Consider the following 144,179-nt stretch of genomic DNA (forward strand, 5'->3'; position numbering starts at 1 on the left):
CCTTCACCTCTGTGGGAGAATTAGAAGAGTTCACCAGTCAAATACTTTACATAATGTATTTGACCCAGGTCTGACCCGCATAAAGTGTAATCTACAGTGAATATACGGTGAAACCCTTTATTCTATTCAATTAATCCCAGAGTCTCATCCTAAACCTCAACTCACCCTGTCCCTCTCCAAACCCAGTATTTCAGCTCCCGTTTCCTTGTAAATGGCTGTCATCCAGGATGGAGAGATGGGGCAGGAGGATGGGTTGCAGCGTGTCACAGATAGAGATGGGAGGGAGAGTGGTATAGAAGGGGGGGAAATATGTTGACAGGTGTAGGGATGGACAGGGGGCAGGCAGTTGGGGAGGAGACGGAAGAGGAGGATGTGGTAGCAGAAGCATGGGATGAATGTCTGTCTCCCATCTCTCTGTGAGGCTCTCTAATTGGCCCTGGGCTCTGCAGGGTGGGAGAAACAGAGGAACAGGGTTAAGTTAGGCCACAGTGGTATGCAGATTCATCCAACAGACTGCATAGTTACAGTGCCTTCAGAAAGTAGTCATACACCTTGACATTTATTGTGTTACAGCCTAAATTTATAATGGATGAATAATTTACTTTTCTTCGCCCATCTACACACAATAGCCCATAATGACAAATTGGGCTAGGCCCCTTAGTTCCAGTGAAGGGAAATCATAACCAAGTGCACGCACTCACCGGAGTGCGTCACAAACATTTTCCAACCAACCAGATGCATCACGAAAGTCAGAAATAGCAATAAAATAAATGTCCATTTATTTGGCGCGTTTGATTCAGAAATACACCTGTTCCAACTCCCCCAACATGCCTACAAAGCAATGTAAAAAGTTACCTGTAAACTTGGTCCAAACATTTCAAACAATGTTTCTAATCCAACCTCAGGTACCTTAATATGTAAATAATCAAATTGAAATGACAGAAATTGTAATATTATTAAAATAAAAAATTCATGAAAATACAAGTGTCATACATCATTTAAAAGCTTGACTTCTTGTTAATCCAGCCGCGTTGTTACATTTCAAAAAGGATTTACAGCGAAAGCACACCATGCGATTATCTGTGGACAGGGCCCCGCATACAAAAGCATTTAAAAACATTTTCCAACCAAGCAGATGCATCGCGAAAGTCAGAAATAGCGATAAAATAAATCCCTTACCTTTAAAGATCTTCATCTGGTTGCAATCACAAGGGTCCCAGTTACATAACAAATGGTCCTTTTATTCTTTAAAGTCCTTCTTTATATCCCCAAAAAAGTATGTTCATTTTGCGCACTTCATTCAATAATCCACCTGTTTCCCCTCGTTCAAAATGCATACAAAATGAATCCCAAACGTTACCAATAAAATTGGTCCAAACATGTCAAACAACGTTCCTAATCAATCCTCAGGTATCCTAATATGTAAATAAACAATACAATTTAAGACAGAAAATAGTATATTCAATACCGGAAATAAATAACAGCATTTCTAGATGATTCTGTACTTCCAACTTTGTGACAACAGTTTGGGGGAAGGCCCTTTCCTTTTTCACCATGACAATGCCCTCATGCACAAAGCGAGGTCCATACAGAAATAGTTTGCCAAGATTGGCGTGGAAGAACTTGATTGGCATGCACAGAGCCCTGACCTCAACTTCATCGAACACCTTTGGGATGAATTGGAACGCCAACTGCGAGACAGGCCTATTCGCCCAATGTCAGTGCCCGACCTCACTAATGCTGTTGTGGCTGAATGGAAGCAAGTCCCTGCAGCAATGTTCCAACATATAGTGGAAATCCTTCCCAAAAGAGTGGAGGCTGTTGTAGCAGCAAAGGGGGGACCATCTCCATATTAATGCCCCTGATTTTGGAATGAGATGTTCGAGGAGCAGGTATCCACAAACTTTTGGTCATGTAGTGTATGTGTGGGGTACAGAGATGAGGTAGTGTTAAACAGTATTAGTCCATGCAACTTATTCTGTAATTTATTAAGCACATTTTTACTCCTGAGCTTATTCAGGCTTTGCCACGCCCTGACCGTAGAGATCTTTTTATTCTCTATGTTTGGTTGGTCAGGGTGTGACTCGGGTGGGAAACTCTATGTTCTGTGTTTCTATGTTTTGGCCAGGTATGGTTCTCAATCAGAGACAGCTGTCTATCGTTGTCTCTGATTGGGAATCATACTTAGGCAGCCTTTTTTGTTTTTGTATTTGTGGGTAGTTGTCTTTGTTAGTGGCCTGTATAGCCCTAGTAAGCTTCACGTTCGTTTTTGTTGTTTCTTGTTTTGTTGGCGACATTTATAATAAAGACAAATGTACGCTCACCACGCTGCACCTTGGTCCGGTCATTTCCACGACGATGGCGATCGTGACAGAACTACCCACCACAAACGGACCAAGCGGCATGGCCGGGAGGAGCAGACAGAGTGAGCAGACAGCCACGAGGGTCCCCAGTCCAGGGCCTGCAGAGAGGGTCCCCAGTCCGGGGTCGGCGACGAGGGTCCCCGCATCAGAGGCGCCACCAAAGTGGGGGGAGCTAGAGGTGGAGCGGGGTCTGCGTCCCGCAACGGAGCCGCTACCGAGGTAGATGCCCACCCGGACCCTCCCCTATAGTGTCAGGTTTGCGGCCGGAGTCCGCACCTTTGGGGGGGGGTACTGTCACGCCCTGACCGTAGAAATCTTTTTATTCTCTATGTTTGGTTGGTCACGCACCTCAGGGCGAGTGCGAGGAGCAGGAACAGGACGGACCTGACTGGGGACAGGCACTTGAGGGAGAGTGCGAGGAGCAGGAACAGGACGCACCTGACTGGGAAAGCGCACTTGAGGAAGAGTGCTAGGAGCAGGCACAGGACATACCGGGCTGTGGAGACGTACTGGAGACCTGGTGCGTATAGCCGGCATCAAAGGTACCGGAACTTTAACACACTTCACACGGCAAGTGCGAGGAACTGACACAAGACGTACTGGTTTGTGAGGGTGCACTGGAGCCCTGGTGCTTATAGCCGGCTTCAATTGTTCCGGAACTTTAACCCACTTCTCAGGATGAGTATGGGGAGCTGGTGGCACCAAACTGACAACACGTTCCTTTATTCCAAATTGTTGCATCCTCCACCAACTCAACAACTCTCCCATTTCTCTCTCCTCCAAATTCTCCTTCTTCTCCCAGACTGGCTCTGGTTCACTCCTCGGCTCCACTGACTGCGCCATGTCCCCCCCCCCCCCAAAAAAAAAGATTTGGGCTTCTGTGGCCTACCTCCCAGGCTTCGTCGCTGTCCCTCCTTCACTGCTTCCGCCTGCCTCCATGGCAGGCTCTTCTCTCCTGCTATTATGTCGTCCCAAGTCCAGGATGTTCTCTCCCTAATCTCCTCTGCAGACCAGGATGCCATTATCTCCCGGGCACGCTGCTTGGTTGGTTGTTGGTGGGATCTTCTGTCACGATCGTTATAATGATTGGACCAAGGCGCAGCGTGCGTAGGATTTCACATATTTTAATAAAAATAAAAATCATACCAGGCCAACATTAATCACCTAGATGACCCACCCTAACTACTATCACGCCCCAACCAACAGAGAATAAGCAGCTCTCTATGGTCAGGGTGTGACAGATTATTCAAAGAAATAATGAGTATTTTCACCTGAGAAAACAAACCTTTAAATCTAAATATAGTAGGCCAAGCATTAAATAGTAAAAATATTAGGCCAAGCATGAAATAGTAAAATAAAAAGTAATGTATCTGTCACGCCCTGATCTGTTTCACCTGTCTTTGTGATTGTCTCCACCCACCTCCAGGTGTCTCCTGTTTTCCCCTTTTGTCCCCGGTGTATTTATCCCTGTGTTTCCTGTCTCTCTGTGCCAGTATTTTGCCAAGTCAACCAGCGTTTCTCCTAGCTCCTATTTTTCCCAGTCTTTGTTTTTTTACTAGCCCTTCTGGTTTTGACTCTTGCTTGTCCTGACGCCGAATCCGCCTGCCTGACCTCTCTGCCTGTTCTGACCTCGAGCCTGCCTAACCCCTTGTACTGCTTGGACTCTGACCTGTTCACTGAACCCTTGTCTGTCCTGAACTCGAGCCTGCCTATCCCCTGGTACTGTTTGGACTCTGACCTGATTTCTGAACTCTCGCCTGTCCCCGACCTGCCTTTTGCCTACCCCTTATGGTATAATAAATATTGGCGCTCAGCCATCTGCCTCCTGTGTTTGCATTTGGGTCTCGCCTTGTGCCCTTATAGTATCAGCGTTAAAGACTAAATGTTTCACTGCTGATAAATGTAATCCAATCAACAAAAGCATGCATTCATGAAATTAAAGCCCTATCATAACACCGATGATTAAATCCATTTTCAGAGTGAAAACTTAGTAAACATTATTTTGGATTTCCAATAGGACATGTCTGATATCTGTTTTGATCTCCTGTATGTATCTGGTGTCTATTTGAGAAAGATTATCTCCACACTCAGAGTAGTGGTAAGACTTTTCTCTTGTGTGAACTGTCTAACGAACTACACTACCGGTCAAAAGTTTTAGAACATCTACTCATTCATGTTTTCTATTATTTTTACTATTTTCTACATTGAAAAAATAAAAAATGAAGACATCAAAACTATGAAATAACACATATGGAATCATGTAGTAACCAAACAAGTGTTAAACAAATCAAAATATATTTTCTATTTGAGATTCTTAAAATAGCCACCCTTTTCCTTGATGACAGCTTTGCACACCCTTGGCATTCTTTCAACCAGGTTGGCTATATGATCATACTGGTAATAGATCCATTGTTTTATTACGTGTGAGGCACAGCTGAGTGAGCATACGTTTAAACAATTTGCTTTTTATTTTACTGGGCTGCTGGTGTCTGCATCTGATGGTCAGTCTCAGCGGAGGGAGAGAGCAGCAGAGTGAGGGTCCGCCTCTCAATATCCCTCCGCTCTCCCTTTCCTCCACTGACACTGACCAAAAAGGGACACCGTCTTCCAGCTGATGGGGAAACTCGAGTCGCACTGCATTATTTAATGCAAAAATTCTCATTCACAAATTCATGTTGTTACTCCTATGAACAGAGAAAGTTAAATATTCCTCTACTAAAAAATACCCAAGCTGCTAATAATAACAACCCAGGCTTATAAATACACTTGCCCACTCATTCATTAATGCTGCACTGCTTGCTGTAGAGCTGAGTGGAAGTAGGAAGAACGCACATTTCATGGCTTATAAAAGTGTTGAATACAAAGTGTTGACAGTGCGGAGTAAGAACTTAAAGATCAACTCACTTGGCTCCTGAGTGGCACAGCGGTCTAAGGCACTGCATCTCAGAGCAAGAGGTGTCATTACAGTCACTACAGCGCAAGAGGTGTCATTACAGTCACTACAGTCCCTGGTTCAAATCCAGGCTGAATCACATCCCATAGGGCAAAGCACAATTGGCCCAGCGTCACCCGGGCTAGGCTGTCATTGCAAATAAGAATTTGCTAGTGGGAGAACTTCCGGTGAAACTGGAGGTCGTGCAATTCAAATAAATAATCATAAAAATTATGTATATTAAACATGTAGGTACATACAAGTGTCTTATATCGATTGAAAGCTTAAATTATTGTTAACCTAACTGCACTGTCCGATTTGCAGTAGCCATTACAGCGAAAGCAGGCCATGCGATTGTTTAAGGATTGCATCCCACATCAAAATATTTTTCCACAGGCACAGGTTTCATAAATTCAAAAAATAGCAATTTATTCAGTTACTTTTTGAAAATCTTCCACTGATTTGTCATCCAAAGGGTCCCAGCTATAACATGTAGGGTCGTTTTGTTAGATAAAATCCTTCTTTATATCCCAAAAAGTTAGTTTAGTTGGCGCCATCGATTTGAGTAATCCACTCGTTCAACATGCAGAGAAAGGAATCCAAAAATGTACCGCTAAACTTTGTTAAAACAAGTCAAAATACATTTCTATTGACTCCTCAGATACCCTAAAATGTAATTAAACTATAATATTTCATACAGAAAGAAGTATGTTCAATAGGAAACCGATATTAGCAGGTGCGTCTTGTCTTCCTCGCGCGCCCAAACACGAATTTCCAATAGTGTGTAACAGTACTAAAACTCATATTTCTTACTCGTTTTGGAAGAAACAAGCCTGAAACCTTGAGTATAGAGTGCTGACACCCTGTGAAAGCCATAGGAATTGCATACTGGGAACTAGATTTAATTAGATTTAATTATTTCACTATACTTTCCATTGTAAGATCATGGGCTCTCAATTTTTTTTTATTCAGGTTTGTTTTTCTTTGGATTGTCTTCTACCATATCTATTCTGTTATAGTCTCCTACATTATTTGAACATTTCTACAAACTTCAAAGTGTTTTCTTTCCAATGGTACCAATTGTATATATATCCTGGCTTCGGAGCCTGAGAAATAGGCAGTTTACTTTGGGCACGTCAGTCAGGCAGAAATTGAGAAAAAAGGCCCTAGCCCTGACTTGCCTGGTTAAATAAAATAATTAAAAGCAGTATTCCTTGACAGTTTCTCTCTAGTGATGGTTTTAAACGTTTTGAAATTTCAGAGTATACATTTTTCTGTTGCTTTCTTTTATGCCTTCTAAATTACTGTAGACATGGTAATCTGAACCACCAATTGACTTGATTTGCTCTCTGGGCCCGCCAGGAAGGCAGAGTTTGTACCTTCAGACACATGAAATGGTTCAAAATGGCAACAGTTTGCCTATCCGGCGCGTGAATCGGGTACACCTAATGCCAACAGCTTGAGACTAATAAAAAATATAGGAACACAAGGCATTATCATTTTTACAGAAATGTTTGGCGATCGACTAGGAATGCCTTGGAGATCGTGATTGACCGGTTGGTGACCACTGCTCTAGAAAATTGAGTGTTCAATCTCATGCTTCTCTCCCCTGGCTGCCTGACAGTCCCAGGGGAGCTATGCAGCATTCTTGGGACTACTGCGAGCATGCGCACGTGTGCAGTTTAGAGGGACAATTGCTCTTATGCTTTATATATCCTTGAGTGTCAGGGACTACCATTTTACTGCACATAATGAGATGGTATTATGTTTGATGAGAGTAAATAAAACAGATTAAATAACATCTGTCACGCCCTGGCCATAGAGAGGCTTTTTATTCTCTATTTTGGTTAGGCCAGGGTGTGACTAGGGTGGGCGTTCTATGTTCTTTTTTTCTATGTTTTTGTTCTAGGTTTTGTATTTCTGGTTTTGGCCTGGTATGGTTCCCAATCAGAGGCAGCTGTCAATCGTTGTCTCTGATTGAGAACCATACTTAGGCAGCCTGTTTACCCACTATGGGTTGTGGGTAGTTGTTATCTGTTTTGTGTTGCTGCACCTTACAGGACTGTTTCGTTTTTGTTTCACTCTCTTTGTTATTTTGTTTAGTGTTTCTGTTCCAATAAATAACATGAACACTTACCATACTGCGCATTGGTCTGATCCTTCATACTCCTCGTCAGAAGAGGAAGAAAACCGTTACAACATCCAGCTAAACTAAAGTCTCTAAAGCTCAAATTGGCAGTTTGAAGTGTCTCAAATCCTATTTATTTATTTTCATATCCAATTAGTATCTGTTCTTTTTGCTGCAGTCTGGATAGCCTAAAAACGCATGGAATCTGATATTTCAAGGACCCCACACACCCCAGTCATGAGCTGTTCTCTCCCTTACCATCGGTCAGACGTATCAGAACATGAGGTCTGATACCAACAGGCTCAGAGACCGTTTCTATCTACAAGCCATCAGACTGCTGAACACTTGAACTGGACTGACCACCTGCTCTGATTCTCCGCACCTTAGCACACATTACAGCTGTTGCTACCAGACTCTTATTACACTGCTCAATTTATACACTTTCCCCGGACCCCCCTTCCCCAATACACATGTAAATATTGTACTATAAATGGTGCCTTCCTGTATTATACTTAAGCTAAAAAAAATATTATATTCTGCTGCCATTTACTTTATGTTCCTATTCTTATTTGTATTATTTCTTATTGTTGTTGCATTGTCGAGACGGAACATGCAATTAGTTGGACAATATACCATGCGTATCCTGTACATACAGTGCCTTGCGAAAGTATTCGGCCCCCTTGAACTTTGCGACCTTTTGCCACATTTCAGGCTTCAAACATAAAGATATAAAACTGTATTTTTTGTGAAGAATCAACAACAAGTGGGACACAATCATGAAGTGGAACGACATTTATTGGATATTTTAAACTGTTTTAACAAATCAAAAACTGAAAAATTGGGCGTGCAAAATTATTCAGCCCCCTTAAGTTAATACTTTGTAGCGCCACCTTTTGCTGCGATTACAGCTGTAAGTAGCTTGGGGTATGTCTCTATCAGTTTTGCACATCGAGAGACTGAAATTTTTTCCCATTCCTCCTTGCAAAACAGCTTGAGCTCAGTGAGGTTGGATGGAGAGCATTTGTGAACAGCAGTTTTAAGTTCTTTCCACAAATTCTCGATTGGATTCAGGTCTGGACTTTGACTTGGCCATTCTAACACCTGGATATGTTTATTATTGAACCATTCCATTGTAGATTTTGCTTTATGTTTTGGATCATTGTCTTGTTGGAAGACAAATCTCCGTCCCAGTCTCAGGTCTTTTGCAGACTCCATCAGGTTTTCTTCCAGAATGGTCCTGTATTTGGCTCCATCCATCTTCCCATCAATTTTAACCATTTTCCCTGTCCCTGCTGAAGAAAAGCAGGCCCAAACCATGATGCTGCCACCACCATGTTTGACAGTGGGGATGGTGTGTTCACCTGTGTTGCTTTTACGCCAAACATAACGTTTTGCATTGTTGCCAAAAAGTTCAATTTTGGTTTCATCTGACCAGAGCACCTTCTTCCACATGTTTGGTGTGTCTCCCAGGTGGCTTGTGGCAAACTTTAAACAACACTTTTTATGGATATCTTTAAGAAATGGCTTTCTTCTTGCCACTCTTCCATAAAGGCCAGATTTGTGCAATATATACGACTGATTGTTGTCCTATGGACAGAGTCTCCCACCTCAGCTGTAGATCTCTGCAGTTCATCCAGAGTGATCATGGGCCTCTTGGCTGCATCTCTGATCAGTCTTCTCCTAGAATGAGCTGAAAGTTTAGAGGGACGGCCAGGTCTTGTTAGATTTGCAGTGGTCTGATACTCCTTCCATTTCAATATTATCGCTTGCACAGTGCTCCTTGGGATGTTTAAAGCTTGGGAAATCTTTTTGTATCCAAATCCGGCTTTAAACTTCTTCACAACAGTATCTCGGACCTGCCTGGTGTGTTCCTTGTTCTTCATGATGCTCTCTGCGCTTTTAACGGACCTCTGAGACTATCACAGTGCAGGTGCATTTATACGGAGACTTGATTACACACAGGTGGATTGTATTTATCATCATTAGTCATTTAGGTCAACATTGGATCATTCAGAGATCCTCACTGAACTTCTGGAGAGAGTTTGCTGCACTGAAAGTAAAGGGGCTGAATAATTTTGCATGCCCAATTTTTCAGTTTTTGATTTGTTAAAAAAGTTTGAAATATCCAATAAATGTCGTTCCACTTCATGATTGTGTCCCACTTATTGTTGATTCTTCACAAAAAAATACAGTTTTATATCTTTATGTTTGAAGCCTGAAATGTGGCAAAAGGTCGCAAAGTTCAAGGGGGGCGAATACTTTCGCAAGGCACTATATGACTTTAAACTTGAAAATATTTCAAGACACATTTCAAACCACCTTCGTAGTTAGTTTGAAGTCAGATACAAATCTGATTCCGGGCCATGCGGCTTGTGTCTGAACGGTCAAATCTGATTTCCCTCAAGTGTTTTTTAAACTGTTATTTGGCATGTCTTGTTGCTTACTAGTTACTTTGTTGAGCTGATTGACAAGAACATGTGGTAGCTAACGAGCTTGTTAATCGTTTAGAAACAAATTATTGAAGATGTTGGGAAGATAAACAGCTCTTGTACCTTGCTAGCTAGTTGACTGCTGTTGTTGTAAAGGGTCATGGGACCCCTACAGGACTCCAACTGCTTCCAATTACCCTAGGCCATGCCCCTTCCCTCCACACACCTGTTCCCACTCCCTAATCACTCCCTAATCACCTCTGCCTTTTTCACCCCTTTCAGTTCCGTGTTTAAGCAGCATGCTCCTTCCTACATGGGGTGGCGCTATCCTTCCATTTTGCGTGATATGATTAAGTGTCTTATATTGTAGGAGAAATGTAAGTTAACCATGTATATTACCTTGCTTGAACTTATGTTGTATCCTTTATAGCTATGCTAATTACTTTTTATGTTTAGTCCTGACAGCCTCCTTAGTTTGTAGATATACAGTGCCTTCAGAAAGTATTCACACCCCTTGACTTTTTCCACATTTTGCCTGGTTACAGCCCGAATTTAAAATTTATTCAATTGAGTGTGTCACTGGCCTACACACAATACCCCATACTGTCATAGTGGAATTATGTTAGAAATGTCAACAAATTAATTAAAAATGACATGTCTTGAGTCAAGTATTCCACCCCTTTGTTATGGGAAGCCAAAATAAGTTCAGGAGTAGAAATATGCTTAAATTGCATGGACTCACTCTGTGCAAAAATAGTGTTTAACTTCTTATGGCTGCAGGGGCACGATTAAGTAGCTTGGATGAATAAGGTGCCCAGAGTAAACAGCCTGCTCCTCAGTCCCAGTTGCTAATACATGCAAATTATTAGTACATTTGGATAGAAAACACTCTGAAGTTTCTAAAACTGTTTGAATGATGTCTGTGAGTATAACAGAACTCATATGGCAGGCAAAAACCTGAGAAAAAATCCAAACAGGAAGTGGGAAATCTGAGGTTTGTAATTTTTGAACTCAGCCCTATCGAATACACAGTGGGATATTGGTTATGTTGCACTTCCTAGGGCTTCCACTAGATGTCAACCGTCTTTAGAAACTTGAATGAGGCTTCTACTGTGATGTGGGGCCAGATGAGAGCTCTTGGAGTCAGTGGTCTGGCAGAGAGCCAGGTCCTGGTCATGCGCATTTCACATGAGAGCGACCTGCGTTCCATGGCTTTTCTACAGACAATGGAATTCTCTGGTTGGAACGTTATTGAAGATTTATGATAAAACCATCCTAAAGATTGTTTCTATACTTAGTTTGAAATGTTTCTACGACCTGTAATATAACTTTTTAAACTTGACGTTCGGCTGGACCTGCACGAGTGTTTGGATTTGTGTACTAAACGCCCTAACAAAAGTAGCTACTTGGACATAAATAATGGACATTATCGAACAAATCAAACGTTTATTGTGGAACTAGGATTCCTGGGAGTGCATTCTGATGAAGATCATCAAAGGTAAGGGAATATTTCTAATGTTATTTCTGATTTCTGTTGACTCCCACATGGCGGATATTATTTTTTTCAGAGTGCCGTTCTCAGATTATTGCGTGGTGTGCTTTTTCCGTAAAGTTTTTTTGAAATCTGACAAAGCGGTTGCATTAAGGAGAGGTATATCTATAATTGCATGTGTAACACTTGTATTTTCATCAACATTTATTATGAGTATTTCTGTAAAATTGATGTGGCAATGCAAAATCACTGGATGTTTTGGAACTAGTGAATGTAACACGCCAATGTAAACTCAGATTTTTTTATATAAATAGGAACTTAATCAAACAAAAACATACATGTATTGTGTAACATGAAGTCCTATGAGTGTCATCTGATGAAGATCATCAAAGGTTAGTGATTAATTTTGTCTCTATTTGTGCTTTTTGTGACTCCTATCTTTGGCTGGAAAAATGACTGGGTTTTTCTGTGGCTTGGTGGTGACCTAACAATCGTTTGTAGTGCTTTCGCTGTAAAGCCTATTTGAAATCGGACACGGTGGCTGGATTAACAACAAGATTACCTTTAAAACGGTATGAGATACATGTATGTTTGAGGAAATTTATTTATGAGATTTCTGTTGTTTTGAATTTAGCTCCCAGTACTTTCATTGACTGTTGTTATATTGATCCCGTTAACGGGATTGCAGCCCTCATTGCTGTACCCCACACATGCAATTATCTGTAAGATCCCCTCATTTGAGTAGTGAATTTCAAACACAGATTCAACCACAAAAGACTGGGGAGGTTTTCCAATGCCTCGCAAAAGGGCACCTATTGGGAGATGGGTAAAAAATGTAAAAAGCAGACACTGAATATCCCTTTGAGCATGGTAAAGTTATGAATTACACTTTGGATGGTGTATCAATACACCCAGTCACTACAAAGATACAGGCATCCTTCCTAACTCAGTTGCCATAAAGGAAAGAAAGGGAGGGCATAGGCCCATCCACTTGGGAGCCAGGCCCACCCATTGGGAAGCTAGGGCCTTCCACAAAAGGGCTTTATTACAGACCCGCCACAAAAGGGCATTATTACAGGCACAAATACTCCTCAGTTTCATCAGCTGTCTGGGTGGCTGGTCTCAGACGATCCCGCATGTGAAGAAGCCGGATGTGGAGGTCCTAGGCTGTTACACATGGTCTGTGGTTGTGAGGCCGGTTGGACATACTGCCAAATTCTCTAAAACTACGTTGAGGCGGCCAATGGTAGAGAAATGAACATTACATTATTTGGTAACAGCTCTGGTGGACATTCCCATAGTCACCATGCCAATTGCAGGCTCCCTCAAAACTTGAGACATCTTTGGCATTGTGTTGTGTGACAAAACTGCACATTTTAATGTGGCCTTTTAGTTTCCCTAGCACATGGTGCACCTGTGTAATGATCATGCTGTTTAATCGGCTTCTTGATATGCCACACCTGTCAGGTGTATGGATTATCTTGGCAAAGGATAAATGGTCACTAACAGGGATGTAAACAAATTTGTGTACAACATTTGAGAAAAAATAAACTTTTTGTCCTGGGATCTTTTATTTCAGGTCATGAAACATGGGATCAACACTTTACATGTTGCATTTATATTTTTGTTGAGTATACTTTTTCACGGCACTATACAGTGCCTTGCGAAAGTATTCGGCCCCCTTGAACTTTGCGACCTTTTGCCACATTTCAGGCTTCAAACATAAAGATATATAACTGTATTTTTTTGTGAAGAATCAACAACAAGTGGGACACAATCATGTAGTGGAACAACATTTATTGGATATTTCAAACTTTTTTAACAAATCAAAAACTGAAAAATTGGGCGTGCAAAATTATTCAGCCCCTTTACTTTCAGTGCAGCAAACTCTCTCCAGAAGTTCAGTGAGGATCTCTGAATGATCCAATGTTGACCTAAATGACTAATGATGATAAATACAATCCACCTGTGTGTAATCAAGTCTCCGTATAAATGCACCTGCACTGTGATAGTCTCAGAGGTCCGTTAAAAGCGCAGAGAGCATCATGAAGAACAAGGAACACACCAGGCAGGTCCGAGATACTGTTGTGAAGAAGTTTAAAGCCGGATTTGGATACAAAAAGATTTCCCAAGCTTTAAACATCCCAAGGAGCACTGTGCAAGCGATAATATTGAAATGGAAGGAGTATCAGACCACTGCAAATCTACCAAGACCTGGCCGTCCCTCTAAACTTTCAGCTCATACAAGGAGAAGACTGATCAGAGATGCAGCCAAGAGGCCCATGATCACTCTGGATGAACTGCAGAGATCTACAGCTGAGGTGGGAGACTCTGTCCATAGGACAACAATCAGTCGTATATATTGCACAAATCTGGCCTTTATGGAAGAGTGGCAAGAAGAAAGCCATTTCTTAAAGATATCCATAAAAAGTGTTGTTTAAAGTTTGCCACAAGCCACCTGGGAGACACACCAAACATGTGGAAGAAGGTGCTCTGGTCAGATGAAACCAAAATTGAACTTTTTGGCAACAATGCAAAACGTTATGTTTGGCGTAAAAGCAACACAGCTGAACACACCATCCCCACTGTCAAACATGGTGGTGGCAGCATCATGGTTTGGGCCTGCTTTTCTTCAGCATGCTTTTCTTCAGATGGTTAAAATTGATGGGAAGATGGATGGAGCCAAATACAGGACCATTCTGGAAGAAAACCTGATGGAGTCTGCAAAAGACCTGAGACTGGGACGGAGATTTGTCTTCCAACAAGACAGTGATCCAAAACATAAAGCAAAATCTACAATGGAATGGTTCAATAATAAACATATCCAGGTGTTAGAATGGCCAAGTCAAAGTCCAGACCTGAATCCAATCGAGTATCTGTGGAAAGAACTGAAAACTGCTGTTCACAAATGCTCTCCATCCAACCTCGCTGAGCTCGAGCTGTTTTGCAAGGAGGAATGGGAAAAATGTTCAGTCTCTCGATGTGCAAAACTGATAGAGACATACCCCAAGCGACTTACAGCTGTAATCGCAGCAAAAGGTGGCGCTACAAAGTATTAACTTAAGGGGGCTGAATAATTTTGCACGCCCAATTTTTCAGTTTTTGGTTTGTTAAAAAAGTTTGAAATATCCAATAAATGTCGTTCCACTTCATGATTGTGTCCCACTTGTTGTTGATTCTTCACAAAAAAGTACAGTTTTATATCTTTATGTTTGAAGCCTGAAATGTGGCAAAAGGTCGCAAAGTTGAAGGGGGCCGAATACTTTCGCAAGGCACTGTATATGGGATGGAAGTAACTAGATATGATTATATTCCTAAATAGACCATCCGGGTCCTCCCATGAGCATGCCAAACCAAGGGTTGGAAACCCCAGAACCTGAAATGAACAAATGTATTTTAGGAACCGAAAACAAAAGTGATCTAACGTTATACTGTTCCAGAACAAAACCATTATTTTAGAAGCATGGAAACCCCCCCCACCCTGAATCATAGGTTACAGTAAACCGTCTGACATTACAAGCGTAATTCAGAAATTAGGGAGAGATATTTAATTAGAGAATAATAAAAACATTTCAATGCTAGTTAAGGATTCTATAGCCTAATTATCAAGTTTCACATTGGTATTATTAACTAAAAAAAGTTAAGACGTGTTTTCAATTCTAGTGCTGCGCTGCACACACACACGTGTTAGCTAGCTAGGTAACGTTTGCTCTGGTCCGACAATAAACCAACTCGGAAGTTCAGACATTCAAAATTCCTCCATAGAAGCTGCTGCTCCGTAGGTAGGACTCTGTGGGACTAATTCAGATAATGCATGTCATAAAATGCCCAGTGCTTCCTCAACCCTCACTAGCACTCTCACACTCAAAATTGCAGCTGCATCTCGAACCCTACACTGTGACTGGCAGCACAGTGTGTATGTCTTTCATTATGATTAAACCAGGCTGTTACGGCAAAATACAATTTGCTCTTCACAATTTTGCTATAGGCCTACAGATTAAATTGCTTACCCGCTCCACAGCAAGCTGCTCTATCCGCTCCACCTAATTTAACGTCGAACTTTATGTAAAAACATACAGTATATATTTAAGAGGTTTATAAAGGAACAGAAAGGATTTATTTAAACCAGTACTTTTTGGGGGTTCGAGCCGGTTCAGAACTTTATTTTCCTAGACAGAACAAAAAAGTATATAGCTTCGGTTAAGAAATAATAGATTGAACATCTATTTTGGTTCCAACCTCTATCCCACTGATTTGTATGTATGAAATGTATGAGTACTTTTCAAACAATGGTTTCTGGAAATGCTGTGGTGCTTACAAACATAATGGGAAAGGTTTAGTAGACGTAAACCCTTCCAGGAGACTTCACACCTCTTTCACTCTGAGCATTATTCCAATGACTGAAAACACCCATTAACACCTGAAACCAAATTAAATGGGCTATTGATTGTCCATTGGCTTTAGGCCAATTCTAGAAGTAGGCATTGTTAAGGTCTATCTTAGCTCAGAAGGGCTCTGAAATGAAAAGTAGGTACAAGGGCATTAATAGTTCGAAGGCGTCTGTTATGGATGAGTTTCTTATGCCTGAGAATTAAATCAAATCAGCTTATCAGAAAAAGTCAAATAACATGTACAACATTCAAGACAAACATTGTTCAATACGGACACATTTTTTCAATTGTATTGATCATAATGCTTTATGGTGTAGGGGTTCAACCTATAAGCTTCTAATTGTATTTGATCATTATATTGGCAGTTTATTGTGTTCATTAACATGTCCTGCGTGCAAAATACACTTCTAATGGAGAGCAATTTCATACTTTGATCAAATCACCTCAAAAGAGAGAGTGGGAAGGGGAGGATTGCACCAAGCTACAGTTTGTACGCCAGATATGTGATAACTATGTTTCAATTGGTGGGTGTTACAGGTTAGTTTATACAAAACGCCATGCTTACGCAAAATGATTACTTACAAGCCCCTTTAACCAAGAATGCAGTTTTAAGTAAAGAAAAAAATGTTAACTGAAGTAAAAAAAAATAAAAGGGGTGGCAGGTAGCCTAGTGGTTAGAGCATTGGGCCAGTAACCGAAAGGTTGCTGGATTGAATCTCCGAGCTGACAAGGTAAAAATCTATCGTTCTGCCCCTGAATAAGGCAGTTAACCCACTGTTCCCTGGTAGGCTGACATTGTAAATAAGAATTGCCTAGTAAAAAAAAGGTTACATTTAAAAAAAAAAAAACATTTAAACAATTTTAAAATAAGAAAAATAACAAATAATTAAGGACCAACAGCGAGGCTATCTATAGGGGGTACCGGTACAGAGTCAATGTGCGGGGGCACCGGTTAGTCAAGGTAATTGAGGTAATATGTACAGTTGAAGTCTTGAGGTTTACATACACCTTAGCCAAATACATTTAAACTCTGTTTTTCACAATTCCTGACATTTAATCCTAGTAAAAAGTCCCTGTCTTAGGTCAGTTAGGATCACCACTTTATTTTAAGAATGTGAAATGTCAGAATAATAGTAGAGAGAATGATTTATTTCAGCGTTTATTTCTTTCATCACATTCCCAGTGGGTCAGAAGGATACATACACTCAATTAGTATTTGGTAGCATTGCCTGTCACGACTTCCGCCGAAGTCGGCCCTTCTCCTTGTTCGGGTGGTGTTCGGCTGTCAACGTCACCGGCTTTCTAGTCACTACCATTTTTCTGTTTCGTTTTGTTTTGTCTGATTACACACACACACACCTGTTTTACATTCCCTCATTACATTCCCTATTTAACAATCTGACATACATTTCTGTTCTGTCTGTGATTGTTCATGTTGTTAGTGGTTGTGTTTGTGTTAGAGTTGTGTTGTATGTTCCCATTTGGAATTTTGCTTTATTCTTTGAGTAAACTCAGTTGGATTACTCTGTACCTGTGACCTGCGCCTGACTCCGCTTTCACTCTACACCCAATCGCTGACATTGCCTTTAAATTGTTTAACTTGAGTCAAATGTTTCGGGTAGCCTTTCACAAGTTTCCCAAAATAAGTTGGGTGAATTTTGGCCCATTCCTCCTGACAGAGCTGGTGTAACTGAGTCAAGTTTGTAGGCCTCCTTGCTTGCACACGCTTTTTCAGTTCTGCCAACAGATTTTCTATAGGATTGAGGTCAGGGCTTTGTGATTGCCACTCCAATACCTTGACTTTGTTGTCCTTAAGCCATTTGCCACAACTTTGGAAGTATGCTTGGGGTCATTGCCCAGTCGAAGACCCATTTGCGACCAAGCTTTAACTTTAACTGATGTCTTGAGATGTTGCTTCAATATATCCACATAATTTTCCTACTTCATGATGCAGCGAAGCACCCCCACAACATGATGCTGCCACCCCGGTGCTTCACGGTTGGGATGGTGTTCTTCGGCTTGCAAGCCTCCCCTTTTTCCTCCTAACATAACGATGGTCATTATGGCCAAACAGTTCTATTTTTGTTTCATCAGACAAAAGAACAATCTTTGTCCCCATGTGCAGTTGCAAACCGTAGTTTGGCTTTTTTATGGCGGTTTTGGAGCAGTAGCTTCCTCTTTGCTGAGCGGCCTTTCAGGTTATGTCGATATAGGACTTGTTTTTATTGTGGATATAGATACTTTGTACCTGTTTCCTCCAGCATCTTCACACGGTCTGTGCTGTTGTTCTGGGATTGATTTGCACTTTTTGCACCAAAGTACGTTCATCTTTCGGAGACAGAACGTGTCTCCTTCCTGAGCGGTGTGACGGCTGCGTGGTCCCATGGTGTTTATACTTGCGTACTATTGTTTGTACAGATGAAGGTGGTACCTTCAGGCGTTTGGAAATTGCTCCCAAGGATGAACCAGACTTGTGGAGGTCTACAAGTTATTTTCTGAGGTCTTGGCAGATTTCTTTTGATTTTCCCATGATGTCAAGCAAAGAGGCACTGAGTTTGAAGGTAGGCCTTGAAATACATCCACAGGTATACCTCCAATTGACTCAAATGATGTCAATTAGCCTATCAGAAGCTTCTAAAGCCATGACATCATTTTGGGGAATTTTCCAAGCTGTTTAAAGGCACAGTCAACTTAGTGTATGTAAACTTCTGACCCACTGGAATTGTGATATAGTAAATTATAAGTGAAATAATCTGTCTGTAAACAATCGTTGGAAAAATTACTTGTGTCATGCACGCAATATATGTCCTAACCGACATGCCAAAACTATAGTTTATTAATAAGAAATGTGTGGAGTGGTTGAGAAATGACTTTTAATGACTCCAACCTAAGTGTATGTAAACTTACGACTTCAACTGTATATGTAGGTAGAGGTAAAGTGACTATGCATGGATAATAAACAGAGAGTAGCATCAGCGTACAAATGGGGGTGGGGGGGGGGGGGACTGAAAATAGTCTGGGAAGCCATTTGATTAGCTGTTCAGGAGTCTTATGGCTTGGGGGTAGAAGCTGTTAAGAAACCTTTTGGACCTAGACCTCTTTTCAGTCTCCTGAGGGGGGAATAGGCGTTGTCATGCCGTCTTCACAACTGTCTTTGTGTGTTTGGACCATAATAGTTTGTTGGGGATGTGGACACCAAGGAACTTGAAGCTCTCAACCTGCTCCGCTACAGCCCTGTCAATGAGAATGGGGGCGTGCTCTGTTGTTATCCTGGCACCGCCCTGCCAGATCTGACCTCCTCCCTATAGGCTGTGTCGTCGGTGATCAGGCCTACCACTGTTGTGTCGTTGGTAAACTTAAAGATGGTGTTGGAGTCATGCTTGGTTATGCAGTCATAGATGAACAGGGAGTAGAGAAGGGGACTAAGCACGCACACCTGAGGGGCCCCCGTGTTGAGGATCAGCGTGGCAGATATGTTGTTGCCTACACTTACCTCTTGGGGGCGGCCTATCAGAAGTCCAGGATCCAGTTGCAGAGGGAGGTGTTTAGTCCCAGGGTCCTTAGTTTATTGATGAGCTTTGAGGGTGCTATGGTGTTGAACGCTGAGCTGTAGTCAATGAGTGGCATTCTCACATAGGTGTTCTTTTCTCCAGGTGGGAAAGGGCAGTGTGGAGTGCAATAGAGATTGCATCATCTGTGGATCTGTTGGGGTAGTATGCAAATTGGAGTGGGTCTAGGGTTTCTGGGATGATGGTGTTGCTGTGAGCCATGACCAGCCTTTCAAAGCACTTCATGGCTACAGACGTGAGTACTACGGGTCGGTCGTCATTTACGCAGGTTACCTTGGTGTTCTTGGGCACAGGGACTATGGTAGCCTGCTTGAAGCATGTTGGTATTACAGACTCGGTCAGGGAGATGTTGAAAATGTTAGCAAAGACACTTGCCAGTTGGTTAGCGCATGCTCAGAGTACACATCCTTGTGATCCATCTGGCCTTGCAGCCTTGTGAATATTGACCTGTTTAAAGGTTTTACTTACATCAGCTATGGAGTGTGATCACACAGTCGTCCGGAACAGCTGATGCGCTCATGCATGCTTCAGTGTTGCTTGCCTCGAAGCGAGCATAGAAGTTATTGAGCTCATCTGGTAGGTTCATGTCACTGGGCAGCTCGCGGCTGTGCTTCCCTTTGTAGTCCATTGTAGTTTGCAAGCCCTCCCACATCTGATGAGCGTCGGAGCCAGTGTAGTATGATTCAATCTTAGTCCTGTATTGACACTTTGCCTATTTGATGGTTTGTCGGAGGGCATAGCGGGATTTCTTATAAGTGTCTGGGTTAGGGTCAATTCATTTAAATCCATGTTCTGTACCGCACAAGAAGGTTCCTCACCATTTTAGCTGCCGCACATCTAGCATTTCCCAGCATCTTTGCAGGAACAAGTCGTTTCTTTGCGATGTGGCCACATGCAGAATTAGATGACACCACGTCACACAGTGACGACCAAAACAAAGATCTGCACACACGCAAGAGGCATTTCTCACACGGTACAAAATATGAATTCAATATCTTTGAGTTTTCTCTGCCAATAGGAACAATGTCCCAATCATTCTCATGGCCATCTCTCTCCCGCGTCACGTGTTGCCAAATTCTAATGTCCCACAGTGCCTTGCTCCTGCCTGTGTGATGTCTGGACCACCTGCCTGGGAAATCCAATCTCCAAAGCAGGATGTGTGGTGATAATAATGACAATAAATGAGGAAAGCTCCCACTGAGAAAAGCTTTTGTCGTCTTCCTCTAATAGAAACTTTAAACAGCAGGGCTACTTTGGCAATGGATTTACATGGTTCATGGATGATCAATGCAACAAAGTAGGCTACAGAAGTGACACTTACCATTAATGGAGATTAGAATGTATGGTAGCTGACAGAAGTCATGGTGCAGTAGAAATAAGAGGCATGATTCGGAAGAACTAAAGTCTATAATTTTTTATGTATTGTCTTTATACCATGTTTCAGGTCACTTATTTTAGTGAATTTACATGTCAACTCTTTGTTTTGATCAAAATAAGCCCACAAGGACCTCTTTATATGCATGGTTTGATTACCTGCGTATGGGACAAAGTTCAAGGGTCAGGATTAGTATTGTTCCAGTTGCAGGACCTAACATGAGCTCGAAGGCGTGTGCGAGGGCATGACTACCCTAAATCCTACTGTGGTCAATGTTAGGCTTAGGGATGGTCATTTAACAGTATTTATTAGAATAGTCTCTATCCACCGGAAGCAATTTAATCTCCTGGCATTGCTCTGGGGGCCAACAGCATGCTCATAACATGTTTGATAGTGAATTGATTTGAGCCATTCCTGCACAATGTCAAAGCGAGCCACCTTGCCTTCCTCGATTGGTTGTCACACTGCATCGGGCTGTCATATCGGTTGTCATATCATCACAGATATACTTGCATAAAGTTCATATTTCAGAACTATATTGCCTCGTCCCACTCACTGGAATGAAATCGTCAACGCTGACATATGGCTCGCGTCGCCTCAAGTCGCTCTCCATCCATTGAAAATGAATGACTTCCTGTATTTCGGGAAAACTTCCATCTTAGAGGGCAATGCCCTGAAAAGTGTGAGGCCACAGGTGTACTGAAGTCAACAACTGGGGCAGTTGGATGGATACAGCTCTGTTATCACAGAGAAACACGAGTGTATCTAGAGTTCAGATGTGACTGCCAACCCTGCTGATCTGTGACTGTAAACACAATTAATCCCTCGCCTGATCTCTCCAAGAAAGAAACAAAAGAGGTAAAAATAAATCCCTCAATCCTCTCCACGCTTTCATATAATACGATCTCTCGTTCTCTCATACATGTATTAAGTAGAACAAGAGAGAGGAGGAGAGAATTGGATTGGGGGGGGGGGGGGGGGGGGGGTAAGAAGCTGTAGACCAAGGAAGGGGAGATCAAACGTCACTGTCTCAGGCAATTTGGGTGTCAAAGGCCAAACTAGGGATTACAGGTGGATTTTATCAAGGTTCAATAAGAGATGATAGTGTTGAGATGATAAGCAACATTTTGACATATTACGTCAAAATTATGTAATTTTCTGGTGGAGGAGATGTTTTATAACCAGATTACAACCAGGTAAGGACGTCTTTTTTCAGGGCAACATCAAGACGTCATGGAGAATTCTGCACCCCCCCATCCAATAATTAATTAATATAATAAGATTAAGTCTCGGCCTTCATGGAGTAAGTCACACACTTCAGGAAATAAGAGTGGCTGCCTCCTGGTAATGAATAATTCACTGGGATAAGTAGGTGCATCATACAATGCCCACATTCTCCCTCACAGTAGTAATCCCTATGGACGTCTCTCAATAGATAATCCTTACCCAAAACGCTATCCGTATGGCATGATATTCCACACATAGGTAATGATGAAATAAACAGTCATCTATGACATATGCCTTCCAAGAGTGATATAGTACATTATGCCATGTACACCCATCCAAACCACTCTATACAATTCTATACACTTACAGGGAGGCTATTTTAGTAGAATCGCACACTCATTACCCAGCCTCTCCTGTTTAGCAACAGACTTGTCTGCAAACACGTTCAATCACACCCACTCAGCACAGGGCCCATAAAAGATGGCATCCTTAAACAAAAGTGAAAATGACTGGCTGGCACACCCAAAGTCTAATTTGGGTGACAAAACCTATCGCGGGGAGAGCTGGGAGGATGGCGGAGGAGGCCCCCCCCGCCCCACTGACGATGCCATTCTGGTAAGTTATGATTCAGCCATCAGACTCTGCGCAGGCGGCTGCGGCTTTAATGCCCCCCTCCAGGACGGTTCTTGGAAAACATCATGAAAGGTAATAACCGTCATAAAGCAGCCCGCTGACAGGCTAGAAACATAACATCTGTCTGTCTGTCTGTCTGTCTGTCTGTCTGTCTGTCTGTCTGTCTGTCTGTCTGTCTGTCTGTCTGTCTGTCTGTTTGTCTGTCTGTCTGTCTGTGAGGGCGAGAAGTCTCTTTCTGATGTAGTTAATGAAGATGAGACCGAGAGGTTGAACCCAGGTCCCCCCCCCCCGCATGCCACACAACAGGACTGAAATCAATTGCTTAGGCATTTACTCCAGGAGCAAACGCAACATTCAAGTCACAGTTGCGTACATGTCCCGTCGTTGGCCATAACGGTTAGGTTTAGGCCTGTGCTTAGCGGGCAAAGCTGATCAGTTCGGTGTCACTGCAACCAGTTTGCAACCGTTTTTTGTTTTTACCCACCAGGTGGTAGGGAGAGATGATCTGAAATAAGTAAAAGAGGGTAAAAAAAAAAAAACTATTCTTCATCTTTGAATCTCTACCTGACCGTTCTGTCACTCTCTCCAGAGATTTGAGCTAAACACACACAACCAGACAATAATTGAAATTGACAGGCACCAGGCCAAATTATTGCTCACCCAGCTTGGTGGATAAATTGATCAGTCACGGATGAGAAGCAGCGTGGACACCCATTGATCCACGTGACATGTTCCGTGACTGGGACATTTGCTCATGCATGAATTGGTGAACAACTGGGTTTGGGCAATAAAATAAAACGCATCACAGCGGGCAAAACTGGATACAATCCCGTCAGTCTGACGTCTTCTGTGACATCATGGGTCAGGTTGTTCACTGGACATTATAAGCCGGAAAATATGTCTTTACCCGTGATCTGGTTACGTCAGTTCAACTAAACAACTAGTTCACAACCAGAAAAATACATCATTTTTCCGTGTCAAATTTCCTCAGCCTGAAGTGTCCCCACTTGCACCATCAAATAGCTAGCATTTCGGTGGTGCCGACTGGTTAGACACTTTGGGAGAGTGTTCAAGTGTGCTAGCAAGGCAAAAGTCCTGGGTTAGAGCCATGGTGTGAGCCAAATGAGGAGGAAGCGGAACTTGCTAAGCAAGCAGTGTGACGTCTGTTACACATGCATTCGAACCATTGCTATCCAGAAGAGTGAGACGTATTCTCTGGCTCTGCTTACTTAGAGGTAGTTAGTTTGAGTTCAGTGGCAGCTCCTTGATTTTTGTTTACTCCCGAGCCAACCCTCAAAAAGCCCTGGCGTGAGTTGCGGTCTGCGAGTTGAAATAAATTGCCTTTTGAGAAACACGACCACGTCATAAAAAAAGAGCTGCTCTTAAACGCTCAAAAAGACCATGCCAGGAGGCAGAACGCAGGAGTGCTTTTTGAGCTTTAATAAACGAGTGGGCTTAAAATAAATTCTGTCTATGTGGACAGCAAGTTCAGTTCACTTCCAAACTTTACCTAGAGTGAGTCGATGACCCTTGGTTATTTTTAATGCAGGACTCAGTAAAAAGTGCTTCATAAAAGATGCAGGTGGACGCTCAGCCGCTGTGCGCGCTTTTTTACGTTGTTCCTGGACTGGTGTTAGTGTACCACTGGGCTCGCTTTTACGCAGTGTTACTGGACTGGGGTTACTGTAGCTCATACTGAAGAGAATGTGAAGATGGATGCCTATCAATGCATGTTTTTCATCATTCAAATACATATAGTAGGCCAGAATCACTCAATACGGCTATGAAACCACATTCAACCAGCAAAGCTGGCATTTTATTCCCAACTTTTAACCTAACAATATCTATTCCCCTGTTAATTGTTGTCTTGACTACACATCCAATGAATACAGAGGAGACAGGTTAGCATTCCGTTTACTCTCCCTCCCTTCTCCTTCCACAGGTCCATGTCCATTCTTATAGGATACCAGGGATTGCAGATCAAGGTTGGACATGTGTTTGAGGGGTGGTGGAGTGTGACTGGTCCCTTATTTCCATATCCCAGGTAGGTAGCGCCCCCTTTCCCATTTGCACGTCATGACATTGGCCCGGGGTGTAGGTTTATGACCGTCATAAATACCTCTTCCCCCCTTTTTCCTCTCTCTACCCTACTGATGTGACATTTGAAAACCCATTGGTTAACATAAAACATCATCAGGTGGGGGGAAATGAACTATATTCTGGTAATCCGACCAATTGAACATATGCGGTGGTACTTAATGAATATGATGTCAGTTCGGTTGTCATCTGAGACATTCTCATCAATGACAGGATGACATAAACTCTACAGTGGAAAGTCTGCACATTGTAGTTATCAGAGTCACATGGAATTGTTGTTCAATTTAAATGTTTGAATATAAAATTATTGGTGAAGAGATGAAATGTAATTTTAGCTACCAAATGAGAGATTTGGGTTTTCATAGGGTTAGGGCTCTGCTCAATCAGTGGCCCGCCCCTGTGAAGAGACATGGGTTATAAAACTTTTCAGACACACCCTTCTCGCTCCACTATATAAAGCCTTGACGAAAATGAAACCTCCTGTTCCAAGTATGTGAGGTCTGCAGCCTCTGCGTGAAAAGGACTAACATGTCAAATACAGAACTAAGCCAACCTCAGCGTGAGCTTTGGTTGCGAATGGTATGAACTTTGAACTCTTATTCACTACAGAAGTGATTCCTCCTAGCCGTTGAGTTAGCCACAGCAGCTGCAAACGCGGGCTAGGAAAGAACAGGCAGAGTATCCCATCTACCACACAACGACGTTACTACAACGTATCCAATTGACCACCAGAGACATTCTTCAAAGGACAAAGGAATGAATGGAATGGTCTGCATACCATGGAATGGTCTGCCTACCCATGTGAGAGACTCAGACTTGGTCTCAACCTTTAAGTCTTTACTGAAGACTCATCTCTTCAGTGGGTCATATGATTGAGTGTAGTCTGGCCCAGGAGTGTGAAGGTGAACGGAAAGGCTCTGGAGCAAAGAACTGCCCTTGCTGTCTCTGCCTGGCCGGTTCCCCTCTCTCCACTGGGATTCTCTGCCTCTAACCCTATTACAGGGGCTGAGTCACTGGCTTACTGGTGCTCTTTCATGTCGTCGTCGTCCCCCCCCCCCCCCCCCCTTGGGTTGTGCCGTGGCGGAGATCTTTGTGGGCTATACTCGGCCTTGTCTCAGAATGGTAAGTTGGTGGTTGGAGATATCCCTCTAGTGGTGTGGGGGCTGTGCTTTGGCAAAGTGGGTGGGGTTACATCCTTCCTGTTTGGCTCTGTCCGGGGGTATCATCGGATGGGGCCACGGTGTCTCCTGACCCCTCCTGTCTCAGCCTCCAGTATTTATGCTGCAGTAGTTTATATGTCGGGGGGCTAGGGTCAGTCTGTTATATCTGGAGTACTTCTCCTGTCTTATCCGGTGTCCTGTGTGAATTTAAGTATGCTCTCTCTAATTATCTCGGAGGACCTGAGCCCTAGGACCATGCCTCAGGACTACCTGGCATGATGACTCCTAGCTGTCCCCAGGTCACCTGGCTGTGCTGCTGCTCCAGTTTCAACTGTTCTGCCTGCGGCTATGGAATCCTGACCTGTTCACCGGACGTGCTACCTGTCCCAGACCTGCTGTTTTCAACTCTCTAGAGACAGCAGGAGTGGTAGAGGTACTCTTAATGATCGGCTATGAAAAGTCAACTGACATTTCCTCCTGAGGTGCTGACTTGCTGCACCCTCGACAACTACTGTGATTATTATTATTTGACATTACTGGTCATTTTTTGAACATTTGAACATCTTGGCCATGTTCTGTTATAATCTCCACCCGGCACAGCCAGAAGAGGACTAGCCACGCCTCATAGCCTGGTTCATCTCTAGGTTTCTTCCTAGGTTTTGGCCTTTCTAGGGAGTTTTTCCTAGCCACCGTTCTTCTACACCTGCATTGCTTGCTGTTTGGGGTTTTAGGCTGGGTTTCTGTACAGCACTTTGAGATATCAGCTGATGTACGAAGGGCTATATAAATAAATTTGATATCTGTTCCGCCCGCTAGGGACGTTTTCCTTTATGACGTCACTTGTAATCAAGGTATGATTCATTCTTTGTATATGTAATTCTGTGTGATTAGTATATTAGGTATTTAGTAAATAAATAATTAAACACAATTTTGTATTGCTGATTCAACTTGTTAGCCAGGGTTCGTGAAGATAACCAAGAATTTACAACTATCAGATGAGACTGAATTAAGGTGACGATTAATATTGACAGCTATTGATGTAAAGTATTACTAGGTCTTTAAGAGTTTATTCGGAAGATAACAGCTCTATAAATATTATTTAGTGGTGCCCCGACTCTCTAGTTAATTACATTTACATGATTAGATCAATCAGGTAACATTAATTACGGAGAAAGGATTTTATAGAACAGCATCTCATATCACTTAATCCGGCATAGCCAAAGACACGACACACACATTCACCCAAGGTAGAGTCAACATACCGATTCTACACTACCCGGCATTCCCCCACGCCAGCTACTTTTTAGAATTGGCTACTTCACATTTTTTGTGAACACCGATTCCCACCATATACCAACAAGCCTTTGACCGACTACCTTGTGGTGTAAACTGGGTGGCCACGTGGAAAGCTGACCACAAACCCAGGATGCTCCACTTTCACTGGTTTCCTGGTCATGTGACGGGCCACCGCACAGTTCAGTCAAATCGAACCCACTCAGTCTTTGACCAGCTGATTGGCTGAGCAATGAATATGAGTATGACACATATAACTGTAATAAATCAATCAATCAAGGAACCATGAGCGGGTGCACTGGCGGACTTACGATCAGGCAGAAGAGGCGATTGCCTCAGGTCTCACATTCTCCAGGGGCCTCATGAGATAAAAAATAAATAGAAGTAGGCTCCACTCAAGGCATAATAATAAATCAAAAAAATTCCCCTTCAATATCTGTCTGTTTAAACAAGATAGATGTTTTGTTGTTGTTGCTTGGGCTGCGTCTCTATCCACCGCATCCGCCGATGTCACCCTTCCTCATCTGCGGTGGAATGGTGGCATCGCTACAGCGGTGTTTGTCAGACCAGGAGACATCTCAAAAACGGATCTTTTCACAAAAACGTCTGTAGCGTCCGAACAGTTTGGAGAGACGAGACTCTCGTGAACATAATGGTGTTCTCCGTTTTTTTCCCTACGACCCCCACAAGACTCGTCTGAAGATAACCCTGTACCCGGACGAAAAATGAATGGAGGTGAATAGGGCATTTCCACATCAAAGGTATACAGGCAATTCCACGTTTCTTTCCAACCTGAGCTTTCTTACACTATATATATATATACAAAAGTATGTGAACACCCCTTCAAATTAGTGGAATCGGCTATTTCAGTCACACCCATTGCTGACAGGTGTATAAAACCGAGCACACATTCATGCCATCTCAATACACAAACATTGGCAGTAGAATGGTCTTACTGAAGAGCTCAATGACTTTCAACGTGACACCTTCATAGGATGCCACCTTTCCAACAAGTCAGTTTGTCAAATTTCTGCCCTGCTAGAGCTTCTCCGGTCAAATGTAAATGCTGTTATTGTGAAGTGGAAAGGTCGAGGAGCAACAACAGCTCAGCCGCGAATTGGTAGGCCACACAAGCTCCCAGAATGGGGCAGCCTTGTGCTGAAGTACATAGTCCTCGGTTGCAACACTCACTACTGAGTTCCAAACAGCCAACGGAAGCAACGTCAGCACAAGAACTGTTCATCGGGAGCTAAGATCACCATGCGCAATACCAAGGGTCGGCTCGAGTGATGTAAAGTTCGCCGCCATTGGACTCTGGAACAGTGGAAACGCGTTCTCTGGAGTGATGAATCCCACTTCACCATCAGAAAGTCCAACGGACAAATCTGGGTTTGGCGGGTGCCAGGAAAACACTACCTGCCTGAATGCATAGTGCCAACTGTAAAGTTTGGTGTAGGAGGTCCACTGTCTCCCATCGGCAATATTTTTGATTGGATGCTACGTTTCAAGAACCCTCCCCTACATGCCTGTTGGTGCTACTTGTTATATTTGTCACTGTTTTCAAACCAAGAAGGACACATTTTGCAGTGTGGTTCCTGGAGGAAAATCTTAATTCTGTTTTTCAGAAGTGTGCTCTATACACAAAATCGACATACATCAACATATTTTGATGGGGTTTTCATCAGTTATTTCCCAGCCATCCTCACCATAGACTGTACAAATAATCGTCATGCACTGTTGCACCTACGACAGTAATCTAGTGTGCACAATTTGGGCTCCGCCCAAGCAAGGCATTTGATCGGTTTGACGTGTAGCAAGGCATCACTGATCCCCACACCGATTTAGCTATTTTTCTGTCATGAACTTCCCCACGCTTACTCGTATTAGGGAAGTCTGGTCCTCGACGAGGCTAGCTTAGTAGAAACAAATCCCCGGGGCCCTTAAGTAAAAAGACAGGTGCTGATGATAATAGTGCCATCGTTGTTGAGACAGAGTCAGAGGACATGTATGTGTTGCCCATGTATCTGATGCTGTCTGGACAAAAAGAGTATGGCATGTCTTACATTTTTTGGGGCCAGACAACATCAGATAAATGGGCTACATACACTGAGTGTACAAAACATTAAGAACGCCTTCTTAATATTGAGTTGAATCCCAATGCTTCCCACAGTTTTGTCAAGTTGGCTGAATGTCCATCATGTGGTAGACCATTCTTGATACGCGAGGGAAAATGTTGAGCGTAAAAAAAAACAGCAACGTTGCATTTATTGACACAAACCGGTGTGCCTTGGACCTAACTACCATACCCCCGTTCAAAGTCACTTAAATATTTTGTCTTGCCCATTCACCCTCTTAATGGCACATACATCCATTTCTCAATTGTCTCAAGGCTTAAAAATCCTTCTTTAACCTGTCTCCTCCCCTTCACCTACACTGATTGAAGTGGATTTAACAAGTGACATCAATAAGGCATTATTGCTTTCACCTGGATTTACCTGGTCAGTCCATGTCATGGAAAGAGCAGGTGTTCTTAATGTTTTGTACACTCAGTGTATAGTAAGACAGACGGGCGCTGTTTCACTCACTCGGATGCTTTGTTCATGAGACATTTTGGAAATTTGGCAGGATGCTGGAATTATTCTGGATGAACGTGTGAAGGTAACCTACTTTTTGAAGTGATTTGTTTGGCAATCAGATGAAAACATCTTGACTAGTTGTGTTCATGGCACATTAAAAGGTAATACATTTTTACAGATAAATTATGTCTTTACTATAAAACCCATGAAAAAATGTGTTTGCATGCGTTTGGGGCCTTCAAACCACTAAGTCTGCCCTCGGGCGGGTGGTTGAGAGAGAAATCGCTAATGAAATGACATGTTGTTGGAACCTGGATCGTGTTCATCAGGGCACACCATAGCAAAAAGTTTTGCAACAGTAAACTAGAACTCCCCATTTCACTCTGCTTCATACTTTATTCTTCAGTTTCCTGCCTTGAGAACATGACCCTTGTGTAGCTGCTAGTTCCTGGCTCCTTTGTGGTTTTTGCTTGCATTGTTCCCCACAATTGTAATAAAGTACATAATACATTTTATTCGTAACAGACTATATGCAGATTGTTCTGGGGCACTCATTCAAACTAGACCACAGTGTTGCAAGGTTCATGATTCTCACGTACATTAGGGATGCTCTTTCTTTGGGCAGCTGGCGGACTATTATTCTTTATGGTGTTTGAAAATACAATTTGAGAAATTGGCGAGTGGAAATAATTAATTGTATGCAGAGCAAGTGTTGGCAACAAAGTAGATTATTATTCCAATAGCTTTAGGGTTACCTTAGGGTAGGTTTAGATTAACAATTAGGGGAGGCTAAGTCTGTATTTTAGAGTTATTCCATCTGTACTGCAATGTCATTTCCCCCTTCTCGTCATTAGACAGTTTATGGGATTGAAATTGCATAGTTTGGACATTCCCATTCCAATCATATTCAATGACAATGTCTTGGAGAGGAGAAACTTCGGGGTATGTCAGTTTTAATATTGTTAACAACTGATAAAACACAAACATTCTGAGTAAACCCGCAGTGTGGTTTTCGTTTAGCTGCAATCGAGTTGGGGCCTTCCGTCCTCCCTCACCCTTCCGATAGATTATCAGAAGGACATGACGTCCCCACAGCCCAGTTTGGACACACCTACTCATTCAAGGGTTTTTCTTTATTGTTACTATTTTCTACATTGTAGAATAATAGTGAAGATGTCAAAACTATAAAATAACACATATGGAAACATGTAGTAACCAAAAAAAGAGCTACGCAAATCAAAATAGATTTTAGATTCTTCAAAGTAGCCACCCTTTGCCATGTTGACAGCTTTTCCAACAGTCTTGAAGGAGTTCCCACATAAGCTAAGCACTTGTTGGCTGCTTTTCCTTAATTCTGCGGTCCAACTCATCCCAAAACATCTCAATTGGTTTGAGGTCAGGTGATTATGGAGGCCAGCGGTTGGATCCAAAAATCTCAGACCAAAGAACTGATTTTCACCGGTACAATGTCCAGTGCTCGTGTTTCTTGGCCCAAGCAATTTGACCATGAAAGCCTGATTCATGCAGTCTCCTCTGAACAGTTGATGTTGAGATGTGTCTGCTACTTTCTGAGGCTGGTAACTCTAATGAACTTATCTACTGGAGCAGAGGTAACTCTGGGTCTTCCTTTCCTGTGGCGGTCCTCATGAGAGCCAGTTTCATCTTATCGCTTGATGGTTTTTGCAACTGTACTTGAAGAAACTTTCAAAGTTCTTGAAATGTTCCACATTGACTGACCTTCATGTCTTATAGTAATGATGGACTGTTGCCTCTCTTTGCTTATTTGAGCTGTTCTTGCCATAATATGGACATGGTTTTTTAGCAAATAGAGCTGTCTTCTGTATACCACTTCTACCTTGTCACAACAGGACTGATTGGCTCAAACACCTTAAGAAGGGAATAAATTCCACAAATGAACTTTTAACTAGGCACGCCTGTTAATTGAAATGCATTCCAGGTGACTACCTCATGAAGCTAGTTGAGAAAATGTCAAGAGTGTGAAAATGTGTCATCAAGGCAAAGGGTGGTTACTTTGAAGAATCTCAAATATGAAATATTTGGTTACTACATGATTCCATATGTGTTATTTCATAGTTTTGATGTCTTCACTATTATTTTACGTTGTAGATTTTATTTTATTTTTTTAAAGATAAACCCTGGAATGAGTAGGTGTGTCCAAACTTTTGACTGGTACTGTATATGTCACAGGCATATGTCACGGGTGCATACTGTATACTTTTGATGGTCTCGAAGTACTCGAGAGCACATCATAAATCGATCAGCTCCAAGAAATTGGTGTACGATACACTACATGGACAGACTAAATGTGCATGCAGTGCTTTCTGACTGACAACCATACTGTAATTGAACTAATAATTTGCTTGCACACAACTCACGATTCAGTGCAACATTCCAAGGTATGTTGGTAAGGACTGGCTTTAAACCATTGGGAGAGAACAGTAGAATGAAAATGTTGGCACCACAATGACCACATCCTTTGTCTGGCCTGTTGTATATGGTAAGAGTACGCTCTCTTGTGTACTAAGCATGTATTGCAATGAAAAGCAAACAAGTGAACATGGCCTACAGCCCACAAATAGGTAAAGGGAAAGGAAAAGGGGTTACCTAGTCAGTTGTACAACTGAATGCATTCAACCTAAATGTGTCTTCCTCATTTAAAACAACCCGTCTGAATCAGAGAGGTGCGGGGGGCTGCCTTAATACTGAGTGGCGCAGTGGTCTAAGGCACTGCATCTCAGTGCTAGAGGCGTCACTACAGACCCTGGTTTGATCCCGGGCTGTATCACAACCGATCGGGAGTCCCACAGGGCGGCCGACAATTGGCCCAGCGTCATCCGGGTTAATGGAGGGTTTTGCCGGGGTAGGCTGTCATTGTAAATAAGAATTTGTTCATGACTTGCCTAGTTAAATAAATTAGAATGACATCCATGTCTTAGGTGCCCGGGAAACAGTAGGTTAACTGCCTCGCTCAGGAGCAGAACAACAGATTTTTACCTTGTCAGCTCGGGGATTCGATCCAGCAACCTTTTTGTTACTGGCCCAACTCTCCTACCCGCCATTTTACAAATAACTTTAAGAGCATTGTTTTAACCGTCATTTGGGCAATATGAAGTCCACAAACCCCGAACAAGCCTCAATCCCGTTTATTGAGTATTGAACTGTAATACAAAAGGGATAAACCAAACAATACACATTGGTTTAATCGTCTGGTCTCTGAGATGCTTACCATTGCAATGCAGAGTACATGCCAACAACTGGAATTGTATGAACACATACCAGGCCAAATATAGACACACACATGGCTCTGACACAGACATAACTTCATCAGGAAGCAAAAGGTGCTGGTGAGGCCAGGTCAGGACCTAGGCTATAGAGAACCAGGTCCTCATCTCACGACAGGATAGGGACCAGCTCACAAGGTGCCTTCGGATGGGGATGGGGACAGGACCAGAGGGAGAAAGGAGACCTCCTGGGAAGGGAGGGAGGGAGAAGGCCCATCATTGGTTCATATGTCCTATCACATCTAATAAATGTTCAGTGATGAGAGCTCTTCTCTTCTACACTGTGATGGTCCAAGACTCCTCGCCTCTCTTTTGAAATAATGTCAGGCATGGCTGCGGACACGACTACTTCTTCTGTTGTTTTTTTTTACCATGTAAGTTCTTATTTAGCCTAGATTTACAGGCTTCCTCCAGAGACTTGGAAGGATGCCATAGCAAGACTATGTCTTCGTAAATAACCGGCAATTTCTGAATCGTCAAATAAAAGTCTATCCATAAGTACTGGGCTCTGTAGGGCACTCATCCAGGTGCATCCTCAGCAACCCTCGCCTTTGGCGACCCATGAGTTTCTGCTGGCCAGGTTTCGGACGTGTACAGAAGGGCCAGAACCCGTAAAGATACACCTCGGCAAACAGTTCCTGCTCACCTTCAGGCCCTTGGCATCCCAAACTTTTGGCAGCCTCTGCGGGTATTCCAGTTTCAGGAACACAGGCCAGACTAGGTCGTGGTTCTCCTGGAGAGTGTAAACTGAGAGCACAGAGATGGCATGTTGCGCTGGTAGGAGAATGCGGGGAGGAGGAGCATCTCCGTACACGTTTAAGAGATTCCACGAAAGGGCGCAGAAGATCCATCAGTGAGGCAAACCTATCAGAATGGTGACCAAGTTTCAGACCACTCAACACAGAGGAACCTACAAGGATGCTGGGATTGGCAGTCACAAGGTTTGTCTTGTTGCCAAAATCTCTCTCATAGCCTTGGTTCAAAGGGGGAGAGAGAGAGGGGGGAGAGCGACAGGGGTGGGGAGAGATGGGGAAGAGAGAGAGGGTGGGGTAGAGAGAAGAGAGAGAGGTGAGGAAGAGAGAGGAGATATTGAAAGAGGGGGGAGAGAGAGAGTGGGCACACCATGTAATTTCAACATGAACAATTGGGAAATATTTGGTTGAGAGGAAGTCTTCAGACGTGCCCCCAACATCAGTCAAATGGTGGTGAGATCTGATCTTCCAACAGTGCCATGTAGTACTTTTCTAGACAATGTGCCGGACGGCAACTTCACGAACAAACAGAAAATGTTAAATCACCTTATTACAGGCAAGGCCATTACGATTAAGGGCGTAATGTGATATACCCGATCAAGTGTATTTTTGGTCGATGCTATTGTAGGAAAAATGAAACGAGCTCTGAAAACAAGGACAGCAGAACACAGGAGTAATATCAGGACCCTTGACCAGAGAAACCCTGTGGCTGCGCATTTCATGGAGGCTCGTCACAACATCAGCTCTTTGAGACACTTTGGCATCGAACATGTTAAGACTCCTAGGAGGGGCAGAGATACTGATAATCTATTATTGAGAAGAGAATTGTGTTAGATTCACCGTTTGTGTACCATGTCTCATAGAGGTATGAACCAAGAGTTTGACATCAGACCATTTCTTACAGGAATATGTCACTTTGATTTGTGTTGCCTTCCAGGTCACCTACTTGGTCATTTTAGTTTTAGTTCCTTCTCCACTGTTCCTTCTCACTTCATTTGACCTGACCTTGGGCCGAATTCCTCGCTCCTCCCTAGTCCATGGCTGTCCTACCTTATCAGTGACTGAAACCAGACTGTTGCCTTTTGCCTAACCTCCTTAAGAGCCATGCTATTTAACAATAACATGTTTGATAGAATGTAAACTTTCTGCACTCCCTTTTGTCTCAGTCAGTAATTTTCCATACACCTCGTTCTTATCCACCCTCCATTGACCCCAACATATACAGTAGCAGTCAAAAGTTTGGACACACCTACTCATTCAAGGGTTTTTCTTTAGTTTTACTATTTTCTACATTGTAGAATAATAGTGAAGACATCAAAACTATGAAATAACACAAGGAATCATGAGGTAACCAAAAAAAAAAAAAAAAATGTTTATATTTGAGATTCTTCAAAGTACCCAATGTATGCCTTGATGACAGCTCTGCACACTCTTGGCATTCTCTCAACCAGCTTCACCGGTAATGCTTTCCCAACTAGAGGTCGACCGATTAATCGGAATGGCCAATTAATTAGGCCGATTTCAAGTTTTCATAACATTTTTTTGTTGTAATTTTTTAAATTGATTTAAATTGATTGTATATACCTTTATTTAACTAGGCAAGTCAGTTAAGAACACATTCTTATTTTCAATGACGGCCTAGGAACGGTGGGTTAACTGCCTCGTTCAGGGGCAGAACGACAGATGTTCACCTTGTCAGCTTGGGGGATTCAATCTTGCATCCTTACAGTTAACTAGTCCAACGCAATAATGACCTGCCTTTCTCTCGTTGCACTCCACAAGGAGACTGCCTGTTACGCAAATGCAGTAAGCCAAGGTAAGTTGCTAGCTAGCATTAAACTTATCTTATAAAAAAACAATCAATCATAATCACTAGTTAACTACACATGGTTGATGATATTACTAGATATTATCTAGCATGTCCTGCGTTGCATATAATCTGACTGAGCATACAAGCAAGTATCTAAGTAGCTGACTGAGCGGTGGTAGGCAGAAGCAGGCGCATAAACATTCATTCAAACAGCACTTTCGTGCATTTTGCCAGCAGCTCTTCGTTGTGCGTCAAGCATTGTGCTGTTTATGACATTCAAGCCTTTCAACTCCCGAGATGAGGCTGGTGTAAACGAAGTGAAATGGCTGGCTAGTTACCGTGCGCTAATAGCGTTTCAAATGTCTCCCATGCTCTGCATGGGTAACGCTGCTTCGATGGTGGCTGTTGTCGTTGTGTTGGTGGTTCGAGCCCAGGGAGGAGCGAGGAGAGGGACGGAAGCTATACTGTTACACTGGCAATACTAATGTGCCTATAAAAACATCCAATAGTCAAAGGTTAATGAAATACAAATGGTATAGAGGGAAATAGTCCTATAATTCCTATAATAACTACAACCTAAAACTTCTTACCTGGGAATATTGAAGGCTCATGTTAAAAGGAACCACCAGCTTTCATATGTTCTCATGTTCTGAGCAAGGAACTGAAATGTTAGCTTTCTTACATAGCACATATTGCACTTTTACTTTCTTCTCCAACACTTTGTTTTTGCATTATTTAAACCAAATTGAACTTGTTTCATTATTTACTTGAGGCTAAATTGATTTAATTGATGTATTATATTAAGTTAAAATAAGTGTTAATTCAGTATTGTTGTAATTGTCATTATTACAAATACTTATTTTTTTAAATCGGCCGATTAATCGGTATCGGCTTTTTTGGTCCTCCAATAATCGGTATCGGCGTTGAAAAATCATAATTGGTGGACCTCTATTCCCAACAGTCTTGAAGGAGTTCCCACATATGCTGAGCACTTGTTGGCTGCTTTTCCTTCACTCTGCGGTCCAACTCATCCCAAACCATCTCAATTGGGTTAAGGTTGGGTGATTGTAGAGTCCAGCTCATGTGATGCAGCACTCCATCACTCACCTACTTTGTCAAATAGCCCTTACACAGCCTGGAGGTGTGTTTCGGGTCATTGTCCTGTTGAAAAACAAATGATAGTCCCACTAAGCGCAAACCAGATGGGATGGCGTATCGCTGCAGAATGCTGTGGTAGCCATGCTGGTTAAGTATGCCTTGAATTCTAAGTAAATCACAGTGTCACCAGCAAAGCAGCCCCACACCATCTATTAGTATTCATTATTTGTTTCTAAACCGTTATCTCTTTGTTCTCAGTTTTTTTTTATAACATTAGTTTTTATTTAACTTGGCAAGTCCGTTACAATGCCGGCCAACCAAAAGGCAAAAAGCCTCCTGCGGGGACGGGGATTATTTTTTATTTTATTAAATAAATACAATATAAATATAGGACAAAACACACATCACAACAAGAGAGACACAACACTACATAAAGAGAGACCTAAAGACAACAACATAACAAGGCAGCAACACAGCATGGTAGCAACACAACAACATGGTACAAAGATTATTGAGCAAAGTCAACAGCACAAAGGTCAAGAAGGTAGAGACAACAATACATCATACAAAGCAGCCACAACTGTCAGTAAGAGTGTCCGTGATCGAGTCTTCGAATGAAGAGATTGAGATAAAACTGTCCAGTTTGAGTGTTTGTTGCAGCTCGTTCCAGTCGCTAGCTTGCAGTGGACTGAAAAGACGAGCGACCCAGGGATGTGTGTGCTTTGGGGACCTTTAACAGAACGTGACTGGCAGAATGGGTGTTGTATGTGGATGTACGTCATCACTGCCAAACATTTTGCAATGCGTAGCTTACAAGATGTTGGTTTCTTTTGAGCTCATCTGTTTGAGGGCGCTGTTCACGTCAGTGAATGGGAGAACACTGTGCAGGTGCAGCCCTTTCCGAATCTGACCGCGAAGACATGTGCAGCGGTGGGCAATGGAGGGTTTCTAACCAACAGCAGCTGTGATCTGGAAATGTAATTGATATTCTATATTCCCCGTGAGGTAGCCACCTGCGGGTACAAACCACTTTCACATATTGGACACAAAACACTGTAATTATAACTAAGCATGTGCTGACAATTCATAAGCCATGCTAGGCCCTACATTCATTAATTAATTACACGCATAAATCATGTGTACATATGAACACACATCTCCTTATGATTCATACCAGTTTGTTTGTTACCTGGACAAACATGTTGAACAGTTTGGAGGTGACCAGGAGATTTTTCTTGTCGCAGTCATAAGTGACGTTTGACCACAACGGGATGTTGGCCTGGGTCACAACAGCCCTGGAGCGCCCATGACACGCCTTGGCCAACTGAGACCTGGGAAGTTAGCCATAACGCACTAATAGTTGCCTAATTGATATCGTATCAAACGGGGGTGCATGTGTTAACTCAATTTCCCAAAGTTACTGATGTTTCTCTCATGTCTCTCCCAGAGTTTCCCTACCTGCTCCTGGTCACTGTATTTGACGCTTGCAGTTCTTGGTCAGGATATAAGGTCAATGTCCTTTTGTTTCCATGAATCCTTTCATACCTGGGTATAAAGATAAGTCTATCCTTGCATTCAGTACAGTCAATCACTAACAGTTTACAGACAGTCTGTATTATTATAATTGTTAAGTTTAACCAGGTAGGTAAATTACAGTAAACATGTGTAAACACGTGTGTGGAGATATAGAAAGCCGGTTGGCCGGTAAACGACTGGACCCTGAGGGCAAGGAGCTGAACAATCTGTCATTACCTTCCACCAGTCATACAGTTGAATACTTATTATTTTATCAAAACCAGAGGAGTTGGGCTAGTCTTGGATGGACTCTCTGAGTCATGCCCCTAATGTCAGATTAGATGCATAGCAGAGTAAGTGGACACATATGGCATGGCAATGAATGCAGGAGATTTAAAATAAAAAACAAGGCTGTGAGTTAGCTCTCAAACTCTCCCTAAGGTTCTCAGCCATTAGCTTCGCCCACGACCGCCTTGTGAACTACAATCCCGACGCAGTGTTTTAACGTTTAGAAACGTCAATAATCATCGCTCGCGATACAGCTTTCAATACGTATGGCCCTTATCTTTCATCAGCGAGAAAGAATCCTTAAAATAAAAAATATACACTTACTGTAGCAATCTTGCACATTATCTACACAGCTATGGGTGCCTCCATCCAACGTGTGCTTTCACACAGGTATTTGGAGCATTCTAGACAGATAATCAATTTAACCATTTTTACAATTATTATTATTGTTTCTCACTGATATGAAAGATAAGATCCTTATGCTTCCAAAATCGTACAGCAAGCAATGCATGTTAATGTTCAGACCGAGGGTCGGGAATCTTAACAAAACTCCCCCCTTCGGAAAGTATTCAGACCCCTAGACTTTTTCCCCATTTTGTTAGGTTACAACCGTATTCTAAAATTGGTTGAATTGTTTTCCCCCTCATCAATCTACACACAATACCCAATAACCACAAAGCAATACGTTTTTATTTTTTTGCTAATTTATCAGATAAATAGGAAATCACATTTGCATAAGTATTCAGACCCTTTAATCAGTACTTTGTTGAAGCACCTTTGGCAGCGATTACAGCCTTGATTCTTCTTGGGTATGACCCTACAAGCAAAGCACACCTGTTTTGGGGGAGTTTCTCTCATTCTTCTCTGCAGATCCTCTTATGCTCTTGTCAGGTTGGATGGGGAGCGTTGCTGCACAGCTATTTTCAGGTCTCTCCAGAGATGTTCGATCGGGTTCAAGCCCAGTAATGGGAAAGCCATAGATTAGGGCCTAATGAATTGATTTCAATTGACTGATTTCCTGATATGAACTGTAACTCAGTAAAATTGTTGCGTTTTAAATTTTTGTTCTGCTTTGACAGCAGTTACAGCTGTGAGTCTTTCTGGATAAGTCTCAAAGAGCTTTGGACACCTGGATTGTACAATATTTGCACATTATTCTATTTAAAATTCTTCAAGCTCTGTCAAGTTAATTGTTGAGCATTGCTAGACAGCCATTTTCAAGTTGCCATATATTTTCAAGACGATTTAAGTCAAAGCTGTAACTAATCCACTCAATGTTGTCTTGGTAAGCAACTCCAGTGTATATTTGGCCTTGTGTTTTAGGTTATTGTCCTGCTGAACAATTACAAGCATTCCCATAACATAATGCAGCCACCAGGATCCTTGGAAATATGGAGTTGTACTCAGTAATATGTTGTATTGAATTTGCCCCAATCATAACACTTTGTATTCAAGAAGTAAATTCCTTTGCCACATTTTTTACAGTATTACTTTTGTACCTTGTTGCAAACAGGATGCATGTTTTGGAATATTTGTTATTCTGTACAGGCTTCCTTCTCTGCAACTGTTTTAAAGTCACCATAGGCCTCATGGTGAAATCCCTGACCGGTTTCCTTCCTCTCTGGCAACTGAGTTAGGAAGGATGCCTGTATCTTTGTAGTGACTAGGTGTATTAATAATGTCAACATGCTCAAAGGGATATTCAATGTCTTTTTTTTATCCATCTAACAATAGGTGCCCATTTTGCGAGGCATTGGAAAACCTTCCGGGTCTTTGTGGTTGAATCTGTGTTTGAAATTCATAGTTTGACTGACTGAGAGACCTTACAGATAATTGTATGTGTGGGGTACAAAGATGAGGTAGTCATTCAAAAATCATGTTAAACACTATCATTGTACAGAGTGAGTCCATGCAACTTATGTGACTTAATTTATCTAAAATATTTAGGCTTGCCATAACAAAGGTGTTGAGCACTTAGACTCAGATGTTTCAGCTTCCTAAAAACAGTCTCTGGCCTACACAAAATACCACAGTAGAACTATCTCAATGTAATAAATGTTTATTTAATTCAACCTGTAAGACAACAAAAGGTGGGAAAAGTAAAGGGTTGTGAGAATACTTTCTGAAGGCACTGAACAAGTTGTGGTATTTTTTCAATTGGTATTGGTGGCAATAGCAAAAAACTTCAGCACATAGTATAACGTCACAGACGGAGACTGAACCTTGACTGTTTTGGGTCCATTTAAAAAATTTAAAAAAACATTGAAAAGGGAGAAGGGGGGTGGATGGGAGACTCATTTCTTGGTCGTCTCCTCCTCCTTTGACAAAGTCTTGATGAACTCTTCCTTCTTGGCCGCTATGCGCTCTTCTCTGCGCTTGCGGGCCTCCTTGGTCTTCGAGCGACGAGCCTCGGCCTGGTCACTGGTGTGCGAGAAACAGATGAGAGGTTACAGAACGCAAATAAATTACAGCCCAGGTTCTAAAGGACTCCTATTCAATTAATACAGGGCTAGGTTTAAATCTGGGTTAGTTAGTCAAGAACTAAACATTTGATTTCATTGATAAACCTCATCTGAACTGAAAATTAACCATAGTCCAGGAATTATGAGAGCCATATTATCATTTGTTTTGGCTAGGTAACAAGTAGAGGTTGATGGGAGTTGTAGTGTCGACTTACGACAGGAGCTTCTTGCGAGCCTTGTCTGCCTTCAGCTTGTGAATGTGTTCCATTAGGATGCGCTTGTTCTTGAAGACGTTACCCTTCACCTTCAAGTAGAGACTGTGGTACCTGGAGAGAAAGAGTGTACTGGGAGTTGAGGACAAGCCAAGGTTCCCACTCAAATCACAAACATTCCAGACACATTCTGTGCATAATACAAAATCAGTATGTCCTATTGAGATGGTTCATTAGACGTTCAACACTTCACCAGGGTTACACAATGTTCCCAAGGACAAAACTACAGTTCAACAAGTATCATTCTCAAGAACAGATAATGGACTTCACTACAATCTTGACTTTAAGATACTTTTGTGGTTTGAATACTAATTTCAGGGTCAATGTTGTATTTTGCGCCACATTTCATTACAAAGCGATACATTTGTTCAAAACTATAACATTTCCCAGTCAACATTCTTCCTCAATTGCAACCAGATGACTCAGACATCTAAGTGTAGACTAACATGTGCCTGTCGATTTTCTTGGACTCCCTGTAACGCCGCAGTAGGCGCCGCAGGATCCTCATGCGTCGCATCCACGAGAGCTTCTCTGGCATACGGGCGTTGGCTGTACCCTTCCTCTTACCTGGGCAGGGGGAGAATCATCATCAAATAGTAACACAGCCCAGCAATAGGTCAACACCCTGAACAGGTCATTTGTTAATTAAAACCTTGTCATCGTTGGATTTATAGATTTCTGATTCCCTCCCCCTTTTTAGCACTGGTGATATGAATGTCTACAGGACCCAGACATTTTCTATCAACTGTCCAGATATTTCAATAAGTGCATTTGTTTTAGCTAGCCCGGTGCACCAATTGGGTAGAGATTGAACTTTACAACCAATGGAATGATCTTGAATGTGCAAACTCACCCCCCTGGCAAGCTAAAACAAATGCACCTTCTCAGTTCAAATGAGGGAGAGAAGGGGACAGGGAGCCACTTTGAACAATGTTATCACGGCCATGATGTTGGCTATATGATGGGATGACGGTGTTGAGAACCTCTCTGTACCCACCTATGCCCGTGTGGCGTCCCTTGCGGCGTGCCAGCGTGTTCTTGCGGCAGCGGGCACGGGAATGCACCGTCACAGGCTTCCTGATGATCAGACCATCCTTCACCAGCTTGCGAATCTGCTGGCCTGCAGGGGTGGGGATAGACAAGTTGATTAACTTGTATGTGGTCATCCTTGTCCCATGGCTATTTCGGTATATGTATCTTACAAGAACACAACTATTGGTACCTTGGAACATTTCCCTGCTGCACAACACATGAACTTTCCAGAATGTCAAAGACAGACACAGGCAACAGACACAGGCAACAGTCTCCAAGGGCATTCATAGACGCTAATTACCTTTAGCCCCTATTGACAATAGGATCTTCTGGCCAGGGAGTTTTTTTGAGAGCCCCAATGCTTGTTTTAAATGTTAACATGCATCGCTTGCCGTACGGTTTTGGAAACATAAGGAACGAATCTTTCATATCAGCGAGAAATAATTTTCTGAAAACAAAAGGTTGAATTACTACACACTTGTGTGGTTAGGGTTCCCACACGGCCATATTTCCATGTTACAGCACTTGTTTACAGAAAAATGACTGAAGACAGAGTCGACTGTCTGTGCTAACTAGCTACTTAATCTCTGAACAACTGTGTGTAAACGGAAGATGGACGGCAGAAATGTGTCGTCACAGAAAAATACTATTGGCTGCAACTGTGTTATAACCGGTTAAAACAGTGTACAGTAAGTGTATATTTTGCATTTGTGAAATAATTTAGATGTGATATGAAAGTAGATGGTTTTATGTTTCTAGAGCAGTGCATCAAACGCGATTAGATTTTTTATTTTATTTTTGCTGCCAGGTCCAATTCACCTCTAAACAGGCTTCTTTGGTACATTGTTGGGCTAGTCTCCCTAGCATGAAGGTGTAAAAGAGGAGTGTCTTACGGGAGTTAGCGTTGGCAATCTCATTGGTTTCATTGGGGTCCAGCCATACCTTCTTCTTGCCACAGCGCAAGACGCTGGACGCCAATCGCTTCTGAAGCCTGAGCATGCTGGGTAGAGCAACAACAAAAAACTTGATTTACCATCCAAATGAATAGCCTTCAATTGCAGACATAAATAAGCGTTACACTACTAACTAATAGAAATGGGTAGTTTGCAACACAGCCAGGCTTCATACATACCCTGATGTATTTGCTAGTTTTACAATACAATAAAAACAAACTGATTCAGAGTGGTTGGGTTAAATCGGGAATACCCATTTTGGTTGAACGCATTCAATTGTGCAACTCCCTTTCCTTAACCAGCTAGCTGGCTTTGTAGTCTGGTCTCATAGACCTGTTGTAACATAGTAAATGTAAACCCGGGAAAGTCAAATTAATATGATGTTATGTTTGGTATGGTTACATAAAACAGATTACTTAATTTAATGCAAAAACCAATCAAGGCTGGTTGATCAGGTGGATGGTTGGACATATAAGGTGAACTTCTAGCATGTTCGAATCTCATCATGGACAACTTTAGAATTTGAGAAGCTACTTACAAAGTTAGCGAACCCTTCCCCTAGCCTAGCTAACATTAGCTATCACAAATTGTAATTCGTAACATATCGCATGAATTCTTAATATTTCACACAGAATGGATGGACATCCACAAATATTTAACATGAAACATAACATTTAACAAATTAGTTTTTTGGCTTTACATACATAATACAAAATGATCTGAGATCAGGTTGGGCTTTGTACAACCATAAGATTACACTCTGCTTCTCTTTTAATGTGACTACTGACATGGTGGAGAGTGCAGGGAGCTATTGGGCAAATTGCTAATGTCAGTAAGTAACGTTAGCTAGTTAGCCAACCACAAGTATAAGAGCCACAAATGAAGCATGATGATCGCTACCTAGAGATAGTAACCGGTTAGTAACCGGCTGGCTATCAAGTTAGTTAACACTACTATTGCATTTAGTTACCAACTTTACATAGCTAGGTTCGAGTACGAGACATGTCTCGACATGTTATCTTAATGACATTTCCGACCGTGTACAAGCCAGCGTCCAGCAACATCAACTGTTTTACCTAGCTATCATGTGATTAGTTCAATGCATTTGTGCCACATTCATTGCCTTCATGTTACCCCAAAACAGAAATACACTGGTCATTTAAACGAGTAAAGTCATGACATATGTCAAGACCCTTACCTCATGACTGCGACTCTTAGAGAGAAAGGAATGACGTGTGAAGTATGGGGTCCCTACCATTATAACGGAGATAAGATTGTTATCCATTGTCGAGATGTGCACGGGGCTTAAACTTAATTCGTGTTAATTAAGCAAATAATATGCATCTGGTAGAATTTAAAGGAGTGTTTCTACATGGTTAAACATTTTAAATCCTGTGTTACGATTATACAATAATATGATTAAGTACAGTCTCACTATCCTTTGTCACAGTGGTACATTCCAAATAATACAAATTGCATTATGGGATAATCGTACTAGAGGGAACACACCACCAGATGGCACTGTTTATCTAATATTTGGTTCAGCGTCAACATTCCAATATCTCTTGTGCCATTCTCTTTTATGTGCTATCTCAGTTACAAACTGTACGTTTTCCAGTAAATTCAACTAATTAAATAAACCCTTAGATTTTAAAGAATGTGACACAAGCACAAAAAGTTGTTATTTTGGATGATAATGATGGTCGAGTTTGTTTTGCATGGCCCTGTGCCCCAGGTGGGTTGAAATTTCACTTACTAATGGAATGGTCTAAAATTAGCATACTTCGACCATCTCGTCGCCATGGAAAAGTATACAATAGGTGGGTTAAAATCGCATTCCAGCCGGTGTCTATTGTACAAGTTCCACCGGCTAAATCTATGACATTAAAATTACTATTTACTCTGTTCCATCTGACTGAGCAATCCACTGTCTCATCAGCCCAGCCTGGCAATTTATAAACTGTAAAAAGCCTCTAAACATTATCTCACATTACTTTTAGACAAACATTTAGTTTTCAACAGCACAGATTTGTGTATTTGTCTCCGACATTTGCAACATTGTTTCAATATTCAAGTTCGATTTTTATTTATTATTATTTTTATTTTTTTCACCTTTATTTAACCAGGTAGGCTAGTTGAGAACAAGTTCTCATTTACAACTGCGACCTGGCCAAGATAAAGCATAGCAGTGTGAACAGACAACACAGAGTTACACATGGAGTAAACAATTAACAAGTCAATAACACAGTAGAAAAAAAAGAGAGTCTATATACATTGTGTGGAAAGGGCATGAAGAGGTAGGCAAATAATTAAAATTTTGCAGATTAACACTGGAGTGACAAATGATCAGATGGTCATGTACAGGTAGAGATACTGGTGTGCAAAAGAGCAGAGAAGTAAATAAATATAAACAGTATGGGGATGAGGTAGTAGGTCAATTGGGTGGGCTATTTACCGATAGACTATGTACAGCTGCAGCGATCGGTTAGCTGCTCAGATAGCAGATGTTTGAAGTTGGTGAGGGAGATAAAAGTCTCCAACTTCAGCGATTTTTGCAATCTGTTCCAGTCACAGGCAGCAGAGAACTGGAACGAAAGGTGGCCAAATGAGGTGTTGGCTTTAGGGATGATCAGTGAGATACACCTGCTGGAGCGCGTGCTACGGGTGGGTGTTGCCATCGTGACCAGTGAACTGAGATAAGGCGGAGCTTTACCTAGCATGGACTTGTAGATGACCTGGAGCCAGTGGGTCTGGCGACGAATATGTAGCGAGGGCCAGCCGACTAGAGCATACAGATCGCAGTGGTGGGTGGTATAAGGTGCTTTAGTAACAAAATGGATGGCACTGTGATAAACTGCATCCAGTTTGCTGAGTTGAGTATTGGAAGCTATTTTGTTGATGACATCGACGAAGTCGAGGATCGGTAGGATAGTCAGTTTTACTAGGGTAAGTTTGGCGGCGTGAGTGAAGGAGGCTTTGTTACGGAATAGAAAGCCGACTCTAGATTTGATTTTAGATTGGAGATGTTTGATATGAGTCTGGAAGGAGAGTTTACAGTCTAGCCAGACACCTAGGTACTTATAGATGTCCACATATTCTAGGTCGGAACCATCCAGGGTGGTGATGCTAGTCGGGCGTGCGGGTGCAGGCAGCGAAGGGTTGAAAAGCATGCATTTGGTTTTACTAGCGTTTAAGAGCAGTTGGAGGCCACGGAAAGAGTGTTGTATGGCATTGAAGCTCGTTTGGAAGTTAGATAGCACAGTGTCCAAGGAAGGGCCGGAAGTATACAGAATGGTGTCGTCTGCGTAGAGGTGGATCAGGGAATCGCCCGCAGCAAGAGCAACATCATTGATATATACAGAGAAAAGAGTCGGCCCGAGAATTGAACCCTGTGGTACCCCCATAGAGACTGCCAGAGGACCGGACAACATGCCCTCCGATTTGACACACTGAACTCTGTCTGCAAAGTAGTTGGTGAACCAGTCAAGGCAGTCATTAGAAAAACCGAGGCTACTGAGTAGATCTCCAGCTGCCCCATAGTAAGGAACGTGTCGGGAGTCGGGATGAGACAGACAAGCAGGCAGTGTTTCTCAGCCAGTCGAAACCATGAATCAGTTGGCATCATTTTTATGGATATATACAAAGAAATGTCAATTGAAAAAAAGATAAAACGAAATGAAGTGCAAATAGTTTACAGTCTTTCCAGCTTCAGTTTGAAGTGATTGTGTTGGTTGTGTTGTTGGCTAGCTCCTCTGAACCACATTGTCCTGGCAAGAGAGCACATTTTCTATGCCAGGAGAAATCGTGCCTAATTGGATCATTATTATGGATGTGTCCAATAAATGTCACTAGAAATCAGCTTAAACAAATGCAAATGCTGCTACTTTGCTGTTATTCTGGTTGCACTTTTTTGACTTGACTGTAAGTTAGCCATAGTTGGCTAGCTAGCAAGCAAGGGATAAGAACGTTGCCAGCCAGTATGGCAATGGAACATTTAGAACAAATGATTGGGTCACGTCAATAGATACAGAACAAAAAGACTTAACAACTGGTTCGCGTCTCTAACAACCAAACCGATAGAACGAACGACCAGCCGGCTTGGGTAGCAACCCTAGATTTGAGTTGGGACTATATCTTGTGGATGGATGAAATAGTTAGAATAAATTAATAAAAATAAAGTTTTTATTGAAAATGTGTCAATCATTATTTGAAGACGTTGGTAACCCGTTGTATAAAAGTGATAATGCCCTCAAAGCCGGTGTTTGGGAGATATATTGGCACAGTTTGCCGGCCCTCGACTTCGTATCGGGCCTAACAACACCTGCGCCAATATATCCTTCAAACACCGGCTTGGAGGGCATTATCACTTAACTAACTTATCCAAAGATGCTGTAGACGGGTTGGCCAACAACATCACAAAAAGTATGCACATCGATGAAGCAGAAGGCCTTGTTGTGTTATGATTTTGAATGGTCAGTTTGCTAGCAAGAATAGCAATAATCTGCCATGTGGGCAATCGTAGGTTTTATTGTATATTGTTATTGACACCATGTCTTGTTTTGAGGTGTTTCACTCCTGTAATGTCTATGCTAATTTAGCTAAAAAAATATTAACAAGCTAACCTACAACTGTAAAGATGTATTTGAGAGACAAGTGCTCACTGTGCAAACGTATTTATGTTTTCAATAAACATCTGGATACAATATATAATTGACATGTTGTCAACAATCTAAGGCAACCCCATCTTCTTTGCCCCTTAGTTGTGCACACATCGGTTTTGTTCAGTGTTGGAAAAAGTACACAACATTCATCCTTGAGTAAAAGTGAAGATATGAATAGAAAATGATTCTAGTGAAAGTCATCCAGTAAGATATTACTTGAGTAAAAGTCTAAAAGCACTTGGTTTTAAATATACAGTTGAAGTCGGAAGTTTACATACACTTAGGTTGGAGTCATTAAAACTCATTTTTCAACCACTCCTCAAATTTCTTGTTAACAAACTATAGTTTTGGCAAGTCGGTTAGGACATATAACTTGTGCATGACAAGTCATTTTCCCAACAATTGTTCACAGACAGATTATTTCACTTATAATTCGCTGTATCACAACTCCAGTGGGTCAGAAGTTTACATACACTAAGTAGACTGTGCCTTTGAACAGCTTGGAAAATTCCAAAAAATGATGTCATGGCTTTAGAAGCTTCTGATAGGCTAATTGACATCATTTGAGTCAATTGGAGGTATTTTAAGGCCTACCTTCAAACTCAATGCCTCTTTGCTTAACGTCATGGGAAAATCTAAAGAAATCACCCAAGACCTCAAAAACAAATGTGTAAACCTCCACAAGTCTGGTTCATCCTTGGGAGCGATTTCCAAACGCCTGAAGGTACCACGTTCAACTGTACAAACAATAGTACGCAAGTATAAACACCATGGGACCACGCAGCCGTCATACCGCTCAGGAATGAGACACATTCTGTCTCCTAGAGATGAATGCACTTTGGTGCGAAAAGTCCAACTCAATCCCAGAACAGCACAGACCTTGTGAAGATGCTGGAGGAAACAGGTACAAAATTATCTATATCCACAGTAAAACGCGTCCTATATCGACATAACCTGAAAGGCCGCTCAGCAAGGAAGAAGCCACTGCTCCAAAACAGCCATAAAAAAGACTATGGTTTGCAACTGAACGTGGGACAAAGATCGTACTTTTTGGAGAAATGTCCTCTGGTCTGATGAAACAAAAATAGAACTGTTTGGCCATAATGACCATTGTTATGTTTGGAGGAAAAAGGGGGAGGCTTGCAAGCCGAAGACACCATCCCAACCGTGAAGCACGGGGGTGGCAGCATCATGTTGTGGGGTGCTTTGCTGCAGGAGCGATTGGTGCACTTTACAAAATAGATGGCGTCATGAGGTAGGAACATTACGTGGATATATTAAAGCAACATCTCAAGATATCAGTCAGGAAGTTAAAGCTTGGTCGCAAATTGGTCTTCCAAATAGACAATGATGAGCAAGGAGGCCTACAAACCTGACTCAGTTACACCAGCTCTGTCAGGAGGACTGGGCCAAAAGTCACCCAACTTTTTGTGGGAAGCTTGTGGAAGGCTACCAGACGGGTTTGACCCAAGTTAAACAATTTAAAGGCAATGCTACCAAATACTAATTGAGTGTATGTAAACTTCTGACCCACTGGGAATGTGATGAAAGAAATAAAAGATGAAATAAATCATTCTCTCTACTATTGTTCTGACATTTCACATTCTTAAAAGAAAGTGGTGATCCTAACTCACCTAAGACAGGGAATTTTTACTAGGATTAAATGTCAGGAATTGTGAAAAACTGCGTTTAAATGTATTTGGCTAAGGTGTATGTAAACTTCTGACTTCAACTGTACATAAGTATCAAAAGTACATGTAATTGCTAAAATATACTCAAGTATCAAAAGTAAAAATATAAATAATTTCACGTTCCTTATATTAAGCAATCTGTATTTTTGTTACGGATAGCAAGCGGCACACTCCAACACTCAGACATAATTTACAAACATTTGTGTTTAGTGAGTCCTCCAGATCAAAAGCAGTAGGGATGACCAGGGACGTTCTCTTGATAAGTCTGTGAATTGGACCATTTTCCTGTCCTGCTAAGCATTCGAAATGTAAGGAGTACTTTTGGGTGTCAAGGAAAAATGCATGGAGTAAAAAATACATTATTTTATTTAGGAATGTATTGGGGTAAAAGTTGTCAAAAATATAAATAAAGTAGAGCTACTTTAAAGTATTTTTACTTAGGTACTTTACAGCACTGGTTTTGTTGCTAAACAACCAACCCGTCTATGCTATCACATCCGCAGCATGATAGACATGGCATGCTGCTGCTACCTCTCTCACTCCGACTGTACCATGACCAAATTCATAATTGACCATGACTCATGAGTCTACTCAGGTGCTGTTCTGGTCAATGATGTATACAAACACTAGATTGGTTATGCTACTGTATGTATTGACCAATGTGAGGCTTTGAAACCACTGTCCGTCATATTGGTACGACTCAAACGGAGCAGTCCTGCATAGGAATTAATGACATTCTGCAGTATTTCAATGTAATGTTTCAAGGACAAAATGACATGTATTTAAGTATTTAAATATTACTTCTACTTCTGTTAAAGTTCTACTTTAAGGAACATTTTCATATATATATATTTTTATATATATATATATTTTAGTTTACATAATGTAGGTTAGTTTAAAAGTAGGCTTTAAGGTGTTTGTAATAGAATATACTTGACAAAAATGAATGAAGACATTAACAAATGCATTTCTAAAACTTTCAAAACCTTATTTACGAATGCCAAGAGTGTGCAAAGCTGTCATCATTGGAAAGGGTGGCTACTTTGATTTGTTTAACACTTTTTTTGGTTACTACATGATTCAAAATGTGTTATTTCATAGCTTTGATGTCTTCAGTATAATTCTACAATGTAGAAAATAGAAAAAAGAAAAACCCTTGAATGAGTAGGTGTGTCCAAACTTTTGACTGGTACTGTAAGTCATGTCAAAATGGGTACCATTAGGAAATTAGCTTTAAAAGCTGAAAAAATAGTCAGCTAGAGTCACCAGGAGTGGTATGGTGATGATTTATTGTGTCAGAAGAACAAAAGGAAGGTGTATTGTGGCTCGGAAAAGGATGGGAGCACGAAGTGAAAAGCTTTGAGCAGGGCAGCGGTAAAAGGTGTCATCTTTTGGCGTCTCGTGGAAATTGAGGCTCAATGTCTTATACACCACATACGAGGAGTAGTAGAGGCACTTCGCCTGAACCATATGGTGGATGGAGGAAGAAGGAAAACTTATCAGTGTTATTACTGTCTGATGAAGAGTTTCTCCCACACATGTATAGCTGGGGCATATGAGATACGCGGTGAGAGCTTTTCTGAACAGGCCGTTGCAATGTCCTAATTGTAAGTAAGTTTGGCCGTGCGTCAGACGGAAATAAATACTGCATATTGCTGGATGCACAGTGCCGCAATTGTGGTGGGAGCCACATTCCCGAGTTCCATTAGTGCCGTGTAAGAGTGAAGGAGGTCGAAGTAGGAAGAATCTAGGCTGTCCAGCAGGTCTCCTGTGCAAAAGCATTGGAAATTGCTGAAGGAGCAAGTTGAAATGAGGAAGAAATGTCAATAGACGTTTTGCAGCCTGCGGAGAATTTTGTTTCTCAATTGAGGGATCCTGAAACTCTGATAGTAAAAAAAAAAAAGGTGGATTTTGTTGTGTTAATTATGCAGCCGATAAATTGCATAGGAAAAACCAACAAGAAATCAAAGTAGTTAGACATCATTGTGAATGCGACAAAAAGGTTTTGGGATCTACAGGACATTGCAGGTAATACTGTCTGAAGATGTTCCCACCTTGCAGGCCCCCCAGAGCTTGTGTAGGGTTTTGAGTAGACATTTGAATCTGACTGAAGGAGAAAGGCGAGAGGTTTTCATTCATTTTTTTTTTAACAGTTTTCAGTTTTTGCCCCGCCTAGTTTTTAGCGGCAATGCACCTTTTTGATTGTAGTGCGCCATAAAACCTAAGAGAAGAAGAAGAAAGGCGAGCATTTTTGCTAGCTTGGAAGCCAAACATTGTGCCAGGAAAGAAAGAGAGCAGAAGTGAATATTCTGTTCAAAACTGATGGCACATCAAGTGGAGATGCGAGTGAGAAGAAATGGATTACAGTAGTGAACAAAAATGAGACGAGAAGTAAAGACTAGTAAATCTAGTTCTGACTTTTGTTGTTGGAGTGAGGGTTTTGGAACAATGGAGTTACCTGGGAGATTAGTTTTGAGTCATATTTTGGGGTTATGTGATATAGCCTGTAAGACTTTGTGCCCAAACCTATGCAGTCTGACAAATGCAGAATATTTGGACATGTGTCAAGTGTATATAGACAGGAGGAGTATCGTATGCCAGCTGAGGTTAAATGCTGAAATTATGGTGGTGAAACATGTGCCCGAAGTCCTGAACTGCCCTTTTAGGGTGAAGGAGACAGAGGTGGCAAGAATAAGGGCTGTCCAGTGTGTCTCCTATCTGGAGGAGTTGAGAAGAGGGAAAAGAAGGGAGTGACATTGAAAAAACAATGGTAGTTGGATTTGACAGACAGGTAAATGTTCCTTGCCAACAGGAAGGATCCTGACATGTTGCATGTTAAAAATGTGTACTTTGTAACATTTATTGCAATGGTTATAAACTGCACAGTGCAAAGAGAGAGAAAATATGCAGTTAGTTGGGCCAACAGGATTGAGGGTATTTCATGTAATTTTGTGTTATCAGGGAACAATCTTCTCAAACTAAGGCAATTTGATATGTTATTAATTTCATAATAAATCAAATCAAACTTTATTTGTCACATGCGCCAAATACAACAAGTGTAGACTTACTTACAAGCCTTTAACCAACAGTGCAATTGAAGAAGAAGAAAATAGTACAACACATACTAAGGTTTGCAAAAATAGGAATGGGAATGTATATGGGCCCACATTGGGGGGTTCAAAGGTCATACATGTATGCATTTTGGGTTATATTGAGCCAGAATGGACAGTATTGGGATGTGTTCTATTATCACATGGTACCCTAGTTCAGTGTTTCCCAAACTGTTGGGCATGAGGGAAGTCCAGATCAAATGTTCAGATCAACTTGCCCATGTCAGCTAACAATTTTTAGCTAGGTTTTTTTTAGCCCATAAATTTTGTTGTAATGTTTGAGTCACTCAAATATCACATGAATAAACATTAGACATGGCAAAATCCATAAAATTGCAAGAAAATGTGCATTAAAACTGCACAATTTTGGGATCTCCTGCCCTAGATGATGACTACACCAAATTTCACACCGAACAAGGAGACCCATTGGGGAAGTTTTTAATAAGTAATAATAGATTTTGTCAATAATCAGTATCATAAGCCTACTGTTTTTCAAAATGTCTGCCATTCATTTCAATGGGGAGGAACTGCATTAATTTTGCATGGCCCTAACTGAATTTATATTTGGTGTAAACGACCAATAATGGCTTAAGATGTGTTACAATGAAGATAATCCAAAATGATGGCCAAAGTATGTCAGAATGTATTCACACCTATTGACTAGTGAGGGAGATGTGAGTCTCCAGCTTCAGAGATTTTTGCAATTAGTTCCAGTCATGGGCAGCAGAGAACTGGAAGAAAAGACGACCAAAGGAGGAATTGACTTTGGGGGTGACCAGTGAGATATACCTGCTGGAGCGTGTGCTACGAGTGGGTGCTGCTATGGTGACCAGTGAGCTGAGATTAGGCGGGGCTTTACCTAGCAGAGACTTGTAGATAACCTGTAGCCAGTGGGTTTGGCTGGCGGCGAGTATGAAGCGATGGCCAACCAACGAGAGCGTACAGGTCGCAATGGTGGGTAGTGTATGGGGCTTTGGTGACAAAACGGATGGCACTGTGATAGACTGCATCCAGTTTGTTGAGTAGAGTGTTGGAGGCTATTTTATAGATGACATCACCGAAGTCGAGGATCGGTAGGATGGTCAGTTTTACGAGGGTATGTTTGGCAGCATGGGTGAAGGATGCTTTGTTGCGATATAGGAAGCCGATTCTAGATTTCATTTTGGATTGGAGATGCTTAATGTGAGTCTGGAAGGAGAGTTTACAGTCTAACCAGACACCCAGGTATGTGTAGTTGTCCACTTATTCTAAGTCAGAGCCGTCCAGAGTAGTGATGCTGGACGGGCGAGCAGGTGCGGGCAGCGATCGATTGAAAAGCATGCATTTAGTTTTACTTGCGTTTAAGAACAGTTGGAGGCCACGGAAGGAGAGTTGTATGGCATTGAAGCTCGTCTGGAGGTTAGTTAACACAGTGTCCAAGGAGGGGCCAGAAGTATACACAATGGTGTTGTCTGCGTAGAGGTGGATCAGCGTAGAGGTGAATCACCAGCAGCAAGAGCAACATCATTGATGTATACAGAAAAGAGAATCGGCCCAAGAATTGAACCCTGTGGCACACCCATAGAGACTGTCAGAGGTCCAGACAACAGGCCCTCCGATTTGACACACTGAACTGTATCAGAGAAGTAGTTGGTAAACCAGGCGAGGCAATCATTTGAGAAACCAAGGCTGTCGAGTCTGCCAATAAGAATGTGATTGACAGAGTCCAAAGCCTTAGCCAGGTCGATGAATATGGCTGCACAGTAATGTCTCTTATCGATGGCGGTTATGATGTCGTTTAGAACTTTAAGCGTGGCTGAGGTGCACCCATGACCAGCTCTGAAACCAGATTGTATAGTGGAGAAGGTATGGTGAGATTTGAAATGGTCAGTAATCTGTTTGTTAACTTGGCTTTCGAAGACCTTAGAAAGACAGGGTAGTATAGATATCGGTCTGTAGCAGTTTGGGTCTAGAGTGTCACCCCCTTTGAAGAGGGGGATGACCGCGGCAGCTTTCCAATCTTTGGAAATCTCAGACGATACGAAAGAGAGGTTGAACAGGCTAGTAATAGGGGTTGCAAAAATGTCGGCAGATAATTTTAGAAAGAGAGGGTCCAGATTGTCTAGCCCCGCTGATTTGTAGGGGTCTAGATTTTGCAGCTCTTTCAGAACATCGGCTATCTGGATTTGGGTAAAGGAGAAATGGTGGGGGCTTTGGCGGGTAGCTGTGGAGGGTGCCGGGCAGTTGACCGGGGTAGGGGTAGCGATGTGGAAAGCATGGCCAGCCGTAGAAAAATGCTTATTGAAATTCTCAATTATAGCGGATTTATCGGTGGTGACAATGTTTCCTAGCCTCAGAGCAGTGGGCAGCTGGGAGGAGGTGCTCTTATTCTCCATGGACTTTACAGTGTCCCTGAACTTTTTTGAGTTAGTACTACAGGATGCAAATTTCTGTTTGAAAAAGCTTGCATTAGCTTTTCTAACTGCCTGTGTATATTTGTTCCTAACTTCCCTGAAAAGTTGCATATCACAGGGGCTATTCGATGCTAATGCAGAACGCCACAGGATGTTTTTGTGCTGGTCAAGGGCAGACAGGTCTGGCGTGAACCAAGGACTATATCTATTCCTAGTTCTACATTTTTTGAGAGGGGCATGCTTATTTAAGATGGTGAGGAAGGCACTTTTAAAGAATAGCCAGGCATCATCTACTGACGGGATGAGGTCAATGTCATTCCAGGATACCCCGGCCAGGTCGATTAGAAAGGCCTGCTCGCAGAAGTGTTTCAGGGAGCGTTTGACAGTGATGAGGGGTGGTCGTTTGGTCGCAGACCCATTACGGATGCAGGCAATGAGGCAGTGATCGCTGAGATCTTGATTGAAAACAGCAGAGGTGTATTTGGAGGGCGAATTAGTTAGGATGACATCTATGAGGGTGCCCGTGTTTACTGATTTGGGGTTGTACCTGGTAGGTTCATTGATAATTTGTTTGAGATTGAGGTTATCAAGCTTAGTTTGTAGGATGGCCGGGGTGTTAAGCATGTCCCAGTTTAGGTCACCTAGTAGCACGAGCTCAGAAGATAGATGGGGGCAATCAGTTCACATAGCAATTCATAGTATCGAGGGCACAGCTGGGGGCAGAGGGAGGTCGTATAGCAATACTCATCATGCCCCTTGCTATAAACAGACTATTACAGGTGGCAACTACTTTAGAAAACCAAGATACTACTGTATTTGCATCTCATGGACTATTATTTGCCAGTATGACCAATTTCCATAAAACAAATATGTAGTTCTGCTATTTGTAACACTGTTGTTTTCTATGATGAGTCAGTCTAGGTCAATCATTAGATCTGATGGCAAACATTTACCAAATCCCATGGTTTTGAAGATGAGATCCACCCAATAGAATGTTCCATTGTTGTTTGATACAATAATTTTCAATGAGGATGTGAACGTTCCAACTTTTCTCCTTTATCCATAGAGATCCTAATGAATTACTATTAAGTATTCTAATTCCTAATTCTATGCCTTTATCAGCCTGTGACCATTGACTCCTATTCAACAAGTTATATAAAGGTGTGAAAAACATAGCCTCTACGGAAGATTTCTATCATATATCAATTTGATCAGGGGTTTGTAGGGAACAATTTAGCACCGTTAATAAACCTTTGCCACACCAAAGGGAACATTTTCAAACTCTCGCGGGAGCCATCTTTCCTGCAATGGATTTATTTTTCTTGTTGTTCACCCGGTACAGTAGGTGGCGGCAATACACCAGAATGAAATGGATTTCTAACTAACCTCCTTTGTTCAATAGATTGTAGCACAGAAAGAACAATGAGCTAGATATTTCACCGGATGTAAAAATGTGAAGCAACCGGTTCCCGTTTCCACTCACTACCAAATATGGTGATGAGCGGAAGCCCAGTGGCCGGCAGTGGAAGAAGATGGGGCGAGATGGATTTTGTCTGCCATTCTGCATATTTTCTCATATATTAAACATTTGATCTCCTTACAGTTTTCTGATTCCGAAACTAGAATTTGTAACAAACCGAGTGGACTGAGTTTGGAAGACTTTGCCAAAGTAAAAAAAGGCGTTTAGAAGGAGTGCATGGGCGAATTGAGTTGTTGCACACGCGCACTATACATAGTAGGCGTTCAATAATGAAATATGCAAATAAATGCTAGAACGCGCCAATAGGATCTCACCTCTCGTGTTTGTCTCTGCCCACCTCTTTGCTTGTTCGGCCAACTAGGATTAATTTTCTCCAATTGGAAACGACAGGCTCTGGTCTATCTTTAAAAAAATCTTTGGTGATAGTCTGCCATTAACTCTCGAAGAAGAACATTGCGCCAACGGGGGTATATTCACAAGACATGGTGGTGCAGCTAGAGGTCGTATACAAGGTAAGACTGAGAAACTTTTTAATTTAATATTAACGCTAGCTAATATTGTGTTGACTTGTCCCACGACGTTGATGAAACGGGTCGGTGCGGTTGCCTGCGGGTTTCTGTATAGTCGTTCTAGCCTTTATGCTAGCTAGCTAAACTAACGGTAGCTAGCTAGCTTGAGTGAATGGTGTGAATTAGGTTGACCATTGAATGAAATAGCGTCATAGTACTAGCTTATGTTAGCTTAGCGTCAACTGGTTTTGTCTATAAGGGATACAGATTTGGTCAAAATTGACTTTAATAACCGGTTTAGGAGGATTTCCATGCACAATCGGCTGCCTAGGCAACTCCTATCTTACGCAGCAGGTTATAATAATTAACGTGTTATGCTAATTATCCTAACATAATAAGGTCAGGAAAAGGGTTAGGGTTAGCTCAAATGCAAAAACTATTTTCGGCGTAATTTGACAAAAGCTCTATCCCATCTAAACAAATGATCCAACTGTGATTTTGATGATCAGGCAACAATGTGAGCTAGCCTGTGCTGTATAGCTAAACACTGCACCTGTCCTTGCCTATGCAATTTACTCAGCTATGAAGCTCCTTCACACGTCACTTTTATGTTCACTACAGTAACAAATTGCGAAATTATTTTCGTTAAGATTTCATCATCATCCCCCACCATGGCATCTGTCTTGTCCGGCTTCATTTGACCCGTTTAATGAAGATTAACAGTCAGTTTGTGAGTCGGATTAACCTAGCTAGTAGCCACCCACGCGTGGATAAGATGTTTTGGCATGCAAACGACCTACTCAGCGTTCCATTTCTAGGAAGAAAACATTAATGTATGTATAACTGCTAATGAGTCCAGTAAGCGATGTGTGCAGTAGCTATACCTTTCATATTTATGCCTAGCTTGCAAGATGTGTGAAAGGTCAATGTACCACATCTATCATTTTACCTTTTTATTTAACTTGGCAAGTCGGTTAAGAACCAATTCTTATTTTCAATGACGGCCTAGGAACAGTGGGTTAACTGCTTTGTTCAGTGGCAGAACGACAGATTTTTACCTTGTCAGCTCGGGGATTTGATCTTGCAACCTTTCGGGTTACTAGTCCAACGCTAGGCTACCTGCCGCCCCATATGTCCGTTCAATTGACGCATTCTTAATAGGACTAATGATAATAGCTCTCTTAGATTGTTGTGTAAATATTGATGGCCACAGGCAATTCATATGCCTGTACCAGGATCAGTGAAGCGTCCATACGTGTTAAGATTTCTATGAGCAAAGTCCAAAGAGCAAAGTCTATGAGCAAAGATTTCTATGAGCAAAGTAGTGAAGCCAGAATTATAAAATAATAATTATAATACCTTCAAAAATGTTATGAAGCCTGTGTTTGGTGTTATGATGGTAGTCCTACCATCAATAATTTCCTCACAACCCCTGTTTAAATAAGGCAGGTCATTGACCTTTGCAAACCCAGCAGAATTCTAGTCACACTTCTGTCATCAATGTGCGGGTCACCTACTACAAGAACACAAAGGGACAATGCAGCAAAGCTCAGTATGTCATTCATTGCTTGCTTGAGCTGGGCAGGAGCAGTTTGGCTTAGTTTATGTCCTATTCAGTGATTAGCCACACACATGTATATATTTATACATACATACATACATACATACTCACACACTTACAAACATGCACCCTTGTTGGTGTAGCTATCCATTTATAAAGAGATTCTCTCAGCGTCTGATGGTGACCTAGTTCTAAACTGGAAGGCACTACCCATGGCGTGATTTTCCGATTAATTACATTAGGAATTCCTCCCCAAGCTATCTGTCCACAAATTAAGTTTTGTGTGTGTATACTCGTTTTCTTGTTTGTCAATGCACAGTGATTAGCATAAGCCTACCACAGTGAATGTTGAGCTAATATATTGCCCATGGATTTATACTGTATCCAGGTTAATTTTAGTAATAGGCTTGTTGAACTGTAGTAGCCTTTCTGCTTCGGTATCAGAAGCGTATTTCAAGCCAATGAATCAGCCTCAATTGAAACCGTTATTATATTGACTTGGCATGAACTGCCAAACATAAGAAATGGAATGATCAGAAGAATAGTCTACATGTCACTCAGCCAGACTGAGACTTGCCATTGACCTACATCAAAAACAGAGGGACAAAGGGAGCGACGGAGGGAAAGGAAAAGCGAAGGAAGGAGAGGGGGAAAAGAAAGGTTCACTTGACTTCAATTCCACCCGGTCCCATAGCTTTGTGCCAGACCTACGTTTCTGAATAACGATAAATCATTGTAAATAGGTTGGTAGCAACGAACCTAATGCTTGTTATACGTATGCTTTCCTTTCTTCCAGAAAGTTAAGCTTCCGGCTTACTTACAGCAATAAGGGCTTTTGTGAGGACAAACACTGTTCCGTTGATGACTCCAGCTAAAAGTCCTGACGATGGGCTTTTATGATACTGCATCTCATGTCACCCCAAGGTTGGCTTGCTGCTATGTTACAGTGAGTGGGTTCATTTGACTGCAGGACTACAGGGAAAGGCAATAGTACAGAATATGTTGCTCTTTGTTTAGTGCAAAGTTCCTCTTTCCAGTCTGCCTGGGCAATGTGGTAACACGAACTTTGGCTACAGACGCGCGTATCAGATTGGAGGAGATTGTATTCTCATTGTGCGCTGTTGTATTTTCGCTGAGCTCACTTGGAATAGGGAAACTCCCTTTTTTGCTCAATTTTAGAGGAAAAGACGAGCTAGATTTTCTGTCCATATGTTCTGTTAAACAAAGAGCCATTTTTGAAAGTAAACACAACAGGGGTCCCGGGGTTTGGGTTAAGTAAATAACATTTTCTGTGCAGCAAGAAAACAACACATTTATTGCAACGCAGCTGGAAGAGCAATTGTGTTTTGGGGTTAACCAAAACACCGGGTTAGGCGATTCCATATCGAAGCAATCGCCTGTTCTCCCCCATTTATGACCTTGGATCAGATGAGACATCCCACTGAATTTGAACTCAAAGCAGAGTGATTTTTTTTTTTTTTTGTGATTTCTGGACCGGCCATATGTATTTATTGATTAGATAATGTAATGTCGTCATAGGGAAGACCTTGCCCAACAGCAGTAGACTGCCAAGTCATCATCCCAGTATTGTAGAGATTTGGAAGGGGATATTTCAAGGGTCAACAAAGGATATTCTCATTATGGCTAGTAGGGCATGGAATTGCCAGGGACCTCATGATACTTAGGTGCCGGTACAGTGCATCAGACCCCTTTACTTTTTCCATGTTTTGTTACAGCCGTAGTCTAAAATTGATAAGGGAAAAATAAATGTTATCAATCTACACACAATACCCCATAATGGCAAAGCGAAAGCAGGTTTTTAGAAATGTTTGCAAATATATTGAAAATACAAAACAGAACTACCTTTATTTAGTTGCAGTCGCTGGCGGTGCAGTTGCAGTCGCTGGCGGTGCAGTTGCCGTACCAAGCGGTGATGCAGCCCGACAGGATGCTCTCACTTGTGCGTCTGTAAAAGTGTGAGGATTTTAGGGAGAGGTCAACTGATTAATCGGAATGGCCGATTTCAAGTTTTCATAACAATCGGAAATCGGTCATTTTTTATGCCGATTTTGCCGAAATATATTTTTTAATCCTTTATTTAACTAGGCAAGTCAGTTAAGAACACATTCTTATTTTCAATGATGGCCTAGGAACTGCCTTGTTCAGGGGCAGAAAGACAGATTTTTACCTTGTCAGCTCAGGGATTCAATCTTGCAACCTTATGGTTAACTAGTCCACCGCTCTAACCACCTGCCTCACGAGGAGCCCGCCTGTTACGCAAATGCAGTAAGAAGCCAAGGTAAGTTGCTAGCTAGCATTAAACTTAATCCATCATAATCACTAGTTATAACTACACATGGTTGATATTACTAGTTTATCTAGCGTGTCCTGCGTTGCATATAATCGATGCAGTGCGCATTCGTGAAAAAGGACTGTCGTTGCTCCAACGTGTACCTAACCATAAACACCAATGCCTTTCTTAAAATCAATACACAGAAGTATATATTTTTAAACCTGCATATTTAGCTAAAAGAAATCCAGGTTAGCAGGCAATATTAACCAGGTGAAATTGGGTCACTTCTCTTGCGTTCATTGCATGCAGATTCAGGGTATATGCAACAGTTTGGGCCGCTTGGCTCATTGCGAACTAATTTGCCAGAATTTTACGTAATTATGACATAACATTCAAGGTTGTGCAATGTAACAGGAATATTTAGACTGATGGATGCCACCCATTAGATAAAATACGGAACGTTTCCGTGTTTATTCTTTCAGTGAAATGTCTTGTTTTCGAGATGATAGTTTCCGGATTCGACCATATTAATGACCTAAGGCTCGTATTTCTGTGTGTTATTATGTTATAACTAAGTCTATGATTTGATAGGCAGCAGCAGGCTCGTAAGCATGCATTCAAACAGCACTTTAGTGCGTTTTGCCAGCAGCTCTGCTGTTTATGACTTTAAGCCTATCAACTCCTGACATTAGGCTCGTTAGCGGGGTGTGCGCTAATAGCGTTTCAAACGTCACTCGCTCTGAGACTTGGAGTAGTTGTTCCCCTTGCTCTGCATGGGTAACGCTGCTTTGATGGTGGCTGTTGTCGTTGTGTTCCTGGTTCGAGCCCAGGGAGGAGCGAGGAGAGGGACGGAAGCTATACTGTTACACTGGTAATACTAAAGTGTCTATAAGAACATCCAATAGTCAATAGTATATGAAATACAAATGGTATAGAGAGAAATAGTCCTAAAATTCCTATAATAACTACAACCTAAAACTTCTTACCTGGGAATATTGAATACTCATGTTAAAAGGAACCACCAGCTTTCATATGTTCTCATGTTCTGAGCAAGGAACTTAAACGTTAGCTTTCTTACATGGCACATATTGCACTTTTACTTCTCCAACACTTTGTTTTTGCATTATTTAAACTAAATTGAACATGTTTCATTATTAACTTGAGGCTAAATTGATTTTATTGATGTATTATATTAAGTTAAAATAAGTGTTCATTCAGTATTGTTGTAATTGTCATTATTAACAATACATTTAAAAAAATCGGGCAATTTAATCGGTATAGGCTTTTTTTGTCCTCCAATAATCGGTATCGGTGTTGAAAAATCGGTCGACCTCTAATTTTTAGGTGCCATGCCAAATATCTTCAGCCATTTTCAGTTTGTTAGTGACTTGTACGCCAAAGAACTTTAAGCTTTCCACCTTCTCCACTGCGGTCCTGTCAATGTGGATTGGGGCTTTCCTGAAGTCCACGATCATCTCCTTTTGCTGACGTTGAGTGTGAGGTTGTTTTCCTGGCACCACACTCCTAGTCCTCACCTCCATGTAGGCTGTCTCATTGTTGGTAATCAAGCCTACAACTGTTGTCTGCAGACTTGATGATTGAGTTGGAAGCGTGCATGGCCACGCAGTCATGGGTGAACAGGGCGTACAGGAGGAGGCTGAGCACTCACCCTTGTGGGACACTTAAAGGTCTTACTCACACTAGCCACGGAGAAGGCTCTTCTCTGGTGGCACTGCTATCCTCATAGCGGGTGAAGAAGGTATTTAGCTTGTCCGGAAGCCAGGTGTCCGTAAATTGTCTGTAGACCCTGCCACATACGTCTTGAAACTTGAAACTTCTTTGTCTCTGTACTGCCGTTTTGCCTGTTTGATTACCTTACGAAGGGAATAACAACACTGTTTGTATTTGGCCATAATCCCAGTCACCTTACCATGGTAAATGCAGTGGTTCGCGCTTTCAGTTTTGCGCAAATACTACCATCTATCCATGGTTTCTGGTTATGGTAGGATTTAATAGTCAGTTGGTACAATATCTCCTATACACTCCCTGGTAAACCATTTCAGTGTAATTGTCGCTATTATTCTTTGAAGCTACCCGGAACATATATCCCAGTCTGCGTGATCAAAACAAACTTGAAGCGTGAATTCCGATTGGTCAGACCAGCATTGAATAGTCCTTAGCATGGGTACTTCCTGTTTGAGTTTCTGCATCTAGGAAGGGAGGAGCAAAATGCAGTCGTGGTCATATTTGCCGAAAGGAGGGCGTGGGAGGGCCTTGTAGGAGTAGCAGTGGTCGAGTGTACTGCAGTCTAGAGAGTGACTGATTTTAATCGGAATGCCCAATTTAATTAGGGCTGATTTCAAGTTTTCATAACAATCGGTAATCAGCATTTTTTTTGACAATTATGGCTGATTACATTGCATTCCATGAGGAGACTGCGTGGCAGGCTGACTACCTGTTATGCGAGTGCAGCAAGGAGCCAAGGTAAGGTGCTAGCTAGCATTAAACTTATCTTAACACAAATAATGTTAACAATCACTAGTTAACTACACATGGTTGACGATATTACTAGTTTATCTAGCTTGTCCTGCGTTGCATATAATTGATTTGGTGCCTGTTAATTTATCATTGAATCACAGCCTACTTCGCCAAATGGGTGATTTTTAACAAGCGCATTCGCAAAAAAAGTACTGTCGTTGCACCAATGTGTACCTAACCATAAACATCAATCAATGCCTTTCTTAAAATCAATACACAATTATATATTTTTAAATCTGCATATTTAGCTAATATTGCCTGCTAACATGAATTTCGTCCTAACAAAGACCGTAATTCATTTGCCAGAATTGTACATAATTATGACATAACATTGAAGGTTGTGCAATGTAACAGCAATAATTAGACTTAGCGATGCCACCTGTTAGATAAAATATGGAACGGTTCCGCATTTCAACAACTACAACCTAAAACATCTTACCTGGGAATATTGAAGATTCATGATTTCATATGTTCTGAGCAAGGAACTTAAACATTAGCTTTTTTTACATGGCACATATTGCACTTTTACTTCTCCAACACTTGTATGTATGTGTTATAAAAATTGGCCGATTAATCGGTATCGGCTTTTTTTGGTCCTCCAATAATCGGTATCGGCATTGAAGTATCATAATCGGTCGACCTCTACTGCAGTCTGACAGAACTTCAGCAGAGTTTTTCATCGCATTTGCTTTGTTAAAATCCCCAGCTAAAATAAATGCAGCCTCAAGACATGTGATTTACAGTTTGCGCGATTTTTGCAAATCGATACTTGGAGTCAAAGTATCGATATATGTAACTGTTTTATTTTTTTTATCACTAATGGCAAGGCTATATTCAGCGATAAGGCATGCAGGGGTGTGGTACAGTGCCTTGCGAAAGTATTCGGCCCCCTTGAACTTTGCGACCTTTTGCCACATTTCAGGCTTCAAACATAAAGATATAAAACTGTATTTTTTTGTGAAGAATCAACAACAAGTGGGACACAATCATGAAGTGGAACGACATTTATTGGATATTTCAAACTTTAAAAAAAAATCCAAAACTGAAAAATTGGGCGTGCAAAACTATTCAGCCCCCTTAAGTTAATACTTTGTAGCGCCACCTTTTGCTGCGATTACAGCTGTAAGTCGCTTGGGGTATGTCTCTATCAGTTTTGCACATCGAGAGACTGACATTTTTTCCCATTCCTCCTTGCAAAACAGCTCAAGCTCAGTGAGGTTGGATGGAGAGCATTTGTGAACAGCAGTTTTCAGTTCTTTCCACAGATTCTCGATTGGATTCAGGTCTGGACTTTGACTTGGCCATTCTAACACCTGGATATGTTTATTTTTGAACCATTCCATTGTAGATTTTGCTTTATGTTTTGGATCATTGTCTTGTTGGAAGACAAATCTCCGTCCCAGTCTCAGGTCTTTTGCAGACTCCATCAGGTTTTCTTCCAGAATGGTCCTGTATTTGGCTCCATCCATCTTCCCATCAATTTTAACCATCTTCCCTGTCCCTGCTGAAGAAAAGCAGGCCCAAACCATGATGCTGCCACCACCATGTTTGACAGTGGGGATGGTGTGTTCAGCTGTGTTGCTTTTACGCCAAACATAACGTTTTGCATTGTTGCCAAAAAGTTCAATTTTGGTTTCATCTGACCAGAGCACCTTCTTCCACATGTTTGGTGTGTCTCCCAGGTGGCTTGTGGCAAACTTTAACCAACACTTTTTATGGATATCTTTAAGAAATGCCTTTCTTCTTGCCACTCTTCCATAAAGGCCAGATTTGTGCAATATACGACTGATTGTTGTCCTATGGACAGAGTCTCCCATCTCAGCTGTAGATCTCTGCAGTTCATCCAGAGTGATCATGGGCCTCTTGGCTGCATCTCTGATCAGTCTTCTCCTTGTATGAGCTGAAAGTTTAGAGGGACGGCCAGGTCTTGGTAGATTTGCAGTGGTCTGATACTCCTTCCATTTCAATATTATCGCTTGCACAGTGCTCCTTGGGATGTTTAAAGCTTGGGAAATCTTTTTGTATCCAAATCCGGCTTTAAACTTCTTCACAACAGTATCTCGGACCTGCCTGGTGTGTTCCTTGTTCTTCATGATGCTCTCTGCGCTTTTAACGGACCTCTGAGACTATCACAGTGCAGGTGCATTTATACGGAGACTTGATTACACACAGGTGGATTGTATTTATCATCATTAGTCATTTAGGTCAACATTGGATCATTCAGAGATCCTCACTGAACTTCTGGAGAGAGTTTGCTGCACTGAAAGTAAAGGGGCTGAATAATTTTGCACGCCCAATTTTTCAGTTTTTGATTTGTTAAAAAAGTTTGAAATATCCAATAAATGTCATTCCACTTCATGATTGTGTCCCACTTGTTGTTGATTCTTCACAAAAAAAAACAGTTTTATATCCTTATGTTTGAAGCCTGAAATGTGGAAAAAGGTCGCAAAGTTCAAGGGGGCCGAATACTTTCGCAAGGCACTGTACATGGCTAATATACCAAGGCTGTTACTATGTACTTCGCAATGCAGAGTGCCTGGTTACAGCCCTTAATCGTGATATATTGGCCATATCACAAACCCCCGAGGTGCCTTTACTGATATTATAATCTCGTTAACAACATAATTAGAACAGTAAAAATAAATGTTTTGTCATACCTGTGGTATATGGTCTGATACCACGGCTTTCAGCTAATCCGCATTCAGGGCTCGAACATTATAATAAAACTTGATGATGGGCCTAGCCTAGTTAGGCCATCTCTGTCAGTGTTGTTCAAAAACACAGAGCAGCAGCGCCACATGCGTGCACACAAGCACAACACACACACACAGCCCTGTGGGTTTGGTGGACCCTGCCTCTGCCATGCCCCTCCATAAATCTGGAGTGTCGGGGACCCCTCTTCCCGATAGCTGAACAATCAGGCGCAGGTGCTACTTTACACACACACACACACAGGCTCTGGCCCCCGTCGCTGCTTCTCCATTCCTGTTCTCACACACCCCATGGTGATTGGAGGGCTTTGTCTGGTGTGAGACATGGTCTGTTCTGTTGTATTTTCATCAGATCAAAACTGAATCAATGTCTGCTTGCATTTTTCTCTCGTGGCCCAAACTCAGCAGCTCACGTCATTAGGGCAAATGTATGCTTTGATTGATTGAAACAAAACATGGTGGTTGGTAATTGGCGTGCAGATGCTTTATGAACGTTTCACCGGTAAAACGTGTTAAGCTATCCAGGGATTGGCATTAGTCTGAAAGGCACTTGCCCATCAGACAAGTCAGCAGTATTTTTGGGGGGGTTGCGTGAAGATAAGTCACTTGCCTGAAAATGTGAGAAAGAGTTCTTCAGTTTTGAGACTCCTATTCATTAAAATGAAACCTGGGCGTGAGCATGCCGGCTCCACGAGAGGCCTGCGCTGCTGTAGCGTAAAATTACCTTCAGGTTTTTGTTTTCAACACACAGTAAGTGAGGATTGGCTTCAGTCTGGCCACTCTATCATAAAGGCCTGATTGGTGGAGTACTGTATAGATGGTTGTCCTTCTGGAAGGTTCTCCAGTCTCCACACAAACTCTGGAGCTCTGTCAGGCTGACCATCGAGTTCTTGGGCACCTCCCTGACCAAGGCCCTTCTCCCTGATTGCTCAGGTTGGCTGGGTGGCCAGCTTTAGGAAGAGTCTTGGTGGTTACAAACTTCTTCCATTTAAGAATGGAGGCCACTGTCTTCTTGGGGACCGTCAATGCTGCAGAAATGTTTTGGTACCCTTCCCCAGATGTGCTTCGACACAATCCTGTCTCGGAGCTCTATGGACAATTCCTTCAATCTCATGGCATTGGTTTTTGCTCTGACATGCACTGTCAAGTGAGGGACCGTTTTTATATAGACAGGTGTGCCTTTCCAAATCATGTCCAATCAATTGAATTTAACCACAGGGAGACTGTACAACTTGTAATCTCAATTTCTAGTCCTATAGCAAAGGGTCTGAATAGTTACGTAAAAATATTTCTGTTTTAATTGAATACATTTGCAAACATTTCTTAACCTGTTTTTGCTTTGTATTCATGGGGTATTGTCTGTAGATTGAATTTATTTTTGAAATCCTTTTTAGAATAAGGCTGTAACGTAGCAGGATGGAAAAAGTAAAGGTGTCTGAATACTTATCGAATGCCTAGGCCTGGTTGGTAGTGCTCTGCTCACACTGACAAGTTATGCTTCAGTGTAGCAGGTAAAATAAAACATTTGTAGCACCTATGTAAGGCTGTTAGGTGTTTTTTGTTGTTGAACACCTTAACTGGTCAACCACAGAGCAGGCTCAACCTGCCCGGCTACCATAAATGCCATACATTTTCCATCTTTCACTTAAACTTTAGGGATGGGCTAGGTATACTGGAATTCTTTGCAGTTTTGTTGATTTAAAAAATAATAATAATAATAATTTGAGGTGTCTTGGGTGGACGGGGTGGGTTCGGTCTGGTCGCACACTTCTGCCTCAAATATCCCTCTGAGATGGTGTGTGAACACTCCAAATGCCCAGTTTTCCCTTCGACTCTGAAACAGCCAGCTCGGTTATGCTTACTAAGGCTGGGACGATACCAGTATCACTTTTTTTCCATGGCAAAAAAAGAACAAAGCAAACCCAAACTATTTGGTCCCTTTTAAAATTCTGCTGTATGTCAAATATTGTATGCTATAGCATAGGAAAATTTGACTCGAAGGCAACGTGTGGTTATGTGAATGTATGACTCTATATAGAGGTTAACTTATTCGTTTATACATGGGTTTATCTGCGTGTATTTTTACGTGTGTGTGTGGGTCTGTGTGTATTTGTGTCTGTCATTTGGGGTGGGTGGGTGTGGGTAGCCTATAACCTGACACCGAAGGGGGAAAAGGCTCTCGCCCACAGGTCAGCAAATTGGGTTCAGGTGGTAATACATACGTAGGTCATGAAGGACGTGAAGGAAAGAACTCGGGCTGGGAAAAAAATATCTCCACTCTTTTTGCCACGTGCCAGTGGTGATGCCCCATGATCTATTTTGAGTAGCTGGAGAGGTCACTCTCACCCCCAATTCTGTCATTCCCAGTCCCAACTCTAGGGCCCTTATAAAACCTGCGACGCAGACGTAATTGCAGAAATCGGACAATAAAACAGAATTCAACAATTTATATATTTTTTTAAACTTAGCAGGGAATCAATTAAATGTATTCAACTAATTAGAACATTTATTTGCCCAAGTTTATCATAAGACATGAGCAGAATGCATCAGTAACTTGTATTTCCTGCAACTTTCTGAAGAGGCAATGACACAGGAACGCCCGTCTGTATGTGTGCGGTGTGCGATGATAATGGTAGATGGAAAGGCTGTCCCAAAAACCTCCTCAATTTAATGTTAACTTATGCCTCCCCTGGCAGAATTATATCATGACAGTTTGTCTCAATCCAGTGGGGATTTGTTTCAAACTCTGCCATGATCATGTGTGGTCCAGAAAACTGTCTCCTGCTAGCTGTGCAATTGAATTAAAAAATAACTACACTCTGAAATGGACATTTTTTTTAAAATTTGACACAACCCCAATTCTATCATCAAACCCCCTTAATTGTTTGGCCTGCTCTGTTAGGTATGTAAGCGCCATATGGCTTGGAGCTCGGTCATGACTATGGGGACCTCTTGATGGCATTTGTGTTGATCTGTGATTGTGAGTGTCTCTCGGTCCCACAGATTCCTAGCTGGTGTGTGATATAAAGGGAGGAGATGGAAGTGGCCGTCACGATTGGGCCAGACAGCCTGCTCCAGGTCAATGGAGCCGACCAGGGAGGCAGCCGCTGGAAGCAGCCTAACGATGACTCAGTAAGATGGGATTGAATGATGAAGTAGTGATGTGGTTCCCCGTGTGTGTTTTTTTTTTTTTAGTTGCTGGGATTTTTATTTTAGGTGAGTTGGTGCTCATTTAGGGAGGACTGTCTTGCTCAGTAATGGTAGAGGAAACACTAAGAAAGACTTGACCACCGATAGCGAGGAGAATTGCTGTTGGTTGAGAATTTGTGTGGGTGTGAAAGACCAACACGGCGCTAAAATCTATCTAAAATCTATCTAAAATCTATGTATTTCCTATATTTCCTATTCTTTTGTTGTTTTGAACAATGGCGCAAACTGAACTGAAGTGTCTGTGTCCAGGACCGCAGTTCCAGTCCGTCTGTCCTGCGCTGTGTGACCAGCACGTGGAAGGAGGGCTTGCTGAACAGAAAGAGGCCATTCGTGGGCCGCTGCTGCCATTCTTGCACACCGCAAAGTCAGGTGAATTGAGCCGTGGTTTAGTTTACTCTAGCCGCTGACTTACTCAAACCCCTGCCCGGTGATCCTGAGTATTGCTTGGTTGTGTTCATTAGGGCTTTGATTAATCAATAAAGTATTTTGTTAATGATATAGCAATGTTCTCTACCTATATAGTACTCTTAATACCCCCAATTCATGTTAAGTTCAAAATAATACAAGATATAAATTGCTGACACCAGGTTTTCTTCTGTTTGGTGCCTATATATTCTTTACACCAAACATAAGAAAAAGACTGAAACAGGAAGGGACTAATTAATTCCACCTGGAGGACGGAAAAAGTATTCCACTGAATAGATTCTATGGCTGATTCTCCCCAATCTGCCCCATCCTCCATTTTAGGTAGAGCCAAACCTCTGTTGGTGATATTCGATTTCGTAGAACCCCAGCGCATTAACTTATGCATACGTTTCTGTGTCCCAGCTTGCAATAGATTTACCTGACAGAGCTCCTCTGTTTTCTTCCAGGCGAGACTCTTCAACTCGAGCATTCCTTCTCTAGGACTGCGCAACGTTATTTACATCAACGAGACACACACCAGGTAAGCCCCACCACAGCACTTTAAGTCATTGGTCGGTCGTTTCTCTTTTAATAGACCTTTTTCATGTGGCGGTGTATTCAAACGCTGTTCAACATGTTGTGCCGACATTCAACGTTTATTTCAAGCACGCAGGTTTGACACCTGGTACAGTGTAGTAGATATGCTGTACTTCAAACGACACGTACTCGCCACTTGTCTATGAAGCTCAGGGTGTCCCTGTGAAACAGTGGAAAACTTAAGGATGAATAATTGACTGTCAACGGACACCAGCCACTCCTATCCGGTGACTGACCTCAGTGGTCCCAAAGTTGGAGGTGGCTACCTTGTGCCTTACAAAAAAAACAGGACAAATGTGTATATGTTCATGTCAACAAAACACTAACTTGTATGTTTGACAAAAGGAGTCTTATGACAGGTGGATTTTGGTGGTGGTAGGGTTGTGAAATTGCTTTTCTAAAATTTTAAATAATGACAAGTGTTTCACTGTAACCAAATTACTGTACAAGATAATGTAAACATTTAAATTCCACCCAAGTTGATCCTTTGCTTTGGTGGACTACAGCTGTTACAATGTAATCATTTTGTTTAAATTTGTTTCTGTAAGGCTACGGTAACTATGTTAATAGTATATACTTGTGATTGGGTGCACTCTGATTGTTGTGGTTACTGTGTATGCAGAGTATGTGACAAGTGTTCCCTGTGGTCTTGCAGACACCGTGGCTGGCTGGCCCGCAGGCTCAGCTATGTGCTGTTTGTTCTGGAGAGGGACGTCCAGAAGGACATGTTCGCTCGCAACGTGGTGGACAATGTACTCAACAACAGCAGGTATCACAGAGAGACACAGGGGGAGGGATGGAGAGGGGAGGATGAAGGGAACCAGCAGGGATTTGGAAGAAGAGATGATGGACCATGATTATTCAGTAAATGACTTCCTCATCTCCTTTTGAACTGACTTCATAGACTTGAAGACAAACCAGCCCTTGGTTTCATCTCTAATGTATTTATATCAGAGGTCGTGACGGAAAGGAGATCATGTATTGGTGCACAGCCAAAGAGACAAAGCAGACAACTCTCATGAGTTTAACAGTGCGTTTTATAACAGTAATTTCCCATGAACGGTACCCTTGAAACTGTCATCCTGAGCATAGCTCCCTTGAAACTCTTGAATATAATGCCTTTCAAACCTCCATTAGCTTTTGATTTTCCAGTAGAAGAAGAATCAGAAGAATGCTTGTCTCTGACAGTACTTGTCTGTCCCAGGGTGGAGAGTGCAATTGTGGAGGTGGCCACTGAGTTGGATCCTGCGGCCACCGAGGCTGGGGTGGAACATAAAGCGGTCAGCAAGGTGAGGCGGAAAGCCAGAGGGTTCCTGCAAGAGATGGTGGCCAACATCTCACCAGCCTTCATCAGGTACAGCACCTTTCAGCGAGTCCTCTACTCTCAAAGCACTTACAGTGCCTTGCGAAAGTATTCGGCCCCCTTGAACTTTGCGACCTTTTGCCACATTTCAGGCTTCAAACATAAAGATATAAAACTGTATTTTTTTTGTGAAGAATCAACAACAAGTGGGACACAATCATGAAGTGGAATGACATTTATTGGATATTTCAAACTTTTTTAACAAATCAAAAACTGAAAAATTGGGCGTGCAAAATTATTCAGCCCCTTTAAGTTAATACTTTGTAGCGCCACCTTTTGCTGCGATTACAGCTTTAAGTCGCTTGGGGTATGTCTCTATCAGTTTTGCACATCGAGAGACTGACATTTTTTCCCATTCCTCCTTGCAAAACAGCTCGAGCTCAGTGAGGTTGGATGGAGAGCATTTGTGAACAGCAGTTTTCAGTTCTTTCCACAGATTCTCGATTGGATTCAGGTCTGGACTTTGACTTGGCCATTCTAACACCTGGATATGTTTATTTTTGAACCATTCCATTGTAGATTTTGGTTTTTGTTTTGAATCATTGTCTTGTTGGAAGACAAATCTCCGTCTCAGTCTCAGGTCTTTTGCAGACTCCATCAGGTTTTCTTCCAGAATGGTCCTGTATTTGGCTCCATCCATCTTCCCATCAATTTTAACCATCTTCCCTGTCCCTGCTGAAGAAAAGCAGGCCCAAACCATGATGCTGCCACCACCATGTTTGACAGTGGGGATGGTGTGGTCAGGGTGATGAGCTGTGTTGCATTGTTGCCAAAAAGTTCAATTTTGGTTTCATCTGACCAGAGCACCTTCTTCCACATGTTTGGTGTGTCTCCCAGGTGGCTTGTGGCAAACTTTAAACGACACTTTTTTATGGATATCTTTAAGAAATGGCTTTCTTCTTGCCACTCTTCCATAAAGGCCAGATTTGTGCAATATACGACTGATTGTTGTCCTATGGACAGAGTCTCCCACCTCAGCTGTAGATCTCTGCAGTTCATCCAGAGTGATCATGGGCCTCTTGGCTGCATCTCTGATCAGTCTTCTCCTTGTATGAGCTGAAAGTTTAGAGGGACGGCCAGGTCTTGGTAGATTTGCAGTGGTCTGATACTCCTTCCATTTCAATATTATCTCTTGCACAGTGCTCCTTGGGATGTTTAAAGCTTGGGAAATCTTTTTGTATCCAAATCCGGCTTTAAACTTCTTCACAACAGTATCTCGGACCTGCCTGGTGTGTTTCTTGTTCTTCATGATGCTCTCTGCGCTTTTAACGGACCTCTGAGACTATCACAGTGCAGGTGCATTTATACGGCGACTTGATTACACACAGGTGGATTGTAATTTATCATCATTAGTCATTTAGGTCAACATTGGATCATTCAGAGATCCTTACTGAACTTCTTGGAGAGTTTGCTGCACTGAAAGTAAAGGGGCTGAATCATTTTGCACGCCCAATTTTTCAGTTTTTGATTTGTTAAAAAAGTTTGAAATATCCAATAAATGTCGTTCCACTTCATGATTGTGTCCCACTTGTTGTTGATTCTTCACAAAAAAATACAGTTTTATATCTTTATGTTTGAAGCCTGAAATGTGGCAAAAGGTCACAAAGTTCAAGGGGGCCGAATACTTTGCAAGGCACTGTATTGTAATGTTCTTTGGCGCTGGCAGGGTTCCCACCGGCCTTTTGAAATAATTGAAAATCAGCGACGTCGTGGTTTAGGAATCACAATGTCCTTGATAAGTCTGAAAATGTGTGGTTATCTTCAAACAAATGTATGGTTTTGTCTATGGATATTGCTGCCAATCAGATAACACATGTTTGTATCAATCCTCAAATGCTAGTTCTAATCAATGTAAGCAGTGCTCAAATGAAGAATGCCGTTTTGTCCCCGTTACAACGAAAGTTGCTAAAATAAATAAAACACCACTTTGGCAGGTGACAATGCCACTGAAGGAGCCATACTTGTACATTTTTATCTTTCAGGCTGACGGGATGGGCTCTTCTCAAGCTCTTCAATGGCTTCTTCTGGAGCATCCAGATCCACAAAGGCCAGCTGGAGATGGTGAAGAAAGCTGCTACGGAGGTTAGAATCACCGCTAACACTTTATACTGCTGGCATGATACTGTTGCGCCAGCGTGAAGAATGTCTTCCATGTTTTGGAATATGTAAATAACTTTTTGCTAGATCAACATTTTATGCATGATCTGTAACATTTGTCATTTAAAGGTACACTATGGAATTTTGAGTTGTTTACCTTAAATGTTGGTGTGTGTTGACTGTATGGTTCATGGAATTATATAAATGTATTGCTTCACTAAACCATTCAAACCTTAGTCCTGGTCGTTCATGGGACCCTTTCTGTCAGAGCTTCCTCAATGTTACCTTGACCGTGTTTTTTTTTTTGTGTGTGGATAAAGCTACTTCAGTCTTATGTCAAGTCAGCTAAACCTAAGGTGATGTTTAGATGACCATTACCACCTTGAACCATCATTGATTGCCCCTATCACTTCCATTGATTGTTAGCTATTGATGGCTAGAGTTAGCTGAGGTTTGTTGTGGCTGTTTAAAGAACCAAACCATGGATTATAATTTCCCCTGGCCAGTACTGTTGACTACTTCCAGAGTTAGGAAACGTCTAACTTCCTGAACTTATCCTTTTTTTTATAGTAGTAAATTATGTAGTAAAATCTGGGTAAATTCAAGAGGGTGCTACTAAATTAATGTCTAAACCTAGTTTTCTTTAGCCTTTGTCAATATGAATCACATACAAATAAGCAATAGATTGTTCTCTACAATAGTACAACCTTTAATGTGCTTGTACTTAAGTGTTTAAATAATAATTTCAGTTTGTTGTGACCGTTTAGATCGCCCTACTCTTGGTTGTATTTCTTCCATATTTCAGCATTGGCAGGTGGTAACATTAGGCGTTTCCACGCTTTGGGTCAATCAACGTCATCTTGACACCCTCGTCATTTTAATCTCCAGATCCGCGGCGTTCTATTCCTCTAACCCAGTTCAATCAATGTTGAGGGGCTGTTTCTATGTCAATTTTAAATTGGGAGGCTCACAAAATTCACAATGCAAACTGGACCAGATTATTATTATTTTTTTATCAGAGAGGGTAGATATGGAAATTCAGTCTGTTCGCTTTATACTAAACCAAAATATAAACCCAACAATTTAAAAGATTTAGCTGAGTTCATAAGGAAATCCGCCAATTTAAATAAATTCATGAAGGCCCAAATCCATGGATTTCACATGACTGGGCACAGGCCCACCCACTTGGGAGCCAGGCCCAGCCAATCATAATGAGTTTTGCCCCACAAAAGAGCTTTTATTACAGACAATAATACTACTCAGCCCCCCCCCCCCCCACCTCCCCTCAGATGATCCCACAGGTGAAGAAACCGCATGTGGAGGTCCTGCGCTGGCGTGGTCACGCGTTGAGGCCAGTTGGACGTACTACCAAATTCTCTAAAATGACGACGGCGGCAATGTTTGTGATTATAACTGCACATTTTAGTGGCCTTTTATTGTCCCCAGCACAAGGCGCACCTGTGTAATGAGCCTGCTGTTTTTTTTCAACATCTTGATATGCCACACCTGTCAGGTGGATGGATTATCTCGACAAATGCTAAAATCCTCACAAATAGGGATCTAAACAAATTTTTGCACAAAATTTGAGAAATAAGCTAACTTTGAGGATGGAAAATGTAGAATATTTTATCTCAGCTCATGAACCATGGGGCCAACACTTTACCTGTTGAGTTTATATTTGTGTGTACGTACACTGCATAAGGAAAGTATTCAAACCGCTTTACTTTTTCCACATTTTGTTACATCACAGCCATTCTAAAATTGATTAAATTGTTTTTTCCCCCTTGTGAATCTACTCGCAATACCCCATAATGACAAAGCAAAAACTGGTTTTTAGAAATGTTTGCAAATTTAGGAAATTACAAAAACAGTTATCACGTTTTCAGACCCTTTACTCAGTACTTTGTTGAAGCGTCTTTGGCAGCGATTACAGCCTTCAGTCTTCTTGGGTATGATGCTAAAAACTTGGCACACCTGTATTTGGGGAGTTTCTCCCTTCTCTGCAGATCCTCTCAAGCGCTCAGTTTGGCTGGAGAGCATCGCTGCACAGCTATTTTCTGGTCTCTCCAGAGATGTTAGATCTGGCTCAAGTCTGGGCTCTGGCTGGACCACGAGGACATTGAGACTTGTCCCGAAGCTACTCCTGCGCTGTCTTGGCTGTGTGCTTAGGGTTGTGGTCCTGTTGGAAGGTGAACCTTTGCCCAAGTCTGAGGTTCTGACCGCTCTGTAGCAGATATTCATCAAGGATCGTTCTGTACTTTGCTCCATCCATCTTTACCTCGATCCTGACTAGTCTCCCAGTCCCTGTCGCTGAAAAACATCCCCCCAGCAAGATGCTGTCACCACCATGCTTCACAGTAGGGATAGTGCCAGGTTTCCTCCAGGCGTGGCTCTTCTTTTCATCAGACCAGCGAATTTGGTTTCTCATGGTCTGAGAGTCTACAGGTGCCTGTTGGCATACTCCAGTGACAGGCACGACAGCCCGCTTGAGGGGTGGCTTCTATCTGGCCACTCTACCATCAAGGCCTGATTGGTGGAGTGCTGCAGAGATGGTTGTCCTTCTGGAAGGTTCTCCTGTCTCCACAGAGGAACTCTGGAGCTCTGTCAGTGACCCATAGGTTCTTGGTCACCACCCTGACCAAAGCCCTTCTCCCCCGATGGCTCAGTTTGGCTGGGCGGTCAGCTCTAGGAACTCTTGGTGGTTCCAAACTTCTTCCACTTAAGAATGATGAGTCACTGTGTTCTTGGGGAACTTCAATGCTGCAGAAATGTTTTGGTACCCTTCCCCAGATCTGTACCTCGACACAATCCTGTTTTTTTTTGTTTTTTTTTGTCATTATAGGGTATTGTATGTAGATTGAGAAATATATTTAATCAATTTTAGAATAAGGCTGTAACATAACAAAATGTGGGGAAAAGGGAAGGATTCTGAGTACACTGTATATATGGTCGAGACCCAGGGTCTGGACTATTGTTTTTCGGATGCAGTTCTCTATTGAATAAAATAATCAATTTTATGGGTGAACACCATGCCCTTTCAACCATGGCCTAAATTGTTGTTTTTTTTGTCTGTGTTTTGCAGTACAACGCTCCCCTTGTCTTCCTGCCCGTGCACAAGTCTCACATCGACTACCTGCTCATCACCTTTATCCTCTTCTGCCACAACATCAAGGCCCCCCACATCGCCGCCGGCAACAACCTCAACATCCCCATATTCAGGTGAGCCTTCAACTGGAAGAAGACCCATCTAGATGCTGATCTAGATCAGTTTTGCTGATCTTGGTCCGCCCGTCCCCTTCGACTAATGATTTTGGAAAGGTAAGTTACCCCTAAATCTGTGCCTAACTGCCTAGCACTACCTGGTCGAAGCTGATCTCAGGTCTGATAATGGATGAGGTTAGAATCAAGGTAGGAGAAACTGAACCTAGATCTGCACTTGGAAGAAAATGCATTTCAAATCACCTGTGCAATGTGGAAGTTATTGAGCTAGCCTAGCCATTAGAGTTGTTTGAAATATGCCATCCAGATGCAGGATTGGTTTAGTTCTTATTAGACTGTATTATTTCAGTGAACGACTGGGCTTGCTTATTTTTTTCAGCACATTGATACGTAAACTGGGAGGATTCTTCATTCGGCGAAAACTCGACGAGACGCCAGACGGAAAGAAGGATGTCTTGTACAGATCTCTATTATATGTAGTAAGTCTACAGAGGATAATGGTATCCCCTTTACGGTACTTATTAGCCTGACAGAGCACTATGTGTATCTGTCCATGAGAGAAAAGGAATGTGTGCGTGTGTCCTTCTGTCTTAGTGTAAAGTGCCTCTGGGGCTCTGCTAATGGCTTTAGTCTATTATACTATGTTTGGTGAAATGTGGATATGCTGGTGTAACAGTATAGCTTCCGTCCCTCTCCTCACCCCAACCTGGGCTCGAACCAGGGACCCTCTGCACACATCAACCACAGTCACTCACGAAGCATCGTTACCCATCGCTCCACAAAAGCCGCGGCCCTTGCAGAGCAAGGGGAACAACTACTTCTAGGTCTCAGAGCGAGTGACGTCACCGACTGAAACACTATTAGCGCACACCACTGCTAACTAGCTAGCCATTTCACATCGGCCACACTGGCTAAACTGGCACTAGCTAACAAACCTAACGCAATCGTAGCGCAGCCGTACAGCGCTGTGAGGTGGGTGTGTCGGAAATATTTATGCTATTATCACAGCGGGAATCATGGGCGCAATAGCTGGCAGTGATGCGAAAGGTCTGGGTTTTGATGAATTAATAAATAAATTGTAGGTGTGAAGGGCTTGACCACTCACTGGCCAATAAATATTCTCCGAGGCTAAATACTGCATGCGATTTGTCTCAAGTTGTGTAGGTTATTGGGGGTCTTTGTTATCATCAACTCTAATTTGGCTGGAGAGCAAGGAATGTTTTCGACCTAGGACATTGTGGGTTGATACTGTTTATTAAATGGCATACAGTGAAATGCATCCAGATTTGCTTAACATGGTTGGCGTGTTTGCAGTCCACAATGTTCTAGTTGGCATCAACATTTAGTAGGGCTGGGCCATATGGCCTAAAAATCATCTCCATTTACGGTATGTATCGTTTTTAAAAAAATAAGCATTGTTGCACAATTTAAAGATCAATACACTGCATTTCAAACAGCCAGGAATAATAAAATAAAATGTAAAAGTATACCTAGGCTAATGATAAGCCTTCCACAACCATAAGATCCACTAATAATTTTATTTTATGAAAGTAGTTTAACCTGCTTTTTTGCAATAGTCACTGATTTTGGCTTTCAAGTCTATGAAAATGCTATTTTTGTTACAAATTTAACCAGAACCATGCACAATGCACCTCCACTAATAATGACTAACTTCTTGTAGCGGGTATTATAGAAAATGAACACGGGTCTCCCAACCACAAGCCCCACGTGCTAGTGAGTAGCCAGCTAATCTTTTATATTTGAAGTCCCACCAACTTGGATTTATTTGCTTTGCTAACAAGATAGAACAGTTGAACTGTTAGGAATACACCCTCCTGTCTGTCTCCAACTGTTGGACAACCCAGCCTGTTATACTTATTTAAATATTGTAATCAAGTGGCCTACCTAGATAAGGAGATACACATTTCTCAGAATGATAATGATTTACCAAATCCTTTTTTTATGCTTATTTCACATTTTTTGTAAACCAGATGAGACAGCTAGCACAAGTCTGTGGCTAAAATCTTGATTTTTGCGATACGGGCATTTGGAACATTGAGCTAAAATATACATTCAAATGTATCAAATGAATTCAATACATCGCCCAGCCCTAACATGTAAGCCTAAATAGCTTTACGTATCACATTGACACTTCTCCAGAGCTTTTATTTATTTTTAATATTAGGCTCCTATAAATTGTATGTGCGAGTCACAAGATAAATTTGCCGTTGATATGGCTGTATAAGACTAAATAATTGTAAATATCTTTGGTAATTGGAAGAGACATGCTCTTTAAAAATGGGGATGGATACTTGAACACGTGAAACGAAGTATGGAGGTACTGTACCAGCTAAGTTTGGACACATAATCATTCCCGGGTTTTCTTTATTTTTACTATTTTCTACATTGTAGAATAATAGTGAAAACATCAAAACTATGAAGTAACACACATGGAATCATGTAGTAACCAAAAGTGTTTAAAAAAAAAAATATTTATATATATATATATGTATATGTATATGTATATGTATATGTATATGTATGTATATGTATATGTATATATATATATGTATATGTATATATATATATGTATATATATGTATATGTATATATATATATGTATATGTATGTGTGTGTGTGTGTGTGAGAATCTTCTAAGTAGCCACCCTTTGCCTTGATGACAGCTTTGCACACTCTTGGCATTCTCTCAACCAGCTTTAGTCAACTGGAATGCATTTCAATTAACAGGTGTGCCTTAAGTTAATTTGTATAATTTATTTCCTTAATGCGCTAGAGCCAATCAGTTGTGTTGTGACAAGGTAGGGGGGGGTATACAGAAGATAGCCCTATTTGATAAAAGACCAAGTCCATATTATGGCAAGAACAGCTCAACTAAGCAAAGAGAAATGGCAGTCCATTACTTTAAGACATGAAGGTCAGTCAATGTGGAAAATGTCAAGAACTTTTAAAGTTTCTACAAGTGCAGTTGCAAAAACCATCAAGGGCTATAATGAAACTAACTCTCATGAGGACCGCCACAGGAAAGGAAGACCCAGAGTTACCTCTGCTGCAGAGGTTCATTAGAGTTGCCAGCCTCAGAAATTGCAGCTCAAATAAATGTTTCACGGAGTTCAAGTAAGACTCATCTCAACATCAACTGTTCAGAGGAGACTGCGTGAATCAGGCCTTCATGGTCGAATTGCTGAAAAGAAACCACTAACACAGGATAGCAATAAGAAGAAGAGACTTGCTTGGGCCAAAGAAACACGAGCAATGGACATTAGACCGGTGGAAATCTGTCCTTTGTTCTGATGACTCCAAATTTGAGATTTTTGGTTCCAAACGCTGTGTCTTTGTGAGACACAGATTAGGTGAATGGAGGATCTCTGCATGTGTGCTTCTCACCGTGAAGCATGGAGGAGGTGGTGTGATGGTGTGGGGCTGCTTTGCTGGTGACCGATTTATTTAGAATTTAAGGCCCACTTAACCAGCATGGCTACTACAGCATTCTGCAGCGATACTCCATCCCATCTGGTTTGCACTTAGTGGGGATACAATTAGTTTTTTCAACAGGACAATGACCAAACAGACCTTCAGGCTGTGTAAGGGCTATTTGACCAAGAAGGAGAGTGATGGAGTGCTGCATAAGATGACCTGGCCTCTACAATCACCTGACCTCAACCCAATTGAGATGGTTTGGGATGAGTTGGACCACAGAGTGAAGGAAAAGCAGCCAACAAGTGCTCAGCATGTGTGGGAACTCCTTCAAGACTATTGAAAAAGCATTCCTCATGAAGCTGGTTGTGTGCAAAGCTGTCAAGGCAAAGGGTGGCTACTTTGAAGAATCTCAAATATAACATTCATTTGTATTTGTTTAAACTTTGGGGGGGGGGTTATTATATGATTCCAAATGTGTTATTTCATAGTTTTGTCTTCACTATTGTTCTACAATATATTTAAAAAATAAAAACCCTTGAATGAGCAGGCGTGTCCAAACTTATGACTGGTACTGTATGTGAGTTATGCAAAAGCATGAGGGCAAAAGCCTCCATAGGCTACTTGGCTAATGCATGGTCATAATTTTTAAAAGACACACCAACACATTGCTGTTGAATCAGACTTTGTTACAGTAGGGTAGTCTGAGGGCTTGGTTGTTTATCTAATGACCCGGGAGGAAGCAATTGTGCAGGGAAAATAACTGACTAAATACAAGGGCCACTGGCATCATTGCATCTCTTGTTTCGTGATGGGGTCTATTTCCCAGCTCTGTCAAATGTCACGGGACTATTTAAAGCCAAAGCATCGCTCCCCTAAAGCCTTTACACTGTCCCGAAGCTGTAGACCAGTTGGAACACACTGCATTTATTACAGAATGGGGACAAAAGCTCACGCACACCATAACTGTGGTCGGTTAACCACAGTAGGGGGCTGCTGCATCTCTTGCTTTTGCCTCTGTGTGTTATAGGGACCACCTGCCGGGTGCCGACGAGTGGTGGCTACTTGCACCAATACAACACACAGAATCGTCAGAATTAACAAATGTCAGCTGGTTTTCTGGTCAGATGCACTAGGTTGCACTTGGCTGTCCATTGTTCTGGTGTGTGTTGTGCACCCGGGAGTAGAATTTGGCAATTTAGTTCTAGATGAGTAGATGAAACCCATGTAAGCATGGCTCAAAAACAGCTAATTTATCATATTGCTAATCTATCCCCCCCCCTAGTACACAGAGGAGTTGCTGAGGCAGCAGCAGTTCCTGGAGGTCTTCCTGGAGGGAACGCGCTCTCGCAGCGGCAAGCCCTCCCCGGCACGCGCCGGCATGCTCTCCATCGTCGTGGACGCGCTGTGCAACGGCGTCATCCCCGAAGTGATGGTGGTGCCTGTGGGCATCTCCTATGACCGCATCCTCGAGGGCAACTACAACAGTGAGCAGCTGGTACGGACGTGTGTTTGCGGGCGGGGCAGGCAAAGGAGTGTGTGTGTGAGATGGGTTCTGTGTGTTGGATTTGTGTTGGCGTATGTTTTGTAGTTGGGGGAATATCTCTGAATACCACCCTAAATGTGTATGTATTTGCTATAAGTACAGTGCCTTGCGAAAGTATTCGGCCCCCTTGACCTTGTGACCTTTTGCCACATTTCAGGCTTCAAACATAAAGATACAAAACTGTATTTTTTTGTGAAGAATCAACAACAAGTGGGACACAATCATGAAGTGGAATGACATTTATTGGATATTTCAAACTTTTTTAACAAATCAGCTTGGGGTATGTCTATTAGTTTTGCACATCGAGAGACTGACATTTTTTCCCATTCCTCCTTGCAAAACAGCTCGAGCTCAGTGAGGTTGGATGGAGAGCATTTGTGAACAGCAGTTTTCAGTTCTTTCCACAGATTCTCGATTGGATTCAGGTCTGGACTTTGACTTGGCCATTCTAACACCTGGATATGTTTATTTTTGAACCATTCCATTGTAGATTTTGCTTTATGTTTTGGATCATTGTCTTGTTGGAAGACAAATCTCCGTCCCAGTCTCAGGTCTTCTTCCAGAATGGTCCTGTATTTGGCTCCATCCATCTTCCCATCAATTTTAACCATCTTCCCTGTCCCTGCTGAAGAAAGGCCCAAACCATGATGCTGCCACCACCATGTTTGACAGTGGGGATGGTGTGTTCAGCTGTGTTGCTTTTACGCCAAACATAACGTTTTGCATTGTTGCCAAAAAGTTCAATTTTGGTTTCATCTGACCAGAGCACCTTCTTCCACATGTTTGGTGTGTCTCCCAGGTGGCTTGTGGCAAACTTTAAACAACACTTTTTATGGATATCTTTAAGAAATGTCTTTCTTCTTGCCACTCTTCCATAAAGGCCAGATTTGTGCAATATACGACTGATTGTTGTCCTATGGACAGAGTCTCCCACCTCAGCTGTAGATCTCTTCAGTTCATCCAGAGTGATCATGGGCCTCTTGGCTGCATCTCTGATCAGTCTTCTCCTTGTATGAGCTGAAAGTTTAGAGGGACGGCCAGGTCTTGGTAGATTTGCAGTGGTCTGATACTCCTTCCATTTCAATATTATTGCTTGCACAGTGCTCCTTGGGATGTTTAAAGCTTGGGAAATCTTTTTGTATCCAAATCCGGCTTTAAACTTCTTCACAACAGTATCTCGGACCTGCCTGGTGTGTTCCTTGTTCTTCATGATGCTCTCTGCGCTTTTTACGGACCTTTGAGACTATCACAGTGCAGGTGCATTTATACGGAGACTTGATTACACACAGGTGGATTGTATTTATCATCATTAGTCATTTAGGTCAACATTGGATCATTCAGAGATCCTCACTGAACTTCTGGAGAGAGTTTGCTGCACTGAAAGTAAAGGGGCTGAATAATTTTGCACGGCCATTTTTTCAGTTTTTGATTTGTTAAAAAAGTTTGAAATATCCAATAAATGTCGTTCCACTTCATGATTGTGTCCCACTTGTTGTTGATTCTTCACAAAAAAATACAGTTTTATATCTTTATGTTTGAAGCCTGAAATGTGGCAAAAGGTCGCAAAGTTCAAGGGGGCCGAATACTTTCGCAAGGCACTGTATATAACCATAGAGCTATGTGTGAATTATATATCTGTCTACAATCCTCAGGGGAAGCCGAAGAAGAATGAGAGTCTGTGGGGTGTCGCGTGCGGAGTGTTACGGATGCTGCGGAAGAACTACGGCTGTGTGAGAGTGGACTTCACCCAGCCGTTCTCTCTGAAAGTGAGGACTGAGAGCGAGACCTTAACACAAGCCCCCTCCGTGAAGCTCCTATGTTAACTGGACCTTTGAAAATGTCAACTAGCCTACTCCCTCTTTTAACCTACCAAAAGTCAACTAACTCCCATTGCAAAGTACACCAGAGTCGTGTTAAGGGCACGATATAGAAAACGATAATTAGCATTTGTTAGTGGATAAGGCCAGGTAGTCCCTACCTGTTTCAGTCCGTCGTCTTTCGTGGGGTGCCTAATGAACACGTCCCAGTCTTATCCACTCACAGAGGAGATGAAATTCGTCTTAAATACTTCCTAAAGAAAGTTATTGTGTAAGTGGGGCAGATTTGTGGAAAGGTTGTTGAAACATTGTGGGTGAAATTTGTCACACGAGTACTAGACCCAGTTTCCTAAAGCATCTTAAGGCTAAATTCATTGTTAGAACCTTCATAGGAACATTTTAGAAATCTCCAAGCTGTTGCTCAAAACCATTGCTACTTAAGTTGCGCTGGAAAACGCTTATTCACCTACTTCCTCAGACCACTCGTAGAACGGCTAAGTACAGCATTAGATGCTTCCCCCCCCCCCTTTCCATGGCACTTTACACAGAAGATCTCCACTAAACATGGAATCAAGATGTTTATCTGTCTCTGAATGCTGATAACTTCAGAATGAAATTGACTACAAATAAAGTAACCAATGCTTTTGCAATTGTTTCAAACGAGGGAAGGGTTGAAAGATGCTTCAAGTGCAAACCGAGATGACTGCATTTAATAGATAAATACAAGTATTGGCTATTTAGACCTATATATTTAAATCATATTGAAATAATACAGTTCATGTTCTACACAGTGTACAAAACATTGGGAACAACTGCTATTTCCATGAGACTGACCAGGTGAAAGCTGTGATCCCTTATTGATATCGCTTGTTAAGACAGACATCGATGGACTGAGACATGGATTGTTTGTGTCATTCAGAGGGTGAATGGGCAAAACAAAAGATTAAAGTGCCTTTGAACTGGGTAATGTAGTAGGTGCCAGGCGCACAGGTTTGAATGTGTCAAGAACCGCAATGCTGGCGGGATTTTCACGCTCAACATTTTCCTGTGTATCAAGAATCGGCCACCACCCATTCTTGATACAGAATGGTACTGTAACAGTGTATTTTGCTTATTGTAGGCTACGGTGTAATTTTTCCTTCAATACATTTGTGTGCAATGATGTGCCACATCTGTGATTTTAGTGCATTATTATAACCAAGGGTTAGTGTTAGAATTACCTGCCTTAATATTCGCAGCCATATACAGTGCCTTCAGAATGTATTCGTACCGCTTCATTTATTCCACATTTTGTTAGTCTGATTTTCCCTCACCCATCTACATACAATTCCCCATAATGACAGTGCAATTTTTGGGGGGGGACATCTCCGGGACGCTGGCCTAGAAGGGGACAAGTACATTCGTGTCTAGTTCTTAACTGTTGAAGTTGAGATGGGTGTTTTGTGGGTACTATGTAATGAAGTTGCCAGTTGAGGACTTATGAGGTGTCTGGTTCTCAAACTTGTCCTCTTGCTCAGGTGTACACCGGGGGCTCCCACTCTTTCTATTTTGGTTAGGGCCAGTTTGTGCTGTTCTCTGAAGGGAGTAGGACACAGTTTTGTCCCAGATCTTCAGTTTGTTGGCAATTTCTTACATGGAATAGCCTTAATTTATTAACAAGAATAGACTGATGAGTTTCAGAAGGAAGTTCTTTGTTTCGGGCCATTTTGAGCCTGTAGTTGAACCCACAAATGCTGATGCTCCAGATACTCAACTAGTCTAAAGAAAGCCAGTTTTATTGCTTATTTTAATCAGGACAACAGTTTTCAGCTGTGCTAACATAATTTCAAAAGGGTTTTCTAATGATCAATTATCCTTTTAAAATGATAAACTTGGATTAGCTAACACAATGTGCTATTGGAACACAGGAGTGATGGTTGCTGATAATGGGCCTATGTAGATATTTCATAAAAAAATCTGCCGTTTCCAGCTACAATAGTCATTTACAACATTAACAATGTCTACACTCTTTCTGTTCAATTTGATGTTATTGTAATGGACAAAAGCAACAGACCAAAAATGTTTCAAAAACCAGGACATTTCTAAGTGATCCCGAACTTTTGAATGGTATTGTATGTAAATGAAAAACAGACGCTTCTCATTTTCAATAAATGTGCAAACAATTGTTAAACATGTTTTCACTGTCATTATGGGGTATTGTGTAGATGGCTGAACGGGGAAAAGTATCTCCTTTTTGTATTCATGCTGGAACAAAACAAGATGGATTAAGTCGAAGGGTGTGAATAGGTTCTGAAGGCACTGTAGGTGATTTCTCTCCCTGTCAGTATTGTGAAGTAACGAAGCAGTTAGGGAACGTTCTCTCCGTGGGCTTTTGGGAAATGCACGGTCTTCAACCGTTGTAGGAATGACGCATCGTCCAAACACTCGTTAGCCTAAGTTCCATCGCTATCGGGAAACCCAGCCCCCATCTGTGCAAAGAAATACTGTACAACTCAATCTACAGCACGATTTCATAGGGAATTTTATCATCGGAAACGTTAATGTGTGTTACAAACAGGTGAATATTTAACAAGGAGTTCAACTGTTAAATAGTCAACTTGTTAAATAGTCAACTTGTTAAATAGTCAACTTGTTAAATAGTCAACTTGTTAAATAGTCAACTTGTTAAATAGTCAACTTGTTAAATAGTCAACTTGTTAAATAGTCAACTTGTTAAATAGTCAACTTGTTAAATAGTCAACTTGTTAAATAGTCAACTTGTTAAATAGTCAACTTGTTAAATAGTCAACTTGTTAAATAGTCAACTTGTTAAATAGTCAACTGTTGTTAAATAGTCAACTGTTGTTCAAGGGTCGGCGTGACGCCATGCCTTCACCTTTTTCAATCGATTTGAAATCGGTTTATTTTGCTCACTGCCAATTACTCATGCGAGATGTCGCCCTATCTTTTTGTGTGTCCTTAAGGAGTACCTGGACACACAAAGAAGTCGGCATATTCCCCCCACCCTCTCCCTGGAACAGACCTTGGTGCCCACCATCATCGATGCACAGTATGTACACATTCACACTGTCTTTTGGACCAGGCCTACGTGATTCCATTGGATTGAATTGAACTTTATTCCCAAGTGGGAAGTAAATATGTTCAACGGCTCACATACCACCACATCATAAAACATTTAACATACACATTATGGACATAGTGCTGATTCCATGTAAGTCTTATTCTGTTTTCAAGTGAAACACAATACCTTGCTCTTGTTAAAGCTTTAAGAATTGATTTGTGTGTGTGTGCTGATTTTTTTTTCCCCCCCACCCCCTCCCTTTGTGTGTTGGTTCAGGCCAGATCAGGCCCAGTTTGAGGGCGAGCAGGAGGAGCAGCCCAACTCCAGGGACCTGTCGGACGAACCCTGGAGAAGACAGGTCATCGCCAACCTGGCCAAGCACGTACTCTTCAGTAAGTAACGATAACACCCCCTCTTATAGGCCTTAGTCCTATGTTGGTCTTGTGTGGCTCAGTCGGTAAGAGCAAGGTGCTAGCAACACCACGGTGGCAATTTCAATTCCTGGAGGGATTACAAACGCATTAAAAAATATATATATATATATATATATGCGCACTTTATTATAGTCCAAACGTAGTCATTTATTGAAGCCACTCTCCACATGCACCGTCAGTGGGGCCACCAACGAAAAGTGTAAGCAAATGATGGTTCAAATGCATCCCATGACATTTTCAGATACAGATAATTGGTTTAGAGTAGCGCACCCTTCAGCCCACGACTTTGTCTAGCGTAAGGGCATTTTCTTCATCCAATTTATTTTATTTTATTTTATTAATATAACACATGTTCTTATGTACCTGTAAATGTGTGCATTTGTAGAAAGTATATTTCCTGTGTTATTCATATAATATCCACTTATCTAGTCCCCCTCACATTTGTTCTCTTGTTATCTGCTTACTGCACTTTGACTTTCCTTATCACTCCTCTCACCAAGAGCACCCCCTTTTTTACTAAACAAATCCTATACTGAAGGATATGACCTTAGAACGTCATTTTTCACGATCCCCCGACAACAATCTGCTTTGTGCTGTGGTCTGAAAACAAACCGGTTCTCCCTAGCTTCATTCAGGGGCATTCTCCTCAGCTAGTCCTATTCGTGTCAGCCAATCAGCTGCTACGGAGCCATATGGCATGTTGTTCTCAGCCAATCCCAGCGAGGGGAGGATAGAGGATCTGGTCAGGGGGGGAATTGCAGTATCAGTGGCTGCAGTTGTAAATGTTTTACACCCAGGCTGACATTAAACCCAAGATTAAGCACTGAAGACACCCTCTCTGTGGTCAGATTGTACTGTATTGTATTATTTAAATGATGCCTTTTGTAAACCCACACGCTCTTTCTCTCTTGCGTCTAGTTCTCTCCCTCACGTCTAATTGTCTTTCGCTCTCTCTCCCTCTTTATCATGTTCAGCCTATTCCCAGTCTTATCTTGCAACCCTTTTTTTTGTCCCCTTTTGTTAGAACAATATAGAAATCACAAACCCTAACACATTTTCCACCTTTTTATAGAGCTCCATCTCACTTCAAGAAGTGACATCTCGTCTGCTTAGTTGAGAGTTCAAAAGGACTAATTTCACAAGGGCCCGTATTCAGTGTCTTAGAGTAGGAGTACTGTTCTAAGGTCAGGTCCCCAATGTCCATGAAATTGTGTTCATTATGATCTAAAAGGCCAGGCTGATCCTAGATTAACACCCCTACTCTGAGACGCTTTAGGAATACAGGCCCTGACCTGTCTTAGCTCCAGCTGACACTCATGTTATTTAGAGACAGTCGCTCACTGTTTACTGTCCTTTCTCTCGGTCATCCATCTGGGCTTCCTGACTGTGACCCTGGTCAGATAACATGTCATCTCTGTTTCCCCCCCCCCCCCTACAGCGGCTAACAAGTCCTCAGCGGTCATGTCCACCCACATTGTAGCCTGTCTGCTCCTTTACAGACACAGACAGGTAAGCAGCCCTACTTTTCACAGGAATAAGATCCAACGATCACGTTTTGGTTCAAGGCCTTGCATTAAAGTGATTGATCCCCATTCACGGTTTGATGCGCTTAACGCTTAACTCCCTGCTAACAGACATCAACAACAATAATTTGAATCTGCCTTGACTGCTGTTTATTGGCTCTTCCCAATTTGAGGCCCTTGAGTCATAACCCACATTGAGATGAGCCAATCATTGCAGGTTTTAATTTTGTCTTTGTTGATTTATGTAAAAAAGGAATTACACCTAGCTGGGTATGATAATGTCATAATGTGGATTTTACCCTTTTAAATTGTCAATACAATTACACATTGCTACTCAAAGTATACTCGGTATTAGTGCTTAATTATCCTCAGTTTGAATGAACATTGTGGAAGTATAGATTGAACATTTGGAAGTATTTAATGAATAAACATTGGAAGTATTATTTTTCACCACGTCTGTGTGTCTCCCCTTTGCTCCAGGGGGTTGCGCTGTCCAAGCTGGTGGAGGACTTCTTCAACATGAAGGAGGAGATCCTGTCACGGGACTTTGACCTGGGCTTCTCCGGCAACTCCGAGGACGTGGTCATGCACGCTCTCCACCTCCTGGACAACTGTGTGCACGTGACCAGCACCAACCGCAACACGGAGTTCACCATCGCCCCGAGCAAAACGGTGCCGGCGCTGTTCGAGCTCAACTTCTACAGCAACGGCCTCTTCCATGTCTTTATCTCGGACGCCATCATAGGTACTGACACCGCCGCTGTGTTTTGACATAGGGGAAACCTATTGAGTGAAATAAAGTACACCAATTCATCCGTTTTTCCCAATTGTGTGTTTCAGCCAAGTCCCCCTATTGGATTCTGTTCAGATTTCTTTTCTCTTTTTTTTTTTTTTTTTTTGTAGAATTTTTTGCAGACATGACTTTAATATATTGAATTTCCTCCACTAATGTACATTTATTTTCATCAATGTCTCAACATCGGTTTAATTTTGTCATCTCACCATCCGTTCTGTCTACCCTTTTTTTGTTGTAATTAAAAATGTAAAAAATGTTGCCCTCTCAGCATGCAGTGCTCTGGCATTGCTACGGGAACAGGCGGCATCTGAGGTGGAGGGGGAGCAGGGCGGGCCCAGCATCCTCCTCAGTCAGGAGAGACTGATCCGGAAGGCCGCTGGCCTCTCCCACTTCCTCACCAATGAAGTGGCGGTTGCACCGGTCAGTCACTTCTTCCACCCCAGTACACCTATCCCGTGCACTTAACAACCTTGTAACATTCTTGCGCATGTTACTTTACGCACACAACTTCTTGAACAGCCACTCCGTTTTAGTTATTCTCTCGCAATGTTGTTCAAAATGTGTACATAAGAAATTTACACCCCAAAACTATTTTGGTACTTGTTTCATTAGTCCACTGTTGATATAGTCCCAAAATGTTTTGAATTTCAGCGATCAACTTTTCAAGAAATATAACTTGTGTGTCTTAACTTGATTGCTGACAGGCAAAACATTTTGGGACTATATCAACAATGGACTAACGAAACAAATTCAAGGTTTTCCTTTAAGTGCTAAATGGAACAGATGAGACTGCTTGTGCAGTATTTCTGTTCTGCCAAACCAGTGTTTTCTACCATTTTGATATAACTATGATACAACTGCACCATCTAGCGGGGAAGATAAAGCACTTTCCTTGATTCAGGAGTAGGCTTTGGTGGTATACCTGGGTATTTGGAAATGGCCACAGGATGGTTTTTCAATACCATCAAAACAATTTATTTTGAATTATTTTTTTCAAATAAAATGTGAAATATTTGTAGCTACTTTAAGTTAATACCTGTAGTCAACTTGTGTAATACCTTAGGAGATAAAGCAGATTGCATTCTTCATTTCACCTGTCACATTAGTTTACGTTATGAAGCTTAACATAGTTCCCCAGGACAGTTGAGCCAGTCAAGTGTTTGTTTGTAAATGGCACAATGGGAGAAAGAGGGAGCTGGTATTTGGTTTAACTTGCTTGTAAGCTAAGTAAGTGGCTGAATTAATAAGGAGACATCCTATAGTGTTAGCTTTCTGCTGTGTTTGAGAAGTCAAAGCTCTTTGCACGAGTTATCTGTACAGCTGCCACAGTGATTTTGATTTCCTTGCGTTTTCTCTCTCATCTCTGTTCTCGGCCCTTCTCCAAGCAGAGCAGATTGGCTCATTGCCCTAGCGACTCAGTCTCTGCACAGACAGCGTGAACACATGCTGGTGCTGTTTTTCTGTCAGACAAGCATACGTCAACTTTGTTAATTTGCACAATGTGTCTTGTTCACGTTCGCTTGTAAACGTCCAAACTCAACAAAAATGTGTCCCTATGCCCAAGAACGACAAGGTAACCTGTCTATATGACTATTGCTCGGTTAGCACTCACATCTGTAACCATGAAATGCTTTGAAAGACTCCCCCCTCGGGAGGCTGAAAATATTCTGCATGGGGCCACAGATCCTCAAAGTTCTAGAGCTGCACCATTGAGAGCATCTTGACTGACTGCATCACCGCTTGGTATGGCAACTGCTTGGCTTCCGGCCACAAGGCGCTACAGAGGCTAGTGCATACAGCTCAGTACATCACTGGGGCTGAGCTCCGTGCCTTCCAGGACCTCTATACCAGGCGGTGTCAGAGGAAGGATTAAAAAAACTCCAGCCACACAAGTCATACTGTTCTCTCTGATTTTGTTTTATACTGTTCAATCAAACTTCAACCAAAAATAATTTTCATAGATTTCTGCATTTCCAGCACTCATTTGAGTGCAACATAGGGCTGCACATATGGGCAAAACCCCCTTTTACTTTTTCCCAATGTCGGCACTAAAGTAATACTGCAAAACATGGCAAAGCTGAACTTTTTATCCTGAATGCAAAGTTTTATGTTTGGGTAAATCCAATAGAACACATTACTGAGTACCACTCTCCATATTTTCAAGCCTAGTGGTGGCTGCGTCACGTTATGGGTATGCTTGTAATCGAAAAGGTCTGGGGAGTTTTTCAGGACAAAAATGGAGCTAAGCACAGGCAAAATCCTGGAGGAAAACCTGGTTGTCTGCTTTCCATCAGGCACTGGGAGATGAATTCACCTTTCAGCAGGATAACAACCTAAAACAAGGCCGAATCTACACTATGGTTACTTAACCAAGAAGACCGTGAATGTTGCTGAGTTACTTTTGACTTCAATCTACTTAAATTGATGGCAAGACCTAAAAAAATGGTTGTCTAGCAATGATCAACAACCAATTTGACAGCGCTTGAAGAATTTTGAAAATAATGATTGGCAAATGTGGCACAATCTAGGTGTGAAAAGCGCATGAAGACTTAGCCAGAAAGACTCACAGCTGTAATTGCTGCCAAAGCTAGTAATACAACGTGTTCACTCAGGGGTGCGATTACTTATGTAAATGAGATTTCTGTATTTCATGTTCAATACATTTGCAAAAATGTCTAAAAACATGTTTTAAATTTGTCATTATAGGGTTTTGTGTGTAGTTTGGTGAGGGGAATAAGCATGTCTTAAGTCCATTTTGAAAATGGGCTGTAAACCACGAATACTTTAACTTTGAGCTGGATTGCTTGTCTTTGCCATTTATCTTCATTTTTGCTCATTAGCATATTTAGCTAGCAGTCTCTGGAAATTCTCTAGTAAAATGGGTTCAATGGGCTTTTTTTTCCTTAATTTCTAGCTCCCCTTGTGTACTAAGACGGTAATACTGTAAATCCCGGAATGAGGACGATATGAAAATCTGGATACACCCTAGTCACTAGAGCAGAAAGGGAAAATGTGCTATATTGGGGACCGTTAAGCAACATGTTCATCCAGGGTGAAAGCTGTATCAATGTGGGATCTACACTTTATTTACCTCAATATCTGTATTGTGTGTCTCTCTCTCGATAGTGACCTTTTGTCTCCTCCATCTCCAGCCCTGTCAGACCATCTATCAGGTGTTCCACGATGCTGTCAGCCGTTTGATCCAGTATGGAGTTCTGTATGTGGCTGAGGTGAGTTTTACATGACAAGGAATGCTGTCCGGCTGCAAAAATGCCAAAAACAAGGTCTTCAGGCTCAAATGAAATCTTGATTTGAAAATGCTTATATTTAACTGAATTTTCTAGCAAATGTTCTGAACCGTGTGTGCAAGCACGTTTTGTGTTATTGTGTGTGTCCGTGTATTCATCCAGGAGGACCAGGAGGAGCTGACCCCCAGCCCCACCGAGGAGCCATGGCCTAAGAAGTTCCCTGAGCCCCTGTCATGGAGGAGTGATGAGGAGGACGAGGACAGCGACTTTGCAGAGGAGCAGAGGGACCGCTACCTCAAAGTAAGTCAGCCACACTGACCTTTGGAAAACGATCACCACAGACAGTTGGCTTGGATGTCCAAAATGACACTTCTTTTTTTTCCTTCTTCTTCTTTCCCCCATCCTATGTAGTTCAATCTTAGGTAGTACAATAGATAAACGGGTAACTGACAAAATAAAGGATATACCAATATAAGTTTCTTATTAGGGTGTTGGACCACCATAAACTGCCAGAACAGCTTCAGTGCACCTTGGCATAAATTCTACCAGTACAGTGCCTTGCAAAAGTATTCGGCCCCCTTGAACTTTGCGACCTTTTGCCACATTTCAGGCTTCAAACATAAAGATATAAAACTGTATTTTTTTGTGAAGAATCAACAACAAGTGGGACACAATCATGAAGTGGAACGACATTTATTGGCTATTTCAAACTTTTTTAACAAATCAAAAACTGAAAAATTGGGCGTGCAAAATTATTCAGCCCCTTTACTTTCAGTGCAGCAAACTCTCTCCAGAAGTTCAGTGAGGATCTCTGAATGATCCAATGTTGACCTAAATGACTAATGATGATAAATACAATCCACCTGTGTGTAATCAAGTCTCCGTATAAATGCACCTGCACTGTGATAGTCTCAGAGGTCCGTTAAAAGCGCAGAGAGCATCATGAAGAACAAGGAACACACCAGGCAGGTCCGAGATACTGTTGTGAAGAAGTTTAAAGCCGGATTTGGATACAAAAAGATTTTCCAAGCTTTAAACATCCCAAGGAGCACTGTGCAAGCGATTAATATTGAAATGGAAGGAGTATCAGACCACTGCAAATCTACCAAGACCTGGCCGTCCCTCTAAACTTTCAGCTCATACAAGGAGAAGACTGATCAGAGATGCAGCCAAGAGGCCCATGATCACTCTGGATGAACTGCAGAGATCTACAGCTGAGGTGGGAGACTCTGTCCATAGGACAACAATCAGTCGTATATTGCACAAATCTGGCCTTTATGGAAGAGTGGCAAGAAGAAAGCCATTTCTTAAAGATATCCATAAAAAGTGTCGTTTAAAGTTTGCCACAAGCCACCTGGGAGACACGCCAAACATGTGGAAGAAGGTGCTCTGGTCAGATGAAACCAAAATTGAACTTTTTGGCAACAATGCAAAACGTTATGTTTGGCGTAAAAGCAACACAGCTCATCACCCTGACCACACCATCCCCACTGTCAAACATGGTGGTGGCAGCATCATGGTTTGGGCCTGCTTTTCTTCAGCAGGGACAGGGAAGATGGTTAAAATTGATGGGAAGATGGATGGAGCCAAATACAGGACCATTCTGGAAGAAAACCTGATGGAGTCTGCAAAAGAGCTGAGACTGGGACGGAGATTTGTCTTCCAACAAGACAATGATCCAAAACATAAAGCAAAATCTACAATGGAATGGTTCAAAAATAAACATATCCAGGTGTTAGAATGGCCAAGTCAAAGTCCAGACCTGAATCCAATTGAGAATCTGTGGAAAGAACTGAAAACTGCTGTTCACAAATGCTCTCCATCCAACCTCACTGAGCTCGAGCTGTTTTGCAAGGAGGAATGGGAAAAAATTTCAGTCTCTCGATGTGCAAAACTGATAGACATACCCCAAGCGACTTACAGCTGTAATCGCAGCAAAAGGTGGCGCTACAAAGTATTAACTTAAGGGGGCTGAATAATTTTGCACGCCCAATTTTTCAGTTTTTGATTTGTTAAAAAAGTTTGAAATATCCAATAAATGTCGTTCCACTTCATGATTGTGTCCCACTTGTTGTTGATTCTTCACAAAAAAATACAGTTTTATATCTTTATGTTTTGAAGCCTGAAATGTGGCAAAAGGTCGCAAAGTTCAAGGGGGCCGAATACTTTCGCAAGGCACTGTATCTGGAACTCTATTGGATGGATGCAACTCCTCTATTCTTCCAAGATAAAGTCCATCATTTGGTGTATTCTTGATGGTGGTGGAAAACGTAGTCTCAGGCACCGCTCCAGGATCTCATGTCTTCAATTGGGTCGCGATCTGGTGACAGACACACACAATAAAAATAATCTGTCCTTGTTTGCAACACTCCCTACGGAGTTCCAAATTGCTTATGGGAGCAACATCAGAACTTTTTGCCGGGAGCTTCATGAAATGGGTTTCCATGGCTGAGCACCCGCACACAAGCATAAGATCACCATGCGCAATGCCAAGCGTCGGCTAGAGTTGTGTAAAGCTCGCCGTCATTGGCCTCTGGAGCAGTAGAAACACGTTCTCTAATATTTGTTTGGCAAATACCAGGAGAACACTACCTGCCCCAATGTATAGTACCAACTGTAAAGTTTGGAGGAGGAATAATGGTCTGGGGCTGTTTTTTTTCATGGTTCGGGCCCCTTAGTTCCAGTGAAGGGAAATCTTGACTTTGCCCCGGTGCACAAAGCAAGGTCCATACAGAAATGATTTGTCAAGATCTGTGTGGAAGAACTTGACTGGCCTGCACAGAGCCCTGACCTCAACTCCATCGAATACCTCTAGGATGACTTGAAAGGCCGGCTGCGAGCCAGGCCTAATCGCCCAACATCAGTGCCCAACCTCACTAATGCTCTTGTGACTGAATGGATGCAGCATGTTCCAACATCTAGTAGAAAGCCTTCCCAGAAGAGTGGAGGCTGTTATAGCAGCAAAGTCAGACCAACTTCATATTAATGATTTTGGAATAAGATGTTCGATGAGCAGGTGTCCACATACTTATGTCCATGTGGTGTATGTGTTGCATTTTATATTTTTGTTATAGCATATTTTATTTTTACTGAGTTACAGTTCATATGAGGAAATTAGTCTAAAATGTAAAGAACTTCTTTCATAGTCATTTAGCAGACGCTCTTATCCAGAGCGACATACAGTACTTTTTTGGTATTGGTCCCCCGTGGGAATCGAACCACCAACCCTGCCGCTGCAAGCGCCATGCTCTACCAACTGAGCTACACAGGATCACTAGGCTTTAATATATGGATTTCACATGACTGGAAATGGATATGCATCTGTTGGTCACGGATACCTTAAAGAAAAATGTCCTTCAGGATCTCGTCACGGTATTTTTACGTGTTCAAATTGATATCGATAAAATGCAATTGTGTTCGTTGTCCGTAGCTTATACCTGCCCATACCATAATCCCACTGCCACCGTGGGGCACTCTGTTCACAACACTGACATAGGCAAACCGCTCGCCCACACGACACCATACACGTGGATTGTACATTAATCTGCTGCCGACAAAGTATCTGCCCAGTAGCTGCCGCAGTGCTAATATTTTATTTATTATTATTATATTTTTATATGTATTTTTACATGCAAAAATAAACATTTATGATGACTTTTCAGCCAGCTGAATAAGAAGTGATAAACAAATCTGAAGTTCAGTTCAATCAAAGCTACCGGAGAGATGTGCATTTTATCTGGGGCCAATGACCTTGAGGCTTCTTGGGTGGGGCAGTACTTATGTAACTCTATGGCAGCACCCAAGAGGGCTAAAGCTGCCAGGACCTCCCAGTATGTGCTGCAGTCGCACACTGTCCTTCACTCACCTGCCTGAAGCCCTTGAGCACGCTCCAATTCTGCACATTCTATCACGCACAACTGGAGAAAATTGAGGGCTAGCCCCTCTAACAGCACCAAAAGAGACTGAAATAGCTGAATACGGGAGTTGCTTTACTCAAAGAAAATGTAGCAAAGCGTCAATACAACTGGGAAGCGGCCACTTGCCCTGAATGACGCGTCGGCGCTGAGCTGTCGGCTCTCACTCACTCTATCTAGCTAATGTGTTTTTAGTTCCCACTTCTTCAGGTGGTAAATAGCCTAGGCCAATCAGGTGGTAAATAGCCTAGGCCAATGTGCACAAAAAAAGATGCAGGCAAATGAATCTCTAAAGAGCCAGAAAGAAATCGAATCCTTCTGGATCCTATTTTGACAAGTTACACATCAGTCATGCTTTCCCTGATCATGTTAGCTCAAATATTCAACTTCTTTCTTGTCTTACTACTAAATGGCACTGGAAAAAGTTAGTCTAGAGCCCTGACGATAATAGGAAGTAACTGCTGTATCGTTATCGAGCAAAATGTGTCAATTTATTGTGATATTACTTTTTATCCATATCGAATAGGATGCAGCCCTTTTCTTATTCTGCAATTATACCTTTACTTATACACCCTTACATTACAAACTCATACTACATACACCCTTACACACGCTGATATTGCCTACACCTTTATGTACCAGGTCCAGTGTTTGTGCTGCTGTTTTGTCCACAACAATCCTGAGCTGTGTCAAACTTTAAAAAAAATACATCTCTGACCAGTTGCTATGTGTGGTGTGTGTCCACAGGTGAGCCTGTCCCCCGAGCACCAGGAGTTCTTTGTCTTCCTGCAGCGTCTCCTCAGCCCCGTACTGGAGGCCTACAGCGGGGCGGCCATCTTTGTCCACAGCCTGAGCCAGCCCATGGCCGAGCCCGAGTACACGCAGCAGCTCTTCCGATACCTGCTCACACGCACTGAGAAGGGAGTGGCCGCCTACGGTACGAACCGTTGTTAGATATTTTTATTTTCTGTGCTGCGGCTTTTACTAGATAAAGACTTCGAGGAGCTCTGCAAATCGTAAACTGTAATGCTGCCCAATATCACCTTTTTTATTCTAATGTTCTGACCTGGGGCCATAAGTATGAAGCTTCTCAGAGTAGTAGTGCTGATCTAGGGTCAGCTCCCAACGTCCATGTACTCTAATTCATTGTCATCTAAAAGTCTAAACTGATCCCAAAATCGGCACTACTGAGACTACTACATACAGCCCCCGAGGTTGATCATCTTAGTCAGGACAAACAACCCCAAATAAGATTCTCTCTCCTCTTCTGTTCTCTTTTCTTAGGTGAAAGTGCGACACACTACCTCGTGAAGAACACCGTGAGAACGTTTAAGGAACTTGGGGTGAGAGCCCGCTAAATTCTAGCATGTAGCATCCATCCTCCCTCTCTGTTTTGATAGTTCTGAAGACTGTCTTCTGTTAGTCAACTTCTGAAAAGATCTATGCACAAAACTCAGTGGTGGCTCACTGCAGAACAAACTGCTGATATTCTAATCTAAATTCCAAAAAGCTTTTCAAATGTATTTTTTTGTAAAAGTCCATCTCTGGTGTTCTCTAATTTAAATGGCTGCAGGTCCTGAAGGAGAGGCGGGAGAACCATGTGTCATTGGTGGAGCTGAGCAGCACCTTCCTACCTCAGGCGAATCGGAACAAGCTCCTGCATTACATCCTGGGGTTCACCCTCCTGTGACCTACAACCTTCCCACCGAGCTCCACCCACCCTGTATCCCCTCCACAAGGGCTTTTACTGGCTAGTTCTAACCAATCAGAGGTGCTACTCTATGGAAAGCTTTACCAGGAAGTGCCTTTCGTGAAACCACTATTAGCCAGAAGAGACTTGAAATCAGTCTTCCTCCTCCAGTTGAGACCCTTCCACCTGTAGAACTGTGCAGCTAGATTGAAAGGAAAAAAAAAACAAAACAAAACTGTCCCTCATCTGACTCTATAATCGTTCTTCAGTGAAAGTCAGTTTTTAATTGGATTGGTCTTTTAACTATAGGAATACGGATTCATTAACTGTAGGAATACTTACTCATATTCGTTGGACTAATCATATTGTTTTTCTCTCAGTCCTGTAAATGAATGTCATCTTTACAAACACAAAAAAACAACGCCTTTGGTGTAAAAAAAAAATAAAAATAGAGGTTATGGGCATTTTTTTGCACCAGAATGCATGTAGAAAATTTGCTCATTGCTAGGCCCCTATCCATACGTTAAACTGAAACCACATATTAGAAACGGACATAATGAAGACTATTTAATAATAATAATAATAATAAAAAAAGCATGCAAGTCGAACTCACTATGTACAAGTGTTACTCATCTCAAGTTTAGTCCATGGGCAGATCTACAGTGAGCAGGCAGCCCATGGTTCTGTAGACCTCTAAAGACATTAACCTCGTGTGTTGTTATTTTTCTATGTTGAATGAACGAAAGGGCATTCTGGTGCAACCCACCACATGAAACGTGCCCTTTGTGCTACCTTGAAGATGGGCCACTCGCTTTGATGTCTGACAATCGGCAGACTCGTCGCGCTACCTTTTTTTTCTGACTGAATTGGCAACTGTGGCTCAGATTCCAAGGCACTTGCCGCTGTTAAAACATGAATTCCTGGTGTTAAAACCTAGTTGTATGATTTCCATAGCCATTTGGAACAGCAATGTAGCTAGATGTAAAACCCTAACAAAATGTTTTACATCTGCCGAAATGGAATTATAATTTCTCAATGTGTAACTAAAGCAGAGAGCTGAGATGAACAAATATTAATTGCTGCACAATATTTAAAAAAATATATTTAAAAAAAATACTCTTCCCGAGAGTCATGAAGCATTACGATACCTTGCAAAATCCAGCACTTCCTCTTCATGCACGAGAGTATGTAGTATAGTTTAGGTATTAAAACTGTAGTCCCACGGAGGTTACAGTACAGCCAAGTAGGTCATTGCAGTGCTGGCACCCTTTTTACAAAATGATTCAAATGTAATAACTGATTATAGTGTTGCTAAAACAACACGCGTTTGTATATTACTAAATGTACTTGGAAGCCTTAAATACCATACAAGGCTCTTGCAATGTATACTTTGACTTTGTCGTGAATCATTTTTGGGTACGGGGGGTGGGGGGGGATCCGATTTGTGCGTTTACCCAACATCTACATGAATGTTCAGCATCAGAGAACATAAACTTCCTCAAACCTGGCATACGAGTTACATAAGGCATAAGATCAGCATAGCAAGCCTCTTATTTTCCATGAACTTATCTATGGTCTCCCGCTTTATCTTCCTTGTAGTGGGTGGGATGGGAAACTACTCTGTCAATTTTACGTGTTCTTACTCGTAAAGAACGTACTGTAGATTCACTTTACTTAGGGCAACTTGGTTACTCACATGGTTGCCTCCACGCACAACTTCCAGACACGGTTCTGTCGTTAGCCTAGTCACAGGAGGACCTTTTTGGTTATGAACAGTAAATACCTGACGAATGTGTAATTCGGTTCATCAAACAAGCTAACTGGTCCTCCTGAAGATGGGAGGTATTGACTTGTGTGTGTGTGCCCTATAGCTAGCTTTGCACGCTGGAATAGGTTATTTTTAGTCACTTAGAGGAAAAGATCTGTCTCCCTTTTTTTCCTTTTTAGCCTCACGTAAAGCCGCAAAGCTTTAGCTAGTTAGGATAGAGGGACTATTGATGTACCAACTCCATTTCTCCTGGTTGTCTTTGGTATGGAGCGTGACCCTAATAATCCATCAGCTGCACGGCTTGTCCTTTTACAAGTGTGTTGAACCTTCTCGTTGTGGACTAGCCTCTCTGGCTGGGTAATGGGGCCCTGTTCTTAAGACTTTTAGAAATGCATCCCTCCTGTCTTTAACATCTCTGATCTGTGAAAGCAAGGTTTCTACTGTACTGTTACTCTGTCTGATCCATCCCTTGCCAAGGAAGGAAAGAAGGAATGATTCCTGTTCTAGATGTATATGAACAGGGCCCAACTTCCTGTCTGGTAATATTGAGTCTCTGAGGTGTTGGGGTCGTTCATGCCGATGTGCAGCACAAGCTAGTTTGAAAATGAAGGTTTGAGGTAATGGGAGCAGAGGGAAAGCCAATGAAAGTGTAAGGGATGGCTGTGATGACACAAGTGTTGAAAAAGATGAACTAGAGGGATGACAAAACAGAACGTCTCAAGACCAGTCTCGTTTACACTTGCTACCAATTTTTGATTTGAAGAAATATACTAATTTGGTGTTGTAGGGTGTTAAGGTGGAGAAATATGGGTTTGTGTATAATCCCTATTGTGGTATTTATTAATTTGGCAATCATGGTCTGCAAAGGCACGTTGATATGTAACGCATCAAAATGAGTTTCAATGCATTAAGCTTAGCTTGAGTCAATGTCAAATTGTAGCAGATTCAATTTCCTTGTATTTATAGTGTAAAACTGCTTAGATTAAACACTGGAACTCTGCGTTGGTGTCGGTTGTTTCAAAATGTTGGCGCTGAATCTGAATGCAACTCTGCATTATGATATGGACTGTCATTTTCCATTTGAATTGCACGTCTTTAGTATTCATTAGGACAGAGTTGACACCATTGAATAGCAGAGGCTCGCAAGGGGAGTTGAATGAGCACCGAGTATCAAATCCTCATTTTGAAACTTGGTGTTGCCAGGGTCTGGATGTTTCTTTTGGGAACCACACATGGGGAAATACACTTTTGTAGCAACTTGTTTTGCTAGGTGCCACACGGTACCTATTGAATGGGGACACCGGTGTGCAGTACACACTATAAGAACACAATCACAGCTAACGATCTACTCTCTTGGTACAGACTGTCGCTCCGAGAGCCCAGTATTTAAAGCAATAATAAACCCAGATTCTGTAAATTACTCAAACTCACCCCTGTGGCACGCCCGAGTCGAGACGAGGCTTTGTGCTTGTATCCGCTGGTCGCTATCAATTTCATAGGTACCTAAATGTGAACTCTATACTTAACCTGAGAAATGTAGACTAGTGTGTGTGTGAATACTTTATTTGAAGAGAATGATAGTAGTTTGAGTAGGAAACCAAGTTGGGTTTGTTACTTCTGTATCTTACCTCTCCCCCCCCCCCCCCCCACTAGTTGATGTGTTAATTGTAAGACTCTCGATCGATCAGCGCACAAACATGTTTAGTTTTGGCACATCTGGATGGTGGTTGAATCATGTCACTAATGTGGGCAACATGTTGATGCCAAAAGGATGCATACAAACAACGTTAACCTGTTGTAGACAATAAACCTTAACTGTATTCTTTGAGCATGATGCCTTTTAATACACTGTAGAGTTTTTTGTTTTGTTTTTTGGTGTATTTTGTGCATGTTAGCTGAGGCCCATGTAGCATGGCCACTAAAAGAACTCACCGTAAGAGTAGTAACTCGTTTAAAAAAAGAAAGTCATTCATTTTCTTACACGAACACAAGTTTACCATAGTCACCAGCTACTAAAAAACAAATGTCACTCTTTATGTTCCTGCTTCCATAGAACAAAAACAATATTCAAGCACAGTTGTCAGCACATTTTTTTTTGTTTTGTTTTTAAATAAATTAATGATTAACAATGCAGCTTTGTCTTGTCATTTTTGAAAGGAATGATGATCAATCACAAAAATTGTGGTGATACATTCATGCCTCTGCGTTTTGAAAAGAGAAATTGCCTTTTGTCCATGACATTTGTAATCAGTTTACATTACTGTGTGGGGAAAAGTCCCTTAATGAGATCCTTTTATGTGAGATGAAGACAATACTCAGACGCGCCAAACCTGTATTTTTATATGAGGGGAAGTCGCTTACATGACAATGTAACATTTGGATTTCTACAGAACTATATGACATTAACAGATGAGTAATAAACCCATTTTTCCATAAACATATCCTGATCAGAACCTCTCACTTCTGGATTTGTTCTATCACTCCTGGACTGTAATGCAGTACTCTTTGGACTCTGACTGTACTAGAAAGAATACAACCGTTTGAAAACTCAGCAAGGTTCCTCCTGACACGATCTCTCTAGAGGTTAGACCATGGAAACCATACACTTAGACAACTTCAACTTTTGTATCTGTCCTATTAGGGCGTCTGAGCACAGGCCATCTCCATAGACTGGTTGGTTGTTTGGCAACAAAACCGACACAGGGTTGGCTTACATCAGGGATGGGCAACGCCCAGTCCTCGGGGGGAGGCTCACCTTGAGAGAAACATTTTAAGTTATTCTACACATTTTTGCCATGGGGTGTAGAGAAATGTGTGCTTTTTTTTATGCTATCTGAATGAGTGAATCATTGGGGTCCCCACAGTTGGTATTTCGACCATGATTACTAGTTTAGATTTACCAATCTAAAATATATATATATTTTTAAAGGGCTTGCAGACATTGGGTAATTGAGTGACTGACATACAAAGTTTTTAAACTGCTGATGTGCAACCACATTTCGAAATTGCACCTTTGTACTCTACTTTTCAAACTCTCAACAGTAAATTATGACTAGACTCGGTTCCAAAATAGGAAATTAATCCGTGGACCTTCAGTACGGGAATCTTGAACCAAATATTGTATCATTTGTGGTCACTAGATGGTGATATAGTGTAACCTAAATGTTCCAGTCTGATTGAAACCAGCTGTGAATTACTGGGGCGGGAGGTATTACTGAGTCTCTGGGATAACTATCCATTGTCCTTTCAAGAGAAGGTCTCCATTACAGTGGAAGTCACGTTGGTGCATCCAATAGGGCTTCAGCAGCTGAGGCAGTTCCTCCTAACTGGGCCATCCCTTTTTGCACTGCTGCACTACCTGTCAGCAGATGGGGTCTCGTTGTTGCTCCTCTGCAATCTGCTGCAGTTTGGTCTCAGATGCAGGTAGACTGTCCCTTATTGCATTAATGGACACCTGTACCTCACCCTCTAGACATTGCTCCTCCTCTGATAATGGATGTTTAATTGGGGCCCTGGAGAGTGCATCTGCTATGATCAGTGCCTTCCCTGGCACATACACCATCTTGTAGGTGAACCTCAGTAATCTGAGGGGGAAGCGCAGAACTCTGGGAGGCAAGTCGTCCAGTGCTTTTGTCCCTAACGGAGCCAACAGTGGTTTGTGGTCTGCTGTAAACTGCAGGCCAATAAGGTATTGGCTGAGCCTTTCACATGCCCATGTGATAGCCAACACCTCCTTCTCCACTTGAGCATACCTTTGCTCTGTGTCGGATACATTTCGGGAGATGTATGCTATTGGACGCCACTCCATGTTGTCCTGCATCTGAGCGAGGACCGCCCCTAGCCCAAAGGAGGATGCATCTGTTGATACCTTTGACTTAGCTTGGGGACGGTACTGGGCCAGCACTCTGTGAGTCCAGGTCTCCATTGATTTTGTCAAACGCCACCTGTTGCATGTGTCCCCATGACCAGTCATTCTCTTTGGCTAGTAAGTATCTCAGGGGTTTGGTTGTATCTGAAAACTGTGGGAGGGACTTACCCACGTGGCCATGCCTAAGAAGGTCCTGACTTCAGCCACATTCTGGGGACTGGGGATATCTGTGATGGAGCTGATCTTCTCCGGGTCTGGCTCTATTCCAGCTGCACTGATTTTGCGTCCCAAGAACAAGACCTCTGACTGCAAAAGTGCTTTTTTTTTATTGAGTGTCAGGCCAGTCTCCCGGCGTCGGGTCAGAACTGCTGTGAGCCTTACCTCATGTTCTGCTCTGTCCCTTCCGCACACGAGCACATCGTCCGCGTGGACTATGACGCCACTCAGCCCATCCAACAGCTGGGACATGCGTCTTTGGAAATGCTCAGGACCGGAAGCGATTCCAAATGGCAAAACATTACAATGGTAACGGCCAAACGGTGTGTTAAACGTTGTGAGCGCCCTACTCTCTGATGACAGCGGCATCTGCCAGAAACCTGAGCGGGCATCCAGCTTTGTGAAGACTTGTGAGCCATCCAACTGAGCCAGTGACTGCTCCACTGATGGTAAGATTTGTCTCTCTCTGCAGAGTGCCTCATTCAAGGTAGTCATGTCCACACAGATCCTTATGTCCCCATTGGCTTTTGGGACCACTAGCTTTGTCCTGCACTCATTCGAGGTCATTTCCACACTGCCACGTAGGGCTGCACAATATGGGCAAACAATCTAGGCCTAATCTTATTGTTGAGATTTGATGTGATTTAGAGCAAAACACTTGGGTGAACTGCTGGAAATAGAATGACTTTTATTATTAGTATAATTCTATAGTATATAATGGGGGGCACTTTGAATCGTGTTTGGCATGACAATAAATTAAAATGCCAGGGAGGAGTTATTGTGACAGTTGGAATCAAAGTGTTTATGTGTTTCCTAGGGGACCCTGTAATCTTATGCTACATTCAATGTTTTATTTTCGCTACCTCATGTAGCTAACATTCGTGCTTCACATATTCCTCTTTGATTTAGAAGATACTGTAGCACAAAAAGCATGCAGATGTAGGTTTACACCATCACTGGTATTATCAGGTTGTATAGCTAGTTACGTTTGCTCAGACTCAGTACATTTATTAGCTAGATAACGATTAGCAGCTAACAATATTTAGGCCCAATTTACAACAAAAAAATACTAAATGTTTGAAGATGTAAAACAAACTATTTATGAAATTATAGAATGCTATTGGATTTATATTAATTAAGAAGCAAAGTGAAAATAGCATCGTTGTCATCAACATTGTTGCATGTGTTGCATTGACCATACACACACTCAACGCAAGTGTCTGCATTATTGACGGGGGCGGGGCGGGGCTAGGTCTGTGTGGAAACCAGTGCGGAGAGAGATGACTCAAGTAGCGAAGTAAACAATAAAAATAGGCTCTCTCCTCTCAATAATCTCTCTCCTCTTCTGTTCTCTTCTCTTAGGTGAAAGTGCGACACACTACCTCGTGAAGAACACCGTGAGAACGTTTAAGGAACTTGGGGTGAGAGCCCGCTAAATTCTAGCATGTAGCATCCATCCTCCCTCTCTGTTTTGATAGTTCTGAAGACTGTCTTCTGTTAGTCAACTTCTGAAAAGATCTATGCACAAAACTCAGTGGTGGCTCACTGCAGAACAAACTGCTGATATTCTAATCTAAATTCCAAAAAGCTTTTCAAATGTATTTTTTTTGTAAAAGTCCATCTGTGGTGTTCTCTAATTTAAATGGCTGCAGGTCCTGAAGGAGAGGCGGGAGAACCATGTGTCATTGGTGGAGCTGAGCAGCACCTTCCTACCTCAGGCGAATCGGAACAAGCTCCTGCATTACATCCTGGGGTTCACCCTCCTGTGACCTACAACCTTCCCACCGAGCTCCACCCACCCTGTATCCCCTCCACAAGGGCTTTTACTGGCTAGTTCTAACCAATCAGAGGTGCTACTCTATGGAAAGCTTTACCAGGAAGTGCCTTTCGTGAAACCACTATTAGCCAGAAGAGACTTGAAATCAGTCTTCCTCCTCCAGTTGAGACCCTTCCACCTGTAGAACTGTGCAGCTAGATTGAAAGGAAAAAAAAACAAAACAAAACTGTCCCTCATCTGACTCTATAATCGTTCTTCAGTGAAAGTCAGTTTTTAATTGGATTGGTCTTTTAACTATAGGAATACGGATTCATTAACTGTAGGAATACTTACTCATATTCGTTGGACTAATCATATTGTTTTTCTCTCAGTCCTGTAAATGAATGTCATCTTTACAAACACAAAAAAACAACGCCTTTGGTGTAAAATAAAAATAAAAATAGAGGTTATGGGCATTTTTTTGCACCAGAATGCATGTAGAAAATTTGCTCATTGCTAGGCCCCTATCCATACGTTAAACTGAAACCACATATTAGAAACGGACATAATGAAGACTATTTAATAATAATAATAATAATAATAAAAAAGCATGCAAGTCGAACTCACTATGTACAAGTGTTACTCATCTCAAGTTTAGTCCATGGGCAGATCTACAGTGAGCAGGCAGCCCATGGTTCTGTAGACCTCTAAAGACATTAACCTCGTGTGTTGTTATTTTTCTATGTTGTATGAACGAAAGGGCATTCTGGTGCAACCCACCACATGAAACGTGCCCTTTGTGCTACCTTGAAGATGGGCCACTCGCTTTGATGTCTGACAATCGGCAGACTCGTCGCGCTACCTTTTTTTTCTGACTGAATTGGCAACTGTGGCTCAGATTCCAAGGCACTTGCCGCTGTTAAAACATGAATTCCTGGTGTTAAAACCTAGTTGTATGATTTCCATAGCCATTTGGAACAGCAATGTAGCTAGATGTAAAACCCTAACAAAATGTTTTACATCTGCCGAAATGGAATTATAATTTCTCAATGTGTAACTAAAGCAGAGAGCTGAGATGAACAAATATTAATTGCTGCACAATATTTAAAAAAATATATTTAAAAAAAATACTCTTCCCGAGAGTCATGAAGCATTACGATACCTTGCAAAATCCAGCACTTCCTCTTCATGCACGAGAGTATGTAGTATAGTTTAGGTATTAAAACTGTAGTCCCGTGGAGGTTACAGTACAGCCAAGTAGGTCATTGCAGTGCTGGCACCCTTTTTACAAAATGATTCAAATGTAATAACTGATTATAGTGTTGCTAAAACAACACGCGTTTGTATATTACTAAATGTACTTGGAAGCCTTAAATACCATACAAGGCTCTTGCAATGTATACTTTGACTTTGTCGTGAATCATTTTTGGGTACGGGGGGGTCCGATTTGTGCGTTTACCCAACATCTACATGAATGTTCAGCATCAGAGAACATAAACTTCCTCAAACCTGGCATACGAGTTACATAAGGCATAAGATCAGCATAGCAAGCCTCTTATTTTCCATGAACTTATCTATGGTCTCCCGCTTTATCTTCCTTGTAGTGGGTGGGATGGGAAACTACTCTGTCAATTTTACGTGTTCTTACTCGTAAAGAACGTACTGTAGATTCACTTTACTTAGGGCAACTTGGTTACTCACATGGTTGCCTCCACGCACAACTTCCAGACACGGTTCTGTCGTTAGCATAGTCACAGGAGGACCTTTTTGGTTATGAACAGTAAATACCTGACGAATGTGTAATTCGGTTCATCAAACAAGCTAACTGGTCCTCCTGAAGCTAGCAAGTTAGATGGGAGGCATTGACTTGTGTGTGTGCCCTATAGCTAGCTTTGCACGCTGGAATAGGTTATTTTTAGTCACTTAGAGGAAAAGATCTGTCTCCCTTTTTTTGCTTTTTAGCCTCACGTAAAGCCGCAAAGCTTTAGCTAGTTAGGATAGAGGGACTATTGATGTACCAACTCCATTTCTCCTGGTTGTCTTTGGTATGGAGCGTGACCCTAATAATCCATCAGCTGCACGGCTTGTCCTTTTACAAGTGTGTTGAACCTTCTCGTTGTGGACTAGCCTCTCTGGCTGGGTAATGGGGCCCTGTTCTTAAGACTTTTAGAAATGCATCCCTCCTGTCTTTAACATCTCTGATCTGTGAAAGCAAGGTTTCTACTGTACTGTTACTCTGTCTGATCCATCCCTTGCCAAGGAAGGAAAGAAGGAATGATTCCTGTTCTAGATGTATATGAACAGGGCCCAACTTCCTGTCTGGTAATATTGAGTCTCTGAGGTGTTGGGGTCGTTCATGCCGATGTGCAGCACAAGCTAGTTTGAAAATGAAGGTTTGAGGTAATGGGAGCAGAGGGAAAGCCAATGAAAGTGTAAGGGATGGCTGTGATGACACAAGTGTTGAAAAAGATGAACTAGAGGGATGACAAAACAGAACGTCTCAAGACCAGTCTCGTTTACACTTGCTACCAATTTTTGATTTGAAGAAATATACTAATTTGGTGTTGTAGGGTGTTAAGGTGGAGAAATATGGGTTTGTGTATAATCCCTATTGTGGTATTATTTATTAATTTGGCAATCATGGTCTGCAAAGGCACGTTGATATGTAACGCATCAAAATGAGTTTCAATGCATTAAGCTTAGCTTGAGTCAATGTCAAATTGTAGCAGATTCCATTTCCCTGTATTTATAGTGTAAAACTGCTTAGATTAAACACTGGAACTCTGCGTTGGTGTCGGTTGTTTCAAAATGTTGGCGCTGAATCTGAATGCAACTCTGCATTATGATATGGACTGTCATTTTCCATTTGAATTGCACGTCTTTAGTATTCATTAGGACAGAGTTGACACCATTGAATAGCAGAGGCTCGCAAGGGGAGTTGAATGAGCACCGAGTATCAAATCCTCATTTTGAAACTTGGTGTTGCCAGGGCCTGGATGTTTCTTTTGGGAACCACACATGGGGAAATACACTTTGGTTGCAACTTGTTTTGCTAGGTGCCACACGGTACCTATTGAATGGGGACACCGGTGTGCAGTACACACTATAAGAACACAATCACAGCTAACGATCTACTCTCTTGGTACAGACTGTCGCTCCGAGAGCCCAGTATTTAAAGCAATAATAAACCCAGATTCTGTAAATTACTCAAACTCACCCCTGTGGCACGCCCGAGTCGAGACGAGGCTTTGTGCTTGTATCCGCTGGTCGCCATCAATTTCATAGGTACCTAAATGTGAACTCTATACTTAACCTGAGAAATGTAGACTAGTGTGTGTGTGAATACTTTATTTGAAGAGAATGATAGTAGTTTGAGTAGGAAACCAAGTTGGGTTTGTTACTTCTGTATCTTACCTCTCCCCCCCCCCCCCCCCCCCACTAGTTGATGTGTTAATTGTAAGACTCTCGATCGATCAGCGCACAAACATGTTTAGTTTTGGCACATCTGGATGGTGGTTGAATCATGTCACTAATGTGGGCAACATGTTGATGCCAAAAGGATGCATACAAACAACGTTAACCTGTTGTAGACAATAAACCTTAACTGTATTCTTTGAGCATGATGCCTTTTAATACACTGTAGAGTTTTTTGTTTTGTTTTTTGGTGTATTTTGTGCATGTTAGCTGAGGCCCATGTAGCATGGCCACTAAAAGAACTCACCGTAAGAGTAGTAACTCGTTTAAAAAAAGAAAGTCATTCATTTTCTTACACGAACACAAGTTTACCATAGTCACCAGCTACTAAAAAACAAATGTCACTCTTTATGTTCCTGCTTCCATAGAACAAAAACAATATTCAAGCACAGTTGTCAGCACATTTTTTTTTGTTTTGTTTTTAAATAAATTAATGATTAACAATGCAGCTTTGTCTTGTCATTTTTGAAAGGAATGATGATCAATCACAAAAATTGTGGTGATACATTCATGCCTCTGCGTTTTGAAAAGAGAAATTGCCTTTTGTCCATGACATTTGTAATCAGTTTACATTACTGTGTGGGGAAAAGTCCCTTAATGAGATCCTTTTATGTGAGATGAAGACAATACTCAGACGCGCCAAACCTGTATTTTTATATGAGGGGAAGTCGCTTACATGACAATGTAACATTTGGATTTCTACAGAACTATATGACATTAACAGATGAGTAATAAACCAATTTTTCCATAAACATATCCTGATCAGAACCTCTCACTTCTGGATTTGTTCTATCACTCCTGGACTGTAATGCAGTACTCTTTGGACTCCGACTGTACTAGAAAGAATACAACAGTTTCAAAACTCAGCAAGGTTCCTCCTGACACGATCTCTCTAGAGGTTAGACCATGGAAACCATACACTTAGACAACTTCAACTTTTGTATCTGTCCTATTAGGGCATCTGAGCACAGGCCATCGCCATAGACTGGTTGGTTGTTTGGCAACAAAACCGACACAGTGTTGGCTTACATCAGGGATGGGAAACGCCCAGTCCTCGGGGGGAGGCTCACCTTGAGAGAAACATTTTAAGTTATTCTACACATTTTTGCCATGGGGTGTAGAGAAATGTGTGCTTTTTTTTATGCTATCTGAATGAGTGAATCATTGGGGTCCCCACAGTTGGTATTTCGACCATGATTACTAGTTTAGATTTACCAATCTAAAATATATATATATATATTTTTAAAGGGCTTGCAGACATTGGGTAATTGAGTGACTGACATACAACGTTTTTAAACTGCTGATGTGCAACCACATTTCGAAATTGCACCTTTGTACTCTACTTTTCAAACTCTCAACAGTAAATTATGACTAGACTCGGTTCCAAAATAGGAAATTAATCCGTGGACCTTCAGTACGGAAATCTTGAACCAAATATTGTATCATTTGTGGTCACTAGATGGTGATATAGTTTAACCTAAATGTTCCAGTCTGATTGAAACCAGCTGTGAATTACTGGGGCGGGAGGTATTACTGAGTCTCTGGGATAACTATCCATTGTCCTTTCAAGAGAAGGTCTCCATTACAGTGGAAGTCACGTTGGTGCATCCAATAGGGCTTCAGCAGCTGAGGCAGTTCCTCCTAACTGGGCCATCCCTTTTTGCACTGCTGCACTATCTGTCAGCAGATGGGGTCTCGTTGTTGCTCCTCTGCAAAAACAGCCCCAAAGCATGATGTTTCCACCCCCATGCTTCACAGTAGGTATGGTGTTCTTTGGATGCAACTCGCCATTCTTTGTCCTCCAAACACGACGAGTTGAGTTTTTACTAAAAAGTTATATTTTGGTTTCATCTGACCATATGACATTCTCCCAATCTTCTTCTGGATCATCCAAATGCTCTCTAGCAAACTTCAGACGGGCCTGGACATGTACTGGCTTAAGCAGGGGGACACGTTTGGCACTGCAGGATTTGAGTCCCTGGCAGCGTAGTGTGTTACTGATGGTAGGCTTTGTTACTTTGGTCCCAGCTCTCTGCAGGTCATTCACTAGGTCCCCCTGTGTGGTTCTGGGATTTTTGCTCACCGTTCTTGTGATCATTTTGACCCCCCTCAGTCTTCCCAGCCTGGTGCAGGTCTACAATTTTGTTTCTGGTGTCCTTTGACAGCTCTTTGGTCTTGGCCATAGTGGAGTTTGGAGTGTGACTGTTTGAGGTTGTGGACAGGTGTATTTTATACTGATAACAAGTTCAAACAGGTGCCATTTATACAGGTAACGAGTGGAGGACAGAGGAGCCTCTTAAAGAAGAAGTTACAGGTCTGTGAGAGCCAGAATTATTGCTTGTTTGTAGGTGACCAAATACTTATTTTCCACCATAATTTGCAAATAAATTCATTAAAAATCCTACAATGTGATTTTCTGGATTTTGTTTCTCATTTTGTCTGTCATAGTTGAAGTGTACCTATCATGAAAATTACAGGCCTCTCATCTTTTTAAGTGGGAGAACTTGCACAATTGGTGGCTGACTAAATAATTTTTTGCCCCACTGTAGCTGTATGCTGGGACACAGGCGGATGCTATCCCGTCTGTGCATTCAACTTCCTCATCAAGATCATTGGCGAGCAGGAGAGCTTCAAATGTCCATATTCGACCAGTACCAACAAAACTGGGAAGTAGTAATGTTGGTTGCTTTATTTATCCAGTCCAATTACAAACTAAGCCAAACTACCTTACTTATTCAATTTGCTAGTTAGGCCTAGGTTGTTATCTCACAAGCTTAATCACCTGAGCTTGAATTGGCATGGCCTCCTCTGCATTGGGTTGTTTCACAGCTAATATGAACATTTGGCAATGTTTCTGTAAGCAAGCCGCTATGATATTGCATTGACCGAATGCATTTCATACCCTGTAAGTCAGATGTTATGGTTTTCTATATGTGCCTCAAGATCTGACATATTTTGGCTCTTTATTTTTTTAGATCCTGAACAACTGTCAAGAACCAGAAACGGATGTGCCCGTACCAGCGCCACCAGTTGAGAATTAGTTTGTTGCAGATGGATCATTGACACTGAAGAACCACAGAACACAGTGTAACCTGAGGCTATTTCACAATGAGCTTTGGTTCTATTTGAAATCATTTGACATGCGGCTCACACCTGAGAACACGAGATAACGTGTAGCAGCTTAAAAACGACTAACCCTGCTTTCTATTGCAGGTATCCAGGAATGTCCTCGAATGGTTTGTGTTGGAACACACAGATTATGTCCTACATCGCCATGCCAAGATCTGTTATGGAACCCTCAAGAGGAAATAATAGAGGATATGCTATGTGATGAAGATTACAAAAGTCACTACATGTACCGGTATATTGTATGTAGCCACACCTGAGGATGTTGTATTTTTTTGCTGTATCGTTATGTAGAGGTTGAGTAGAGCAAAGGTTGGAGAAGTTGATTTTGAGCAGTTCTAGGTTTCGGGATTCTATATTATGACATTACATTTTTAACTATTTGTTGACTGGGGTGTCTGGATACCCTTCACACCATATCTCACATTCTTCCTGACTATGCCTCCTGCCTGTGTATTATTGCTTCTGCCGCCCACCACCAGTCGGAAGTGTCACCTGCGTGGTGTGTTTTGTTATACTGCACATAATCAAACTAGTTTTTATTCAACCTTGACATTGAGTGGTTTGCCGTTGTTTTTCATTTGTGAGTTGTCTGCTTATAGTCAAAGACTATCTACAGTACCAGTCAAAAGTTGGACACACCCACTGTTACGAGAATTATGTTCTCAATGTTCATAACCCAATTCAATTATACTACTCAGTCTGCGACCTAGAATTTGTAAGTTACTGGTCGAATGAAACAGACCGAGGCCCAGCTAAAATAGTCAAAAAGGTTTATTCACGGGAACGTTCTGGCGCGCACAGTACAAAGACCTTCATTTTATAGTGACACACATACTTCCACACAAAACATTAGGTATCCGACGCCCACACTGTCCTGCTACCCAGCCGACAGAGATTAGGGGAGTCCATGAGAATTACTTCTTCCCGCCCTCCCCCAAGATAAGGGGAGACCCTGGGAAGTTCTCAGTGCCCCAGCCAAGGTCGGCCCCGAATCTTGCTCAGACAGTCTGTTATCAAGATACTAGACATATTGTCACCAAAACATTCATTCTGACTAAGAACTACACTCCCAGATATATAATTCTACTGACTACAACCACACACAGCATTCAAATAATCTAATGATTCTAATCAATTTCATACAATCATATGATTTCAGAGTTATGGTTTCAGAGTGTAATATTCTAATCATTTAGTAAAACATATCCCATTAACACCTACTCATTCAAGGGTTTTTGTTAGTTTTTTTCTTTTTTCTACATTGTAGAATAATATTGAAGACATCAAAACTATGAAATGACACAAATGGAATCATGTAGTAACCAAAAATAAAGTGTTAAACAAAACAAAATATATTTTAGATTCTTCAAAGTAGCCACCCTTTGCCTTGGACAGCTTTGCACACAATTGGCTTTCTCTCAACCAGCTTCACCTGGAATGCTTTTCCAACAATCTTGAAGGAGTTCCCACAAATGCTAAGCACTTGTTGGCTGCTTTTCCTTCACTCTGCGGTCCAACTAATCCCAAACCATCTCAAATAGGTTGAGGTCGGGTGATTGTGCAGGCCAGGTCATGTGATGCAGCACTCTATCAGCCTCCTCCTTGGTCGAATAGCCCTTACACAGCCTGGAGGTTTGATGGGTCATTGTCCTGCTGAAAACAAATAATAGTCCCACTAAGCACAAGGGGGCTTAGTCCCACTAAGCACATAGGATGGCGTATCGCTGCAGAATGCTGTGGTAGCAATGCTGGTTAAGTGCGCCTTGAATTCTAAATAAATCACAGACAATGTCACCAGCAAAGCACCATCACACCTCCTCCTCGTCCATGCATCACGGTGGGAACCACACATGTGGAGATCATCCGTTCACCTACTCTGTGTCACTAAGACACCACGGGTGGAACCAAGAATCTTACATTTGGGCTCATCAGACCAAAGGACAGATTTCCACCGGTTTAATGTCCTTTGCTTGTGTTTTTTGACCCAAGCAAGTCTCTTCTTCTAATTGGTGTCCTTTAGTAGTGGTTTCTTTGCAGCAATTCCACCACGAAGGCCGAATTCACGCAGTCTCCTCTGAACAGTTAATGTTGCGATGTCTGTTACTTGAACTCTGAAGCATTGATTTGGGCTGCAATTTCTCAGGCTGGAAACTCTAATTAACTTATCCTCTGCAGCAGGGGTAACTCTGGGTCTTCCTTTGTTATTGGCGGTCCTCATGAGAGCCAGTTTTATCATAGCGCTTGATGGTTTTTGCGACTGCACTTGAAAAAACATTAAAAGTTCTTAATTTTCCTGATTGACTGACCTTCATGTCTTAAAGTAATGATTGACTGTCATTTCTCTCTTACTTGAGCTGCTCTTGCAATAATATGGACTTAGCCTTTTACCAAATAGGGCTAACGTCTGTATAACCACCCATACCTTGTCACTCCTACACAACTGATTGGCTCAAATGCATTCATTTGTGGAATTTCTTTCCTTCGTAACTTTTAACAAGGCACACCTGTTAATTGAAATGCATTCCAGGTGACTACCTCATGAAGCTGGTTGAGAGAGTGCAACACTGTCACCAAGGCAAAGGGTGGCTCCTTTGAAGAATCTCAAATATAAAATATATTTTGATTTGATTAACAGTTGTTTTAGGTTTCTACATTATTCCATATGTGTTATTTCATAGTTTTGATTTCTTCACTATTATTCTACAATGTTGAAAATCGTAAAAAATAAAGAAAAACCCTTGAATGAGTAGTTGTGTCCAAACTTTTGACTGGTACTGTATATATTGACAAGATACTGGACTGACAATGGAAATAAATGTCCGCAAAGGCAGAAGGCAGGCGGGATCAGGCGGGACCATTCTAGCCAACGAGAGGGCAGATACGCTTGTGAACGACAGGCACAACTCCGATATAAAATATTTGTTCTCGAAGTTGCTGGAATGCCACGTGCATCCACTAATACTGTATCAATACATTGGAAACAACCTAAACATTCCAAAACGTATTTTCGGTTCAATAAGCCTCGTGGCTAATTAGCAATGACATTTTATGTCGACCAAATTCGACACTCATTGACCTGCATACAAAACCGCCTGGAAGACTTCAGTTTTAACATTATATAGTATTATATAATATAGTAATATGAAATGTAAAGGAGCATTAATATTTACATTGCAACTTGCTTATGAACATGGACTTGGGGTGGTCCATGTTCCTGCCAGTAGCGCATGTATGCTATTGCCAGCACAATATGAGTATTGTGAATGAATTGGTTCACCAAGCACGCAAGTTATTCATTATTCTGTCCTAGATGTGTCACAGTTTTTGTTTCTTTATTGATACTCACTTTTCCATCCTTCTCTCTAGCCCCCCATCAGCTGTGAGCAGAAGGGGAGTGCAAATATGAAGCAGGAGGACCCAGAGCCCACACCGTTTAGAGAGGAACAGGTCTCTGAAACCTCAGTGTTCTTATTCACGCCTTCCAGCGTGAAAAGTGAATCTGATAATGATCAGGACCCATCTTATGCTTCACATCTTTACCAAACCCAAAGTGAAGAAAACCCAGAGAGTGACGTCTACCCAACAACACAAGTGCAGAGATCAAAACAGAAGTTGATGGAGAGGACTACAGAGTATAGGAACCAACCGGTGACTCTCAGCCCCTCTGCAGTGAACCCAAACTGTTCTGCAGTAAAGAGTGAAAACGGGGATTGTGTTGATGGGGAGGCAAGTCGAGGACTTATCTCAAAACTAAAGCCACTCGAATCAACTCAGGCAAAGAAAGAACAAAGCTTCTAAATGTCTACCAATGGCAGGAAAACCAGTGAGCTGAAAGTGCCATTAGGATCTAACACACGGGAGAGACCCTACGTGTTATGTTTGCCAAAAAGGCTTTTGGGCAGCATACACTTTACAAGCAAATGGAATTATTCACACAGAGGGGAAATTGTTTCAATGCGAAGACTGTGTGAAATGTTTCAGCAGTAAGGGAAAACTGAAGAAACATGTTAAGATTCACACTGGGGAGGTGAGATACAAATCAGAGAGAAAATATACCTGTCCTGTATGCAGAAAAGGCATAAGCACAGCATTCGGGTTTAAAAATACATCAGAGAATTCACACAAGGGAGAAATCATTTCAGTGCCTGTTGTGTGGAAATGTTACCCATCAGCAAATTATCTTTAAAACAACACCAGCACACTCAAACATTGAGAGAAGACATTTCGGTGCAATGATTGCGGCAAGCACTACTGCTGCAAAAGCGCCCTGAACATGCATTTAAGGATACACACGGGACAAACATTTTATTGCGCAGAATGTGGCAAATAAAGTGCATTCAAAAAGTATTCAGACCCTTTGACTTTTTCCACATTTTGTTACGTTTCAGCCTTATTCTAAAAATGTATTGTTTTTTTTCTTCATCAATCTACACACAATAACCCATAATGACAAAGGAATAACTGTTGTTTTTTTTTTGCACATTTATAAAAATAAACTATCACTTTTACAGAAGTATTCAGGCCCTTTACTCAGTACATTGTTGAAGCACCTTTGGCAACGATTACAGCCTCGATTCTTCTTTGGTATGACATGTCAAGCTAGGCACACCTGTATTTGGGGAGTTTCTCCCATTCTTCTCTGCAGATCCTCACAAGCTCTTTCACGTTGGATGGAGAGTGTCGCTGCACAGATATTTTCAGGTCTCTCAAGAGATGTTCGATCGGGTTCAAGTCCGGGCTCTGGCTGGGTCACTCAAGGACATTCATGTCATGAAGCCACTCCTGCATTGTCTTGGCTGTGTGCTTAGGGTCGTTGTCCTGTTGGAAGGTGAATATTTCCCCAATCTGAGGTCCTGAATGCTCTGGAGTAGATTTTCATCAAGGATCTCTCTCTACTTTGCTCGGTTCATCTTCCCTCGATCCTGACCAGTCCCTGCCACTGAAAAACATCCCCACAGCATGATGCTGCCTCCACCATACTTTACCGTAGTGATGGTGCCAGGTTTCCTCCAGATGTGATGCTTGGCATTCAGGCCAAAGCTTTCAATCTTGTTTTCATCAGACCAGGAAATCTATCAGATTGACCATCAGGTTCTTGGTCACCTCCCTGGCCAATGCCCTTTTCTCCAATTGCTCACTTTGGCCGGGTGGCCAGCTCTAGGAAGAGTCTTGGTGGTTCCAAACTTCTTCCATTTAGGAATGATGAAGGCCACTGTGTTCTTGGAGACCTTCAGTGTTGCAGACATTTTTTGGTACCAATCCCCAGATCTGTACCTCGAAACAATCCTGTCTCTGAGCTCTACGGACATTACCTTCAACCTTATGGCTTGGTTTTTGCTCTGACATGCATTGTCAACTGTGGGACCTTATAATGTCCAATAATGTCCAAATAATGTCCAATCAATTGAATTTACCACAGGTGGACTCCAATCAAGATGTAGAAACATCTCAAGTATGATCAATGGAAACAGGATGCACCTGAGCTTAATTTCGGGTCTCATAGGTCTGAATACTTATGTAAATAAGGTATTTCTGTTTTTATAAATGTGCAAACATTTATAAACTTGTTTTTCACTTTGTCATCATGGAGTTTTATGTGTAGAATATTGAGTATTTATTTTTATTAAATCTATTTTAGAATAAGGAGTAACGTAACAAAATGTAGAAAAAGTCAAGGGGTCTGAATACTTTCTGAATGCACTGTACTTTGGTAGAAAGGCAAGGCTCACAGACCATTTGACAATTCACACAGGGTAGAAATCACACGCGTACAATATGTGGCCCATGCTTTAATGTAAAGTCAGCACTTAGAAATCATGTGAGGGTGCACACAGGAGAAATCACACAAATGCACTTGGTGTGAAAAAATGATTTAAAACAGCACCTGCTCTGAAACAACACCGACAAACCACACTTGTGCCTTTTGTGTGAAAAGCACTTTAGGAATGACCAGTGATCTCAAATACCACCAGCGCCGAACTCATTGAGAGAAACCATTTCCATGCCCTGGATGTGGAACGTGCTCATGACATCGACTAAACTTAGCGGTCATCAGCTAATTCACACTGGAGAAGAACTGTGACAAATGCTTTAGTCAACAGGAGCACCTGGCAGGGCAAGGACTCATACAGTAAATACAAATACTTTTTAAAGATCCTGTGCAATAGAAGTCTTAATAATATAACAACAAATCATTGCCTCAGTTTTATTGGTCTATAACAACATTAATGGTATTACTTTACAATGTGTCCCTATGACCCATGTATTCAGATGGTAGTTATAGTTGCGGTCAAATATATTGGCACCTTTGCATGATTCACTATTTCTTCAAAAATAAATTGAAATTTAAAGAACGTTTGGCGTTCACACTTGTATTTGCTTGATTGACAACTTCACAGGACCAAGAAAAATGTATTGGGTTGGCAGAAAGTGATTCTTGTTAACTGTGTAACTTATCTAACCTGTGGTAAGTTGCAGATGGCTACAGGGTAAAAAAATAGCCATTCAATCAGTTATGTTACACTTGGTTTGATTTACAACTCTGTACATGCAAATGAAGCAAATATTTCCTTAATTTACCTCATTTGCACTCACTGTATATAGACTTTTTGTTTTATTTTGTTCTACTGTATTGTTGACTGTATGTTTTGTTTATTCCATGTGCAACTCTGTGTTGTTGTATGTGTCGAATTGCTACGCTTTATCTTGGCCAGGTCGCAGTTGCAAATGAGAACTTGTTCTCAACTAGCCTACCTGGTTAAATAAAGGTGAAATAAATTAAATAAAAATATATCACACAGTACTCAATGACATCAGCAATCTCAAATCAATCTTTGTCCTAAATCAGCAGTAAACCAGTAAAGCTTACTGGATACATGGATACCAGCAGACTCATAGCTTTATCGATGAAAAGCTGTCAGTATCTTCACAGATCCTTTATAGGCATGATATAAATCAGGATAGAGTGGCTGAGTGAATGTGGTCTGGACTCTGTGGAGGAGGTTTATTGTGCCAGATACGATGTAGAACAGTGGTCGACAACCGGTCGATCGCGAAAAGCCAACGAACGATGAAGGCTTGTGCTCCTTTTTAAAAATCGTGTTTAGCTGTTGCGGGTTGGTGCACTTGATTCAAAAGTCCTGTGCACCGGGTGAGCAAAGTGTTCCCATGAGACAAACTTCGCCTATTCGGCAGACTGGCCAATCTGTGACTGAAATCGAGTGCACCTATTGGGCTGCCCAATCGATTAGCTCAAATCACCGTGGCTACAGAGCTTCCATGTAAGATTTAATAACTTTTAAACCCATGACCACAGAGAGACTGTCAATGAATACAGCAAAGAGCTGCGTTTTTTATGAGTGAGTTCGTGTTTAAAGGTTATATTCAGCACTGTCACTATTCAACACTATTACAACACTATTATCCGTACTTCCGCTCGGGCTGCAGCTGCTTTGAACGAGTAGCTAAGTATCGATAGCACTGCTCTTTATTATTATTAGCAGCTCGTCGTGTAGATTTTAATATTAAGGAATATTTAACTTTCTCTGGTCACTGGAACAACATTAATTTGTGCATGAGGCAGATGCGGTGCGACTCGAGTTTCGCCATCAGGTGGAAGACGGTGTCCCCTCTCTCTGGTCAGTCTCCCCGGAGGAAAGGAAGGAGAGAGCAGGGACCGTGAGATGCGGTTGGGAAAAATTGTTTTGAACTATCTCGGATTTGACCTCGTTGACCAGTAAAATAAAAAAACAAATAATTTCAATTCATGCTCCACAGTGCCTCAACAAGTGCTAAACTAACGGATCTATTGTTATAGAAGCTCGAGTTTTGAAATATAATATGATCTGATTAACAATATTGGCAGCCGATCATATTGCCAATATGCTGGGATAATGTATTAGGCCTAGTGCACAAACCTCATTCATACAAAACTGTTAGTGTCGAGGTTAATGTAAGCAGTAGTTCTCAGCTTGCTTTTCGACTGCGAAAGTGATCTTGACTCAGAAAAGGTTGGTGACCACTGATGTAGAAGATGTAACATGCGTTTACCAAAAAACAAAACACGCAGGGATAGATTCGCTATGATCATCGTTGAAGCTTGTGTCGATACTGATATGATAGAAAGGCAGCGCTGCAGTCTGATCTGCTTCCTCCATTCAAACTTAACATTAGAGTTATGCCACAATACTGACGACGGGTCAGCTCCTAGAGAGATTCTAATGCTTACAATATAATAATGCACTAAATCAAGATTTGGCAAATAATTGCGCACGTTAGGCTAAACATCAGGAAATATATTGAGGCAAAACATTTCACAGTAGCCAAATGGCAAAATAAAACAACTGAATGAACATGAAATTGATTAACATATCATCGAACTATATAGGCCTATACCGTAGGTAGGCTATTTATCTTTTAATGCAGTCATCTCGGTTTTCATTTGAAGCGTGTTTTTATCCTTTGCTTGTTTGTAACAATTACAAAGACATTGGCAGCTTTAGTTGTAGTCAACTTCGTTGTGAAATAATAAATGTGTAAGTGTTGTGGAGGAAGCGCTACTTTTAATACACCACAACGGTGAAACGACGCCAACCCAAACCAACGCCCCAAACACGGGGAACTAAACAGTCCAGTAAAATACACACACGGACAACCGTAACCTACAGCCGTGTACACTGAAAATAATCCCGCACAACCAGCATGCGGGCCGGCTGGTAAATAACGCCCAACCATTTATCCTAAACTAAACACAGGTGCAACTAATAAACAGAAAAGGGGGAAAAGGGATCAGTGGCAGCTAGTAGGCCGGTGACGACGACCGCCGAGCGCCACCCGAACAGGAAGGGGAGCCACCTTCGGTAGGAGTCGTGACACAGTGGTCATGGAGAGAAGGATAAACACTGTGATTCTATGTTTAGCGGAAATATTCTGTGTATAAAGTGTCGTGGCAGAGCACACTCCTTTGCCTTATATAACTTAGACCATCCCATATAACCCTCAGGATTTCATCCAGCTTCAACCACAAAAAAAAAACAGCCCCAGACCATTTTTTATCTTCCACCAAACTTTACAGTTGGCACTATGCATTGGAGCAGGTAGCGTTATCCTGGCATTGGCCAAACCCAGATTTGTCCATCGGACTGCCAGATGGTGAGGCGTGATTCACCACTCTGGAGAACGCATTTCCACTGCTCCAGAGTCCAATGGCGCCGAGCTTTACACCACTCCAGCCAAAGCTTGGTATTGCGCATGGTAATCTTAGGCTTCTGTGCGGCTAGTCAACCATGGAAATCCATTTCATAAAGCTCCCGACAAACAGTTATTGTGCTGATGTTGCTTCCAGAGGCACTTTGGAACTCGGTAGTGAGTGTTGCAACCCGAGGACAGACTATTTTTACGCGCTTCACTCGGCGGTTCCGTTCTGTGAGATTGTGGCCTACCACTTCGCTGCTGAGCCGTTGTTTCTCCTAGACCTTTCCACTTCACAATAACATAACTTACATTTGACCGGGGCAGCTCTAGCAGGGCAGAACTTTGACTAATTGACTTTTTGGAAAGGTGGCATCCTATGATGGTGCCACATTGAAAGTCACTGAGCTGTTCAGCAAGGACATTCTACTGCCAATGTTGTGTAGAAGCCGGATGTGGAGGTGCTGGGCTGGCATGGTTACACGCAGAGGTGTAAAGTATTTAAGTAAAAATAATTGAAAGTTATACTTTAGTCGTTTTTGGGGGTTACTATTTATATTTTTGACAACTTTCACTTCTCTACTTTTCTGAAGAAAATTATGTACTTTTAACTTACATTTTTCCTGACACCCAAAAGTACTTTTTGAATGCTTAGCAGGACAGGAAAAGTGTAATTCACACACTTATCAAGAGGACATTCCTGGTCATCCCTACTTCCTCTGATCTGGCAGACTCACTAAACACATGCTTAATTTGTAAATTATATGCGAGTGTCCTCCTGACTATCCGTAAATTTAAAAAACAAGAAAATAGTGCCGTCTGGTTTTGCTTAATATAAGGAATTTATATTTCAGCAATTACATTTTACTTTTAATACTTAACTATATTTAAAACCAAATACTTTTACTTTTACTCAAGTAGGATTTTACTGGGTGACCTTCACTTTTACTTGAGTCATTTTCTATTAAGGTATCTTTACTTTTACTGAAGTATGACAATTGGGTACTTTTCCCACCACTGGGAATGGTCTGCGGCTGTGAGGCCGGTTGGACGTACTGCCAAATTCTCTAAAACGACGTTGAAGGTAGCTTAAGGTAGAGAAATTAACATTACATTCTCTGCCAACAGCTCTGGTGGACATTCTTGCAGGCAGCATGCCAATTGCACGCTCCCTCAACTTGAGACATCTGTGGCATTGTGTTGTGTGACAAACTGCTCATTTGAAAGTGGCCTTTTATTATCCCCAGCACAAGGTCATCTTAAGGGCATTGAGCCAGTAACCGAAAATTCACTGGTTCGAATCCCAGAACCAGCAAGGTGGAAAATCTGCCATCTGCCGTTATGTCCTTGAGGAAGGCAGTTAAGCCCCAACAGCAACTGTTCCCCAGGCACCAATGACGTGGACATTAAGGCAGCCCCCACCTCCCTGGTTCAGCGAGGTTGGGTTAAATGCGGAAGACACATTTCAGTTGAATGCATTCAGTTGTGCAACGGACTGTTTCCCTTCCTGATCTGAGCAGCCCTAAATACAGCCCAGTAGGTATACAAAAGGTATGTCAATTGGTATTTGCATGATATCATGCAGATCACATTTACCATCCTCCTCCCTTACCTCTTCAATTAATATCCCATAGGCCTCTACATTATGGACAAGTTATGTGTATGAAAACTATTATCAAAGCAGTTTTTTTCATTCACATTTACCACAAAAACCAAGGCATGAATACTGTTGTATATTTTGTTAATCTGTATAATTCAAATGTTTTTAGGATTCACAGACTTCACCCTCCCTACACCTCTATGAATATAACAGGAAACCTGTTCGATCACCATGACTGCAAAATCATTCTGGCTATGGATACGGAGAACATCAACACATTAGCATCAAAACGCCAGATTAAATACCCATTGGACTTGGGGCTCTGCTGGGAGTTTACCTCATATTTGGATTTTTAAAGTTCTGCTTTGTCACCAAAATCATAATAAACACTGAGAACTAAAATATTATGTTGGTATTATTAATAATACACATAACAAAAACAATAACGGGGGTGTAGCCCAAAAGGTTATTCAAAAGGTTCTTTGAGGATCCATTTTAGGGGTCACCCCACTGTTTCAATTGGAATAACCCCTAAAGGATACTCCAGGAACCTTCTCTTTTTAGAGTGGATCTGACATCTGAGCCAGGAAGCCACCGTCGACGGAATACAAGCCAGTCCTACTCCTCAGAAAAATACATTTACTGTATCTCTGGCTCTCACGCTACATTTGTTAGTGTGTGCATCAAAATGGCAGAGGCCATGGACTTGATCAGTTGCTCGATCTGTCTGGAGCTACTGAAGGATCTAGTGACAATTCCCTGTGGACACAGCTCCTTGTCTGTATACCTGCAGACACAGATGCTAAAGTGAGCAGTCCTCTGCACCCAATACAGCTAGCCTTCAACATATTCTCATAGCCGGTATATTCTTACCTCTTCATTGCTTGATATCCATTGACTTGTGTCCATTCTCTGTTTTAAAAAGATTTGCACAAATATGAAAAGATACATGGTATCATTATGAAACAATATCAATGTACAAGGGACAAACCTTACCTTAAGTTGAGGAGATATTTACATTTTTCAGTTAAGTGCCTTCACCTGCTGTCCTTTCAAATTCTAATCCAAATGTTTCAGTTGGGCAGTTAGTTTCCTGCAAGAAACCCCACCAGCTAAGGAGGTTCCTCGATGAACCCCACCTCCTATGGGGTTCTTGGAAGAACCTTTTTGGGTGCCATTTTCAGTGCCAAGAACCTTAAGTTTCTTCTGAGAACTTTGAGGATCTTATAAGAACCCTTGTTGAACCCCTAATTTTTAGAGTATGGCAGGTCTGTCCAGCAGAGGGCATGAGTGGTCTGTCACAGCCAGAGAGAGTGAACATTCTCACAGTGGTCTATGATGTTCAAGATCAATAGCTCCCGGATCATCATTTCTCCCTATTCCGTAACAGCCACTGAACGCAGAGAGGGAATACAGGTGAAACAAATAGAGCCCTCCCAATCTTCACTATAACTTTCTCTGTTTAATGGGACCGTGGCAGGGCCTTCGATGGGTTACAATGACCTGAGCTAGGTAAGAGGGAGGTCCAGTTTTTTTTTTTATCATAGAAAACACAATGGCTTGTTCTGAACTTAAACTATACTAATGACGACATGAACCATCATCATCAACAACTTTAGTTACACTGTCTAGAAACTTATGGAGGACTCTGTCCATAACCTACACAGCCACTTTACTGCTGATGGGGGTGTGGTTTATACACACCTCCCCTCAGGTTACAGGCTCACTGAAGGGATTCAATTAAGCTGCCAGGGTTTTTAAAATTTAACTAGGCAAGTCAGTTAAGAACAAATTCTTATTTACAATGACGGTCTACCCTGGCCAAACCTGGACAATGCTGGGCCAATTGTGCACCGCCCTATGGGACTCCCAATCACAGCCAGATGTGATGCAGCCTGGAATTGAACCAGGGACTACAGTGCGCCCCTCGGGTGAAAAGTGATTGCAGTGGGAAAGTTAATTTAGCATGGCCTGGTGTCCTCGGATTGGGGGAGCTTGTATATTTTAGTCCATTCCATTGATCATTTAGTGAAATCTCCAGCCACTCACGGCACCGGACCATGCAAAACGAACTTGCCCATTCATTTTATGCTGTATTCATAGCCAAGTGTTTCAAGCTGACCACCATTGTCCCAGTTTCCCAAGAAATCCAAGGTAACCTGCCTAAATGATTATCACCCTGTAGCACTCCGATATGTAATTATGAAGTGCTTTGAAAGGCTGGTCATAACACACATCATCATCTCAGACACCCTGGACCCACTTCAATTCGCATTCCATTTGCAACAGATCCATAAGATACTGCCCTCTCCCACCTGGACAAGAGGGGAAATTACTATGTGAGAATGCTGTTCATAGACTTCAGCTCAGCGTTCAACGTCATAGTCCCCTCCAAGCTCATCACCAAGCTCGGGACCCTGAGACTGAACACCTCCCTCTGCAACTGGATCCTAGACTTTCTGACGGGCTAGCTCCAAGTCGGGAGGGTAGGCAACATCACCTCTGCCACACTGACTCTCAACACGAGGGCCCTTCAGGGGTGTGTGTTTCATCCCCTCCTACACTCCCTGTTTACCCACGATTGCGTGGCCAAACACGACTCCAACACCATCATAAAGTTTGCTGATGGGACACTGGTGGTAGGCCTGATCACCGATGGTGAGGAGGTCAGAGGCTTGGCAGTGTGGTGCCAGGACAGCAACCTCTCCCTCAACATCAATAAGACCAAGGAGCTGATCATGAACTACAGGAGAAAGAGGGGAGAGCACGCCTCATTTACATCGACAGGGCTGTAGTGGAGCAGGTTGAGAGCTTCAAGTTCCTTAGCATCCACATCACTATGGACCTAACATGGTCCACACACACCTGCACAGTCGTGAAGAGGGCATGACCTCGCCTCTTCCCCCTCAGGAGGCTGAAAAGATTTGGTATGGGCCCTCGGCTCCTCAAAAGGTTCTACAGCTGCACCATCGAGAGCATCTTGACTGGCTGCATTATCACTTCGAATGGCAAATGCGCCACCCCGGACCGCAAAGCACTACAGAGGATGGTGCGGATGGCCCAGTACATCACAGGGGCTGAGCTCCCTGCAGGACTTCTATATCAGGCGGTATAAGAGGAAGTCCCGAATAATTTACAAAGACTTCAGCCTTCCGATTTTGCAGGTTTTCCTACTTACAAAGCATGTAGTTGTCTGTCATTTTTTTATCATAGGTACACTTCAACTGTGAGAGACGGAATCTAAAACAAAAATCCAGAAAATCACATTATATGATTTTTAAGTAATTCATTTGCAGTTCAATCCCTGGCTGAGTCATAACCAACGTCTGTAGAAATGGGACCCAATGCATCTCTGCTTGGTACTCAGCATTAAGGAGATTGGGGGTAAGGCCCATGGCGTGTACACAGCTACTTCTTATAGTGAATAGAACCACAACACCTTCAGTGGCTTAATGCAGTGGTGGAAAAAGTATGCAATTGCCATACTTGAGTAAAAGTAAAGATACCTTAATAGAAAATGACTCAAGTAAAAGTTAGTCACCCAGTAAAATACTACTTGAGCAAAAGTCTAAAAGTATTTGGTTTTAATGAAACATAAGTATCAAAAGTAAATGTAATTGCTAAAATATACTTAAGTATCAAAAGTATAAATAATTTCAAATTCCTTATATTAAGCAATGCAGATGGCATAATTGTATTTTCCTTTATTTGTGGCTAGAGAACACACAATATTTGACAAACCAAGCATTTGTGTTTAGTGAGTCTGCCAGATCAGAGGCGGTAGGGATGACAAGGGACGTTCTCTTGTTAAGTGTCTGATTGGACAATTTTCCTGTCCTGATAAGCATTCAAAATGTAACAAGTACTTTTGGGTGTCAGGGAAAATCTATGGGGTAAAAGGTGCATTATTTTTTTTAGAAATGTAGTGAAGTAAAAATAGTAAAGTACAGATACCACAAAAAACGACTGAAGTAGCATTTTAAAGTATTTTATCTTAAGTATTTTAAAGTTTACACCACTATCCCCATGTGAGGGGGAACTGTAAACGAAGCCAAGTGAAGAGTCTGGAGGCTATTCTAGTACCTTCCCGCGAAGTAGTGATGAGCAGACCGAGTCGTATCCGTGAGCCGGCTCATTTGGCTACCAAACGGCTCTTCGTTCAAATTGCTTAAAAATCGACCTAGAACAACAACAACAAAAAATGCGAAACTACGTTTTTTTTCACGCACTGCAAACATCCGCGTGGACCAGATTGATGCGCTCTCCCCACTATGTATTGCTTCTGTAGTGAGGATTCATCCTCTGTAGATAATTATTGCCTCTTATCTGCAGAAAAACTTTGCCTTGAGCTCATAAAGCAGTAGTAGTAGGATGCAAATCGGGGAGCCAACTGAATGGCCTTCACCGATGCGATTCGCTCCCCGAAAAAAGATCCGTTCATTCGCGAACGACTCATCATTACCACGTAGGAGAAACCAGAGCTGCGTCTATAGGATATGCTTCTGCTGAAGCCGGACTAATAATAAAAAGAGAACAAAGAATTGTCTCCGTTTTATTAGACTAGAGTGGAAATACATTACATTTATGCCCCCACCCGTACCAATGTATTTAGGGTCTACATTGTAGTTGGTGTTACACTTGCATGGCTTTGTATTAACTAGCTTATATAAATAACGTTAGCATATTTTAGCTAGCTATAAGACGGAGGAGGTAGCGCTGCTATAACCAAAACGAGCATTCTCCCCGGAAGTGGGTGGTGCATGCAAATAGTTTTATGCTAACGTTAGTTAGTTAGCTATATGGTAGCAGCAACAGCTGGTTGCTAGTTGATTTTCTTGCCAAGCAAATTAAAAACTGGCCATTACGATACCGGTAATGGTTCGATATGACAAACCGCAACATTCTGGGTAACATTAGCTAGCTAGGGAACGTTAAACACAAAACGTTTTGAAGGGCTTAGTTTTGGTGTTTCCTGTGCCCTATGATCTAAATCAGATTTGCTGTCTGGATATAGGTAAGCGACTGATTGCACTCATGTTTTTCTTTACATTTCGAAATATTTGTAAACTAACTTGACTGATGTTAGCTAGCCTGCAACGTAATGCACGATTTGCATTTTATTTCTAAGGTCCTAACTAACTATCTAGTTGTTTATATGTGTCGTCCAACTAACGTAATCAGATAGCTAGCGTTAGTTAGCTACAGTAGCTGCTATCAACACGCATGTTTTCACTGGCAAACAGGCTAGGTAACGTTACCTAGCCTATGTACTTTAACAATACTCACTTAGCTAAATAGTTAGCTGGCTAACTGAGCTAGTTAGCTACCTAGCTTCGAATCAAATACAAATATCACACATGTGCCGGATACAACGCATGTAGACTTAACCGTGAAACGCTTGCCTTGAGCCTTCCCTAACGGTGCTAGCAGTAAAGTTAGTTAAAGCAAATACACTAGTTACATTAGACAACTAAGTTAGTTGGCCAGATCACAAACTATATTGTGCCTAGTTATAGCTAGCTAAACTGTTTATCACAACATAAGTATAACTGTCAATCAGCTGGCTAAACCCGAAAGCGAAATCGAATGCTCGCAAAATGGACATTCCATGATGTGGTGCTAAGAAGCTACATGTCCAACGCTGTCTCACACACATTCGTATTATATTATACATCAGTGTCAGCACACTGTATAAATTGTAAACATGGCAAACACGCCATTCATACAGCTACCTATCCATACAAGTAATAGTTTTTGGACAGCTAGTTATTATACACGGAACTGTTTTAGACTGGCCAAACCCTTACTTGTGTTGATGGCTAGCTGCATGAATTGCGTGTTAAAATCAAATTGTATTGATTACATGCAGATGTTATTGCGGGCGTAGCGAAATGCTTGTGGATGAATGTGCTGTTTGATTTTTATGAGACTACATGCGAACAATATTTTTCTGCTAAAGGGTTTGAAGGCTTCTTGTTGGGCTCAATGCATACTACTAACTAGTCTCTCAAGCTTTTGCATTCATGTCAGCAGTTTAAGGCAAATTACTGGACTGATAATTGTGTTCCTTGACCATACATTTGAGTATGCCAAAATGGTTTTGCAAACTTTGAGGAATGGCAGCATCCATATCCCATTTGACACTGCAAACCTCAAAAAAGATGTGTGTATCTTCTATCCATGCAAAAGACTGGGCTGCATCGCTAGAGCCTACTCTGTCCTAAGACTACTAGCTAAGTTGTCATTCCACTCCTAACCCAGTGCTGGCACCATATTTAGAAAGGAGTGTTAGGAGTGGGTTTAGGCTTAGTCAATGGCACACTTCCCATCACCTGTTAAACCAATGCTTTGGCAATGGCTTGGCTGGAGTAAGGTTTTTGCATGTCCAGATTTAATGAGGTTGTTGGTCAACAACATCCTGAGTCTGTCAGCTGCTGGTCCTTCTCATTCTGCCGGTGACAGCCCGGAGCATAGAGTTTCTCCAGGATAGGACACACAGCCTATTTATTTGATTGTCACCCCACACACAATTTTAACTTTTCCCATCTGTCTCCCCGTTACTCTTTACTTTTCCTTCACGCATCTTGGACACTATCCTTTCCTCTACTCTCCCTCCATCCTCACCTGTTTCCTCTGCTCTCCCTCATTTATTTGTCCCATCTTTTCTTCTCCTCTACCCACTCTCACCCTCCTTCCTCCTCTCCCCTTTCCTTCACTCACCATTTCCTTCACTCACCCTATCTCTTCTGCTCTCCCTCTGCTCTGCTCTACCAACTCTAACATTCTCTCATCCCTCTGCCTCTCCCCTCCACTCTCCCTCTTTTCTCCACTTCTCTGCATCTACCCCTCTCTCTCACCTCCTTCCTGTGTCTTTGTGTGCTCGGGGCAAGGGGCTGAAGGAGGATGGCGGTGTGGATCCAGGCCCAGCAGTTGCAGGGGGATGCGCTGCACCAGATGCAGTCTCTCTACGGACAGCACTTCCCCATCGAGGTGCGTCACTACCTGGCCCAGTGGATCGAGGGACAGCTCTGGTGAGTTTACACCACTTTTCTCATGGCTTTTATCCCTTTTCCCCTCTATTTACCCAGGTTAGTCTTATTGATCATATTGATGGCTGGAGTCTTAATGCATGTCTTAATATAGGCTTCAGTTTTTTGTTTATTTTTATACAAATTGTGGACAAATCATGCACACACTCAAATAGGTGCTTAAATGTCCCACACACAGGTATTTTACTTGAGACTTGAATTTGCATTGGCCTTGCTTTAACAAGGGCATGATATGCACTGCTCATGCAGACTATCATTTTTCATTTGACAAGCTTCAACTGAATGACGCTTTGACTTAGCCACAGAACAGTTGTTGCAAAGTGCACTGACTGAGAAAAGGGTGAAATATGTATTGCATGCGGGTGTGTGCACAAGAGCGGTAGCAATGGCATTTGTTAATTATTTTTTTCGCCTATTCTCTGTAGTTTTGAGTGGGTCTTGACAGTTTTAGTTCACTTCCGAACAGTGGAGAATTTTTAAGGTTAAACATTAGTGTGTGTGTGTGACTGTACAAGAAAAGGAGTCTGTCTTGTTTGCACATTTGATTGTTGATAATGAAGAAAAAAAATATGGTCTCTTAGGGACCTGGAAACCCAGAGAATTTTAGGCTAAATGTGTGTGCGTGTTTCTAAGGAATTGAGTCTAATTTGACAGGGACAGTAGCCCATTTACCATTTAAGATTTCACATCAATGTGTATGTGCTGGAAATGGCTATGGAGCTAGTTTACATCTGTAGTACTTGTGTGCACGTGACAAAACAATGTTGTGCGAAATGCACAGAAGGTTACACAGGACAAAAGAGAGCCTGTGTGTGCTACATTTAGAGAGCTGGAGATAAAGGCATGGATAATGAGTATATAAACCCATGTCCCACAACTTAGTACTTCTGATGTTGTCTGTTTGACCCCTGACCCGGGCAACCCAGGGATTCTGTGGAGCTGGAGAACCCCCAGGATGAGCTGAAGGCCAAGCGTCTGCTGGACAGCCTGGTGCAGGAGCTGCAGAGGAAGGCCGAGCACCAAGTGGGGGAGGACGGCTTCCTGCTCAAGATCAAACTGGGACACTACGCCAGCCAGCTCAAGGTAAGAGACCAAAGGGGCCAGAGTGTGCACCCCAAGTAGTAGCGGATGTCTTGTGTAATGCAGCTTGAATTACATGTCTTCTGGTTCTCCAGCACAGGAGACAATGCCTAACCCCCCCCCCCCCCCAAAAAAAATGTATCTTGTAGCATCTCGAAGCGAACCTAACGTCTCTGTTTTAGGTTGATGCACCATTGAGCAGGTTCCATAGAAATGCCTGTCTGTAGTTATAACACTCTACCTTTATGGGAGAGACACCTACACTAGTTTGTGTTCATTAACGTCTCTGGGATAATTGGGACGGTAGCGCCCCACCCCGTCAACAGCCAGTGAAAGTGCAGGGCGCCAAATTCAAAACAACAAATCTCATAATTAAAATTCCTCAAGCATAAAAGTATTTTACACCATTTTAAAGATACAATTCTCGTTAATCCAGCCACAGTGCTTGATTTCAAAAGGCTTTACAGTGAAAGCACCACAAACGATTGTTAGGTCACCACCAAGTCACAGAAAAACACAGCCACTTTTACAGCCAAAGAGAGGAGTCACAAAAAGCAGAAATATAGATAACATTAATCACTAACCTTTGATCTTCATCAGATGACACTCATGACTTCATGTTACACAATACATGTTTTGTTCGATAAAGTGCATATTTATATCCAAAAATCACATTTTACATTGGCGTGTTATGTTCAGTAGTTCCAAAACAGAGAGCCACATCAATTCACAGAAATACTCATAATAAACATTGATACAAGATACAACTATTATACATGGAACTTTAGATGAACTTCTCCTTAATGCAACCGCTGTGTCATATTTTTTTTTTTTTACTTACGGAAAAAGCATACCATGCAATAATCTATGAGTACGGCGCTCAAAGCCCAAACCAGCCAAAGAGATATCCGCCATGTTATGTAGTCAACATTAGTCAGAAATAGCATTATAAATATTCACTTACCTTTGATCTTCATCAGAATGCACTCTCAGGAATCCCAGTTCCACAATAAATGTTTGATAAAGTTCATAATTTATGTCCAAATACCTTCCTTTGTTAGGGCGTTTGGTGAACAAATCCAAACGCGCGTGCAAGTCCAGCCGAAAGGTCGGACGAAAAGTCCAAAAAGTTCCGTTACAGTCCGTAGAAACATGTCAAACTACGTATAGAATCAATCTTTAGGATATTTTTAACATAAATCTTCAATAATATTTCAACCAGAGAATTCCTTTGTCTGTAGAAAAGCAATGGAACGCGAGCTAACTCTCACATGACCGCGCGTCACGATCTCAAAGCATTCTGCCAGACCTCTGACTCATTCCCCTCCCATTCGGACCCACTTCACAGTAGAAGCCTCAAACAAAGTTTTAAAGACTTGACATCTAGTGGAAGCCTTAGGAAGTGCAACATGACCAATATCCCATTGTATCTTCAATAGGGAATGAGATGGAAAAACAACCAAAATCAGATTTCCCACTTCCCGGTTGGATTTTTTTCTCAGTTTTTCGCCTGCCATATGAGTTCTGTTATACTCAGACATCATTCAAACAGTTTTAGAAACTTCAGTGTTTTCTATCCAAATATGCATATTCTAGCTTTTATGGCTGAGTAGCAGGCAGTTTACTCTGGGCACCGTATTCATCCAAGCTACTCTATACGGCCCCCCAGTCACCAAGAAGTTAAGGGACGCAGCGTTTCTGCACTGAAAGATGAAAACAAGCTTCTCTAAATGGGCAGGTCTGGGTTTTCTTCTGTTTGGTGCCTAATTATGGCCCAGCACTGTTACAGCAGGAGGTGGCTAATCCGGCGTTGGCTCACACTGAATTTTTGGCACCTTGAAATGAAGCAGAAGATTAGGAAAATTCCAAAGGCGTTTCTCTGTAGCACTCTCTAACTTCACAACGTGGTATGAAATTGTCACTGCTTCGAGGGTCAAGTGGCAGTGTTACAAATGCCTGGCGTCAACACTGATGTTAGCCCACAAAACCCATTTCAGTTGATTGATCTGATTGAGTTAGCCTTGTTAGAGTATGTATGCAGTATGTTCTCCCTCCCCTGGTGGTGCAGGGCTCCGTATTGGAACAGCAGCCAATGCTACTGGGGTGGCGTCGTGACGGCAGTGTCCACTTGACGGCAGTGTCCACGTGTCCACTTCGTCATAGTGCAGCTTTTTCTTCGTGTGTATGTGTGGGAGATTCTCAATTAGACAAAAGTCTGCCCTTTTTGACTCCTCCGTCCTCCTCTCCTCTGGAAACCGAGAAGGGTGTCAATTCGGTAGTAGGCGAACGGAGGAGTTTGCTCCCTTTCTCAATTACCTCCTTTAGCGAAGGATACTGAAGTGCATCCTCGGCGTATCCTCTGTGGAAGAGTATTGAAATCTTGCGGCTGTGCGCCTTTTTGTTTTTGTGTCTGCATCTGTTTGTGTGTACACTTGTGTGTTTGTATGACAAATGCATCCTTTCCTTCCTCAGAGCACGTATGACCGCTGTCCCCTTGAGCTGGTGCGCTGCATCAAGCATATCCTTCACTCGGAGCAGAGGCTTGTGCAGGAGGCCAACAACGTGAGACTTACACACACAGAGTTTATAGAGCTGGAATGACTCCCTATTCTACAAGACAGCAAATCATATAAATTGTACAAAATGCTTTGTTTTATGATGTCGCTCTCTGTTGAACGGGCCCTTGGCGGCCTTGACTATACTTCATCCTGCTGGAGCTCTGTCATCCAATTGGACTGCTCTCTCAAGGCCTCTTTCCCTATTGGCAGGCCGTCGGGAGTGGCGGTGGGGGTGGGACCATGGACAGCCTGTCCCAGAGGCACCAGCAGATCAACCAGACGTTTGAGGAGCTGCGCGTGTCCACGCAGGAGACTGAGAACGAGCTGCGCAAGCTGCAGCACAACCAGGAGTATTTCATCATCCAGTACCAGGAGAACCTGCGCATCCAGGGTGAGACGCTGACTGCCTATATTACAGCAGCGCTTCTCAATGCATTCCTTGAGGGATTAACCCACTTGGGCACACTGTAGCAAAACGTTTCGCAACCAAAACGAGCATTTCTTGTTGGACAAGTTCAGGTAGTTCCTCCCCATTTCACTCTGTTTTCTTCCATGTTGTGCCTAATGAACACGACCCAGATTCAACTAATCGACCGCGCCTCAGGGCCTTGATGAGCTGAATCATGTTAGAGTGGATCAACCCTGTTAGTGGTTAGAGTAAAAGCCTGCATACTCCGTATAGTAGCTCTCCAGGTGGGTGTATGTAACGGGGAAATTAGATGTATTTACCCATGCCGCCGCCACCACCTCCACTTCTCCCTCTCCTTCAACCTCCCTCCTCTCATCTTCTTCCTCCATTAATCACCCCCCCCCCCCCTACTTCAACCCTCCCCTTCCTTCTCTCTTCCCCCCCCCCCCTCTCCCTCCACTCTGTAGCCCAGTTGAGCAGTCTGTCAGCCGTGCCGGCAGAAGAGCGAACCCAGAGGGAGACCAGCCTGCAGGCCAAGAGAGCCACCGTGGAGGCTTGGCTCACCAGGGAGGCCAACACACTGCAGAAATACAGACTGGTACACTACTAAACACACACACACTGCAGAAACAGACTGGCAGATATACAGTGCATACACAAGCAACACATTCAATACTACTAGATTGGGGCCAGAAGCATAAACATTTCTTCCAATTAAAGGAATTGGGGAGTGAATTTTGTAAATTTGTAAATTTTGTTATATTTATTTCGTTACTACAAATAAGCTGACCTGGTACAGATGTTAGTAAACCATTAGTAAACCATGAAATTTATTAGGCTACAGAGGAAATAAGTTCTGATGGGGCCTCCCGAGTTGCACAGTGCTAAAGACAGACCCGGGTTCGATCCTGGGCTGTATCACAACCGACCGTGATCGGGAGAACCATAGGGCGGCAGACAATTTGGCCCAGCATTGACCGGGTTAGGGGAGGGTTTGGCCGGGGGGGGGGCTTTACTTGGCTCATCGCGCTCTGGCTATTCCTTGTGGCGGGCTGGACGCCTGCAGACTGACCTTGGTCGTCAGTTGAACGGTTTTTCCTCCGACAGATTGGTGCGACTGGCTCCCAGGTTGAGCGGGGTTTGGCGGGTGATGTTTCGGAGGACGTATTGATCGAAATTGGGGAGAAAAGGGTGGTAAAATACAAAAAATAAGTTCTAATGAACTACACAGGGTGGTGGAAGTGCATGGTTATGAGCTTGACGCACCTTTCCAATAAGTATGGAGGGTCTTATTCTGGTGACATGATGATCGATGCTTGGCTGCCGTTAGACTAGTAAACTCTTCTTGCTCTTATCCATAATAATGTAATCATGTAGACTAGCCTACCCACACTGTATCTGCCAGCTGTTGGCTAGAGTGCACATGCCAAGACCAGAGTAGGCACATTTGCTATTTAACGCAACAGTTCTTGTGACAAAACTATCGTTAGATTTGGAAATGCGCCGGAAACATGTTGAACTTCAGATTTTTATTCGGTACATGAAAACTTAAGCAATAAAGTACATTTTGTGTGTACTTGAGCCGACTGAACATGCCACTGGTGGGAACATGCACATATTTTCTTTAAGCAGATTCTAGAATATTCGCATGAAAATCTGTCACCAATTGGATGGAAACCAAGCTTGCGTGTGTCTCCATTTGTGTGTGTTTGCGATTTTAAATTTTATTTTAAATTATTATTGATATTCTTTTTTGTGTGTGTGTGTAGGACCTGGCGGAGAAGCACCAGAAGACTCTGGGCCAGCTGAGGAAGCAGCAGACGCTGATCCTGGATGAGGAGCTGATCCAGTGGAAGAGACGTCAGCAGCTGGCCGGCAACGGGGGACCCACCGAGGGGGGACTGGATGTCTTGCAGTCCTGGTGAGTCCCACCACACACACACACACACACACTCCTAGCTGTCCATTGCTGCCGACGCTCTTCTTGGGTTGCGGGGTAGGGGTGCTTTCGCGCTCCTGGCGCTGGTGTGCCACTTAGTCTCTCTCTAGCCACTCTCCTTTACAAATTGAACACAAACCGCTTTCCCATCCCTCACTCTGATTCTGTTTTTGTGTGTGTGTGTGTGTGTGCGCATCTCTGCTTATGTGTGTGTGTTTTCTTGGGGGCTTGTTCTTGTTTCCCTCTCTAGGTGTGAAAAGCTAGCGGACCTGATCTGGCAGAACCGGCAGCAGATCCGGCGGGCCGAACACCTGACCCAGCAGCTACCTCTGCCTGGCCCAATGGAGGAGCTGCTCACCAAGCTCAACTCTGACATCACCGACATCATCTCCGCTCTCGTCACCAGGTAGGGGTGGGTGTGTGGGGGAGGCATGTGGCGTTTGTTTTCCAGGTTATCCACAATAATGCAAAGAGTACAGGTTTGTTAATGTGCTGATCATGATGTGAGTGTGTATGTGCTTCTGTACTAGTTTGCAGAACAGCATGCTCAGGGCAGATAGTTCTGTGTGTGTATTTGTAGTCATTTGCCTCCAATTCCAGTCTAATGGAACTAATTTTGGGATTATTTAAGAAAATACAAAGTGTTGGTCCAGATTCTATATATACACTGAACAAAAATATAAACGCAACATGCAAAAATGATCAAAGATTTTACTGAGTTACAGTCCATATAAGGAAATCAGTCGATCGGGATAAATACATTAATTTCAAATCTATGACGGGGAATATAGATATGAATTTGTTGGTCACATATACCTTAAAAAAAAGGTGTGGACGTGGATAGGGTTGCAAAGGGTCGGGAACTTTCCATGGGAAGCTAAGCCCTTGAATTTGGGGGATTTTGCTTAAAAATATTAGTGAACCTTTTTTTGTGGGATACAAATTAGGCAATTCTAGGTTTTGTGGCATATTTTGGTTAAACTATCCCCAATTCAATGGAATTGCAACCCTCTGCATGCACAGTGCATTCTTCCATCACATGTACAGCTGATTCTCAAGTTCTTGCACACTAATGATATGCTATTGAGCCCACACTACTACACTGTCTGAGCCAAGGACTACATGCTTTCTGGTAAGTTTTGATTACAATACTGGGTGGGGTGAATATATTTTATGACATTATTTTTTGTTAACTAGTAAATAGTAGCCTACAGCAAAGTGTTTAAAGTCATTTCTAACTTGTTAACAATTTCTGCTAGTTAGTTTTTTTGCAATCATGTGGGTTTTATCTTGCTTGAGCCTGCTGAGTGTTAATTCACCTGTTTCCATACATTTTTTATTTTACAACATTTATCTTACAAAAGAGTTTAATCTAACTGCTTAACTATTTATCTGTACATGGAATTGTATTTTTTTATTTATTTTCTTTTTACAATTGTTTTTCTAATCTTTACAGGATAATGCCACGGGCACTATCTGATGGGTGGAGTCATTTCACTGTAGCTAATGTAGAAGGAAAAGCTGTGTACATTTGCAAATACTGTGCCAAATCATATGTGAAGAATGCAACAAAGATGCAGAATCATCTGGCTAAGTGCATCAAGTTCCCTCAGCGCTCACAACAAGCAACCTCTGACAAAAGTCCCTCTACTTCTATTCGAGGTGAAAATGATGAATCAGACACCTTATAGATAGCAACAGCTCATGGTCCTCCTGGAATCAGAAGTTATTTTTGACTCAATGGAGGAATGTAGTCAGATGCATACACAGCTCGAGCAAGACATTCAACTGGTTCACCGCTGCTCACAGGCAATGTGTATTGGAAGAGATTTCTGAATGTTCTTCGCTCAGCATACACCCCTCCAACCAGAAATGCTTGATCTACTCATTTGCTGGATGCGGAGTTCAACAGAGTTTAGTGAAGGTCAAGCAAATCATAGAGAAATCAATCATCTCTGATGGGTGGTCGAATGTTCGTGGGCAAGGAATAATTAACTACATCATCTCCACCCCTCAACCAGTATTCTACAAGAGCACAGACACCGGTCTCTACATTGCAGATGAGCTGAAGGCAGTCATCAATAACCTTGAACCACAGAAGGTATTTGCACTGGTGACAGACAATGCTGCTAACATGAAGGCTGCTTGGTCTAAATTGGAGGAGTCCTACCCTCACATCACGCTCATTGGCTGTGCTGCTCATGCATTGAATCTGCTCCTCAAGGATATCATGGCACTGAAAACAATGGAAACACTCTACAAGAGAGCCAACGAAATGTAGATGTATGTAAAGGGTCTTCAAGTTATAGCAGCAATCTACCTCACCAAGCAAAGTGAGAAGAATAAGAGCACCACATGGAAGCTGCCCAGCAACACTCATTGGGGTGGTGTTGTCATCATGTTTGATATGGACAGCCGCATCAAGAGGATCCTCCTGGATGATGTATTTTGGGAGAGAGTGGTAAGCAGCCTGAAAATCCTGAAACTTATAGCAGTAGCCATTGCACAGATTGAGGGAGACAATGCCATTCTGTTTGATGTTCAGACTCTGCTTGCAGATGTAAGAGAAGAAATCCGTACTGCCCTGCCCACTTCACTGCCCTACGCACTCCAAGCAGAGGAAACTGCAGTTCTGAATTGCATCAAAAAGCGTGAAGACTTCTGCCTGCAGCCCATACACCGTACATGTTAGACCCCAAGTATGCTGGCAAGAGTATCCTGTCTGGTGCAGAGATCAACAAGGCCTATAGTGTCACCACTACCGTATCTCACCACCGTGGCCTGGATGAGGGCAAGGTTCTTGGAGGTCTGGCAAAGTACGCTTCCAAGCAAGGGCTTTGGGATGGAGATGCAATATGGCAGTTGTGCCAACATATCTCATCTGGTGGAAGGGACTTTGTGGATCTGAGGCTCTTTCCCCTGTTGCCTCCACCGTCTTCCAAATCCCACCAACATCAGCCGCCTCAGAGGGCAACTGGTCCTTGTTTGGGAACACACATACCAAAGCACACAACAGGCTGACCAATACAAGGGTTGAAAATTTGGTGGCCATCCAGGCAAATTTGTGTCTTTTGCGCCTGACAACGAGCTATCCTCAACAAGGTAGGAAAGTAACTGTGAAGATGAGGCCTCAGAGTCTGATGTTCACAAATTGGACATTGAGGAGGTCTAGGGAGAAGACATGGAAGCCTGAGAGGAAGACAACCAAAGCTTTAGTTTCTAGACTATCATTTTACAGATGTATGTTGAAAATGTTATTGGGAGGTGCGATGGATCAATCAATATTCCCTTTTGTCCAATGAAATCATCCCATGTGACTCATTTGAAGTTTAATTCGTAACTAAATGTTTTTATTTTTATTGGAAGGATTTAATAATTTCCAATTATGTCTACTTATGATAAGGTAAAATATTTATGTTTCTGTATGGTAAATATATCCAAAGCAAAAAACATCTATATTTAAATGGTATTAACCTTGTTGAGGATGGCTATTCAGTCTGTCTACAAACAGGCTTGATAGGAAGCCCAATAGCCATCATCACTGTTAATTTTGATTAATGGGCATTGTCCCTGTAAAAATAAACTCAATATTAATTTGCTTATATTCCCACGGAAAGTTTCCACCTCACAATTATCCCCAAAATGTTCATCAGAAAACCAGTCAGTATCAGGTGTAACCACCATTTGCCTCGCACTTCTCCTTTTGTAATGAGTTGATCCGACTGTTGATTGTGGAATGTTGTCCCACTCCTCTTCAATGGCTGTGCGAAGTTGCTGGATATTGGTGCAAACTGGAACATGCTGTCTTACTGAGCATCCCAAACATGCTCAATGGGTGACATGTCTGAGTATGCAGGCCACTGGGACATTTTCATCTATCGGGAATTGTGTACAGGTTCTTTCAACATTTTTCATCTGCCTGGTACAGTTGCAATCGGGATTCATCCATGAAGAGCACACTTCTCCAGTGTGTTAGTTGCCATCGAAGTTGAGCATTTGCCCATTGAAGTTGGCTATGATGCCGAACTGCAGTCAGGTCAAGACCATGGTAAGGACGACTAGCACGGAGATGGGCTTCCCCGAGACGGTTTCTGACTGTTTGTGCAGACATTCTTTGGTTGTGCAAACCCAGTTTCCTTAGCTGTGTCAGACGATCCCGCAGGGGAAGAAGCCGAATGTGGAGTTCCTGGGCTGGTATGGTTACACGTGTTCTGCTGTTGTGAGGCTGGCTGGACATACAGCCAAATTCTCTGGTACAGAAATGAACATTCAGTTCTCTGGCAACCGCTCCGGTGGACATTCCTGCAGTCAGCATGCAAATTGCATATGACCTCAAACTTGAGACATCTGTGGACATTGTGTTGTGTGACAAACTGCTCATTTTTAAAGTGGCCTGTGTGGCATCATGCTGTTTAAATAGCTTCTTGATAAGCCACACCTGTCAGGTGGAAGGAGAAATGCTTACTAACAGGGATGTAAACACATTTCTGGGGTCTTTTATTTCAGCTCATGAAACATTGGACCAACACTTTGCATGTTTTATATTTTTGTTCAGTATATGATCATGAGTCATATAATGCCTGATAAGAGCACAATTAGGAAAACCAACACTTTGTAGTTTCTTAAATTAACACAAAAATAAAGTGCAATATGGGTTTGAAATCAATATGTAAACATGGCTGACATTGCATAGGCCTATGCTATAAGGTTCTCTTACAAAGAGAGAAATATGCACTTGTGTGACTCATATAGGTGGCGTGTCTGTAGCACGTACTTCTCATTTCACCCTCCGGGGTAATGTGATGGGCTGTCACTGTTAAGAAGCCCTGGAGGTCCATCCACCTGTAATGAGCACAACACCGGGTGCGTTGGCCAATTCATTGACGACTTCTGCTTTAGCTTGCTTATAGAGCGGGTACTGCTTGTTTGCTGAAGTCAGTGCGAGAGAGCCAAGTTCATAACGTGGCACGAGCACTTTCACAAGGTGCTGAAACCCCCTATTCTTCTCAACCACTGAGAATGGGTGCATATCCGCGGCTATAAACATACCTATTTCTCTCGTGATTTTCTTAGGCCCGATCAGAATCGGCTGCGACGGGCTGCTTGAATGCAGAGGGGAGGTGTAGTTATTTTTTTTTGCTCTGGTGCACGGAATACTGGGGTGATGGGCTCTAGTTGCTTTAACGGAATAGCCAGATGACGAGAGATTCTGCTCCGATTTTCCTCGAGGCGTACAACAGTGTAGGCAGCCTGTAGGCCTAGTGTGATCTATTATGTATTCATTCAGCTTCAAAGTGCGTCCCAAACTGAGATCCCAAAACGGTTTGGTGTGAATCCGTGTACCGTTACACCCCTACAATCTGTAGGTCATGTCATTTTATCTTGTACGCAGCCTCTAATCTTTTAAATGCAGCATTTACCCACTTTCTCTCACTCTTTTTCTACCCAACCATCTTTTCTCCCTTGCTACATCCCCCCCCCCCCCCCCCCAAATCCCTCACCTCACCTATCAGTACGTTTATCATCGAGAAGCAGCCCCCCCAGGTGCTGAAGACCCAGACTAAGTTTGCGGCGACTGTGCGCCTACTGGTGGGCGGGAAGCTCAACGTGCACATGAACCCCCCGCAGGTCAAGGCAGTCATCGTCAGCGAGCAGCAGGCCAAGGCCCTTCTCAAGAATGAGAGCACCCGCAAGTGAGAAGCCACACACACACACCCTCTGACAGGCATACACACTTAAACACACACAGGGCCATAGCCAGGGTCTGAGTTTTGGTGAGGTCCGGATGGGGGTGGGGAGAAATGTTTGCAGTTTTAAAGCTTATTTCCTGCAATTTTACACTTTTCCATGCCTTATGCCATGTTAATATATTTGAGTGACAGAAAAAATAGTGCCCTGCATGCCCAGTCTATAATTCAGCCATGAATATTACAGGTGTAGATAGCTGGCTAGCTAGACGACCTAGACTAATTTACCAATTACATTTTGTTTGTCTTTTACAGTGACTGTCAGTGAATCTGTTTGTTTAGAATCGCGCTGCAATGGAAAGCTGCCGTTTTACGGTCTCCTGACCAACTCTTTTTTTTGTTGCACAGATCTGAACTTATTTGTACATAATGTTTCCGCCATTGTTTCTTTCCTATGACCGAAAAGACCTTCTGGACATCAGAACATCGATCACTAACCTCGATTTGCATCACTGGAGGTTGGATCATAATTGGTCATATGGACACAGAGAGAAACAGATTACACTGAGTGTACAAAATATTAGGAACACCTGCTTTTTCCTGTACACACTGACATGGTGAATCCAGGTGAAAGCTGTCATACCTTTGTGGATGTCGCCTGTTAAAAACCACTTCAGTCAGTGTAGACCGGTTAAAGAAGTATTTTCAAGCCTTGAGACATCGTTAATGTGCCATTCAGAGGGTGAATGGGCAAGACAAAAGATTTAAGTGCCTTTGAACGTTGTATGTGCCAGGTGCACTTGTTTCAGTGTGTTAAGAACTCAAACGCTGCTGGGTTTTTCACACTCAATTAACCTGATTGTGGAAAATGTATGCTCAGTTTGTTGTGCACCGTATTGCGGTACCGCTAGCAACATTTTAGCAACAGACTTATGGGCTAGCTGTCTAGTCTGTGTTTTATAAATGTGCAATGAGCATAAAATAGATGCATAAGGAATTGGCAAATTGTTCTCTTTCTGAGAAATTAGCGTCTTATCCAGGTAGGCCATTTGATTTCAACATCTAAACAAAGTGAACGACCTATCGTTCAAACGGTTGGAGACAGACAGGAGGGTGTATTCATAACAGTTCAACTGTTCTACCTTGTTAGCAAAGCAAATAGATCCAAGTTGGCTGCACTTCAAACATAAAGATTAGCTGGCTACTCACTAGCACTGGGCTTGTGCTTGAGAGATTGTTTGAGACCTGTGTTAACGTTCTATAATGCCCGCTACCAGAGTTGGTTGTTATTGTTGGATGTGCATTGTACATGGATGGTTCTGGTTAGTTTTTCTAACAAATAGGGCATATTTATAGACATGAAAGCCAGATCCGTGAATATAACTATTTTGATTAAATTAACTTATTTGTGGGTCTTATGGTTGAAGGATCATATTTACTCTAGGTTTAATTTTACAAGCCCTGAATTCATGAATCATTCATGAATGTTTGAAATGCAGTGTGTTGATATTTTATTTTATTTTTACTTAAAAAAAAGAAAGTCCAACAAAAACAGCTGGTGTCTATTTACCACCACTAACCGATGCTGGCACTAAGACCAACCTCAACGAGCTGTATAGGGCCAGAAGCGAACGGGAAAATACTCTTTCTAGCATGTCACCTGTGCAACTAGAGGATACAAAAGTCCATCGCCTTTATTCATTAGTCAGTGTGGAGCTGCTGGACGAATGGCAAGTCATTTTGTTTGGCTTGGTAGCTATCTGGCTATGCGATCCTTATTTTTATATTTTTTACCTTTATTTAACTAGACAAGTCAGTTAAGAACAAATTCTTATTTTCAATGACGGCCTAGGAACAGTGGGTTAACTGCCTGTTCAGGGGCAGAACGACAGATTTTCGGGGATTCGAACTTGTAACCTTTCGGTTACTAGTCCAACGCTCTAACCACTAGGCTACCCTGCCACCCCGGATGTAGCAGGGCTTTTAAACTATCATGGATTACAAAG

The 144,179-nt window shown here is 42.1% G+C and overlaps 3 protein-coding genes and 1 long non-coding RNA gene across 11 annotated transcripts in view; 3 read left to right on the forward strand and 1 right to left on the reverse strand.

Annotated features, from left to right (window-relative positions):
* Positions 1 to 40,473: 40,473 nt before the first annotated feature.
* LOC110491682 (large ribosomal subunit protein eL19) lies at positions 40,474 to 58,153 on the reverse strand. 2 transcript variants are annotated; one of them, XM_021565311.3, is made up of 6 exons: positions 58,052 to 58,153; positions 43,090 to 43,196; positions 42,162 to 42,284; positions 41,611 to 41,731; positions 41,108 to 41,218; positions 40,474 to 40,851 (listed from the first exon to the last, which is right to left on the reverse strand). In XM_021565311.3, exons 2-6 carry the CDS (start codon positions 43,193 to 43,195, stop codon positions 40,725 to 40,727), a joined length of 588 nt encoding a protein of 195 aa, XP_021420986.1. In that variant the 5' UTR covers position 43,196; positions 58,052 to 58,153; the 3' UTR covers positions 40,474 to 40,724. The 2 variants fall into 2 exon arrangements, with proteins under 2 accessions (XP_021420986.1, XP_021420984.1); XM_021565309.3 differs by lacking the exon at positions 58,052 to 58,153 and adding an exon at positions 44,348 to 44,493.
* On the forward strand, positions 56,489 to 102,350 carry gpam (glycerol-3-phosphate acyltransferase, mitochondrial). Of its 2 annotated transcripts, none has more exons than XM_021565307.3 (21): positions 56,489 to 56,996; positions 69,100 to 69,228; positions 69,556 to 69,675; positions 70,179 to 70,252; positions 70,964 to 71,077; positions 71,513 to 71,662; positions 73,654 to 73,753; positions 76,851 to 76,987; positions 77,367 to 77,466; positions 81,708 to 81,920; positions 83,621 to 83,734; positions 86,749 to 86,834; positions 87,123 to 87,238; positions 88,719 to 88,789; positions 89,284 to 89,548; positions 89,868 to 90,019; positions 92,752 to 92,829; positions 93,010 to 93,147; positions 97,509 to 97,698; positions 98,046 to 98,104; positions 98,335 to 102,350. In XM_021565307.3, the coding sequence occupies exons 2-21, from the start codon at positions 69,133 to 69,135 to the stop codon at positions 98,449 to 98,451; spliced, it is 2,490 nt and encodes an 829-aa protein (XP_021420982.1). In that variant the 5' UTR covers positions 56,489 to 56,996; positions 69,100 to 69,132; the 3' UTR covers positions 98,452 to 102,350. The 2 variants fall into 2 exon arrangements, with proteins under 2 accessions (XP_021420982.1, XP_036802467.1); XM_036946572.2 differs by lacking the exon at positions 56,489 to 56,996 and adding an exon at positions 59,351 to 59,500.
* A 3,252-nt stretch (positions 102,351 to 105,602) lies between these two features.
* LOC149976610 (uncharacterized) lies at positions 105,603 to 109,979 on the forward strand. The gene is made up of 2 exons (XR_016487182.1): positions 105,603 to 105,724; positions 105,956 to 109,979. It is a non-coding gene; the product is annotated as an uncharacterized LOC149976610 (long non-coding RNA).
* Positions 109,980 to 127,534: 17,555 nt separating this feature from the next.
* The window catches only part of LOC110491683 (signal transducer and activator of transcription 5B), a 35,473-nt gene continuing 18,828 nt past the window's right edge, over positions 127,535 to 144,179 (forward strand). For 3 of the 6 annotated variants that reach the window (XR_016487183.1, XM_036946577.2, XM_090202321.1), the window contains exons 1-9: positions 127,937 to 128,465; positions 130,351 to 130,482; positions 131,427 to 131,583; positions 134,053 to 134,142; positions 134,349 to 134,529; positions 135,015 to 135,145; positions 136,317 to 136,468; positions 136,737 to 136,892; positions 142,000 to 142,179. Coding sequence is in view for 4 of the 6 variants with exons in the window: in XM_036946577.2 (XP_036802472.1) it covers positions 130,355 to 130,482; positions 131,427 to 131,583; positions 134,053 to 134,142; positions 134,349 to 134,529; positions 135,015 to 135,145; positions 136,317 to 136,468; positions 136,737 to 136,892; positions 142,000 to 142,179 (1,175 nt within the window). In the remaining 2 variants the exon portion in view is untranslated. Of the gene's footprint in view, positions 128,466 to 130,341; positions 130,483 to 131,426; positions 131,584 to 134,052; positions 134,143 to 134,348; positions 134,530 to 135,014; positions 135,146 to 136,316; positions 136,469 to 136,736; positions 136,893 to 141,999; positions 142,180 to 144,179 lie in introns of all 6 variants that reach the window. The other 3 variants (XR_005036482.2, XM_036946576.2, XM_036946578.2) reach the window with 2 other exon arrangements.

The sequence above is a fragment of the Oncorhynchus mykiss genome, chromosome 16, assembly GCF_057628025.1.
Source record: "Oncorhynchus mykiss isolate SJ-2025 chromosome 16, ASM5762802v1, whole genome shotgun sequence".
In the NCBI taxonomy this organism is placed as follows: Eukaryota; Metazoa; Chordata; class Actinopteri; order Salmoniformes; family Salmonidae; genus Oncorhynchus; species Oncorhynchus mykiss.

Coding starts and splice junctions, on each gene's coding strand:
- LOC110491682 (XM_021565309.3), bottom strand. Junction 41,732..42,161: donor GGGACGCCACACGGGCATAG/GTGGGTACAGAG, acceptor CCCCCTGCCCAG/GTAAGAGGAAGGGTACAGCC. Junction 40,852..41,107: donor GCTCGCAAGAAGCTCCTGTC/GTAAGTCGACAC, acceptor CTCGCACACCAG/TGACCAGGCCGAGGCTCGTC.
- gpam (XM_021565307.3), top strand. CDS start 69,133: ATGGAAGTGGCCGTCACGATTGGGCCAGACAGCCTGCTCCAGGTCAAT. Junction 86,835..87,122: donor CCCACCATCATCGATGCACA/GTATGTACACAT, acceptor GTGTTGGTTCAG/GCCAGATCAGGCCCAGTTTG. Junction 89,549..89,867: donor TATCTCGGACGCCATCATAG/GTACTGACACCG, acceptor TTGCCCTCTCAG/CATGCAGTGCTCTGGCATTG.